This window comes from Meriones unguiculatus, chromosome 21, assembly GCF_030254825.1.
Source record: "Meriones unguiculatus strain TT.TT164.6M chromosome 21, Bangor_MerUng_6.1, whole genome shotgun sequence".
Classification (NCBI taxonomy): Eukaryota; Metazoa; Chordata; class Mammalia; order Rodentia; family Muridae; genus Meriones; species Meriones unguiculatus.
The window spans coordinates 17,039,424-17,183,602 of record NC_083368.1 but is presented as its reverse complement, the minus strand read 5'-3'; the positions used below and the strand labels follow the sequence as shown (position 1 = coordinate 17,183,602).

Here is a 144,179-nt window from a genome sequence, read left to right as displayed (position 1 = left end):
CACACACACACACACACACACACACACACACACACATGCCTCGTTCAATGGCATGGTAAACAGTGCCACAGTTTCAGAAAAAGTATTTTTCTCTTAATGACAAAGCCTGTGGTTTTCCCCAACAGCTACATCAAGGAAGAAGGCTTTTATCCTCTTAACTCAGATGTGAATTGTGAATTGTGCACATCATGATTCACTTCCAGGCCTTTGAAGAACTGTTCAGGACATTTTCCCTGGCTCTATCATCAGCTCACATTTAAAACTGAGAAATAATAAAATTAGGAAACATCCACTTTAAACTCTTGCAAAGGAAGAAGTCCCCGGGTTTGCTTTGAGTTTTAATGTTACAGTTGGTGGTAGGTTGTTTAATTTTGTCATCTTGAAGGATAACAGACACCTTGAGGAAAGTTTATAGTAAATAGCATCTGAAGTTATTTGATGCTTTTACTTTTTTAACTGTATTTGAGCATAGTGGGTGTTTATGGTTTTGCATTTTACAGGCCATGATCAACAGCCCTTACAGTCAGCTTCTGAAGCAAATATGTGACATTCATCTAGAGAATAACTCTATAAAATGTCTTCATTATAACTGAGATGCTATACCAATCATGACACTGAATGTATATTATTATATTTCTGGTTAATTGAGAAAACACAAAATAATAAAAATTTGGTTTATCCCTTTTCTATCACAATGTCAGGAATGCCCATGGCAATTTATATTGTTCTTCACAAGCAAAGGAAATTATAAAATTAAGAAAAACATCCCAAAATGTCATTATGGTGTAACTCTAACCAAGCAAGTGAAAAACCTATATGAAGAAAACTTCAAGTCTCTGAAGAAAGAAATTGAATAAGATATCAGAAGATGGAAAGATCTCCCATGCTCATGGATCGGTAGGATTAACATAATGAAAATGGCCATCCTGCTAAAGCAATGTACAGATTCAATGCAATTCCCATCAAAATTCCAACAGAATTTTTTTTTTACAGACATTGAAAAAACAATTCTCAATTTCATATGGAAAAGCAAAAAACCCAGAACAGCTAAAACAATCCTGTACAATAAAAGATCTTCTGGAGGTATCTCCATCCCAGATCTCAAGCTATACTATAGAGCAACAGTAATGAAAACGGCATGGTATTGGCATAGAAACAGACTGGTGGACCAATGGGATCAGATCGAAGATCCAGAAATAAACCCACACACCTATGGAAACTTAATTTTTGACAAAGAAGCCAAAACCATACAATAGAAAAAAGACAGCATCTTCAACAAATAATCTGGTCTAATTGGATTTCTACATGCAGAAAAATGAAAATAGACCCATATTTATCACCCTGCACAAAGTTAAAGTCCAAGTGGATTTATTGCCATTCTTAATCAGTAAAGCTTGTAATTGAGCTGTTACACATAATTATAATTTATAATTATTCTAATACTATTGCATGGATATGTTTTTGCTTACTAGAACCGAAGCTGGATCAATACCAAAGACCTTGAGACTTGGGCAGAAGCCAAGGACAACAGCCATCTCTTTTGTTTGTTTTTTTTTTTCAAGATTCCCAGATGACTATAGTACATGGATTCTACCTACCACAAGTGAATACTATATTTTAACCTCACTGGGAAGATACCAATACTTCTAGTAACAGAGTGTCAAATTACAGACAAGCTCAAGGCCTTGCCGGTCCCATGAGCCTTCCTTGGTTTTCCCTTGAACAAATGTTTGCTGTGTGAGTGTGTGTGTGTGTGTGTGTGTGTGTGAAAGCTCTTTGTTCTTCTATATATGTAAAATCAATTTCATAAACTAAAGATACAGAGCAAAGCAGAGACATCAGGGCTGAATCGGTGAGGAAGAGGCTCACCTGGATCCTGTTCCTTCTCCATCATCATCACAGTAAGAGCTTCCGAAAGCACTTTCTTGTCTTTGACACTAAATACCTTCATTTCATCTTCCACTACCAGATAAAGGCTTATTTCAAATGCAGCAGGAAAGCCCAGAGCTGTCTGTGCAAGCCTTCTAATAAGCCCCACCCACGAAGCCCTAGATTTACCCAGACTGGAAACTTAGAAGAATGTTTTTAGCCTCTGTCTTTGTTTCATTAGGGTTTGATTTATTTTGCTTATTGTTCTGTTTTCTTGATAATGCTAGGAGTTAAACCTGGGGTCTTGCTCAGGCCAGACAGGTGCTCTTCCACTAAGCTACATTCACAGTCCTGGGCTTTTTTTTTTTAAACAGGGTCTTGCTATGAATCCCAAGATGACCTTGTACACAAGCTCTTTCTACCTCAGCCTCCGATGTGTTGTGCGTTCAGGTATGTGCCAACACACTTGGCCTTCTTGGCAAGTACAGGCTTTTCTGATGGATCAAAGAATGAAGCTAGCTGTCCAGCATGTTCTGTTTTTCTCTCATGTATTATCCCACTACCTCCAAATTAAGTCTCCAAAAACACCCTAAAGGATCTAGAAAAGGAAACACACTATAGCTCATTACATAAAATTGAGGTTAGGGAAAGGGACGAGCTGAAAACGTAGAGTGCGGAAATGTACTCATGCCTCACAGCAGCTCAGTGCTTAATATTTTGTAATTCAGTATGTTAATGCTCAGAGAAATTAAGCAACTTGACCAGGGTCACCCAGTGTAGGCATGAGACTTGACCCATCATTCTTTATAAGGATGTCTGACTCCAGAAGCCATCAGCTTCTCTCACATTGAGAAGCTTGACTTCTGGGAAAACATTTTTGTTCAGAGAATGGGACAAAACAGGAACAGTTTTGGACAGATGAAATTGGCATCAGGTTGTGCCTAAATAAATGCTAAGGGTCTTTAGAAAGACAAAAAGAAACAGGCTCCACCCACCAATCAGCCGGAAGGAAGAAAAAGAACTGAGGCAGTGGTATCCCCAACTTCAAAACTTTCAACACTGTCTGATGTTCAGGTACGTGCTTGGTGTTATAAAAAAACCAAATAAGTACAACATGTAAGTTTTTTATTCTGTAAAATTTTAATTATACAGGTCTACAGTCAAATTCTGTATTCATTTGATTGTCCAGCTTGTTTTAAGCAGCCAACAGAGGAAACTGAGCAAATCTAATTGACCACGGGTGCTCAAATGCTGTGATCACTGCATGCTCTTTCAGATTATGGATTGAGATTGACTCCATGGTGCCCGGGTCAATCTCAGAAATGGAGATGCAAGGTCACACACTGACTCTTTAGGTTGTTTACAAATATCCTCGCAAGTGTTCCTAGCTCCTGTGGATGTGAGTATAATTATAGATGTTACCAGTGAAACTTTCTCCTTGTCCTTGTCTTCTCAAAGGAAAGAACTCAGCTAAGAGACATGGACAGTTTAAGTAGAGTTTACTTAGCAATGCAAAGGATGTACATGCTGCAAAGAGAAACTGGAGCAGGTAGACCCAAAGGGCAGTCAGTGGCCCACTGGGTTCTGTGTGATGGATTTTTAAGAGTCATTGTGAATATTCATGGAATGTACAGAATATTTATGAAGTAGGGTGATCCTTTTTCCTTTCCGCATTATGATGGACCAGTTCTCTCTACTAGGATATTTCTTCCCATGATTTTCTCAGAAAGCCCACAAGGGAGGGGGTCAAAACTCAATATAAATATGTAAATTATATTATGATGAATCTTGTTCTTTTTCTAGTGCATGTGTGTGTGTCGATTTCTGGGTTTCTAAAACAATGGAAAGAATGTAACTGCAGCATCAAAGACTGTCAATTGCCAAAGAGCATTCTAAGGCTATGGAGACATAGCTACCAGCGTTCAGCTACGGTTTTAGCTCCCTCGAGTTTAATTCCCTGCTCATGTAGTCCCAGATAAACCAAAATGAAGTGAGTTTTTTACCTAATTTAAACAACAAGCAAAAGTAAAACAGAAGAGCACTTCCAATCTCGTTCATCCAAACAATGAACTGAAGAAAATACTATATAAGGCCAGGGCCTGGGGACAGAGCTCCATGCCTAAAACGCCTGTCTCGAAAGCACAAGAACCTTAATTCAAACTCCAGAGCCCACACTTAAAAAACAAACCCAGGTGTGGTGATACCTGCTTGTAATCCCAGATCTGGGGAGGCAGAGACAGTCCCTGGGGTTTGCTCTGCAGCCAGCCTGGGCTTTTGGGAGAGTTCTTAAGCAATGAGAAAACAAGGTGGATAGAACCTGAGGAATGACACCTAAGGTTGTCTTCTGGTCTCCATGCACACATACTGGCGCACGTGGGCACATGCTCACTTGCACATATTTATCGCTCAAACACATAAAGAAAATAAAAAATGAATACCGATGGCATTATCAATGTTAAGTGTATTGCCTACTTTTTTTTTGTTGCACTATTATTCTTATAATTAGTTGGTGTGTTAGAATGTTAAAATGCTATGTCAAGATAACCTGATGACTTAAGGGAGAAAAAGATGTATTTTAGGGAGAGTTTCAGACTCTGATCACTCAATATCATTGTTTCTAGATCTGTGGTGGGGCAGGACTCCATGACAAAGGGAGCATGAACTACCCAGGATGCCCAGGAAACAGAAGAGAGACAGTCAGGAAGGGACCAGGGCAAATAGACATTTAAAAAAACACCCTTCAATGACCTGCTTTCTCCAATCAGGTTCTACCTAATTTCCATCACTTCCCTTCAAATGAGGGCCCTGCCAATGATGAAGTTAGACCCTACATGAGCCAATCACTTTCCCAAAGCCACTTCTGAACACTGCTGAGCAGAAACCAAGGTTTAAACATATGAGACATCGGAGAGACACTTCACTATCCAGCCTGGTGGCTAGCTTTACTGTTCAATTTGATATAACCTAGACATCGCCTGGAAAGGGAGTCTCAGCGGGAGACTGTCTACAGCGGGTTGGCCTGTGGGCACATCTGGGGGGGATTGTATTAACTACGGTAACTGATGTGGAAAACCCCGCCCATTGCAGGGAGCACCACTCCCTAAGCAAGGAGTCCTGAACTTGTGCAAGCGAAGAGACTGAGCTGAGCATAGGGAAGCAATCAGGTGAGCGTATGCACTCTGATTGTCTTTGCTCTTGGCTGTGAATATGACGTGACTGCTTCCTCTTGCCTTGACCTCCCTGTAATGAGAGTCTGTGTAGTGCGAGCTAAAAAACCTTTTCTCCCCTAACTTGTTTTTAATTCTTTTTAAAGATTTATCTATTTTATTTTATATGTATGAGTGTTTTGCCTGTGTGTAGGTATGTGTACCATGTGCATGCCTCATGCCCTAGGAGGTAGGAAGAGGATGTTAGGACCTCTGGAACTGGAGGAATGAATGGTTGTGAGCCACCATGTGGGTGCTAGGAATTGAACCCACAGCAAGTGCTCTAAACAGACAGCCCATCCCTTGTGCCTTTCTTTCAATCAGGGTATTTTGTAACAACAAAATAAATGAAACTAGGATGCAAACTATGAAAACTATTTTTGTTTGTCTAGAATATTTATCTTTTGAAAGTAAATATATTTTTCAAATGAAATGACATATCTACGATCTACTGCAAAATAAATGAATAGAAGGAGGGATATTAGAGATATGGTAAGCCAGTAAAAAGGGAATAAGATTGAGTGAATCAGCAATTGAAGATAAATGAGGGATATATTGTATCATGTTTCTGTGTTTGATTTTCTATGTATGTCTTTAACCAGTGCAGTGAATGAAATTTTATCAAAGGGTCCAAGAATGGCAATCACGTCTTTGTTTCAGGAGGTCACTATGACTAACTTGTTATGTTTATATTCTGCTCCTGTAATCCCACCTATTTTTCCTGACAGATCCCCCATTTGGAAACTCCCTACCCCTGAGCTATATAACAAAAACCTTATCTCCGTCCCATTCAGGGCTGCTGCCTAAAATCCCGCCTTAGGGTGAGACAGCCAGCTGGCCAGTCCTGGGTACCCCTCTGAAATAAAGCTTGCTTTAATTAGACAGTTGTGGTTTTGGTCTTTCTCCTTGCAATTTTCATATTTAACATAGACACTCAGGAAGTGCTGTCACGTTGTAGAAGTTGTTGAAGATGCGGACTTCTTCTTAGCTTTATTTATTTTTATTTTATGTGTATGGGTTTTGCCTGCATGCCTGTGGGTGCTCACCAGGCGCATGCAAGGCCCAAGGAGGCCAGAAGAGGGCGTCAGATCTCCTGGATTAGAGACTGTGGTAAGCCACCCTGTGGGTGCTGGGACTCAAACTCCGGTGCTCTAGAGGTACAATTAGCTCTCTCAGCCTTTGAACCCTCCCTCTCTCTGGCCCTAGATGTGGGCTTTTTAAACAGACTTGGGATGCCTGGGTTTAAGATTGCAATGAAATTCTCAAATCAGAGAAAAATAAACTTAGAAAAAGACCCTGGGGTTGGAATTTTTCTGCCTAGGCAACAAGACAATTATTCACAGCAAAGAAACAACTCCATATTTGTCTCATTCCTAAGGAAACCGCTGTCACACTCGGGAGACACTCCAAGCAAGAATTGGTCATGGTCTGAAAGATCTCAGATCTCATCTTGTTTCAGTAATTGAATGAAAGTAGCAAAACAGTGTGTCCTTGGTGGGGAGAGAGACCAGGATGCAGAGATTTGGGGATTTTATTGACATGTTTCTTTGGTTTTCATCTGTTCTGCTTTTAGTCTCTTGTGTGGAAAGTGAATTCTTATTAGAGAGCTGTGTTTGAAAGCTGATCTTTCTTTATAACTGAGTAGGTTAAAGGCATCACCACCCAACCATCCAAACCAGAACTCTGGGAGATAGCCAGTCCCTTTATCTCCCTTGGCACATTTTCACACATTTCACTCCTTTTCACACATTTTCAGCTGATCACCAGACCCAATAGTTTCACATTCCAGGTATCTCTTGAAAGTGCTTTTTAATCTATATTTTCATAGGTGTTGCCTTACGTCAGGCCCTCAATGTACCACATGACAATTTCCATAGCAAAAAGCAGACTATTTCCCTCTAGTTGTCTCCTCCTTTAATCAACATTCCAGAAATGCAGGCAAATTACCATTTAACACACAAGTCTAAGCGCATAGTTACTCTGAGTAAAATATCCCGATAGCCCTTTCCTGTCTACAGAAAAGATTACAAAGCAGACATGCAAAGACCTTATGGTTTTCCCTTTCCTGCCCATGTCTTCCTATCCTTTGTTCTCCAACCATACTGAAGGGCTGGTTTTCTCCAGTGACTCCCAAAATTCACAAGCTATGAGCCAAGACCTCACAGATTTGAGTTTTCAGGTATTAAAAAATGTTTGTGTGGGCCCCTGAATTCCTTCTAAATTAAGTGCCTGGTTGGGAATGGTGGAACACACCTTTAGCCATAGCAATAGGGAGGCAGAGGCAACCAGAACTCTGTGAGTTCAAGGTTAGACTGGTCTATATAGTGAGTTCTAGGCCAGTCAGGGTTACAGATTGAGACTCTTTGTTTGTTATATTTCTAGACAGGGTTTCTCTGTATAGCCCTGGCCATCTTGAAACTGATTCTGTAAACCAGGCTGGGCTCAAACTCAGAGATCCTCCTGCCTCTGCCTCCTGAGTGCTGAGTTTAAAGGCTTGTGTCACCACCACTTAAGACTCCTGATCAAAACAAAACAAGGCAAGAACAGTGTATTAGGTAGATCCTGAAATACAATCCTCTGCACAGCACACACAGAGTTAAACAATACTGGCTTTGTAAGGTGAGTTCCCCATGCTGACCTTTCCAGCACAGATCATAGCTTTCCAATTCCCCCAGTTACCTGATGAACACTGACAAACAAACAGCTCTTCAGATGACTGAATGAAGAGGGGCCTGCACTGGCAAAGGTAGCTGGGCTGTGGATATCGAGCATCGAACTAGCCAGCCCAGAGCAAGTGACTATGTCCAGAGCAACAGCTCCTCAGGACCAAAGAAAACCTGCTCAGCCTCAGCGTGGTGGTGTAGCTGAGGATCACTCTGAGCCTCAGAGAGGTACAGATGAGGACAGCTCATGAGTTTATTGGTTATTTTTATTGTTGTTGGTGGTGGTTTTTCAAGACAGCATTTCTCTGTGTAGCCCTGGTTGTCCTGGAACTCACTCTATAGACCAGGCTGGCCTCAAACTCAGAGATCACCTGCTTCTGCCTCCCAAGCGCTGGGATTAAAGGTTTGCACCACTGCCGCCTGGCCAAAGGTTAAAATTTAAATATTTCACCGTTAGTAAAAATTTTCAATTTATTGTTCGCTCTTAAAGGAGGGAAGATGTTATCAAACATAATTAATGTTCAGTTTAGAAATTTCAACAAACTTCTACAGCTATGAAGCTATAGTCTCTAGTTGCTAGCTATATCACCTATTAGAGTAAAATATTGATAGATTTTCATCTTCTTTTGCAGACATTTTAAATTAGGCTTCAAAAAGCCTAATAGGTACAATTTTATGTCCACAGCAGTTCTAAATCTGTGCAAGGAAAAAAAAAACAAAACAAAACCCACACTCACCCATTTTGATGTGTATCCCATGCCGCACAAAGGAGAAAAAGGCAGAGGGAGATTTCTAAATTTCATCCAGCAAGTTAGCCAGCTTTCACTGCGATGACATCTACTGGCATAACCAGCACTGAGCACACAGAGGTAACCTGCAAAATGACGCAGCAGCTTTGGAGTGAGTCCCTTTTGACTGCACACTTCAGCACGGGGATGGATTTCTCGAGAACAGAGGCCACCTGCTGTTGCGTGTCTCCAAGGCCTCATATTTTGCTTGTGTCACTACAGATGCTCCAAAGCCTTGTTGGATGACTATAAATGGAATTACCTCTCATTTAACCTTTTTAAAAGCGTGGACTTTAAATCAGAAGACATTGTTAAGAGTGATTGAATTTAAAAAAAAATTGCAAAATCTTCTAAAATATAAATGCTTTGAATGTATAGTTGACAAACATCTTTTTTGTTTGTTTTTGTTTTTCGAGACAGGGTTTCTCTGTGTAGCCTTGGCTGTCCTGGACTTGCTTTGTAGACCAGGCTAGCCTTAAACTCACAGTGATCCACCTGCCTCTGCCTCCCTAGGTGCTGGAATTATAGGTGTGTGCTAACGTGCCTGGTGACAAACATCCTTTAAATTCCAGTAATAATAAAACTAGGTGTTCTGATGCATGTCTGTAATCCCAGTACTTGGGAGGATAAAGCAGGAAGAGCATGAGTTCAAGGCCAGCTTCAGTTACCTAAGCAAGTTTGAAGCCATCTGGGTTAGCTTTGACTGTCAACACGACACAGCCTAGAGTCACCTGAGAAGGAAATTCTTGATTGAGAAACTGCCTAGAGCTGATTGGCCTATGGAGGATTATCTAGATTCTTAACTGATATAGGAGGGCCTGGCCTACAGTGGGCAGCACCATTCCCTAGGATGGTTAGCTATATAAAAAGCTAACTGAACATGAGCAAGCCAAAAAGCAAGCTAGAAAACAGTATTCCTGTTCCTGATTCTGCTTTGAGTTCCTGCCCTGACTTCTTCAGTGGTGTATTGTGACCTATAAGTGTAAACCAAATAAATTCTTTCCTTTGCTAAGTTGCTTTGGTCAGAATATTTTAATCACAGCAACAGAAAGCAAACTAGAACACTGAGCTATATGATCTCTGTCTCAAGAAAATCAAAACAAAATTCTAATAATAAAATGACTCTCACCTCCCAGAAAATATCAGACAATTGTTGGTATATTTTTTTAAAAACTTTTTTATTTACATTCTTTATATCTCTTTCTCCCTACTCCACCCCAATTCATTCCAACACCCCAATACCAGGTAGGAGAGAGAAAGGGTTAGTGGGCGAGGGAACTCAGTTTTCTTAGCTGACTCCTGTTGGTTAGGGTCACTGGGTTCCTTAGAGCCAGTCCAGTCCTTGTTTCAGGAATCTCCAACTTCTTGTCTCACTGCATCAATAGCAACAGGAGCCACGGGAGTGGCTGGGGGGTTGGAAGCAGCAGCAGTCCTGCTCTTTCTCAGAGGTTTTTACACTCTCTGGGCCCTGGCATTTATTCTCTCTCCAGAGCCCTCAGAGTTAAACTATCTGCAGCTGGGAAAGATCTCCTCTCAGAGCCTGAATCAGGCAAAAGTCTGCTCCTGGGGACTATCTGACCCAGTCCCACATCCCACACCTGGGACAAAAACAGAAACATGTTTATATCCACAAACAGACAATTTTATGAAGTTCCTAAATCTCTTCTCAAATATAAACTTACAAGCCTCAGAGCCAGGAGGAAGAAATGTGTTTTAAGATACTCTGAAATGCATCCAAGTGGTAATAGCTAAAAACCCAGTGGAGGCTTTTCAGGATGCTAAAGTCCCGACCACCAACGATACCAAACACTGGGGCAGAAGTTGGACAGCCAGAATGCCTACTCAGCGCTCACAGAATGGAAGGCGGTACAGGTACTTGGAAGACAGTCTACTAGCTTCTCCCAAAGTCAAACACATCCCACAAAATGGCCAGAATACCATGCTCATGGTATCACATTTAAAGTATTTGTCCACCCAAAGATACGCACAGATATTTATATCTGTTCTACTCATAATCATTACCATCTGAACAACAATGTCTTCGAGCGGGCAGACGAAAGAAAAAACTGGTACACGCGTCTAAAATGTTGCTAACCAATGAAACCATGAAGCGTTGGGTGAACCTTAAAGGCATGCTGCTCAGTGAAAGAGCTGATCTGGGATGGTGCCTATCGATGATGCTGGGTATGGCACATTCGGAAAAAGACAACACCATGGAGACAAAAGAAAGTCAGCAGTTGCCAGGAGCTGGAGGGGGTCGGGGGAATAGGGAGCATAAGGGATGTAAAAGGCAGCAAAAGTGACTGGGTGGTTCCCCAATGTGGATGCATGTTCCCACACATTCGCCAAAACTCAACACCTGCAGCACAGCCTGAGCCCTAAAGCGGCACTATGGATCCGTATTGGCTCATCAACTGTAGCAGACGTCCTGCGTTAACTCAGGATGTTCACAGTGGGGAAAACTGAGGAGTGGGGAGAAATGAGGATTTATGGAAACCACCCTTTCTTCTCCAGCTTTCTGCATCTAAATCTGCTCTAAATTATCTATTAAATTAAAAATGAAAGGAATCAATTTTTGTTCCATTGGATATATTTTAGGGTTTATTTGTTACATTTCTTTAAAAACTCCTGTCAGCTCATGAGTAATGAACTCAACAGGTTCACAGTTACTCAAATGTTTTCCCCTATAACAATTTAAATGGCAACTATCATCTATCATGGGAATTTATTTGGAGCGTGCTCCTGTAATCAAGCCTCTAACAGAAGGGCTGTTCTGCCTGAAGAAGCCTCAAGGAGGAAAATCTTTGTATGTAATTTTTGGGTTGATAAAATTAAACACTTCACTTGGGGAGCTTTTCATTGTGGTGTCCCTTGGTACTGAAACCTGCCATTCCCAGAAAGTGCTATAAATCCACGGTGAATTGCCAGGGTGATAGAGGAGGCCTACTCCCTCACAGCTCCTGCCAAGAGCTGTCAGGAGCAGCCAGCTAACACTGCCAAGAAATGCTTAATGGAGTTCTAATCCCCAGATGCTGGTGAAAACTAAAAATTGTTTCTGGTTTGTCAATTCAGTTTTAAAAACTCTCAGGCTTTGAAATTGACTACCATTTCATCCTAGTGATGGCCGCTTGGCAGGTGATGGTCCCAGCACGTCTTCATGGGAATCCCTGTATCAAGAATACTGTCTTAATCACTGCTCGGTTGCTGTGAACAAACACCATAACCAAGATAAAACCTTTAAGAAAGCATTTAACTGGGGGCTTGATTATAGTTTCAGAGATTTAGTCCATTATCATCACGGCAGGGATCATGAGGCACACAAACAGACATGGTGCTGGAGCAGTAGCTGAGAGCTACAACCTGATATTCAGGCTGAGGGGGAAAGATTGGGCTTGGCAAGGGCTTTCAAAGCCTCAAAGCCAACCCTCAATGGCATCTTTCCTCCAACAAGTCTACACCTTTTAATCTTTCTAATCCTTTCAAACAGTTCCATTCCATGGTGACTAAGTGTTCAAATATATGAGCCTATGTGGAACATTCTTATTCAAACCTCCATACCTCCTAATGCTGAAACATCGTTAGGCTGTCTTAACAAGCTCAGAGGGAAGTAGACATTGGGGTGATGGCCTGTGCCATCTCAGGATAGCAATTCATCCTTCTGTCTGAGCTATTGTCATAATAAAAATTTCACAGAATAACAACCTTCTGCTCCACTCCAGAGCACACCTGAGAAGGTCTAGTCTTGAGTTGTTAGTCAGAGGTGTTCCAGAGACCCTCAAAACAATGCAGACTGTTGCCATGGCTCTTGGTTACCCATCAGAACTTGATGGTAAGTCCCTAAGGACACCACACATTTTGGTCACAGGACATGAAAGGATCAAGTTGCTACTGACTATGAAGCTGCCTCTCTTGCTGGATTGTTTCCACAGTAGCAGAGGGCACTGTGCAGGCAGCTGGAGGGGGAGTCATCAACAGTTCTTATAGTAAGACACAACCATGGGTTCAATAGCAGCACAAATGTTATAGGGTAAGCAACTACTTTATTATTATTATTTTGTAGCATTTAAAGTCTATAAGAGAAAAACACCTGCCTGATATATAAATATGGTCAAGAACCAGTGGCTGGGGACGTTACAGCCCTAAAGGAGAACCTACTTCTATTTTCTAAATGGACATAGTATCAAAGTGTCCTCTAACTTTACACTTTACATCTATAGATTAGAACGGTTCTCAAACCTCAGCAAAGAAGTTTCTTTGTGCAGTGAATGGAAGTTAATGCAGACACCCATGACTGAATCTCCTCCACGAATGGGGCATCTCTCACATACCCTACCCTGAAGGCTCTGGGGCCACCAGGGAAGAAGGAGCAGAAAGATTGCAAAAGCCACAAGTTGGAAAGAACTAGGCACAAACAGGACACTGTAGGACCTCTGCACTCATGAACTCATAGCAGCTGTGGCTGCCTGCAGAAGATCAAGCTAGTCAACATTCCAGCATGTAGAGAGATACAGTTTACAACCCTTCACTACTAGCTGAGGAGCTACTGACAGCTAACAGCCTCTGTGGGAGGGAGAATCTGTTTTCTTTGAAGGTCTGACCCCCTAAAATATCAACCATGCTCCATTGAATTTCCCTAGATCTTAGTTAGGGTTTATATTGCTGTGAAGGACACTGTGACCACAACTCTTGTAAGGAAAACATTTAATTTGGCTGGCTTACACTTTCAGAGACTTAGTCCATTATCATCATGGTTGGAAGCATGGTGACACACATGCAGACATAGTATTGGAGAAGAAGCAGAGAGTTCTACATCTGGATTGGCAGGAAGCATGAAGAGAGAGTGCCGCTGGGCCTGGCTTGAACACCCGAAACCTCAAAATCCACCTCCAGTGACACACTTCCTCCAAATAGGCCACACCTACTCTAACAAGGCCACACCTCCTAATAATGCCTTGTGGGTCTATGGGCCATTTCTATTCAAACTACCATACCCCATATCCATGAGTATGTGGGGAGCACAAGGTGGACTGGGTAGGTCATTTTGTAAAGAGGTCATGAAGTTGAAATTGGAGGGTGGATCTAGGAATGGTAGCGAATCAATACATTGTATGCATGAATGAAATTGTCAAAAATTAATAAAAACATGATAGGTTCTAAAAGAAATAGAGTCATAATGAGAGGTTGTTTGGTGCCATTTAGAATTATTTGAACTAAATAACTCACCCACATAATAGCATTTTAAGTCTGTTAATCGAGAGAAGACAATTAGAGAATGAGCCTCGGACAAGAGGCTAGAGTACATGTGTCTTAGTTACCGCTCTACGGCTGTGAAGAGACAGCATGGCCAAGGCAACTTATAAGAGACAGGGTTTATCTGAGGACTTGCTTACAGTTTCCGAGGGTTAATCCACAGCTAGTGTAGAGAAAAACAAGGCATCAGACAGGCAGGTGCAGAGCTGAAGCAGTAGCTGAGAGTTTACATCCAAATCATCAGGCAGGAGACAAAGATAGAGAGAAGAGAGAGAGAAAGAAGAGAGGGAGAAGAGAGAGAAAAAAGAGACGAGAGGGATCAAGCCTGGCCTCAGCTTTTGAAACCTCAAGGACCACTCCCAGTGACACATGGTCACACCCCCTGATCTTTCTTAAACAGGCCACCAACCGGGAAACAAACATTCAAGCATATGAGCCCACAGAACCGTTCTCATTCAAACCACCACATGTTGTAAATGACAGCTTAGAGATCAGACGGACTCTGATTGGTTTTACGCCATAAAGAATGAGCCCTGGGGAGACATGAGAACATCAGAAAACTACAGACGGACAGTGACCAATTTGTTTTATTAAAAAGAAAGCTTGGCAAAGCTGGGCAGTGGTGGTACCTGCACCCATCTGGGTATAACCTGGCCAGGCCTATGACATCGCTAACTTGCAGCTCTCTCATCTGTGAAATGGAAACATGACATCACATTGTAAGACTTAAAAATGTTTGTAAATGGTAAATGTTCTTACCTTAATAGCTGCTGGTATTCACTAAATTAGCCATTATTGTTACCATCATTGTTGTTACTATATTACTGTTATACAATATAAATGTAGGGCATGGTGATAAGAGTCCTTGCTATTTGGGGTTGTATTTGTATGCTTTTCTTCAACAGGAGGTACAGCTCCTACCTTATGTAAGAAGACTTCTATTATTCTGCCTTCAAAAATCTATTGAAACGGAATAGTAAAGAATTTGGAAAAATAACATGTTTTGTGTTAAAATGCCATGAACCAAAGAATGGCAGTTATTTCTGCAAGTGAAAAGATAAAATCTTTTGAGCCTGACCTTTTGCTCGAGCCCTGGGGCAAGAAGACAGAGACATTGGTTACTGAGGCAAATTCTCTTCAAGCATGGTGACTCAGCAGCTTGGCTGGCCCACACAGGCCCACTGCAGCCACTCTGGGCTCAGGCTCCTGCTCTAGACACTGTGGCTACAGATCCACCTTTTCCAGTACCGTTACAATGCCAAATTTGTTCAATGAGCAGGCAGCAATTTGCAGAGGGAAGGAAGAGTCTGCCTCTGGGGATGAGTCATAGTTGGCCATATTTACATGGTCTGATCGCACAGCCGACGCTTTACCAGGGAGAAAAGGCGTGAGAGGACCACAGTGAAGCTCCATGGTGGAGCATGTATTCAGCCTATCGGGCGGCCCTGGACTCAGCTCCAGCGTCACTAAACAACAAGAAAGCTGCTGCTTAACCAGCAACATGACGATATGCAAATTATTTTGTCTCTGAGCCTCCTTTTTTAAATAGGATAAGCAATACTACCTAGTAGCATTTGTGGCAGGGACCAAGTATATACACAAAACATACATTCCTCTTGATTTCCCTTTGGCTGTGCAGACCCAGGGCACGTAGGGAAAGTTTTAGTCCAGTAACTGTATATCTTGTATCACATAGTTGAGACTGTCCTGGGTGACAAAAGTTTACCTTAGGCTTTGATAAATAAAGACCCATCCCTGTGGCCGCCTCCTCCTCCCTCTCCCTCTCCCTTCCCCTTTTCCCCTCCTCAATTTAGACATGATCTTGTTCAAAGCTCCTACACTACATGTACCCCAGCTTACCTGGGGGAGCTCACAGCCCCTCAAAGCTCTGGCTACTTCCACGGGTAAGAGAAATTCAAGAGCATGTCTACGATTTTGGTGAATTGTGGCCCTCAGGTCCCCTCAGCTCTCGTGTCCTCGGACGTCGCTTCTTCTTTCAGGTCAAACTTGGGACTTTCAAGTGACTTTCCACAGCATCAAAAGCAAAATCCCCCAGACCTGCCGTTCCTGAGTCCCCACACCTCAGGAAGGACAAGAAGACGTATGCTCAGTGGGCAGGCATTGTTGTTCACAGAAGATGCACTGACTACACTGTTGGGTTTTCACTGGTTTTGCTTAAGTGTAGCCTCGTTTTAACTTCTGTTTGGCATTGCATTTATTTTAAATTTTACTCTGTGCACATACTGAAGTCAACAGCAGCTATTCGGAAGCTGTTTTCTTCTACCACATGGGTCCTGGGGATTGGGCTCAGGCAGTCATGTCTGGCAAAGGCCTTCACTCACTGAGCCCTCTCAATGGCTCCAGCCTTGTTTTATCGCCTTGGTTCCTTCCTCCCAGCATTACTCCATTTTTTTCTCTCCCTCTCTCTCTCTCATTTCTTCATCTTTTTCAAGCATGTCGCATTATCCCCACTCCAGCCCCAGACCTTGACCACACCCGACACTCAAGCCCTCAGCGAAGCTTTTATCCCTCTCCCATGTGTGACCTTCTCTTATGAGCTACATCTCAGAGCGTGTGCGCAAGCTCTGAAGCTCACTTCTAATGGATAAAATCCGGTGAGGATAATGAAATGTGGCTTTTGAAGCTATATTGCTGGCAGACTCCCTCAGCAGACTCTCCCTGCTGGCCTAATGAAGTAATCAGCCACACATGCCAAGAAACTGGACATGTCTGCTAGGAACTAGTTGGTCACCAGGAACTGGGGGTAGTCTACACGCAGCAGGAAGCCTGGGTCCTCAGACTTATCAAGGAAGCGCATCCTGCCAGCAGTCCTTAAGAGTGTGGAAATGTCTTCCCCAGCCCAACTTTCGGATGAAGCCACCCCTTCATCTGCAGTCAAGGGAGACTCTGAGGAAAGGGCCAACTAAGCTAGGCCTGACTCCTGACCCACGGGGAGTCTGTTGCTTTAAGCTGCTAAGTTTGTAGTGATTTCTAATGTAAGAACAGCTAGCTAATGTATCTTTTATTTATTTAGCAAGATTTTTTTGCCAAGTAAGAACATTTTTTTCTATTAAAAACAAAGCAAAAAACAAAAACAAAAACAAAAAAAAACAAAGAACACAGGGCGTGGTGGCACACACCTTTAATACCAGCACTCAGGAGGCAGAGGCAGGTGAATCTCTGTGAGATTGAGGCCAGCCTGGTCTACAAAGCTGCTCCAGGACAGCCAGGGCTCTATTACACAGAGAAACCCTGTCTCAACTCCTCTTCACCCCCCCCAAAAAAAAAACAGAGAAAGCAAAAGAAACAACAAAGTATCTAAAATGTGTTATGACACTGCAATTACAATAACTTATCTATTATGCAAATGCAATTTTATAAATGGCAGCTCAGAAAAATTTAGTGAGCATATTAACTCAGGGGGGTGAAGGTGTGACTGGAGTTTAGGAAGAAGACTAGAGTAGAATGAATGGGGAATGCTCCCCTCCCACCCACCCAGTCCAGGGCCTAAGGGAAGAGAAAGCGAGCAGTTATGAAAAAGCAAGCAAGGACTACATGAAGGGACTCCTGCCCCGTGGGCGGACACAGCCTGTGGCCACCTGGGAAGAAGCAGGGTAGAAGGACAATCATACCATCCCAATCCTCCTGTCTCCTCCCAGTGCCCTGCCCAGGTGGCCTTTTTCAGGGCATGGGACAAGGTGGAAGAAAACAGAAAGCAGTTCTGCAGGACCCTTCAAAGGAATCTAACACATGCTTGCCCAAGACTTCACACGGAGTTGGGAACCAAAACGGCAGGAGAATTGATGCCTTTGACTTTAGCCTCATCTGGGCCAAGGGTACGCTCTGGACGATGGGCCTGGTAGAGTCTGGGGACACATGTTACTTGAAGGAACTTCTCCTTTTAAGTAATGCCTAGTATGTGTTACATCATCAATACAATTTTGCCAAATAAATAAAATGATCAAATAATGAAAGGAGTCTGGTTGACTCACTAGCCACAATAATTCTGCCATGCAGGCTCACAGGCCTCCGTAGTGTACACAGGGACATTAAAGCATGTAGTCAGATCTATGCGGTCAGACACTGTGTTTCTAGACACAGATGACTAAGCCCATGGGACTGGAAGCAAGTTGATCTGGCTCCCAGCGCCTTTTATGCCCTATTTCCAAATTCCGCTCAGCAAACCTCTGCTGAGGAACTGCCCTATGTCATGTACCACGGCTGCTATGACATTGTTAAGATGCTATATTTACCTCCAAGGGCTTTATCCTAACTTCACTGACAGACGCTCACTCTAGCTCCCTTATCTAAAAATGCAGAAAACGTCTACAGCATTTCCTTTTTGCTTTTATTTTTTAATTTTACGTGTATGGGTTTCTTATCTGCAAGTATGTCTGTGCATCATGTGTGTGCGGTGCGCACAGAAGCCAGAAGAGGGTATCAAAGCCCCTGGAACTGGAGTCACCAATGACTGTGAGCCACGGTGTGGACACTCGGAATGAACTTCGGCCCTCTGTAAGAGCAGGCCACTCTGAACCACAGGCATCACTTCCGTTCCCCGCCCTCTTTCTTTTTAATAGCATTGGTTTATAGGTAGGTTTCCCATGGTTGCTACGAAGAAAATAAAATGACCTCTAGGAAAGCAGGTAAAATTAAGACACATGTAAATGAAGCACAATGGCAATAAGGAAGCACCACATACCTGCCAGAGTGGTTGAAATCCCAGACAGCAGAGGCTGGCTGAGACATGGAGGAACAGAGGCCTTATTTACTGTTGGTAGGACTACAAAGTTGGGTGGCACTTCAGGAAGCAGCTGGAACTTCTCACAAAATTGAACGTGTCTAATATATGATCTTACCACGCAGAGCGAGCTAAAGGACTTCTCCTTCCCCTGTAGGGTCAGATTTTCCAAAAACCTACTTTATTTAGGGTTCTTAAACATCTCTTCTTCCCTTCCAACTTCCCCCTCCCCCCACTAGTTAGGAGAAAAAGCAGGTTAGTAAGAATAAGGGATGCAGACATCTCTAGCTACTTCCTGCTGGTTAGGGGCATTGGGGTTTTTTGGGGGGGAAATACCAATCTCAGCGGTCTGTGTTCCAGTAGTCCAGATAAACAGCAAACCAGCAATCTAGCAAATACAACAGCAACCTCAGCAGCAACCTCAAAGCGTTCTCTGGAGCAATTCTCTCTAGGAGCATCTCCAAGTCAAAAAGCCAAGAGATGCAAAGAGATCTCTCTCTGTTTTGGGGCTGTTTTATATCCTCCCAAAGTCTTTACAGGAAGTTTTTCAGTCGTCAGAAAATATGCCCAGCATGAGAGCGCTTCCAGCTGACAGACATCAGATGCCTTTTTGAGGGTGGGGGTGGGGGGAACACTGTTTTCCTGAGGGGGGAAAATACAAAAAAAAAAAAAAATCTACATCCCACACTTGGGGCATCCACTACATTCCCCTGACCACCTGCCTGTAAAGCAGCCTTGACATGGCGTCTTAGGTTTCCTTGGGTAAGGGAAGGGTTCATTTCATCTTATGCTTCCACCCAACTAACAGTCCACCCCTGAAGGATGTGAGGGGAGAATGAAAACAGGGCGGGAACCTGGAGGCAGGAGCAGAGGCAGAGGCCATGGAGGAGTGTGGCTTACTGACTTCCTCACTATGGCTTGCTCGGCCTGCTTTCTTATATCGCCAGGACCACCTATTGCCCAGCAGTGGCAGCACCAGCAAGGGCTCATCAATCACTGGTTAAGGAAATGCACCACAGGCTTGCCTATAAGCCAATCTAATGGGGCATTTACTCAACTGAGGGTCCTTCTTCCCATAGGACTCTGGCTTGTGCCAGGTCGACATAAAACTAGCCGGCACACCTGGAGGAAATGACAGAGCAAAAAAGAAAAGAAAAGAAAAAGTTGCAGCTGGCTATCATTAGAATCAGTCTTTCAGAGACTTCTAAGGACCTCTGTCCATTTATAACAAAATACTTAAATTTGATGAACTGTAAATGATAACGAATTATGGCTTATAGCAAAAATAAACACACAAACAAAAACCGAAAGAGCCAAATCTCAAAGGCCATGATACCATTAACATCTCCTAGGTTCATAAAGGGCCCAGAAAGGATCTGTTGCCCCAGTTCTCATCAGTCATCTGCTTTCCTTGTAACCAGGAGCCACTTGATAGAGCTAAAATTGAGCATCAATATGTCTGCACTATGGATGACTGAGCACATAATCCCAGCCTTGTGGGGCTCCATGTGAGATTAAGACTTCAGAGAGCAGAGAGTAGACGACACAGTTCACAGAATGCTATCTCTCTCTTTAAGCAGGCTCAAAAATATGTGTGGTGCCCTCAGAGTCTGGGCTGTCCCACAAGCTTTGCATCCGTACAATTGTGTCACTCCGGACACAATCCTGTCAAAGTATAACGGAGGCTCTTGTGTCTGCACAGTCAGATAACAGAAGCAGCAAGCTCCGCCTTTCCTTCTCTTTGTTGAAGTCAGCTCCTCTCCCAGATTTGAGCAAGTCTGGATGAATTTTCTGATCGGTTTGATATCCCCTGCAGGAAACCTTTCAACAGTGCATGCTGGGTAGGATTGTATGAGCTGAACAATACACAGGGAGTGCTTTCAAGATCTCACCAGCCCTGAGGAGCAAGTACAGCGTTCATTCTAAGTCACTTCTGCTCTTAGAATATCTTTTGGTGTCATTTGTTTAAGCTAAGCTCTCGGTATGTAGCTCAGGGTACCTCAAACTTGTGATCTTCCTGTCTGAGCGGCCCACACTTCTGGGATTGCTGGTGTGTACGCCTCTGACCCTGTACCCACAGCACTATCTCCCCAGGCCCACTTTGAGCTCTTTTAAAAAGGCATGTTGAAAAAAAAAAAAAAAAAGGGAAGAGGAAAACACTTGCATTTTTAAAGCTGCCACTGCTGTTACACTGACTAGTTACATTAGTTACATTAGTTACTAGTTAGAGGCTCAAACTGAAGAGTGTTTCAAATAACCGTGCAGCGGTCTCCCTGCCTCGGTCTCCTGAGTGAAAAAGGCTGATCATGATGAGGGTTCAAATATGAGCCGTCCTTCACAGCTTCACTTGTTGAACAGGTGGGTCCCACCCGCTGGTGCTGTTTGGGGAGTTTGTGGGAACGTTGGGAAGTGGGGCCTGCCTGGGGGAAAGAGAACCGTGGGCATGTTTCGAAGGTTCAGCCTGGTCTCCCACCTTCTCTCTCTCTCCCTGTCCTCCGTCCTGCATGCCAGAAGTGAGCAGCTGGCCTCTCATCACCATGATATTTGGCCCAAGTTCAGAGAACCAAGCAATGATAATCTAAACCGTCTAAAACCATGAGCCAAAATGAGCCCTTTCCTCTTTCAACATGTTTATGTCAGATATTTGGTCACAGTGATGGCAAAAAATAACCAATACAGACAATTGCTACCCAAGAAATGTGATTTTGGCTGTGGTTTGGAGTGGTGGTGGCGGAATTATTTGGTGGAGGAATTTGGAAGAGTTCAGAGGTACAGGCTGGAGATACCCTCGCACGCTGTCTCTGAGCTTTACTTGATGGGAACTCCAGGGAAAGCGTGGAGGATAAGAAGACCAACGGTTGTGCAGACATTGGAGGCTTGCTCAGTGCTTTCAAATAGGAATTGTACTAGGTGCTATGCTTGCTGCATGTTGGGAATTTGTCTGCATTGTGCCCCTGTCCTGACACCTTATCAGAGAGGAATTCTAACAGTCCAGCATGCAGGCTATGGCGTTGATATTGATGGATGCTTTTAGAGAGTTTACAGTAGGAGCAAAAAGTAGAAGGAAAAAAAACACGTCAAAACTTGTAAAGTTGGGCCTAACGAAGTTACAGTTTCTGAAAAGATTAGTGCTGTAAACACAAGCTGAGGACTTTGCGCTCAGATAGTAAGAAAGATGCCTTGAGGGTGCCTCAGGAACTGGCCAGACCCCAGCCATTATGGGCTTGAAGGAATGAGTGTGTAAACTTATTTGAAGCCTCCCCTTGAGAGTCCCCCAGAGAGCTGTGCTCCCACAGCTGCCCAGGAACTCAGAGATCAATGCAGCCATGGTGCAAAGAAAAGCCCGGCTACTGCTCAGGCTGACCTTGGCATTATGGTTTTACAATCATGCAGAATATAAGAATTATAGAGCCATGAGGACTTCTCCAGAACCGCATGTCAAAGGAAAGTCTGGGTGGGCATGAGTGTAAAAACCTAAACTCCAATGGGGAGTCCATGGAGCATCTGTTAAGCCACAGGCAACAAACAAAAGCAGCCCAAGAGACTAGTCTTGTGGCTTATAGCCAGGAAAGCTGTAGGGGCAGGGCTGACCAAGTCTGTGGGGGCACATTCCAGGTGCTGCACATGGAATTAGAGGATTTAACGTTTTCCTTGTTAGGTTTTGGTCTCACTTTTGTCCAGTCATTTCTACCCTCCCCCTTTGGAATGGAATTGTTTATTCTGTGCATGGTATCTTGGAAATATGTGGCTTTCATTTTGATTTCTCAGAGGCTTATAGATAAGTAATTGCCTTGAATCTCGGTAGTCTTCGGACTAACTTTTGAACAGTCTTGGAAGTGGTAAGAATTTGGAAACTCTTGGGCGTGGAGAGATGACCCAATGGTGAAGAGCACTTAGTGCTTTTCCCAGAAGACCGGGATTCAGTTCCTAGAGCCCACATGGTGGCTACCATCTCCAGTTCCAGGATATCTGATACCTCTTCTGACCTAGGTGAACACCTACACACACATCGTACACATATGTCAACTCACCCACACAAACATACTCATAAAAATTAAACAAATAAATAAAGACTATGTGTAAAAAGACCTTAAAAATAAAAATAATTTGGGGACTCTGGAAGTTGAATTAAATACATTTTTATTATGAGCCTGCAGACCAGGAGTGAAATGTTGTGGTCAGAATATGCAATGTCCAGCCACAGGGTCATGCAATCAACATTTGACCTCCAGCTGGTGGCGCTGTTCCGGGAACTTGTGGAAACTTAAGAGGCCAGGGTGGTGCTGACAAACACAAGCCTCAGGAGACGTGCTGTTTAAGCTTAGCACGGTCACCCTTCTCCCCCTCATCTTCTCTCCTGTGAAGTTACTTCTCCTGCACTATACACCCCCACCTCCCCTCATGCTCTGCCAAGAACACTGGACCAAGCAATCAGGGACCAAGTGAACTCTCTGAAACCAGGAGCCAAGAACGCCCTTCCTCTTCTGAGTTGCTTCTGTCACACATTTAGCCACAGGAAAAAAGAAACTGATACAATCATAATCTTTAAGTACTTAGAAACGACAACTTTGCCATATCATAGTCTTGTAATTATTTTAGATAATTCGTAATAGAGACAAAGCAGACACCAATATTACATTGATCATCAGCTCTGCAAGATTTAAGTTGTTAAAGGATTGAATCTCAAGTGAATTTGAAATCTGATCACACTGTGCAAAATTATTTAACTTCAAACCACTAGTTACTAAATTGAAACCGTGTTATAATTAAAGCTCACTTTGCTTTTAACGAATGGCCTTTCAGATAGACTTGACCCTTTGAAATGCATTTACTTTTTATTTTACATGTATGTTTGTGAGCACATGCAGGGAAGCCAGAGTACAATGTTCAGAAATGGGTTTTCTCCTTCTACAATGTGGGTCCTGGGAATTGAACTTGGGTTGTCAGGGGTGGTGGTAAGTGACTTGATCGACTACACCATCTCCCTGGTCCCTAGAGTTGAGCTTTTGGTACATGGTTTTTCTGAACAAAAGGATTCATACCTCCGTGTGTTCCGTGTCCAGCAGCTACAAACCTCCGTGGTAGGATATCCTGGCCTAAGGATAGATTAGAGACTTCCAGCTCTAAGTCGTCTCTGTGAAGTGACTCAGAAATGTAGATTATTGCTTTGCAGAAATTTAGGATGCACTTACGTGACCTGAGAATCTCAGTGAGATAGAGATGCTGTTTTAGCCGAGCTGGAATGAGACCTGAGATTCTGCATGTCTAACAAGCAAAATGATACCAGCCACATGGCTGTTGAACTACAAATTGCACTGCAAAAGTTGAAAAGGTATTTTCTCTGTGTGGCAATTCTTTTTCCTTCATTTCTGGGTGACGGTCCATTTCTCACTTTCTTGGAACCATAGCTACTTCTACTGATGCTTCTTCCCCGCGTGTGTTTTTCTTGTAGACAGACAAAGAAATAAAGATATTTCTGTGTTGTATAATTAAACTGTCAGGGGAAAAATGTGAAAAAGAAGAGATTATTGGAACCCTTATTATTGGAACTGCTTGTGGGAGTGCTAACTAATACAACTATTAAGGTAATCAATGTGGAAGTATATAAGAAAATGAAAAACAACTACCATCTGATATAACTATACCACTCCTCAGCATATGACCAAAGGTCTCCATATCCTACTACAGAGATACTTGCTCGTCCATGTCCATTGCTGCCCTATTTACAATAGCAAGGTAACGAAGCCAGTCTAGATGTCCATGAACACAGGAATGGATGATGAAATATGATTCATAAACAAAACAGAAATTTTATTCAGCCACAAAGAAAAAGGAAATTTGCTCGATCTGAAAATTACGTTAAGCAAGATGACCCAAATTCAGAAAGACAAAAACACATACTCTGTCTCTTATGTGGATCCTAGACTGTGAAGCACACATGTGCATACATGCATGTGTGCATGTGAACACTCAGATATGCCTACACGTGCACATGTTTGCACACACGCACACGCACTCGTACACTCATATATAAATGGGTGTGTGAATAAAACCTAAAAAAAAAACAAAACTATAAAGGAGTCTAAGAAATGGCAAAAATAGATGGTGAGAAAGGATAGGGGTAGACAAAAGGACATGTGAGTCATGAAGGAGGAAGAGTTTGGGAGGGGCAGGGGTGTCAGGGAGATGGGGGAGGAATCACAAAGCTCTTTGTTCCAAAATGCCCTAAGGATGAGCTATGTCAGCCCTGCAGTCTGGGACCTCAGTCTACAAGTCTGTGCCACTCCAGGACCCAGATCGGCCAACACTGAAGAGCTTCCTGCACCCAGCAGAGCAAAGAAACCACAGACAACATTAGTAACACAGCCAGAAACTGGAACCGATTGAACCCAAGGGACTGTGATTCGGATCTAATAGGCATCTGGGTTTCCCTCATTAGCAGTCAGCTCTGGTTGCTCAACTGGACACCAACTAGCCTTCAGGATTCTAATACAAGCTTGTGTGTACCCAGAGCAGCTAGGTAGCTTTAGAGATATGCAGGCCAATAACTAACCTACCATTGGGGCTGCTCTGCCAACACATTTCAACCAAAAGAGGAAATATGAACTTTAAGAGAAGCTTGTCCTGCAAGATGGTTGAGCAGATAAAGGACCTTATCTGGCAACCTGAGTTTGATCCCCAGAACCCACGTGGTAGAAGGAGAGAATTTACTCCTGCTGGTTGCCCTCTTGTGGTTCTCCTCTTCCCTGGGGGGGAGGGAAGGTGTTGGTCACCAGCCTACAAAGGCCGGAGGAGCAGAAGGCAAAGGTGGAAGTCTTGGAAGGCCTGAAGCCCGATAGAAATGACCTCCAGGAACCACTTCATTCAAGGAGAACACAAGCTCTATAGCCCCTAGGGAGTGGGTGGTGCCCCCAGGATAGGGTACATAATTTGTTAGAACTAGGCATTTTAAGGATGCTTGATTTGCATTAAACATCATGGTCCTATCATATAAACAGGAACACAGCACTTCATTATCCTACAGGCTAAGGGAGGGGAGAGCTAGCAGGGAACTGTGTTAAAGGCCGTATATCAGACGTGGTTAGAGACACCTGTGTCTAAAAACACTCTCCAGATGAGGTCAGGCAGAGAGTAGGAGGCCCTGCTGGGGAGAGGGAGTCCTCCTTCTAGTGCCAAGCTCAGAATGGCTGTCGGGACGGGGGACTGTAACCTCAAGCATCAGGGCCCTTCCAACACCCTCTGACCTACATATGTGAGCTGCGCTGTCACATATGTGAACGAAGCCATGCATGAATGCACACCCACACATAGACACACACACACATACACACACACACTAAAGAAAGGGAGGGAGGGAGAGAGGGAAGGCGAAAGGGAGAGAAAGAGAGAGAGAGAGAGAGATAGGTTAAAAATGAAATTAAGATTGTTGGTAGTCTTGTCTGGCACACCTTGCCAGGTTTTCTTTGAAATACCTTACAACTCGGTTAAATTGTAATGAACGAATAATACTACAAAGATTCTTCTGTGTAGAAACACAAATTACCAGTGGAATGCAATTACTTACTGTCCTTTGTAAAGATGTATTTTGTACCTGTTTGTAAATTCATTCCAGCATTTATTATTCTCTCTGGTTCTTTGATAAAATTCTAACAAATCACTATTTTTTTTCACTAATTAGCTAAATAAAACCTTTCACATTGATTTTATACCTATATAAGAAAGTCATGTGGTTATAATAATCTTTTAAAATGTTATTCTTTAGTCAGACATATAGTTACTTGAAAAGAAATTTTTGTCTTCTTTACTAACTGCTTACGTTGATAAGAAGAAAGTCAACAAATCTATTGCTTTTTACCATTCTCTTGTCCAGTGGGAACGCCTTTGATTTGGTCCCATCACCCTGCCAGCATCCATTCTAATACACATTTGCACATTTTAAGAACCCTCTTTTTCAGCCCAGCATGGTGGAGCACGCCTTTAATCCCAGTACTCAGGGAGGCAGGGGCAGGTGGATCACTGTGAGTTCCAGGCCAGACTGGTCTACAAAGTGAGTCCAGGACATCCAGGGCTGCACAGAGAAACCGAGTCTCAAAACAAACAAAAACCACACACACACACACACACACACACACACACACACACACAGAATCCAGAATCCTCCTTTTCTAGGGCTGAGTAATCAATCTTTCAGTGGGTGAGGAGTTTGCTTCATGACACGGGGACCTGAGTTTGATCCCCAGAACTACTTAAAGTGATGTGTATCTGCAATAAAAGTGCTTCTCTTCTGAGATAGGAGGTGCAAAAAGGAGAACTCCAGAAGCCCATGGGCCAGCTAGGCTGATGTGCAGAGCACCAAACAAGAGGTTTTTCTCAAACACAGTGGAAGGTGAGGACTGATACCTAAGGTTGTTGTCCTCTGACCCCCACAAACATGTTGGGGGGGTGTTGCACACACACACACACACACACACACACACACACACACACACACACACACGGTATAGGGTCCTTTTTTCCCAGTAGTAGTAGGGAAAGATTATTTCATCTCCCATTATTTTTTTTTCCTGTTTCCAGTATTGAAAATTGCTGTTCTCTAAGGCATGAGGCTCCTTCTAGTGGAGAGAAGCTTTACGGCTGTGGATCTGGCCGGGAGTGCCAGAAGCAAGGGCTTTTGCTGCAGGGCCTCTAGGGCGCTTGGTCTCTTGAAAGGCTAAGTTTGTGCTGATTTTCCCAAGCATATTAAGTTGCTATGCCCTACATTTCATGTAATCTGGGGTTTCACTCACCTCTAAGACTTTAATATGCTTATTGCTGAAATGGAAGATACTCTGCCAAATTAACAGAGATCCAGATTCAAAGAGAAAATTTGGGGAGGATTATAAACAGTTTGTGTCTGAATTCTAATTTGTTTCCTTACTCTAACCCTGGCATCTGTTTGTCTAGCAGAAAGGGGGAAAGGTCAGAAAGCAGATGGATTCGGAAAAGTCACATTAGACACAGCATAGGAGCAAGATGTGGACCAGAATCGAGAAAAACAGAGCTCTATCTCAAATAATCTCCAGGCTTCTGTGTTTGAACTAGAATTTTGGTTTGATGTGGGATGTAGAATATCAACTTTAACTTCCCATTTGACAGCGGCAGAGACTTCCACAGTCTCAAAGGACACAAGAATCGTCCTTACTGTCCCCAAGCCTTTCCCTAAAGCAAGAGACACAATTTTCCCACAGTGGGTTTTCCCCTCTGGTGGAAATCAGTTATTTAAAGTTTTTTCCCCCCTCTCCTTAGCTGAAGTTTTTGTAGACACAGAACTGCATCCTGCCCCACCCAGGGAACTAAAGCAATGACTAACACCAGATCTTTGGAGCTGCGTGTTCTGGTTAGCATTAACGCTGGGACATCTGAGTTAGAGGGCACAGGCAGTCTCCCAGCCCCCGCCCATAAGACAGCCAGAGGGCACAGAAGAGGGATTTCTGTCATGGGTGGTCACTGGCCTGGGCATAGAACTCGCACGACCTCTAAAATACCAAGATTGCTTCTCGAAGAGAAGATACCACAGATACTCAAGATAGCGTTCTCTTTTACACACGCAGGCACAGACACATGATGGGATAGTTGTGTTATAATCAGGCAATGTCCCAGATTATCAGTAAAAGATATACTTAACACTCTACACGTACCTTAGGAGACTGAGACAGGCAAGCGTAGTGGTAACTTAGCAACCCGGGAACCCATTTAGCATAAGGTACACACACACACACACACACACACACACACACACACACACCTTCTAACAAAGCACCTAGCAACCTGGGAGCTGCACTTACATGGAGCCACATGCGCATACCTTTCCAAACAAAGCAATCTGGCCATTCCAACCCAGAGCTCCCTAGCAACCCCCTGGTAACTCCTCGTGTGTAGTCAAATGCACCCTGGAGCATATCTAGGAACTAGGGACAGTGTGTACTGGTTTGGGGTGCATCCACAGCAGGGCAAATCCTGTCCTCCGAGTGAACATAGAGAGAAATGAATCTGCCTGCCATCTTCTGCCTGCGTGTGATTGGGTATGCACATGGTTAAAATCAGATGCATCATGGCGAACGGTATGCACAGTGAACAAAGGATTACATAGCCAAGCCTACCAATCAAAAGGGAAAACCACCCACCCTCCACCTCCCACTCCTTGGAGATTCACAAAGGGAAACCCCTAGCAATGAAAAGGCGTCTCGAGTGCTCCAGCTCGGGCAGCTGCAGAAGCTACAGCTCATGCGTCCTCAACTTCCACTGTGCCAACACCCAGCGCTGCTCTGTCTCTGTGCATTTCCCCAAGGCGTTCCACGAGACACCGGGCACCTGGAAACACTCAGTCCAGACAGACACCACTGGCCACAGGCACACTCACGTGCCTGGAAGAGAGGACTTTTTATTCCAGCCTGCAGAATGGCTTCCCCTGCATCTGTCTAAATGAAGTACCAGCCCGTGTCAAGTGACTACAGAGCTCTCACCATTTCTTATCACTAAGAAGCTAATCCTCTTTCCAAAGAGAGAGAAGTTGTTTAGGAACATATTTAACTCTCCATCTCTTTTGAGGAAAAAGTGGAGAGAAGAAAACCGTTCCTTCAAGAAGCTGAGTGGACTGCGAAGAGAAAGAATGTTGATGGCCCAGAGCACGATGATCTTAGGCCAAATTTAGTCTCCTCATGTCTGACTTGACATCCTTTGACTCCCAAGTAAGATCTTAGAAATGTACTCTCTGCAAACCACTAGGTTCCATCAAACCAAAATTGAACGTGTCATCAAACAGCATCTAAGACCTAGAGCCGGGCTTTCTCCATTTTGCTTTAACCTGCCTTTTCTGCACTTCCCAACAATGCATTAAGCAAACACCTTATAACTTCTTTTGCTCTGTGACTTAAAAAAAAAAAATTCATGTAACAACTCTGTGGTGGAATACGCTATGCAGGGTAGCATAAATTCATGATCAGTCATGATCAGTTTTTTTTTTTTTTTTCTATTTTTGAGACAGCGTTTCTCTGTGTAGCCTTGGCTGTCCTGGACTTGATTTGTAGACCAGGCTGGCCTTGAACTCACAGCAATCTGCTTTGCCTCTGCCTCCCAGAGTGCTGGGATTACAGGTGTACTCCGGCTGTGCCTAACTTATGATCAGTTTTCTTTTTGTTTTGTTTTATTGCTTAGTTTGTTTGTTTTTAAAGACAAAGTCTCTCTGTGTAGCCCTGCCTGCCCTGAAACTCATTCTGTAGACCAGGCTGGCTTTGAACTCAGGGATCTGCCTGCCTCTGCTAGGATTAAAGGTGTGTACTGCCATGACCTGTTTATGATCAGTTATGGTTGGCTCAGAATAAACTCTCTAAACAAACCATTCTTTTTAGGGGCTGGAGAGATGGCTCAGTGGTTAAGTGTACTGGTTGCTCTTCCACAGGACCCAAGGACCTGGGTTCAATCTCCAGCACCCACTATGACATCCCACAACTGTCTGTAACAGTTGCATGGGATCCAACAACCTTCACACAGACATACATGAAAACTATTCTTTTCAAAGTGAAAACTATATTTTGCATCAACAACCACATTCAGTGCTAGAAAAACTCCAGCATCGAGAAGAATTTATGATTATTGAGGTTCATGTGCTTATGTCATTTATTGACTTCCTACTATCTGCCCAAAGACACAGTCCCCTTGACCCTGTCGCCAAGATTGCTATTATCCTGGATCCACTACAGTTCTGACTCACAGTGGTTGCAAAGACATCTAAAGAGGGAATGCTCATTCTGCCTGAACAAAACATAGCCCAGAGTTAGCTGGCAAGCCAAGGGCCAAATAGATTTCACGCATTCCAGGTCCTAAAAGTCAGAGGTAGATTCCGTACATCCGACTCTGGGAGCCCACCTGTTCCAAATTTGCATGCAGTTTTAGCAGTTGTGGAATGTGAGATTTTTCAAAGAGAAATTTGGAGAAATTAGTTCTGGAAAGAGAGTTGGGTGGGAGCCATGGTAAAACTTGAGAGTCGTGGTTTATTCACCACCCCTCATGAATATTATAACTAGGTTTCCAAAGTATATTTGACTACCAATCCACAACTGATAAAAGCCTGACTAATGCCAGAGCCGTGGAGCTGGAGGTCACCCTCAGGCATTTGATAAGGTGATGCTAAACAATCTACAGAGAAAGTGGTTCCAGAGACGCTGCTGTTTTATTGCCAAGTAGAACATTTGCCAGAAGCTGGAAACAGCTCATGGTTTACAGGCCCTGGTGGTGATGATTTAGTTGTCTGGAGTGTTGAGGGCAAGAACCAGAGACCAGGAAGTTGATGAATGAAATGGCAGGTGGAGAAAGCAGACCCTTCCTTTCCTTTTTCCAGTGGCTGGCTAGCAGGGTAACAGATGTTAGGTTAACCACAAGCTGAATTCCCAGCTCCCCTGTGTCTTGGCTTCAGAAGCAAACTGAGAAGTTTAGTTTTGTTCTTCTAGAATGTGGGAGAAAGAGCTGGTACAGCTCATTGGCAGTTGCAAAAGATGAGGGCATGGAGTGGCAGGGCATGGGTTCTGTGGGAAGGTAGCCAAAGGTTTCTGGCAGGAGCTGTCTTGAAGGTGGTTGACTCTCAGCCCTTTTCAAGTCAGCATTTCCTTGAGGCAGAGAAGTGGAGGTGGAAAGGCAAGGTGGGCTTTTGAATGAAAGTGAGAAGAATGAAGCCTGCCTGGTGGTTAATCTTCATTGTCATTTTGACTAGATGTAGAATCATTATAGACACATACAGCTAGGTGTGACTATGAAAGTGTTTCTAGAAAGGTTTTGAAGGCGGAGGACCCACCGTAAGTATGAGTGACCCTATTCCATTGGTTTGGGTCCTACACTGAATGCATACAGGAAAGTAAGCTGAGTACTAACAGTCATTGCCCTCTGCAGAGGACAGCTGGTAAGTTGTCACTAGCTGGGTCACGCTCCTGCCCCCATGCCTCCCAGTCCGTGACGAACTGTCGCCTCAAACTGAGAAACAAAACAAAACCTTCTTGAGGTTGCTTTTGTCAAGTATTTTGTAACAGCAATGGAGAAAACAATGCAGCCTGTTAGAGGAGGGCTCTGGAATGTTCAGTCCCTGCAACCACACCCCTACACACACACACACACACACACACACACAGACACACAGACACACACACACACACACACACACACAGACACACACACACACAAACACAGACACACACACACCACACACACACACACACACAGACACACACACACACACTTTAGCTTGTGATCAGCAGTCTGACAGATAATCTCTTATGGACAGAAGCTGTAAGGCCACAGACTTGCTGAGCCTCTCAATGGCATGGGCCAAGTCAGAGCTCAGCCACAGCGGATATATGAGAAACAGCTGTGCTTTCTTCCCTGTCTCATTGGCCAGGAAACTGGAAGCACTGGCTGTGTTTCCATATGGCTGAAGATATACACCGCTGTGCTTTTCCATCTGAGCAGGGCTATGGGTATGAGTCAGAGAACTTCAGTAGATGTATTACTACAGTTGGTAGACGAGGTAAGTGTGACCCCACATTTATTTGTGCACTGCCTTTGTGCCCAGGGAAGTCACTCAGTGACCATGGGGTAGATGGCAGCTCAGCTCCCCTCATTGGCATCTTCCAGAGTGACTTGTCCAATGTAGGCGTCATCATGGCTGATCAGGGACACGTTTGTACGTGGGCCTCAGTTCTTGACAGATTTCATATGATCATTCAGGCAGTAGTTCCTCAGGCACAGGCCCAGCAGTCGCTGGCTCAGTGAGGAGGTGTTACAGGAGACTCTCAGGTCTCAGGGGCTGGCTTTCCTGAAAGAAGATTCAGCATCTTTGAGAGGTCCTCAGTTCTGTCAGTTTCCTAGCATGAGCCTGGTGAAGAAAGCATTTGGCAAGGCTGGGGCAGGCAGATGTGGACATGGGCGGAGAGGAGAGCTCAAGGAATTCTGGGTTTTCTGGCAGTCAGAGGCTTCCGAGGTCTGTGATGGGGATTGAGGGTGATGGTCACGGCAGCAGCTGAGGAGGGGAGGAGGCAGCAGCAAGGGGTTCTGTGGGAAGGGAGCCAAGGGTTTCTGGCTCTGATACGCCCAGCTCAGGTTCACTCAGTAGATGGCTGCTTGATACTTCTGAGGAAAACCCACTTCTGTGTTCAGGGTTAGTCTAATACAGGAGGAACGTGGGCTTCTGGGCTCAATTTGCTTGTACCGTCCACCTCCGCCCCACCCCCACTGCATATTGTACCCCTGTGACTGTAAGAACAACCCTAAGCGTTCTCTCTCTGTCTCCCTCTATTCCTCTCCCTCTCTCTTCCTCTCTCTCCCTCTCTCTCTTTCTGTGAGGTAGGATCTCATTATGCATCCCAGGACAGCCTTGAATTCACAATACTACTGTCTCAGCCTCCTGAGTACTAAGATTGGAGGCATGCTCCCTCATGCCTCACTTCCACTCTGGTTCTTTTTGAAAAAAAAAAAAAAAATGTTAATTGACTTTGACAATACATATATATATCATATATGATATATATATTATATATGATATATATATAATGTATTTTGATCAAATTCAGCCCCGTTATCCCTCTCCGCAAAATATCCCCCTCTACTTCCCTTGTATCTCGTTTCATTTAATGTTAATTGCGGCTACTTGCATGAGCAGGGTATGGAGTTATTAGCCAAAGCAAGGAAAATTTACGAGTGTCTACACCACTGAAGAAAGATGATTTTCCTTCCACTGGCAGCCATTAACTTCCACTAGCTTCTCAGTGAGGGGTGGGGCTTCAGGAGTTCCTCTCTGACACTGAGATGTGGAGGCTCAACCCTGTGCCGGCCTCGTGCGGATCACTACAGCTGCCGTGAGTTCCTGAGAGCATCCATCTCGTCATGTTCAGAAGGCAGTACTTCACAGCTCTCTTCCACCCTCCACCTCTTCTGTGGCGTTCCCTGACCCTTTGGGGGAGGGGTTAATATCATTGTCCTTTTACTGCTGAGTACTCAACAGTCATTCACTCTTGGCACTTTGACAAACTGGAAAGTACTCTATTGAGTGCTTTCCAGTGCGAAAAGCAGGTTCTCTGGTCGACACTGAGTAGCACTAACTGATGGGTATAAACATAAATATATGGGACATTTTGACAGCATATCCATTTAGCAATATGACAACGCGGTGGCCCCTCTGTGGCCTATGACCTCCCTAGGCAGCCTACATAGCATCCTCCAGAACCATGAAAGACAGTCAAGAGAAGAGACACTTCCTGGTCGGTGTATGCCTGACCTCTCTCTGTCTTACAAACCTCTCTCTGTCTTCAGCAATAGGGCATCTGGTTGTTGAGCAAACTAAAAGCAATGGCATTAGCCTGTGCTGTTTGGGGGTCTCATAGGGAGGCCTCCTACTCCTGGTACTGGGGTTTTCAATTAATAATTTATGGCTTCTGTTGGGTTTCAGACCCAGGACAAGTGGCTGGGGTATATATTTAGCATACCAAAATAGACCTGGCCTCCAGGTTGTCCCGGCATCCCTCAGTCCTTACCTGTTACAGGGCACGGCTGGTCTACCATGCCCTCTACGCTGAACTTTCCAGCCAGGGGCTGGGCTTCCTCTTACCCAGAGGCTTTTCACTATATAATTCAGACATTTTGGTTTTCTCTCTCTCTCCTCTTTCTCTGTGCACATGCTTTTCTGTATCCCTATCTTCATGGCAAATTTCCTGAGCTCCTTCTTTAGGACCAGTGAACCCTCCAATAAACCTGCTTTTATACTTTAATTTGGTTGGAATTGACTCATTTTGTTGGTGGAGATTACCTATTAGCTTCTGGAATGCAGAACACCTCCATTCAAACTCCTTTTTAATTTATTTATAATTTTTAATTAGCTTACAAAGTAATTGGGTTCCTTCTGGCTTTTTCATACATCCTTAATTTTGACTTAACCTTCCCTTCTCCCCCATCATCATTTAAATCTTTCCTCTCCCAATATCCATCTTCTAATTTCATGTTACCTGTGTTCTGCTATCCCTTCTCCCCCTAAAGGCCTCTCCTCTCCCCTCTCATGGGCCCTTTCTGGTTGCTGACCTCTATAGACACTCCAAATTAAACAAACAAATCTAAAACGTTGAGAGAGAATATGTCATGTTTGTATTTGGGAGCTGAGTTTTATCATTCATAATTTTGTCTTGTTAAACAGGAGAATAAAGTCTCATTGTGCACATACACCACATTTTCACTATCCATTCTTCAGCTGATGGACATCTAGGCTGAATCCACTTACTGGTGATTGTGATTAGAGCAGCGATGAACATGAATGTGTGCCACCACCCCTGCCACCTCTCTGCGACCGTCTCTGACCCAGGCTGCCCTCAGGTTCTGTATACAGCTGACCACCTCCCACATCCTGAAATCACGGGCATTCGCCACTACACTCCATCTGTCGGGTGCTGGGATCCAAGAGCTTTGTACATGATAGGTCTATCGAGAGCGCTAAAACCCCAGCCTTGCCTGTCACTTTCTGTGTCCTGTGGCAAATTGCTTAATCTCTCAAAACTTGTTTCTTTACCTGCAAAAAGCCAGGAATATTCCCTGCGCAAAGCACTGTCATTCTCGTTAAATGAGAAGGTGAATATAAATGTTATGCACGGTAACTAGCATATTATGAACATTCAGCCGCTGGGGTATTTTTTAACTCTGCTCACAAGTCTCCGTGTTCCTCAGGAAGTAATCTGTGCCTTTCATTGACCATCTCAGAGCGCTCTCCCTGCTGAGCTTCGGCCATCAACTTTAGAAAGATCGAGAAGTAGGCCGTGTATAGTCAGGGTCCCTCAGATACTGAGCTATTCCACCTACTCCACTTCAGAGGGGCCCCTTGCTAGGCCACGTAAGGCAGTGGACACTCGCTCTTTTCAAGGTTGTTGCTAACTGACTTTGAAGGGAGAAAAACAATCAGAAGACTTTGATGATTTATATAATGAGAAGAGGTTATGCTTCCAATCTCTCACACTGCCCCACCTCAGCTGCACATAAATATTTATGTGCTCGAATCAAGGTGGCCGGAAGACACTCATCAGTGAAGGGAGAAGGGAGTCAACATTTTCTTTCATTTAGCAAATGTGAAGAAAAACTAAATGCCTTGGACTGGAATCCATTTGTACCATGATTTATTGTCATGCTCTCCTTTCAAACTAAAATGGCATTTCAGTTTCACAAGTTATGGTTGACATGAATTGGTGTGTGACCCATAGGCAAACAGCCAATTATGTAATTATAAGAAATATATCAATTTCATTGGATTTCAATTTTTAAATTTAAAAATGTATTCATTTATTATTGTTTATTACAGTGGACTCCGGATTTCATTTTTGAGAGTATTTGAGATACTGCTTTTCACTCCTGAGTCTTTCTTTAGAAGGTATGCATGCTCACATACACACACACACACACACACACACACACACACAAACACACATACTCATACTCATATCTTTTTAGATGAGGTTGTAACTAAATTATACTGCTTTTTTTTTCAGTTTAAGAATCAGATGAAGGGGCTGGAGAGATGGTGCAGTGGTTAAGAGCACTGGCTTCTCTTTCAGAGGTCCTGAGTCTAATTCCCAGCATCTACATGGTGGCTCCCGACTTCCTATAAAGGGATCTGACGCCCTCTTCTGCCATGTAGGTGTACATTCAGCAGAGCATTCACACATAAAACAAACAAATAAATAAAATTTAAAAACAATAGCATGAATGTCCTTAAAAAAGAATTAGATGAAGGTGGAAGAGTAAATATATGTAATTATATGTTAATTGGAGGGAAGAGAAAGAATTACGACATTCCTGGATATGACCATGTAAACCGTAGTATCTGAATAGTCTAAACAATGCCACTCTGGCTTCTGGGTTTTGTGTTTGAGACAAGATCTCATGTAGCCTAGATTGATCTCCAACTCACTATGTAGCCAAGGATGATCTTCAGCTCCTGATCCTCCTGTCTCAACCTTTCATGTGCTGGAATTATAGGAACGTGCCAATAGAATGGTTTACTATCTTGTTTGAAATAATGTTCACCGCTTACATTTGGCTTTCAATGTCATGGAGGAATGTATGGTTGTGAAGGTTCATGTTCTAGCCTTTTTGCCTACACTGAAGCCTTAGAAATAGGAAAAGCAAAGCAATCCTCTGCCTCAGAAAACCTTAAACTTGAGCTATTTAAGGTAAAATAAGCGCTTAGTTGTTGAGTGAATCAATTAAGCCCAGATCCAACTCCACTTCTGGTTTCCTCTTCTTTCAAATTCAAGGCTATGCTCTGTTAGGCTAAGTTTAGAAATGAAAGTCCTTAATTTCAGTGGGATTGATTTAAGTTTCTCTCCATTGAGTTTGATGTTGGCTATAGGCTTGCTGTATATTGCCTTGGGATGGACATTGGAAATAGGAGAAAACAAGTAACAGGACAGGAGCCTACCACAGAGGGCCTCTGAAAGACTCTACCTAGCAGTGTATCAAGCAGATTCTGAGACTCATAACCAAACCTTCTCCAGAGGGCAGGGAATCATATGAAAGAAGGGGGAGTTAGTATGACCTGGAGAGGACAGGAGCTCCACAAGGACCAAATAAATCTGGGCACAGGGGTCTTTTATGAGACTGTTTCTCCAACCAAGGACCATGTATGGATATAACCTAGAACCCCTGCTCGCATGTAGCCCATGGTTGCTCAGTATCCAAGTGGGTTCCCTAGTAGGGGGAACAGGGACTATTTCTGACATCAACTGAATGGCTGGCTCTTTGACCTCCCCCCCGCACCAACACCAAGGGAGGAGCAGTCCTGCTAACCCACAGAGGAGGACATTGCAGCCAGTCCTGAAGATACCTGATAAGCTAGGGTCAGATGGAAGGAGAGGAGGACCTCTCCTATCAGTGGACTTGGAAAGGGGCAGGGAGGAAATGAGGGAGGGTGGGATTGGGAGGGAATGACGGGCTACAGCTGGGATACAAAGTAAATAACCTGTGATTAATGTAAAAAAATAAAAATTATAACAAAAAAAGAAATGAAAGTCAATAGGAAACATGGGAAACAAGGGAACACATTGTTTGTGCTATCTTCACAATTAACAAGACAACAAAACCCATAACACACAGAATTTTGATCATTCACTAATTATGAAAATCCATAATTACAGACTTGCCTACAGACCAATCTTATGGATCTGTTTTTTTTCTCAGTTGAGAGCCCCTCTTCCCAAATGACTTTAGCTTGTGACATAAAGCTAGCCAGCACACAAGCCTTGTGTTGCATAGATACTAGGAAGCAGAAGCAGGAATGAATCAGGCCAGTCTGATTCTAATGTGCCACCCTGCCACCTAGCAACAACAATGAAAAACAGTAACAGCCCCAACAAAAACACTTCTCATGAAGTTTCACCTGGAATTGGGGATGGGTTCGGGTTTTGTGGAACCTAAGTTAATAGAATTGAGGTAAGGGGAGCAAACTTGTTTAAGAGGGAAAAGTATCCTATTTTGCAGGTCACATTAAAAAAAAAAAGAGAGAGCCAGTTGTGGTGGCACATGCCTGTAATCCTAGCACTGGGGAAGGCAGAGGCAAGTGGATGTCTGTGAGTTGGAGGCCAGCCTGGTCTGCAAAAGGAGTCCAGGACAGCCAAGGCTACAGAAAGAAAGCCTGTCTTGAAAAACTAATATATATATTCATATATGTGTATATATATATATATATATATATATATATATATATATATATATTCGTGTGTGTGTGTGTGTGTGTGTGTGTGTGTGTGTACATGAGAATGTGAACACAGCATAAAGACAGTGAGGAGTGACTAGTGCCTGGTTTAGGATCCTCAATAATTAGGACAGTAATTAGGACAGGCGCCCCTGCATAAGCCACAGCTGTTTGTCTTGCTCTATTTTGACAGAAGCCTGGAGGCCCAGCTTCATCCGTTGCAGCAGCTGCATGGACAGTCATTAGACAAGACTGAGCGTGGCAGTCTCCAGGCAGCTTGGGTTTCAGAAGGCAGGATGCCAGGCATCTTGGTCAACTGCTTCAGAAGCACATTCCAGATTTCCACTGTGAAGGCAGCTCTTGAAATCCTGGAGTCTTCAGAGGGTTCTCTGAGTTTACCAAAGGGGAGAAACAAAGCAAAACAGAACAAAACAGAGTAAGACAGACACTTGGATACATCAGTAATCCAGGGACTTTTTGTTTTTACTTGAGAGGAAAACTCTGAAAAGGCCCTGACTTCCTGTGGGCATGTATGCCACGCTAAATTGGATAGTAAAAGGAAGTATGCCTGGTTAGGGTTACTCAAGGACGTGTTTTCCCAGCTCACTCAATCCTCCTTTGCCTCCACTGGGTCCTTTTTATTCCTTTAACTCGGATTCACTAATTTGCTTTTGTTCATTTGTTTTCTCTTCCTTGGAGATCCAATTCTGCGTCTGCAGTGACTTACTGAACATTTTAACATACATATGACCTCATGCTCCATTTGGCTAAAAGCTTTCTCAGCAAAGAATGTGTACGAACCAAGAAAGAAAGGGCCCCACAAGGAAATGAACAAAGACAGAGAGGCACCACACAAAGGAAAACCACAAGTAGCCAATAAACATAAAGCGAGATGTTCAGCTTCCTTAAGGATTTTAAAGTAATGTTAAAAATATCATCCTCTGCTTATTCATCTTGACAGTTTCCCAATGCCCACTGTTTCCCTGGTGATATAAAATTCAAAACCCTTTTAAAAAGTTAATCATGAGCTGGAGAGGTGGCTCAGTCAGTGATTAAGAGCACTGGCTTCTTTTCCAGAAGACCAGAAATTCGATTCCTGAAATTCACATGACAGCTCACAAACCTCCATAATTCTAGTTTCAGGGTATACAACACCCTCTGCTGGATCTTTGTAGGCACCAGGCATGCAAGCAGTGCCCATGCATACATGCAGGCAAAACACACATACACGTAAAATAAAATTAAAACTAAAACTTTCATTTAAAAGCTAATTGTATCACATATGACTTCAGCAATTAAGAAGTTAAGTGGGAGAATTTCAAGTTTGACATGACCCTGAGCTACATAATAAAACTCTGTTGTAATATAAATACATAAGTAAAACAAACAAAAACCCCAACAAATTTAATTTAGTTAGCTATAATGTTTCCAAGTTTATTTTTACCAGCTTAAATGTGTTAGTTAAATCTTCAGATGTTTTCTAAACAAGTACTAACTTGTTCAAACAATGAAGTGTTATGTCTCGTATATGCAAAGGCCACCATGGCCTCAATTTTAACAACTTAATTAAAGTATTATGGGCATAAACTGCGTATACTTGAAACGTATTGCCACGAATTGGCAAAACTATCATTACAGTCAAGATAGAGTATCCATCACTCAAAATCCTCCCTTTTCAGTCCTTCCTGTCTGTCAGTCATGGTCTACAACCTGTGCTCCAAGATTCTAGCGATTTGTTTTCCGTCATTAAAGATACGCTTACATTGTTTAGAACCTTATTTAAATAGCGTGATGCCATGGGTGCTGTTCTTGTCTGTGTTCCCATCATGATTTTCATTTTCATTCACTTGTCATAAGTATCCACAGTTAATTTCTTTCTATGGCTTCCTGATACAAGTTGGGCATCACTTGTGTGAAAGACTTGGGACTTGAAGTACTTCAGATTTGGGAATATCTGTGCATGTATTCATGTATGTATAGGATCAAAGTTTGTTTGTTTGATTGTTTTTTTTTTTTTTTTTTTGAAACAGGGTTTCTCTGTGTAGTCTTGGCAGTCCTGGAACTCGCTCTGTAAATCAAGCTGGCCTTGAACTCAGAACTCAGAGATCCTTCCTGCCTCTGCCTGCCTCTGCCTCCCAAATGCTGGGATTAAAGGAGTGCACCACCACTGCCTGGCTGGACCCAAGTTTAAACACAAAGCTAATTTACACTTTGTATACCTAGTACACATAGCCTGAAGGCAATTTTATACTATCTTTTAAATATTTTAAAACTTCACACACATGTCCACACGGCTCAAGGTATTTTATCTGTGGTCCAAGACAATTCTTTTTCACCCAACTTGGTCCAGAGAAGCCAAAAAGTTGGACAGAACTTACGCTATCAGGTTAGTGCTCAGAGAGTTTTGGATTTTGCAACAGAGTTTCAGACTTCCTGATGAAGAAAGCTCAACCTGTCTTCCAGTGTCTGGGTATATCATTTTTCTCAGTCTCTTCACCTGGTGGACATTGAATTGCTTTCAATTTTAGGGTGCTTTAAGTAAAAGTTTGATCATTTTTGTATGTCTTTGCTAGGACACACACCTTCATTTCCTTGAACATCTAGACATAGAATGGCCCGTCCATATAGCAGGCCAACAGTCAGTTTAGGCAATGGCCAAACTGGTAGACATTCGTTTCACATCCCCACTGGAGTGTCCAAATTGAGCTCTTCCACAACTTCACCAACACCTGACGTGGTCAGTCTTGAAGAGACAGGGATATTTGCAGAACATGAAGTGGCATTTTACTACAGCTTTGTTTTTTACTTCTCTGATGGCATGCAAATCTGTATTTGCAAACACATATATAGTCCTAAATATAACCTGTTGAGCCTATATACTGTTACTTGCACATGTGTTTCAGGGCTGACCATTTGATAATGAACAAACAACTGGTGTGCTCTTCCCCGGGGAGGACCCCCACCTTTCCCCACTCCCAGTTTTCTAGGTTACCTGGAGTTATTTGCGCAGAGCTGAGGCCCACTTTGGCCTATCCGTTGGTGTCATTCTTGTTCAGCTCACATTTAGGTGAGACTTTATGGGCAGAGTTTCTAATGTTACCAGGAGATACAATCTCACAGAGAAGTCCCTGATTCTCTAGCTTTTACAATTTTTTAACCCCCTCTTCTACAACGTTCTCTAAGCCTTAGGTGTGGGAGTGTTTTGTAGATATATCAATTGGGACGTCGCTCCACAGCTCTGAATATTGATTGGTGTGGTTTTCTACATTAGGTTTCTACATTAGCTTCACTGATGCGGGTTAAGACTACATTTATCTGTGGATAAGGACAAGTGTTTACAGATTGTTAGTGCTTATGCTGGTTTAGTAAAGCGGTGGTTGTAGACTCTCCTTCATGGTTTCACTAGCACTGAGTAGTAAGTTAGCTAGGTTTCCATACCAACCACGGTATCCCTCTTGTTGGACAGGTCTTGCATTCAATTAGAAAAGTTGTTTACTATCAAGGAATGTGTGCACTACTTCACCCATAGGACTATAGTGCCGTCCTGGTCATTGGTGTGGCTCATAGGAATCATAGCTGGGTAGGACTATTGGTTTCCCCCCTCCTTTGCAAGCTTGCATGGTGCCTCCTGGTTCCATGAATGCTAGTTATGAGGGGGTGTTCAGGTCAGTCCCAGTTCAGGGACCTCTGTGCCCTGTATCCAAAACACGTGGTGTCTTCAGCAATAGGGATTTACCTTACACCTCTCAGGGCAGTAAGTAACCACGGGCAACAAACATAGGCTGTATATTTTGGGAATCAGACCCGGCCAACAATTCAAAAGTGCATGCCATTTATTTTTATGAAATGTCTTGCTGATGGGGTTATTTATACACATCAGCTCTAATTCAGGTCAACCCAAGACAAGCCCTGAAATGGACATTTTTAGGCAGGCTGCCAGGCAGGTCCAATCCTGAAAGTTCAGAAACTGGCTCTGTCAAGGCCTGAGGAGCAGTGCTCTCGACCTGCCCTGCCTCCTCCAATGGCTGAGAAGCTGGCCGTGGCTCTGCTACCATAGTTGTTGGGCTATTGATTTTTAAGGGATTCTGGGGACGGCCAAAGGGAGTACTGAAAGTTAAAATGTTTCATTGTTCTTACAGAGATTAAACCATTTTTCTTGAATAAATACTCCTGGTTACTATAGGCCTTCAGTTAATTTCTAGCATTCTAAGAAATTTATTTTTGACAATTTTCCAGTGTTCTTTTGGTTTCACAGAAGGAGGGGCTTGAAGAGCCCTGTTCTGCCTTCTGGAATTTGAGGCCATCCTTATGATTCATGTGCTATGTTTAAAATACAAGCATGGCAACTTTATTTCCTCTGCTCTTGACCATAATGCCAAATTTCTGCCTTGCAGTTTCTACATATCTGATGATTTGAGGAATTTACCCCACAGCTTCTGGCTTAGCCAACCAAACTTGTTTCCAACGTCCTCCTGTAAGTACTACAAGGCACTGTGGTAATACCTCTGGCCCCGCACCTTTGGATTCCATAACAGGTGACCGTTGGCATAAGGATAACCCCAATGAGATTCCTACCTTAGAAGGGCTGGAAAGAGCTTATTATGTGAACTTCAGTGTGATCTGCAAAGAGATAGTCCACTAAGCACCAATAAAATGTATTTTCAACTTTATTGGTCCTTAGTTTCCCAAAATACCCATGGCCACGTCTACACACCCTGAAAGTGAGATTTATTTTAGAGTGGAAGTCAGTGGAATGAGACAATGTTCAAACTATTATAATTAAAATATTTTATTAATTTTTACAAAAAAACACGTGCACATTGCTAGGCCTACGATCTTGACTTCTCAAGCTAGAGACAACGAATTTTACGCTTAGTTAATCTCAACAAATTCTACCCACTGCCTACTATCTCCTCTGACTCCTCCCAGGGTTTCAGCTTTGTTTTGTTTTCCTATCTGCAGTCTCTACAGGTCAGCTTTCTGTGCTCACTTATATACAGGGTCCAGACACAAGTGGCTGACCACTTGTACCCACTCCTAGAAGAACTGCAAAACAGCAATTTACCAAGATCCCTCTATTCAGGGTCCAGAGAAAACCTGATGCTATATATTCAAGTTTGCCAGCTGGCTGTGTGTGTGTTCACCCTTGATCCAACAGCTGAGGCCGGCAGAGGTCAATCCACACAGATCAAGCACAGCTTTAACAAGCCAAACCACCAGTGGATACAGGAGTAGATAATTCACGGCTCTGGAAAATGGGAAAATGGAGACCAGCTGAGCTGACATTTCAAAAGGCAGCAGACTGCAACGGCATCAACTAGGTTCCACCAATCTCCAAACCTGAAATATATGTGAGATTTTCTTCAAGAAGGTTATTTTTTACATACTTCCCAAAGTTGTTGGCAAAGGCTATCATTTGCATAAACTCAATGAGACACATTGTTCATGAAAGAGGTCAGAAAAAGCAGATTTATTACTTACAGATAGGCAGCAAAAAGAGCAGCCTAAGAGCCATGGCTCCTCCAAGACCTAGCAAAGCAGTTCAGGCAGACGCCATCTCTGTTCATGCCTCATATGCCATTACATCAGGGAAACCATGAAAACACACTGCTCTAGGGTTTATGCTCTAGACATTGCTGGGGTCGTGGGATTGAGCCCTGTAGGACGCCCTCTTCTGGAGCAGTGAGGACGTACCCAGGATCATTATAACTATTACTTCCCTGCATCAGGATATTGCATTATACCATTAACTGTGAGATCTACAAGCAGGATGGGGCAAAGCAGGATTGGCCAGGCCTATCTGGATACCTGTTCTACAGGTGTGTTCCTAGGGAGCCAACTCTAGAAGGATGGGGAAAGAAGGTTTATGAGATTAGAATTCTGGTGGACACATTTGGGGAAACTGTTGGTTAAATAATTCTAATTACTATTAACTCAGCAAAGTAATACTGAGCACTTGGTGCTGATACCAATCTAAGTATTTAAAAAAAACTTTTTACTGATTTTTCTGAGTTTCATATCATGCACCCCAATTGTATCTGCCCTCTGCCCATGCAACCTCTCCCCCCCAAAAACCCCACAAAAATTAAAAATAAAAACAAAACATAAAAACATCTCATCATGAAAGCTGTAGGGTGTTATTATGTGTCCTGCAGTCTGCCCTTTCCCCACACATCTTTACTTGCAAATGTTCACTGCAGTGAGTCATTGGTTTGGTTTGAGGCCTCTGGCGTCTGTTATACTACCAATCCTGGATCTAGGAATCCTCTCAGATATCTTGTTGTTGCCTCGTGTCATGAAGATCTTGAAGCTTTAGATCTGCAGGACCAACCCTTTCACATGCTCCAGCGGTTCACCGATGAGTTAATTGTTGGCGTGGGCCAACTCAAAGCCCTGAATCTGGGCCTGGGTGGTAGCTGAGCTGGTCAGCTACCCACATCCACATGAGCAGGGCCTATCTCCAGGGCTGCCACGGCCAGCTCACCCAGCGCTGCAGCTGGCAAGGGGGAGGGTCAGCTCTGCCGCTCTGCCTTGAGGCCGGCTCACTCACGCCACCAGGGCCAACCCTACTGGCTCCTCAGTCAAGGTGTGGGCACCACTCTACAAATAATGAACTGGACCAGGGGCAGGGCCAGGTCTCCTGACTGCCTCAGGTGGCAAAGATTGGGAAGTGCATCTTCCCTGTACCCTTGCCACCTCATGACAGATGAGTGGCGAGGCCAGCCCTCCTGTGCTTTGCCCTGGGACCAGCTCTCCCTTGCCCAGTCACCAGGGCCAGCTCTACCGTGCTTCCCAGGTGAAGTATAGGGCCTGCTCTCCTGAGCGTTGCAAACCAGTACAAGGTAGGCTCAGCTCTCCAGAATGCCACAGCCAGTGAGGGGCAGGGCCAGCACGTACAGCCTTTGGACAGTAACATGGTCCTAGGCAGCAGCCCAGACGAGGAATGTCTGCATGGTCTTTAGTGGTAATATGAGCCACAGACATCGACACAGACCCCTGCTGCTACATGGCCATGGGCCCAGACATGGCCCTCAGTGGCAGCATGGGCTGAGATTTCAACATGAGCCTGGGTGGTGGGGCAGGCTACTCCTCTCCAGCCTCCTGTCTCCAGTTCCACCTCTCTTTCCCTTCCATCTGTCCACCACATACTTGCACATTGTAATGGCTCCTGCTGCCGGTAGGCCACATGGCCGGTGGGCCCCTGGGTGTCTTCTTCCCCATGCCCGTGCCACATGGCACTTAATGTATAGGCGTACTTAAACAAACAAACAAACAAAAAAAACAACTCTTATTTATGTTTCTTATATCATCTTCTCCCTTCTCCACCCCACTCCCTTCTGACACCCCAATACCAGGTAGGAGAGAGAAAGAGTTAGCAGGAGAGGGGCCATAGTTCTCTTAGCTGCTTCCTGTTGGTTAGGGTCACTGGGCCCCTTGGAGCCAGTCCAATCCTCGTTTACAGGGTGTCCCCATCTTCTTGTCTCACAACAGTAACCTGGAAGGGCAAGAGGGAAGCAGAAGCATCCTTGTTCTTTCTCTTCCTCCATTCTCTGGGCTCTGGCATTTATTCTCTTTCTGAAGTCCTCAGATTCAAACTATCTACAGCTAGCAAGGAGCTCCTCTCAGAGCCCACATGAGGCAAGTAGTCTGCTGCTGTGGACCATCTTAATCAGTCCCACATCCCACACCTGGGACCAAAACAAAAACATGTTTATATGCACAACATTGATGTCTGTACTACATAATCTCCATGTTCTCTATGAATTCTACAGTCTGTCTGTGAATTTTAGTTTTTTAAAATCTGTAATATGTGAAAGGGCTGTTCCAATATCAAGTGTTTAGATGCAACAAATTGAAAGGAAAAGTAATGGGAAAAGAGCTTCATTTCAAGCTGGTGATTTGCAAGATGGCAGGCTATCACCTACAGTTGTAATGCCAGGTTCATGGGACCCTCAGAGACCACCAGTAGATGACTCCATGCAATAGCAAGAAAGCTTTACTATGAGAGCAGTCAAACTCGGGACCCAAGTCTCACTGATGCAGCAGTAGAGAAGTGGGACCTTGAGATCTGAGTGAGCAAGGGGTTTCCATGACAGCAAGCAGAGGGGCATATGTTTCCATGACAGCAAGCAGCGGGGGCGGGGGCCCTTGTCTTGACGTTACAGGATTAGGTAAAAGTTAGAGGGGCGAGATGACCTTCTCTGAGGCACAATTGCCTAAGGCATATGATTCTCTGAGGCACAATGGCTAAGGCATATAATCACAATGTCTATTCTTCTAAACTATCTGAAACATTGGGGAGAATTTTCTCACCTGATTCCCAACCGATTCTCATTGACTATTGCCAGGGAGATTGTCTCTATTTTCTATGAAGTATTTATTCTGTGATATTTCCTGGAGGCTGTTGCTAAGAGAGTTAACATTGTTTTCTGCTAGGTGCACATTTTGTGATATTTCCTGGTACCTAAATTCAGCTCCCAGTCAAGATGGCTCTTTATTTCAAAATGGAATTATACTGAGGCTAACTTAAACTCTTCACAGTGATCACTTTAAACCCCTTTAGGGAGAGTCTTTTGTACGTTATTATTATTATTATTATTTTAATGATATGTGGGTACCTAAGAAGTACATACCTTGGTTGTCCAGCGTTTTTGTTTTTGTTTATTATTCTTTAGTTTTTCAAGACTGGGTTTCTCTGTGTAGCCCAGGCTGGCCTCGAATTCAGAGATCAGTCTGCCTCTGCCTCCTGAGGGCTGGGCTTAAAGGCCGGTGTCACCACCGCCCAGTTTGTTTTTGTTTTCTTAAAACCTTCTCAGTAAAGTCTATCGGATCGCAGGCTGTGAACATCATATTGATCATAGGTCAGCCAGAGCTGAAGTCAAGGTGATGTGAAGGAGACATAAAAGTTCTGTGTTGATTAAAGTAGCTTGTATCTGAATTTTTTTATGGTATTTTTGGAAAACATTATTTCAGGTGTGATCTTTAGGTAAGAAGGGTTTGTGTGTGTCTAACATTTATGTGAGCTGATTTTCTTTCTTTTTTTATACTTTAATATTTTTTTTTATTTATTACAGTTTATTCACTTTGTATCCCCCTGTACTCCCTCCTTTTTCCCCTCCCAATTCCACCCTCCCTCTCTCTTCCTCACCTGTGCCCCTCCCCAAGTCCACTGATAGGGGAGGAAGACCTATCAGAAGGGGTGGTCTTCCTCCCCTTCCCTCTGACCCTAGCCTATCAGGTCTCATCAGGAGTGGTTGCATTGTCTTCCTCTGTGGCCTGGTAAGGCTGCTCCCCCTTTAGGGGGAGGCAATCAAAGAGCAGGCTAATCAGTTTTCTGTCAGAGGCAGCTCCTCTTCCCATTACTATGGAACCCACTTGGACACTGAACTGCCATGGGCTACCTCTGTGCAGGGGTTGCAGGCCATCTCCACGAGTGGTCCTTGGCTGGAGCTGACTTTCAAAATAGATAGCTGTAGTATCTTGGTCACTGCTCTATTGCTGTGAAAGGACACGACAACCAGGGAAACTCTTATTTTAAAAAAGCCTGTAACTGGGGCTTGCACACAGTTTCAGAGGTTTAGCCCATTATCTTCATGGTGGAGAGCATGGCTGCAGGCAGGCAGACATAACTGAGAGTTCTACATCCAGATCCAGGCAGGAGAATAGAGATACTGGGCCTAGCTTCAGCACTGAAACTACAAAGCCCACCACCAGTGACACACTTCCTCCAATGAGGCCATACTAATCCCTAATCCCTGTCAGGTAGACCATTCCCTGACAACTAAGCATTCAAATATATGTACCTGGGGGGGGCATTCTAGTCAAACCATCATAGATAGGTAGAGATGATAGATAGATGATAGATGATAGATAGATAGATAGATAGATAGATATGTGTGTATGAGAGAGGAAGAAAGAGAGAGAGAGATTACATTGTGTGTGTGTGTGTGTGTGTGTGTTTCTTTCCATCAAGTAGGTTTCAGAAATCAAACTCTGATCGTCAGTCTTGGTGGTAAGTATTCCTAAGCACTGAGGCATCTTCCTGGCCCTGAGAAGCAGATTTTATAGAAGAAACAGAAGTAAAGAGCAACTTCTAAGAATCAGGTCTTGACGGGAGGAGGGATTCATGTGTGCTTTATTTCTTGTTTCTTTTTGCCTTGTTAGAAATAGCACTCTATCATGAATCATGGATTCTTGCTGTTTCCAAAGTCTTAGAATTGGGCCTTCATTCTCTAGCATTCTGCTTCATCTAATAAAATACACAATCTTTGTTATTATTTCTATGTTATCAAGTAATTACTGATAACACCCCAATCTTAAGTCCTCAAACTATCAACTAGCTAAAATATACAGACATCAGAGAACCTCTAAGTTTAAAAAAAAATAATGTAAACAGAAACATACATCTTTCTGGCATGTAAAAACAGATCCCTATACTGTTTTTTCTGTTAACCTATTGTTTGCACTAATCAAGAGAAAGCATAATGCTTCACAGTGTGAGCCAAAGTTCTCTGAAGGATCAGCATCTACTTAAAGATCCTGCAGCCTGCTTGACTCACTTGAATACTGTGAATGTGGAGAGATGGAATGAGGTAAAGGGAGCCAAAATACTTGTGGGCTCATTTTAGATGCATTTACACCAACATTTGTGTCTGATCTAACATTTTCATAATTAGAATGTAAGCTTAGCAGACCTCAGGCTTCTATATTCCTAGGGCTAAGAATGCAGAAACTTCCTAAAATATAAAATACAAACTTCCCATATAAAGGCAATCTAAAATGACATCACCAATAACATGACACACGGAGTTCCAGCTGGCCATCTCTTGTCATCAAATTGAGCTTCCGGGACCAGAATTGTGTTACTTTTCATTGAGCTGTTGGCCAAAGGAGCCTCAGTGGAATCTCTAAACAACCCAGGCTGTTGCCAAGACTTGAGGCTTCTCTCCACAAACTTACAGAAAGACTCTGCTGCTTAAGACAGCACCTACACCTCATTGAACATGGAGATGTTGAGATGGTGCCTACAGAGAGCCTTCGCCCCTATGTGCTAGTGTCTTTGGTACAGGAAGGCACTCCCCATGCTATGAAAAGAGAAACATAAACACCAAACCAGCCACAAACCCTTCATCTATAATGGTGTACAAGATATGCTAGGGCAACGGTGGTGCAAAGTTTGTGGAGAAACCAACCAACAATTGATTTGACTTAATGCCCACTCTATGAGCTGGAACTGATAATACACACTGGTTGGGTTGCCAGGAACCAGAGACTAGATAGCCTGGGGACCAAGGATAAAACCAAATAATACTAGTCTTGAAAAAAGAAAGAAAAAGTGTGGTGATAAGATGGTATTTATTATTCTAACAACATTCTGTATACTCCTAGATTGGTGCCTTGTTCAGCCATCATCAGAGAAGTTTCCTCCTACAGCAGATGGGAACAAATACGGAGACCCACAGGCAGACATTATAATGAGAGTGAGAGACCTTGGAACACTCCGTCCTAAATAAGATGAAACTCCTTCCACCAGACCTCAGGGAACTCTGCAAAAGAGGAGGTAGAAGGAGTGTTAGAACCAAAGGGGATGGAAGACACCAGGAAAACAAGGCCTTCTATATCAATATGAGCAAAGCTCATGAATTCACGGAGATCTAAGCAGCATGCACAGGTCCTGCAGGGGTCTGCACCAGGTCCTTTGGGTATATATTATGGTTTTCAGTTTAGTGTTTTTATGGAATTTCCTGAGTCTGTGAACACGTGATTCTCTGATTCTTATGCCTTCTCATGGGCTCTTTTCCTTCTGTTGGGCTGCCTTGTCTAATTTCAATGTGATAGGTTTTTAAAAATTCTTTATTAATTACACTTTATTCACTTTGTATCCCCCCCTGTGGTTCCCTCCCTTCTCCTGTCCCAATCCCTCCCTTCCTCCACCCTCTGCATGCATGCCCCTCCCCAAGTCCACTGATAAAGGTCTTCTCTTCCTTCCTTCTGATCCTAGTTCCTATATCTGACAGAGGACTAATATCCAGTATATATACAGAACTCAAGAAGTAAAAACAGCAACAAATCAAGTAATCCAATTAAAAAATGGAGTACAGAGCTAAATAGAGAATTCTCAATAGAGGAATATCGAATGGCAGAGAAATGCTTAAAGAAATGTTCAACATCCTTAGTCATAAAGGAAATGCAAATCAAAAGGACCCTAAGATTTCACCTTACACCCATCAGAATGGCCAAGATGAAAAACTCAAGTGACAACACATGCTAGAGAGGTTGTGGAGAAAGGGGAACCCTCCTCCATTGCTGGTGGGAATGTAAACTTGTACAACCACTCTGGAAAGCAATCTGGCACTTCCTCAGACAACTAGGAATAGTGCTTCCCCAAGATCCAGCCATACCACTCCTAGGCATATATCCAAAAGAGGCTCAAGTACACAATAAGGACATTTGCTCAACCATGTTTGTAGCAGCGTTATTTGTAATAGCCAAAAGCTGGAAACAACCCAGATGCCCCTCAGTGGAGGAATGGATGCACAAATTGTGGTATATCTCTATGCAATGAAATATTACTCAGCAATAAAAAACAAGGAAATCATGAAATTTGCAGGTAAATGGTGGGAACTGGAAAGGATCATCCTGAGTGAGCTGTCCCAGAAACAGAAAGACGCACATGGTATAATGTGATAGGTTTTATCTCATATTTTATTTTGTTATTTTTCAAAAAATCGAATGAAAGAAAAAACCACCAGGGTAAAGGTAAGAACTGAAATGTCATTTATATCTGCTAGGAGGAGGAAAATCGTTTTTTTTTTTTTTTCCAATAGAGTCACACTGGGTAAATCAATTACTCCAGTGCAGCCCTCATGTTCAGGAGAAGATGACAAACATGCAATGGACCTCACAGGTTTTTTCATGTGCTTTTATTTGGTTACAGTTTGGTGTTTGCTTGTTTTTTCTTTTTGTGAGTTGTTTTATTGGGTTTGAAGGGGTGTTATAGTACTGGAGTTTGTTTGTTTGAGAAAGAACTTAAAGTTGGGTGAGTGGAGGGGGGAGAGGATCTGGAAGGATTTGAGGGAGGGAGAGTATGTGATTAAATATATATTTAAATTTGGAAACTATTTTAAATAATAAAAATATTAGGAAAAAAAGGGTGAGGCTGGAGCTGAGGCAATCTGCCATCCAAAGCCCACTGCAGCGATGGCCCAGGCTAAGGCTGCCTCAGCCATCCCAACCCACCCCAAGGTATGGGACGGCCCACCAAGCTGAGATAGCAGGCCACTCTAAGCCACCCAGATGCCCCACAAGCTGTGGTGACCCACTACCATCCCTCCAGGCTTGAGGTGTGTGTGGGAATCCGACCAACCCATTGCACCCACTAAGAGCTATGCTTAGAGGCCAATTAAATACACAGTAGCAAGGGGTTCCCGGCTGGTTCCTCTCACCTCCTCAGGCAGTCAGCCCCTCCTTCCCACCCTGGGGCTGTGGCGGCAGGAGACAAAATGTCAGGTAGCCAGCAACTCAGCAACTCCTCAACCAGAGCCCTCCGTGTTGACTAGTGCTGCCTCAGCCAACTGTTCCCAGGGGGAGCTGTCCATGGTGCTTCTTCCTGCCTCAGGCTATAGGAACCTTTCCTGCTTTAGAATGCCTATTGCTCTCACCATGAGAGCTGTCCATGCTTTCCTATCTCAGCCTACTGCCTTCACAATGACATCTTTGTACATTCTGGACACTTTGTATACTTTATATCCCCTCAAGGCAGAAGAGCTGCCAGATCTCTGCCTGAGGAAGCTCCAGTAGCCCAACCCCACACCCATCGCAGACCTCTGAAATTGTCATCTCCAGCCCCTCGGTAGGACTCACCCCGAATTATGCAAATTTGAGGTGAAAATACTGGACAAAGCCTGCCAATCACTGAGCTTCCTACTAAAACCCACCAATCACTGAGCAAAAAAACTGACCAATCCCTGAAGAGAAAAGCCCACCAATCCCTGAGCTCCCCAAAGCAAAGGAATTAAAATCCCACCAATCCACATTCTGGAAATTCCCGACCCAGAAAGCTCCACCCCCTATGAAACGCTATAGAAAGGCTGTGTTTGCCCCAGTTTCCTGCTGCCTTCTCAGGGGAGCAGAGGCAGCCACTCCTGGATTCAATAAATCTCTTCTAAGAGCTTTACTGCCTGCTGTGACTCACAAGGAGAAAGAAGAAATGAACAAGGAGTGGAGCTCAGACTCCAAAGCTCTTCCACTTATCAGGGGTTGGAGCAACCCTCCCTTGGGAACTGCAAAATCTCTGCTGAGGAGGCTTCTTCTCAGAGCTGTGAGGTTCCTGGGCTCCTGTGTCTCAGGATACCCTTGGAACTCTGGGACTCTGTCCCACCTCAGAGCTGGGATACCTTTCCAGTCCTTGTAGCTGTGACTCAGATTTGTGGCCCTCTGAGCTGTGAGTTTTGGGGACAGCCCACCCCATCAGTAAGGCAGGCCAACAACACAAAAACATTTGGGGCCATGACTGGGATTCACACCCTTCAGAGCTGTGGGTTTCCAGCACACCCTTGCATCTAGGTACCAGAAGGCAGGCCAACAAAAATAACAACAAAAAGGGAGCTGGAGAGATGACCTAGTGCTCTTCCAGAGGACCTGGGTTCAATTCCCAGCACCAAGTAGAGGCTCATCAGCCTCTCTTAACATCAGTCCTAGAGGATCAGCATTCTGTTCTGGCATTCATGGGCACCACAGTTAAATGTCACACAAACACCCATCAAAATAAAACGAAAAAAAAAAACAAAACAAAAAAAAACAAAAACAAACCTCATTAAAAAAAAGTCTAAAATTTATAGAAGGAATTTTCCCACTTCGCTATAGTCTGCCAACTGATGCTCCCACCAGTGCGTTTGGTAAATGCCTTGATTTTTTTTTTCTTTTCTTTTTCTGGGGGGACTATAAACGTTGATCTAATCTCTTTTACGTGAAACATATCATCCAGGATAAATTGAATCCCCTACGCTATAGCTATTCCCATATGGCTTAGAATAAGTGGTTATGGTTTTATATCAACAACAGTCTAGGTCATTTTATATAAAACCTGTCTAGGCCTTCATACATCTAAGTAGAAAACTGAGGCCATATAGAAAGTTTTCATTATTAGAAATAACAATTTCAAACAGTCCTGTGAAACACGTTTTCATGAGTTCTAGGATTGAGCGCTGTGTTCCGGTGAACTCCCTAGGAAGCCTCGGTGAAGCCGTCCGGAACTCAGGCTTGATCTATTTTTGTTTGTTTTTCTAGACAGAGCTTCTCCCAGAGATAGCCTGCTTCTGCTCCCAGGTGCTGGGACTAGAGGCTTGGGCTTATTCAACAGGCAGGCATGTCAGGCGAAGGAGACATCTATATGACTGTGTTCTTGCTTTCTGAATCCCAAACGAGCACAAATAAGCGTTGGCCCTGCAGTATGGAATTTTCATTTAGTAGTTCCTGAGCGCCTACCCAATGCCGCAGGCTGACACTGCAGTGAAAACTGACCCTGTTCTCAGGGAGCTTACGGCGCGGGGAGACCTTTTTTTAGCATGTTAAATCATACAATCACCCCAAACGGATCGTCACGAACTCCAACCCTGGGAACTCTGCCTTTGGCAGGAGAAAGGCACACGTGACCCTGGATCAAGCCCCTGCAAGCGCCCCTCGGCGGCCCCCGAGAAAGTGGAGGCACCCGCCGCAGGGCGCGCCGCAGCCGGACTCCGGGGTGTCGCGGGGCTGTGACGCACTGCCCCGCCGCCCCCTCCTCGGCGCCCCCCCCCCACCGCCTCCGAAGCAGTGCGCATGCCCGGGTCTCCCTCCGCCCGCAACCGTGGCTGAGCCGTCTCCCGCTCGTCGGTGCCCACCCGAGGAGCCCCGCCGTCGCCGAAGCCGTGCTCCCCACCGCCGCGTCGGGCGAGCAGACCCTCGCCGCGAGCCCGCGGAGGCCGACGAGAGGATGGCCACATCCGGCGTGGAGAAGAGCAACAAGAAGAAAACCGAGAAGAAACTCGCCGCTCGCGAAGAAGCCAAGCTGCTGGCGGGTTTCATGGGCGTCATGAACAACATGAGGAAGCAGGTGCGGGCGGGCTGCGGGGCCGAAGGCCGCGGGGCGGGGCGGGGCGGCCGGGCCTGGACGCCTGCCCGCCGCGGGGCTTCCGAGGCCCACTCGGCGAGGACTCCTGCGTGCGGCGGGGGCCTCTCCGGGGGCGTGTGCCCAGCCGGGAGCCGCCTTCGGCTGGCGGGCGGTGACGGCGCCCCGCGAGGTGCAGCTGTCAGAGCGAGGCTCCTCGCCCCGCCGCCCGTGTCATCCGAGAGGCACTAGTTGACAGGTCCTCCCCCACCTGCTCCTGTAGGGCGAAAACAGTCACCTGGTAAATAAGCCTTTTCTAAGGGCTGTGGGCGCCGCTGTGTCCCGGAGGATCTCTTTTGTTCGGGCTTTGGTTTTGCGGTGTAGTCGTGATACTGCAGCGCGTCGCCGAAAGGTGGGTGATGAAAGGCAGGTTTTAACCGTGGAGGCGGTAGATAGGTGGGTCTCCGCCCCCACCACCAGCGCGCACACACACACACACACACTCTCTCTCTCTCTCTCTCTCTCTCTCTAGATTTTCACCTCTAGTGGCTGGTAAACATGGGAACACCGCTTTGTTGGTGACACAGATGGAAGGAGGTTCTGGGGATATTTCAGTTTGTTGACTCTGATTCTGTTTTTCATGAGGGCAAAGTACCGCGTAAGCTCGAGTGCTTGAAAAACCTAATTCGCCTCTCTGGCGCTTTTGCTGTGAGTACGGAGAGCTGAGGGATTTGAGATTTATTTAGGAAGATGCCAACTCCTGATTTCTTCAAGCAGGCACTAGTCGCAGTAATCTTCTCTTTGTTCACCACCTGGCACAGTGCTCCTGCGTGGTAGATACTGTGTTCTCGGATGCCTAGATCATTTTCTGGCTTTTATGTTAAAATAGCTGGGAATGGCCAACTTCATTTTTTAAATATGTATGTTTTCTCAAATCGTGTTCTTCTCACACCCTTTTTTGTGGTTCTACAGAATTGATCATTTGAGATTGCAGGTGTCTTTAATCTGATAAGTGCCAGTGGTGGTAATGAAACCAAGCTCGCTAGAGCTTAAACTTGTTTAAACTGATTCTGGTATACGCCCACTCCCCCAAACCTTGTCGTCCACCCGTGGACTGACGCTTTGTAAAGCATTACCTCATTCCTGAAATAAATAGGCTACAGCTAAGTCATAGCATCAGGTGTTAACTTGAGAAGATTGTCTGAGCCTGCATGTTTAGTTCTTTACTTTTAAAATTGATTCATTATTTCTTAGTCTCAGCTTTAGACTATTGTGACATCTTTTTATTGTGAAAATAGAAACACAGTTATTAGAGTTCCTGAAAAATCAAGGTTATGCTACTGAATAAGAAAAAAGAATAGGGCTACTTGGTGAGCCCTGGGGATATGACCCTCCTACTGTGGCTAATTTAATCTACCTGATTTTTTAAAAATCATTGACCTGGGTGCTTTTCAGACTCCTGTAGCATTTTTATCAATTTGGTGGATTCCTGAATTTTAAAAAGATGCATATTTTTAAATTGTATTGATTTACATTATTTAGTATTGTTGGGCTATTACAGACACCCATAGCATTTTCAGCACCTAATGGATTTCTGTATCTTCATCTTAGTTAGGGTTTTATTGCCACGTTCTGCTGCTTGCTGGGGCTGGAACATGGCCCCCTTGCTCAAATACATTTTCACCAGCTTTCTGTTGTCCATGGTTTCCTTTTACCGCCTAACTGAAACTTGACCTGTAGACCAGGCTGGCCTTGAACTCAGAGATCTGTCTGCCTCCACCTCCTCAGTACTGGGATTAAAGCTGTGTTCCACTAAGCCTGGTCCTAAACTTTTAATTCCTTTTCACAAGTTGGAAGCTTAATTGGGTGGAGTCTTGCCCTGAGGTCACCACTCCATTTATTAGATATAGGATCAGGCTTTTAAAACTTTTTATCTCCTTGAGCACAAGGACCATTCCAATTCCTGGTGCCCCTTTTTTCCCCTCAAACTGTACATTTTGTATTTTTCCTTGCTTAGCTTCCCTCTTTTCAAGGGCAAAAAACAGTTACATTCTTCACCAGAATATCACAAGAATGGTCTCTGGCCCACATACTTATATTTTTCTCTCTGGAGCCATTGGGGCAGGCCCCCACAGTTCAAATCACCTTACTGTATTCCATGTTTCTACTAGGATGGCCCATTAAGCCCTGCTTTCCTAATCCAAGATCCCAAAGTCCACATTACTCCAAACAAAAGCATGGTCAGGCTTATCACAGCAATGCCCCAGTCCTTGGTACTGACTTCTGTCTTAGGGTTGTTAGGGTCCAAGGATTGGGAAATAATCCACTAGGAAAACTAAATTCTAGCCAACAAAAAGTGTCTTTAAAATCTGCTATGTCAGTGAGATGGCTAGGTTTGGGCTCGAAACTGTGTCACCAGGTAGAGCAGGACAAATTTTTAAAGCAATAAACCGTAAATTAGGTGGGGAGCCCAGCCATCCAATCAGATAAACGCACACAGTTGCCGTCTTCCACCCCTGGCATCTTAAGGGGAATCACTTGCTATCCTAAGTTGGTCTCTATGTCACATATCTCAGATGGCTTTTTTGACAGCTTGGTCAAGGCCAGCCAGTCAGTCGCTGCTAGGTCCTGGTCCTGGCTAGGTGCTAACCAACAAAGTGTAGGGTGAGATGTTGTAGTCTAGATTTGTCTGGGACATTTGACTCGGAAGCTGTTTCTGGGACTTGGAGCTGTTTCTGGGAAATTAGCTTAGTACAAGATGGAGATTATATACAAGATGAAGTCTCTGTAGGTGAGGAGGCTCCCAACTGAGTTTTATTGCTGTGAAGAGACACTGTGACCATGGCAGCTCATATAAAGGAAAACACTTAATTGGGGCTAGTTTACAGATTCAGAGGTTTAGTCCATTATTGGCATGGTGGGAAGCATGGCAGCATGCAGGTGTTGGAGAGGTAGCTGAGAATTTTACATCTGGAAAAGCAGGCATCAGGAAGAGAGAAAGACACTGGGCTTGGCTTGAGCCTTTGAAGCCTCAAAGTCCACCCCCAGTGACACTTCCTCTAGGAAGGCCACACCTACTCCAACAAGACCACACCTCCTAGTAGTGCCATTCCTTATGGGCTTGTGGGAGCCATTTTTATTCAGACCACCACGTTTTATGTTGTTTTTTTTTTTAAAAAAGATGCATAGTTTCACTTTTATCGTTTATATATATAGTGTTGCTTATAACACAGGAAAGATTTAATCAAGAGTGACTGTTAGGAGTGTTCTGTTCTTTGGTAAGTATTTTGTATCTAAAATTTGTGTTATATTTTGTTTCCTTTTAAACCTCATTGTGTTGCAGATGAAGATGATGTGTGTTTGGATGATAAGGATCCTCCGAATATATCTAGAAACATTCTTTTAAAGATTTCAGAATACTCTGAGATTAGCATACCTCAATTCCAATCCCTACCCTATTGCTAATTTGTTCTATGGATTTAGGTAACACAATTTAGGTCATTTCTTTTATGTACTGCTATATGAGTTCATTTTGTGTTCCTATAACAAAATACCCGAAGAGTAGTAATTATGAAGAAAGCAGGATTATTTAGTTTCCAATCTGAAGGTCCGAGACATTGCCAATATCTTTTCAACATCTGATGGGGACCAAATAGTACACTGTGAAATTCAGAAAGAAATCAGCTTTGTGCAAAAGTAAGCATGATTATGAGAGAACAGCTGAGGCTGAGGGGAGTGACAGGCATACTTAAAACAGCCCACTCACATGGCTAAGCTACTCACTTGTTTTTATAAAGAGTGTTGTGTACATGTAGATAGTACACATGAGTGCAGGTGCCTTCAGAGGTATCAGATCCTCTGGACTTGATTGAAGGTCCAGGCATTTGTGAGCTATCCAGCATGAGTGCTAAGAACCAACTTGGGCCCTTTGCAGGAGTAGTGTGAGCTCTTAACCACTGAGCCATCTCTCCAGCCCCAAACTCACTGTTCATGAGGGTGGATCCCTTAATACCTAGTTACTTCTGAAAGGCCCCACCTTTGTCCCATTGTTTAATTACCAGTGTATGTAAGTTTCAACATTAGTTTTAGTACATACAAAGCATAGAAGTAGCATTCTGCAGACACAGCAGCCTTAGCGTTCTGGGTTTTGTACCTTTTCCTCCAGTATCCTGGTCATTTCTATCCTTTTGTTTTTAAAGATTAAGTATAAGATTTATGAATCTGAAACTCAGTAATTATAAAGCAAATACATTTCTAATAATAGGACTAAAATGTGACCAGTACAAAAAAGGTTCCCTGTGCTTTCTCAATCACTTTTCCCCATGATAACCACCATTTTCTGATCATGAATTCATGTTTAGAAATCAACATGGACTCATGCAGTATATGCTTGGGTTTATTTTGTTTCCCTTTTTTCTTTCATACACCTCCGGGGATTAAACTCAGGGCCTTGTGCATGCTGAGCAAGCGCTGTACCACACTGAGCTGGGCCCCAGGATCATGCTTCAGTTTCTTAAAACCAACAGTAGTGGATTTTATCTGTTTTTTTAGGATAGTACTAACTAGCTTATTCCTTATTATACAAATACGTGATGATTTATCTGGTATATTGAGAGCTATGAAATGAAATCCTGTTTCAAAAAAGAAAAAGGAAAAAAAATTTAAACACTGTTTTGAAGAAAGAACATGAAGTTGGAGGGTAGGGAGAATCTGGAAGAATTTAGGGGAAAAGATGTTCTTAGCATCAAGAACACATTGAATGACATTCTCAAAGAATAAGTAAAAACATTAAAAAAAGATTATTGCTTTGAACATTTTTATGTGTCTTATGGTATGTATATGTTTGTGTTTTTATTGGGAAATGCCAAGGAGGAAAGTTACTGGGTTATTATAGAGAGCACACCACATTTGGTTTTCACACATAGCTTTCAAGTTTTCCAGCCTGATTGTGCCAAATGTACACATCTGACAGCTTGTTGTTGTTGTTTGTTATTTTAGCTCTTCTGGTGAGAGAATAGTGGCATCTTATTTAATTAGACTGTCGTTTGATTTCCCTAACCTTTTGTTTGGATTAACTTTACTAATAAGGCTCTACAAAGCTGGATCATAGTCACTGTTACTTATATGTAGTTAATGTGCCTTCTTATATTAATAACGCACATGTGTTACTATTGTAAGGGACATGTCTTTAGAGTATCACTGGAGTTTGCATTTTTCACTATGAAATGAGTTCAAGTATAATTGCCATTTAAAGCCTTGTGTTACACCTCTATTGAGAGTTCTTTGAGAGAAACACAAAGCCTATTTGAGAATTAGATAGGCTTGCTGTTTAAAATGATTATGATTTTGCAGTTTCCTGTTTAAGTATAGATTGCTGTGTTGTGGTCTCTAAAGATTTTTTTCAATTTATTCTTTTTAACTTAGTGCATTTTATTTTGATTAAATACATTGTTCACTCTCCCTCTCTAACTACTTCTGATTCTCCTGTGCTTCCTTCCCCATATCACCCTCTCACCTTTATATAACCTGCTGAGTCCAATCAGGGTTGTCTTGCATGTAGCTGTAGAGCTGTCCAGTGAGGCATGGTTAACTTATCAGGGTCCCTACCCTTGAAGAAAACTGACTGTCCCCTAGTATCCATCAACTCCCTGTAGCTTAGCAACTAGCAGCTGGTGTAGTTTCCATAGCTGAGAGTTTGTGAGTGCAACTGCCTGTCGTGTTCAAAAGACACTGTGTGAGGAGAGGGTCCATTTCACGACGAGTACTCCACAGTGACTTACTCTCTGCGCTTTGATCATTTTTGGTTCTCCGTATTAACTTCTATCCACTGCCAAAAGAAGCGCCTCTTGAGAGAGTGGCTTAGTTCTGGACTTGTCCATGGGTATAGAGAGAGGTATTTTAGGAGGCAGTTAGATACCGTATTTAACAAAAGAATAGCAGTAGGTTCTTGGCCAGGTTTACAGTTTGGGTCATGAGTTCTCTGGTGAGGCAGGCCTCATATGCAACATACCCTGATAAAAAGCAACTTACAGAAGAAAGGGGTTATTTAAGCCCGTGGTTCCAGGGGGTTAAAGTCCATTATGGCAGGAAAGGCATGGCAACATGCCTTTTTTCTCAGGGAAAGAAAGCATGGTGGCAGGAACAGGAAGATTGCCGATGATATTTTCAGCTGCACACAGGAAGGAGAAAGGAAGGTAAGGGGAACAGGAAGGGGGCCTAGATTGTACTACAAAGCCCCCCTTAGTGACATACTTCCTCTAGCAAGAGCCTGCCTTTTAAAGGTCCCATAACCTTCCTTAACTGGGGACCAGGGGTTCAAATACATGGATCTGTGGAGACATTTCTCATTCAAACCACCACACACCTCAAGACATTGGTGCCACTGTTACACACAATGAGCATACATTGCTGAGAAAGACTGTTGGTGCCTTTTCTCTCCCAGCAGCCTGCCTACTACCTTGTGGCTTGGTGAAGGCTGACCATCAGGCTCAGCACCAGGTTGCTTTCTCCAAGCATGTGCATCTTGAGCAGGAGGACCTTACACATGAGTTCTGATGGGCAGCCATGTGCAGTGGCAGTAGCCATGTTGTTTTGAGGATCTCTTAGACCCCTTGACCAACAGCTCTAAGGGAGGAATCCCACACCTGAGACTGGACTTTGTATATAGTAGATGGTTTCAAGGAAGAGCATTATCTGTAGGGTAAAAGCCAGTTGAGCTATTTTTAGTCTATTTGTAAGAAAGCTTATAAAATAGATTTCCAGGTGACTTTTTTTTGATGCTATTTCTCTTTTTTCCCACCCCTCTGCTTTAACACCCTCCCTTATACCCTTAAACCCATCTGTATTCTATGTTCTTCCACTAAAGGTGCTCTCCCACAGTGGTGACTTTCTACTTTCCTGGACTGTTTTCTTAAGTCTTTTCACTGTAATACAGTGAAGGTATGTTTATTGTAGAGAACAAGAAGGTGGATCCTGTTTCTTAACCCATTCAGTTAGTTTGTCTTTTGGTTGGTGAGTTGGCACCATTTATAAGTTATTGGAGTGTATGTTGCTTGATGGCTTTTTTTTCTTTTTTGCTTTTTACCTTACCTTGTATACCAGTTATTATGACATCATTATTTCCTCTAGAAGCCTCTTGGTTATACTTATTCTCTTTAATGCTAAGTATTTTTTCCAGTTTTTCTGTAGAGGTGGTTTGAACATGAATTTCTTTGGCCTATTTATGTCATGGAAGTTTTCTTTCTCTTTTGTGGCAGATAGTATTGCTGAGTAAATTAGTCTAGTGGACATTGATGCGCTTTTAGGACATCATCACTCCAAGCTCCTCTGTTTGCATTGAGAAGTCGTCTGTTGTTCTAATGGGCTTACCTTTACATATGACTTGAGACTTCTCTCTTAGAGCTTACAACACTGCTTTGGTCTCTGTAGAGTTTTAACTAATATGGTGCAGAGAATTTATTTTTCTCAGCCTGTTTGGTGTTCTGCCTACCTCTTGTAACCAAAGGGCATCTCCTTTGGTTTTGGGGAGTTCTTTGAAGATCTGTATCTGTGATCTGGAGTTGTTCGTGTCTGTGTCCATGATTCATAGATTTGATCTTTCATGACGGCCCAAAGTTCCTTCATAGTTCATTCTTGAGGGTTTTGTTGTTGTTGTTGTTTTAGTTTTTGTTTTCTTTTACTTAATCATTTTCTTTAGTTTAGTGGGCTATTTGCCACCTTGTCTTTAATGGGTTAGGCTTCCCACTGAATTTTCTGGCAGGACTGGTAATTTTTTTTTTTTTTTTTTTTTTTTTTTGCCATCTTTCTTTCAGCCTGGGTTTTCTTCAGTATTCCAAATTCCTTGTTAAAATCACTTTTTTATTTAAACCATAAAGTGTCATTATTTCAGTCAGTTGATTGTGTTGTTTCAGGCTAACTGAGTTTATTCCTGTCTTATTTTAAGTTCATTTAGTGTTTATCTGTGTTCCTTGTTAAACTCTTAGGCCATGTTTATAATTGTTTTGTTTTTTTCTTTTTTCAGTTCTGTATTGAGATTCATCTGGGTTCTCTTTGGGAAATATTACTGTGAGGTTGATTTTGGGGGAGGGGCAAGCATTTTGCTTGGTTTTTGCACTGAGACTTATGTAGCAGAAAGCCACCCATTTTGGTCTTTTTGAAAACTCTCCTTTACTTTGGGGGACTAGGGTTCGTGCTCAGGGGGTCTCGGGCAGACCAGCTGAGATAAGGCACACACATGGGGGGATGCAAGATGGCAGCCAGAGCCATTATTACATTCTTACACATGCATATAATGTTCTTTGTTTGTATTCACATACTCCCTTCCTTACACATTAGCCCTTTTTGTCTCCCTCCACCATGCCCTCATCCTTTCCTCTTTTCCAATGAGATTTAGATGCTTTGAAAATAGATTCTGTTGCTTTAAAAAGATACTTCAAACAAGGACCATTCATGGAGATAACCTAGAACCCTGCACAGATGCCCATGGCAGCTCAGTGCCCAAGAGGGTTCCTAATAATGGGAACAGGAACTGTCTTGGACATGAACTCATGGGCTGGCTCTTTGGTCACCTCCCCCTGAGGGAGGATGAGGCCTGGTGTACTAGGGTCTGATGGGAGGGGAGGAGGACCTCCCCTATCAATGGACTTGGGGGAGGGGCATAGGAGAAGAAGAGGGAGGAAGGGTGGGATTGAGAGGGGATGGGAGAGGGGGCTACAGCTGGGATACATTCATTAGTGAATGAACTAATAAAATAAATTTAATAAAAGAAGTTATAAAACTACTAGAATGTTGTGTGTGTGTGTGGATGTGCGTATAATATTGGGAGCAGAAGTAAAAGCTCTGAGGGAATTGAAAGAGAAAATATGAGCTTCACTTCATTCAAAAGAAAAAAAACAGGCATTTTGAATTCATCTATCAAGCTATAACTTTGCACAATGAGAGAGGATAAATACAAATTAAAAAGTAAACATTGGAGATAACTTGTGTTTTAGTTTTTCAGGACAGGGTTTCTCGGTGTAGTCCTGGCTGTCCTGGAATTCACTCTGTAGACCAGGCTGGCCTCAAACTCGGAGATCTCCATGCCTCTGGGATTAAAGATGTGTTTCACAAACCTGACTCAGAAGAGATACTTTTCAAAGTAAAGACAAGAAAAGAATGTCAGCTTTGGATTTAACAGATTGTGTGCAAAACCCCCCCCCCTCATCTCTGGTCTTCAGTGTGTCAGACTAAACCCCATTGGGAAGAATTACCCTTCAGAGGCCAACAGGGAAACCTCTTGAAAAGATTTTTGTATGTATACACTGCTGCTTCTCTAGCATATGATGCATTCTTTTTTCTTGTGCAAAATGTTAGAAATTTGCCAAATGGATGGAATCCTCAGATCCCTTGCATTTCCTTTCTTTGACTATTGTATATTTAATAAGGTTCAGCACTTTTTTTGAATCTTGTGTCCTTGGCTGAATGTCCAAGTTCTCCTGAGTAACAGAGCTTCCCTCCCTCTTGGGAGCAATTACTCCCCTTTGCAGCCAGCAGTTATGCAAAGCAGGTTGTGGCCCTGAATCTTCTGCTCTTTCGGTCTGTTCTGCACCTGGGGTGTCTCTCATGAGCCTGTCCCATTGTGGAAGGAGTCTTTTTACTTCATTTGTCTTAGTTGGAGAATGAATGTAACAGATGTTTTAAAGGCCTGTAGTTCCTTGGGGTAAGTATCACCTTTAGAAGCTCCCCTACAACTTCATCTTTCCTAGGTGCTTGAGTTTTCCAGCATTTCCGAGCAAAGGAGCAGCAGACATCTTCTTACTCCTTTGTGACAAAATGGGCTGCTATGTCTCTAGTGTCTTTTTCCCCTCTCTTAATAAATCTTACCCCCTTTTCAAGCAGCCCCAGCAGACTTGCTGGCCTTCTTTCTTGAGCTGGTTGTGATTTAGTCGGTGGGTAAACCTGACATTGGTGAGATAAAAACACTCCTCCGTTTTCTTTTGATAATAGTTCCAGATGTTCATTTTGCTCACATGCTCCTCCATTGCTTTTTTAAAATGGAGTTTTCCTCAGTGGAAAGCATACGTTTATGTTCAGGGTCAGTGGAGTTCTTGCTAGCTCTTGCTGGTTTGGACATATAACCTAGGAGCCTCTTTTTAAGAGTCTTATTTCCATAAATTTCTAGATGGGTTCCCCTGCAGTGTATACCACTCCTGTCCTCCCACCATTATCACTTTGAAAATTACTTAATAATGAATGAAAAACTACTACTTAGTCTTTAGAGGAAGGAGTTTACATATATTTTAATTTTATTTTATTTTTAATTAGTCTTTATTTACTTTGTATCTCTCCCCTCTAGTTCCTTCCCTCCTGGCCTCCCAATCTTTACCTTCTCCATGCATGCCCTTCCCCAAGTCCACTGGTAGGGGAGGGTTTCTTTTTCTTTCTTCTGATCCTAGTCTGTTAGGTCTCCTCAGGAGTGGCTGCATTGTCTTCCTCTGTAGCCTGGTAAGGCTGCTCCCCGCTCAGGGGGAGGTGATCAAAGAGCAGGCCAATCAGTTCATGTCAGAAGCAGTCCCTGTTCCTATTACAATGGAACCCACTTGGACACTGAACTGCCATGGGCTACATCTGTGCAGGGGTTCTAGATTATCTCTATGCGTGGTACTTGGTTAGATTATGAGTCTCAGGAAGGACCCCTGGGTTCAAATTTTTTGGTTCTGTTGTTCTCCTTGTGGAGCTCCTGTCCTCTCCAGATCTTACTATTTCCCACTTCTTTCATAAGATTTCATGCACTCTGCCCTAAGTTTGGCCATAAGTCTCAACATCTGCTTTGATAGTCTACAGGGCAGAGCCTTTCAGAGGTCCTCTATAAGAAGTTTCTAACATGTTTCCAGTTTTCTTCTTCTGATGTTCATCCTCTTTGCCTTTCAGGATGGGGATTGGGCATTTTAGCCAGAGTCCTCCCTCTAGATTAGTTTCTTTAGGTGTACAGATTGTAGTAGGTTTATCCTATATTATATGTCTATATGAGTGAGTATATACTGTGTGTGTGTCTTTCTGCTTCTGGGACAGCTCACTCAGGATAATCCTTTCCAGTTCCCACCATTTACCTGCAAATTTCATGATTTCCTTGTTTTTTATTGCTGAGTAATATTCTGTTGTGTAGATGTACCACAATTTCTGTATTCATTCTTCAGTTGAGGGGCATCTTGGTTGTTTCCAGCTTCTGGCTATTACAAATAAAGCTGCTACAAACATGGTTGAGCAAATGTTCTTATTGTGTACTTGAGCCTCTTTTGGATATATGCCTAGAAGTTGTATAGCTGGATCTTGAGGAAGCGCTATTCCTAGTTGTCTGAGAAAGCGCCAGATGGATTTCCAGAGTGGTTAAAGCTAAATATTTTTTCTTTAAAAAAATATAAACTCCACTGCTGGTGAAGTTTATATTTTTTTAAAGAAAAAATATTTAGCTTTAAAAAGAACCTTATAGAACTTTCCTATTTCCAGGCTCTATTTCTGAAAGAAATAGGTTAGTCTACAACTGAATTCTTGCTTTTCTTTCTCAACTGTTGTTTTGTTTTTTGGTTTATAACATTGTCCTTTCCTTTAACAAATAACAGAATAGTCTGTCCCCCACCCCCCACAAAGGGCAATTATTTTAAACCGTTTTTCTTTCTCTTTCAAAACTGTTTGGTCTGACTTGATTTTCCTTTTGAAAATTCTCTTCTAAGTTAGTCTAATTTTGCTTTTCTCTTTTTCATTTCTATTATTCAGATTGGATGCATGTCTAAGTCTAGTCTTTGATAGGATAGGATAAATTGTGGTGAGGGTTATCCTTGGGAGATGGGTGCCCTGAGAAATGATGCCACACAACAGATCTAGTGTGAGAGGTTTATTGGGGAAGAGGAAAGCAAAAAGCAGAGAGATCTGTGGCTGGGTGCCCTTTTATGTGTGACACACACCTGGAACACCGCACCTGGCAGTGGCAGACGATGACATAAGCAGCTGCTAGGTCTCTGAGAGCAGGCCAGTGGAACTGCTTGTTGGCTGTCTTTTTTTTTTTTTTTTTTTTTAGTTAGATTTTTAAGACAGTGTTTCAAGGTATAGCCTTGGTTGTCCTGGGACCATCTTACTTTTCTTTGCTTTTTGGAATAAACATAATTCCTAAAAAAGGTTTTAAAATTTATCTTTTTAATTTTACTATGGATTTATTTGAGTCTGTTTCACTAACAGTAAGAAAAGATTATTAATCCCTTGTGGTAAGAACACTGTTTCCCTTTGTCTTTTTCATTTTTCTTTTATTCTTCCTCCTCCCTTCCCTTCCTTCTCTCTTCCTGACCCCTTCTCCCTCCCTCTGCATCCACATGTGTGATGTGGTATGTATGTATGTGTGCATTTTTGTGGTGTGCAAGTGTTTTAAGTGCATGTGGGAAGTCCAAGATTAAGGTCAGAAATCATCTCTATAGGTAGCTTTTCGACCTTATTTCTTGAGGTAGGGTTTCTCAGTGAAACCCAAGTTTGTGAACATTGCTGGATTCTCCAGCTAGCTTGTTCTGGAGCCCTGTCTCCACCTTCTAAGGCCGTAATTATAGCCAAACCCATGCCCATCCAGCATCACATTTGGGTTCTGAGGATCCAAACTCTGGTCCTTAGACTCAGTTTACCTACAGAGCCATCTCCCCTGCAGCCATCTCATTTGTCTTTTTATTGATTTATCTTACTTACCTATGGTTCAATCTACAATCTACTGAGGGATATACTCATGACTGACTTTAAAAAAAAATATATTTATTATTTATACAGTGTTCTGCTTCCATGTGTGCCTGCACACCAAAAGAGGGTGCCAGAATCACAATAGATGGTTGTGAGCCACCAAATGGTTGCTGGGAATTGAACTCAGGACTTTTGGAAGAGCAGCCAGTGCTCTTAACCTGAGTCATCTTTCGAGTTCCCCACCCTTCATGACTGACTTTTAATCATACTGGGCCTAACTGTTGTGGTTGGAATGAGAATGGTCCCCATAGGCTCATACTTAAATACTTGATCCCTAGTTAGTGGAAGTGTTTGAGAATGATTAGAAGGTGTGGCCTTATTGCAGTAGCTTTGGCCTTGGTGGAAGAGGTGTGTCACTGGAGTAAGCTTTGAGGTTTCAAAATCCCAATGCCAGGCACAATCAGTCTCCCTCTCTCTTTTCCTCCTTCCGGCCCCCCTCCCTTTCTCTTCTCTGCCTTTGCATTAGACTCTAGCTCTCAGCTACTCCTCCAGCACCGCGCCTGCCCGTCTGCTGCCATCCTCCCCACCATGAAGACCATGGACTAACCCTCTGAAGCTGTGAACATCCCCCAGTTAAACATTTTCTTATATGAGCTGCCTTGGTCATGTGTCTTTTTGCAGCAACAGAACACAAACACAGAAGTTGGTACCGGGAAGTGGTATGTTGCTGTGCCAGGCCTGACTATGCTGCTGTTTGGAGGAATACAGAAGACTGGGACTTTGGACTAGAAAAAAAAAATGGTTGAATGCTTTAAGTGGGGCTTAATAGGCCATCTAGTAGGAACATGGAAGACAGTAGTGATGCGGGCAGTGTGGACTATGGTAGGGGAGATGAGTATTAGCAAGTGGCCTAGAAACTATTGTGATATTTTGGCAAAGAACATGGCTGCTTTTTGCCATTGTCCTAAACTTTTGCCAGAGGCAAATTGAAGAGTTTTGGACTAATGTCATTGGCAGGGGGAATTTCAAAAAAAGCTTAGTAGTGACTGTGACATGGTCATTAGTAACCAGTCTTATTCAGATCTAAAATGTGTTAAGTTTCAAACCTGAGACAAGTGGCTGAGTTGCTTATTTAACATCAAAGTGGACCTGCTCTTAACAAACTCGATTATTTTGGCTTCAGGACAAGTTTTTATTGTTGCTGTTGTCATTAGATATGAAGCACTGCTCAGTATCTATAATTTCATTTCAGAAAAAAGGGTTGAATTTGGTAAGATTTTGGCATATGGCTCCCCTTTCTTTCTCCCCATGATCCCATCCTGTTTCAGTCTCCCACTGACATTTTCTCTTCACCTGATAGTCAGAAGTGCTACATTCTGTCCTCTGATAGCCTCTCTTATTCCATCTTGGAAACTTAAAGGCTTGACATTTTTCTTCTTCTTTGAACTTGTTTGACTATTAATATCAAACCTGGCCCCATCCTGTAGTGTTCCTGTAAATGAGCAGTGAGCAACACCGCCCTTTTGGTAAAGTTGATTTTTATCTTGAGTTTTTATAACAGATACTGCATATCTTGATAGATCCCTACTCAAAGAGTCTCTTCAGACTTAATTTTTTTTGGGTGGGGGTTGTCTTCATTAAACTTCATGGCTTTCATTTGCACAGGCACTTTGCTTATAGTTCAGGACCCTTGAAATGCTTTCTTTAAAAGAATGGCTATAAACTGTACTCAGTAGCCTCTTAGTTATCTTAGTTACATTTTTAATGTTTCCTAATAGTTTATGCTCTACAAGAAGTGAGTCTGAATCGTGATCCTGCAGATAATGCCCTTTTTGGGCAGCTGTTCCCTGCACAGCAGCTCCACAGTCCATGCCCCCTGCGGAACCACCACTGTCATTTTCCCTGTTGCCAAAGGTACTGGACCCCCTTTATATCAATCAGAATAGCAATTAAGGTGCAACATGAGATTTGAAGGGAGGATTCAAACCATTAGCCATCAACATCACAAAAAACTGCTGTTTATGAAAGATTAAAGATTCAAAAGCTGAGAATAATAAATGCAAAAATATAAAACTAATATGGGATGCAATGAACAGAAAAAATTACAAGTTTTTTTTTTTCTTAAATTTAACCAATATGTATTGGGAAATGTATCTGTTGTTGCTTTGTTGAGTGTACTGGTTGGTTTTGTGTGTCAGCTTGACATAGAGTCATCAGAGAGGAAGGAGCCTCAGTTGCCGCCATGAAGTCCAGCTGTATGGCATTTTCTCAATTAGTGATCAGTGGGGGAGGGCCCAGCCCATTATGGGTGGTGCCATCCTGGGCTGGTGGTCCTGAATTCTATAAGAGAGCAGGCTGAGCACCCTCCATGGCCTCTCCTCAGCTCCTGACTCCAGGTACCAGGCCTACTGGAGTTCCTGTCCTGACTTCCTCCAAAGATGGATTGTGATGTGGAAGTGTAAGCTGAACAAGCTTTCTCCTCCCCAACTTGCTTTTTGGTCATGGTGTTTCCACCATTGTAGCAAAAGAACCGTAACTAAGACATTGAGCTTTTTGGTTTATTTTACATTGGTTTGTTTTACATTTCTCATGCTTCAGCTCACCTAGAACTATCGTGCTCTCCAGACTTGGTGTAATGGAAGTTAATGGAAGTTTTGGTTTCTTCGTAAACTCAGTTATATTATGTAAATATTTTTGTTTTAATCCCAAGTGTGGGATTTTAGTTGGGCTACAGTTTGTCCATGCCTCCTAATTGTCACGTGCAGGGTGTGATCTTGGCCTTCCACAGCCTTCCATATGCGGCAAGAAGAGGGGCATGGTGTAGGACTCTGAGAGTAGAAATAGGAGGGCTGAGAAAGAGAGAGGAGGTGCATGTGGTAGCAGTCAGTGTTGGTGTGTGGTGTGGGGCAGTTTGGAAGACCAGAGACAGTGAGACAGTTTGGAGCAGACAGATGGAGAGAAACACTTCCGGGTGCAGCAGCATGGAGGAGACCGCTAGCTGCGTCTGCAGTTGCCGGAGATTGGGGGGAGCCCTAAAAGAACCTCTTGACCCTAACTAGCCGGGAGAAGTAAAGGGCTCTGGGCTCCTCTCCCTACTAAACTATGCTGTCTCCTACTTAAGGTTGGGGGCTTGGTGGAAGGGAGGGAAAGGCCTAAACACCCCAAATAAAGTTTTAAAAAAGACCGCTACAGATGGCTTTCTGCTACAACTTGGATCACTTGATCTATGTATATACTTCTTCATTAATTGGTAGTATCAGACAGGAACTCACTTACCCATGTCTTTTTGATACATCAGTTTATTGCAGTACAGTTAAATAAATATGTCACTGCAAAACAAATGATTCTTCCCACTTTACCCCACCACTTCACAGGTACAACAATAATCCAGTCACACACTTGGAAACTACCAGCAGACAAAGTTCATTCTGCCCCAAATTCCTTTCTTGTGGAATTTTTTTTTTAATGTTTTGTGAAAACTCCCGTAAGTTGTCAGAGATCCATCCCTTGTGAGAGAGAGCTCTGTTATCTGCTGCATCTGGTTTGCTTGATCTTCTCTTTCCCTTTCTAATTCCTGCCTTCCCACCTGCTTCTTCCTGCTTCCTACCTGCTTCCAGACAGTGTAACCAGCTCGTTTTGGTGATGACTGGTTTGGTTTTGCCACTTTGTGTATGTGGTATTGCATATGATGAATCACCTGAGAGGACTATTCTTGTTCTGCACCTTTTCCACATAAGATCCGACAATGAACCTTTGAAAGGTCAGCGGTCTATGGAGATAGTGATAGCTTTAGGGTCTGTCAATCTGCATAAGATTCTAAGCACTGGCCCACAAAATTTACAAGTCTTGAAATAAACTGTTAAATTGAAAATTTGTTTATCTTTTAGTCTGCTTTTAGAGGCTCATTTCTTTTTTTCCTAAGCATTAGCATCTTACTTGGATTTTTATTTACAAAATAAAGTAGGATTGGTGGGATGTCGTGGTGGGTGAGAGCACTTGCTGTGAAAGCAAGAGGAACTGAGTTCAAATCCCCACAGAAAAGCCAGGCGTGGTCAAATGTGTTTGTAACCCAGCAGAATGCAGAGAGTCAGGTCCTGAGAGTTCACTGCTTAACCAGCCTAACCAAAACAGTGAACTTGAGGTTCATTGAGAGAGCTTATCTCAGAAAAGTTAGGTGGAAAGTGAGGGAGGAATAAGACATCAGATATCTCTCGCTGGCCTCTGTATGCACAGGCATGGGCCCACACACCTGCATGTAAGTGTATGTACACATACGCACACATAAAATAGCTAACTAAATAAATAATAGGAAATGTCAGGTTCCCAGAAGCTGGATTAGTAAAATACTTGTTATTTAAGAAAATACCTAAAACTTGCAAAAACTGCAACTTCTAGGCTAATAAACTATTATAGATTTGTAACAAGATTTAAAAACCACTCAGTATGGGGCTGGAAAGATGTCTCAGCAGAGGACTCAGGTTCAAGATTAAAAAAAAAAAAGGTGACTTCAAATACGTTGCTTGCCTCATACTCCTGAAGTGGTTAGAACAATAGTTGCAAAATAGTAGGCACCAAATTTTCTGTGAGCTCTGCATGAGCTTCATTGTGAATATATTTTTTGATGCCCCAAAAAGACATTTCTTTTTTCATTTAAAGTCATCTATAAGAGGATAACCCTTGACTTTTTTTTTCTTCAGTATTCCCTTTTATTTTTCTTTCTAGCAGTTTATTGCAGGGCTACCTTCATTCAGTAGCTTAGAGTATCACTGCCATTGTCTTGGTCAGAAGTTACAAATTTGAAATGGCTGCTGTCCAACGTCTGTCAGAAGGGTGTTTGTGAGAAAAGCTATTTAAGGAAAGATTAACCGGGAGGGGGAAGACAGTTCATTTTCTCTGTGTATTCTGAATCCTTCTGTTTCCCTCTAGGGCTATGACAGCTACTTTTTTGGGTAATATGTCATATACTCTGGATTTTACCAAGCACTGATAATTTAGAAAAATCAAATATAGTTTGTTTGAAAAGTTATAATTTGCATATATCATCATATCATTTAATTCCTCCCTTCCCTGCAGAAAGCTAACAATAAAGGCCTTAGAATTTATGCCAGGAAAAAGGTTTTAGCGTCCCTGAAGGATCAGTAGACTATTTTCTTTTGAGGGTGAAAGCGAGATAGGATCTCCTTATGCTGCCTCAAAGTGGGTGTCCTAAGCTTCTCCTCAGCTGTACACATCACCGGTAGCTCAGGAAACTTGTTTTTAATGACACTCTAATTTATGTTTCTCTTGACTATTAGGAAGTAGAGTCCCAAATTTTGATATTGTCTGACAGCAACTCTGGAAGTCTTTGATAAATATGTTCTAAAGTGTGTATGGAAAGGATTTAAGTAGAAAATAGATACAGGCATTACAATATTTGGTAGTTTCTGCCTTATTCTACTTAATATTGCTGAGCTGGAACCAGTGGGCTCTTTTTTATGTGTTCTTTTCTGTTTGCTAGAGAACACTGTGTGATGTGATCCTCATGGTGCAGGAGAGGAAGATACCTGCTCACCGCGTTGTCCTTGCTGCAGCCAGTCACTTTTTTAACTTAATGTTCACAAGTGAGTATTTGCTGGTAAAACCCGTTTTTTATGAGAATTAGGTAGAATCCAAATAATTTTTTCTAGCTTTTAATACTATTTAGAACTTAAGGCTATAGAACAATAATGAAAGTACTCAGGTGTGATGATGATCAAATTGTCTGTGATGGTAAAGATAGTTTTTGCCTGAATGTCCAGGGTTCTTTGTTTGTTTGGTTGGTTGGTTTTTACGTCACCTGAGGTAGGAAGACAGGGTAACAGATACATCTCTTGGCATAATATCTAGCAAGTTTATGCCTTGAAAGGACTGAGGGGAAGGAGGAGGGAGGGGAGAAAATGAGACACAGTGTAGTGGAAGAACCCTTTATTTTTAGCCGAGACCTAGAACCAAGTCCCGATCACACGGCTCAGTATTGTTTTCTGAGGTTTGTTTTATTGATTTTGAGACAGGTGTTTACTCTGTAGGCAAGATGGACTGAGAACTTTCAGTGATCCTCCTACCTCTGCCTCCCAAGTGCTGAGATTGCAGGTGTGCATCACAACACCTACCTCTTGTTCTGCGATCTTGATCAAGTTAAATAACATATCCGCCTCAAGCTTTATCTTTGGTGTCCTTCCTACCTCTGAGGATTTGGAGAGAAATAAGAGAGGAGTGAGGCTGAATTATTTTAGGACCTGGGAGAAAAGAAAATCTAATTTTATATCTTTCTCATTTGCACTTGAGGAAGCATTTAGATTAAAGGAGTGCCACTAACATGGAGAGTTAATTTGCATTTATTTCCATCTAGAGCTCTCTGTTCTAGTGTTTTCTGCATTTACTATAACCTGGAGTATGCTGGTTCCTCAGTTAACCCTGTGGAGGTGCTGCTATCATTTGTTTCTTCTCTTCTTTCAGCTAACATGCTTGAATCGAAGTCCTTTGAAGTAGAACTCAAAGATGCTGAACCTGATATTATTGAACAACTGGTGGAATTTGCTTATACTGCTAGGTGAGTTAAGAATCATTCTTTTGGGGGTTGTAAAATTGGCTCTGCCACAGAAAAGCATCATTGTAACAAATTGGATTGCTCCTGATTCCTTAGAACAACAACAACAAACAACAACAAAAACTGTAGGGTTTTTTGGTTTTTTTTTATTGTTGTTGTTTTTTTGAGGAGTTGGAGGGATTATTTGTTGCAGGAGAGAATATTTCACAGTAATATTATTTAAGCAATAAAAATTGTGTGAAATTAATATTCTCTTTAACTTACAGAATCTCTGTGAATAGCAACAATGTTCAGTCTTTGTTAGATGCAGCAAATCAGTACCAGATTGAACCTGTGAAGAAAATGTGTGTTGATTTTTTGAAGGAACAAGTTGATGCTTCAAATTGTCTTGGTAAGAAATACCGCGTTCCTATTCTCTTTTCCAAAAAAAAAAAAAAAATCCTTATTGTGTATTTAAATAAAGAAAAAATATATTGATAAGAATCTTCACTTAACCTTAAAGATACTATTCATTGAAACATTTTAAAACTTTAAACATAAAATTTAAAAGGAACTTATAAAGAAAGGCACATACTTGCCTGGGCAGTGGAAAGCTCAATAAATTCTTTGTCAACATTTTCAAAATTAACATGGCTTTTATGATTTTTTTATTTATCAAAGACAAGGTACAAGGATGTCATCTATTTCTGTTATATAAAAAACACCAACATTTCTTATAGGCTCATAATGTACTAAGAAAATTGTCTATAACTTCCCTGGAATCATATAGTCACTACAGTAATCTGTTGCTTGTATAGAACACCATGCCATTTCTCCACGGTCAAATATGAGGCTTTGCACTAGGAAACAGAGAAATCATAACTTAAGGGGCTTGTTGAGGAACTGCTGTAGCTCTTTGAAGCTATTGCCTCAAGTAAGAAAGTTGTCCTTGAAAGAAGTGGAGAAAGTAATTCAGAATTTTCTAAGTTTAGAGTGCATTTTACTGTGAGATAATCCTTAGTGGCAGTGAACAAATATTCTGAGCTTTGTTCCTACCCATTCTGTAAGTCATAGACTTTAGGGAAAGAAAAGGCTGAAGGACCAGGACAGCAAGGAGAAAAAAGTAGAATCAAGGAAATAGAGGGCCCTGAACTGAATCGACACTAAGATTTCTGACTCAAGGGAAGGATGGAAGGATACTGATGACAGGAAGGTGAAGGCTGGGGCAGAGGGCTCCTGGGGATGCTTGGACCTCTTCTGTCCCACTTTTCCTATACTTTGTTCCCTTGTGGCACTTTGTATTCCTACCAGCACACATACTCTGAGCCCTGGGAGGAAAATTTGGAAGGTAGTCAAAAAGGAAACAGGATCATTGCAGAAAAGAATAAAGGTCAGGCAAAAGGGGAAAAATGAGACTGGTCTAGCATCCTGAGAAGAAACTGCAGTTGATGAAGTAGGACACAAGTAGGTATGGAGGTGAACATAATGGTGGAATTTCTTAGCCATAGGTCAGCATGTAAAACCCTTATTAGGAATAAATACTGCCTGCTATTCACCTATGTATATCAGGCACCCTCTGGATTGAGATTCAATTTCTGTACTATAGTTTACAGCTCTCTTCCTCTAGCTTTTATTTATAATATTTAAAGCTGGTTTTCCTTATATAAATAAGTATTTGCACACCATGCTTTTACAGGAGGGCTTTACTTTAAAAGACATCGGGGGTGGGAAGCTGGAGAGCTATCTTGGCAGTTAAGAGTGCTTACTATTATTGCAGAGGACTCGGGTTTGGTTCCTAGCACCCTGTAACTCTAGTTCCAGGGAATCCTTCACACTCTTCTGGCTTCCTTAGGCATCAGGCATGGACACAGTGCACATACCTGTGCAGGCAAACACACATACACATAAGCTATAAATAAATAATTTTTAAAACACATTTTTGAAGTAACTTCTTAGCACTTTAAATTTTTTGGCATGATTTAATTGCAAACAAAAATGTCTTAAAAAAAAAAGCAGTAGAGATAGTGGTACCAAATATAATGTGTAGAAACTAAGTTGAATTTTTGCTAAGTATGTCTGATGTTTTGTGCTTCTAAACAGAGCATGTTGGAATTTGCCTATTTCCTGCTACCATTTTGTGGGGCTTCTGTTTGTTTTTGTGGCTTGAGCTTGAAGCCAGGGCCTTGTGCATGGTCGGTAAGCTTTCTTCCGCTAAGCTCAGTACTGTTAACAAAGCTGAAAGGGGAAAGGTGGCCCAGGGGCCTAGAAAGGAACCTGACTCTGAGCCTGAGCTCGGGACAAAGACAGAGACTTCAGCAAGGCATGATGGCTGAAGTGGGTGGATTGCCCTCGTTAAAAGCCAGCCTGGGCTATAGTAGGAGATCTTGTCTCAGAAAAGGGGACAGTGGCTCTGAGCCATCTTACAGTCCCTCAGGAACTTGGTAGAGGTAGGATGAGAGGCAGACCTGCCTCCGTCTGCTTTTTCTGTGGATCTGAGTATAGCTGTCACTGCTATCCAGTTTCCTTTTGCTTCTCTACTTACTGCTTAACATGTCTGGACAATCCAACTTCCCTAAGTGCTAAGGGAACCCATGGCATTTGATTGAATTGGGCAAAATTCAGTCAGGCATGATGATGCAAACCTCTCTAATCTAGTACTGAGAGAGCAGAGGTAGGTTCAAGACCAGCCTGATTTATATAGCTAGTCTAGGTTAGCCAAGGCTATATAGTGAAACCTGGTCTGAAAATAACAGAACAAAATCATACAAAGTTCAAGGGAACCTAGTAGTTTGAGAGACAGAAAATCACACTAAACAGGCAAAATGAATAGCTCCTAGGGGCAAATTGAATGTAATAAATACAAGAAGATTAAAAATAAAAAGATATTTAAAGGGACATAAGTCCCATGATTTTTCAGTCTTGATATTTAATCAGATTGAACAGTGAAGTAGATACCCCCTAAAATTCAAACTAAAAAGTCAGTTAGGAAACTATCTCAGGATCCAATACTGCAAATAAAAGGGAGCCATTACTGAAAGATGAAAGAGCCATAAGAGGAAGAAATGGGGCACTAATGTAAAACGGCTCCAAGAGCAGAGAAGAGAAGACAAGTCAACAAACTACAAAGATCTGCATTGGATCTTAAAGACAACTTCAGACTGAGTAAAATGCCTGACTTCTGAACTAAGATATTCCTCAGCTCTATCTAGTGGTGTTTTTATCTCTAAAGGTGGAGAGCTTGGATTTGAGGTGGTGAAAATGTTCTGGAGCCAGGTAGCGATCGTGCTGGGAAGACGAAACATGATTGGTGGTGGTTCTTGCAAAGGAGCTGGCTTCAGTTCCTCATCACCCGTGTGGTGACCCACAGCCGCCTGTACCTCCAGTTCCAAAGTTCTAAGACCTCTTTGGGCCTTTGTGGGCACTACATGCACACGGTGCACAGACATACCCAGCAAAGCACACGCAGAATAAAACCTTTTTAATGACAACGATGGAGGAGGAGATTGACGTGGATGATGACAGGAAGTTTAAGGGGACTCTTTTCGGTTTTAGTGTAAACCTAAAACTAACCTCTAATATTAGTAATAGAAGATTTACTCAGAAATTCTATCCTTTGATTATTTCATTCTCAAAGGTTATTAACAAACTAAAATATAAACATACCTAAAGGCATAGTAACAGGTGATAAAGGCACTTCTTGGGGTTTCAGTATCTATTTGTGATATTTAAGAAAATGAAAAGGTTTTAGCTTGTTTCGATGGCACATACCTGTAATTCTAGCACTTAAGAGACTCAGGCAAAAGGATTGTGAGTTTAAGACAAATCTGGACTACATGTTGAGACTTTATTCACAAATCAGTTAATAAGTAAATCATAAACCACACATAATCATCTTGCTGGTGCAAGCAAATTTATAGAGAAATAGCATACCTTTCACCATGAATGTTCAGAATGGGAACAAGTCAGTTCATTTTTATGGGAGACTTAAAGGAGATGAAAGATACCATCTACCCTATCAAATTGGTTGGTAGTGATGAATTATGGTATAAATATGAAAACATCAAAACTCTGTATTGGCTAGACATGGTGCCTTTAATCCCAGTACTTGTTGGCAGAGGCAAACAGAGCTCTGTGAGATGAGACCAGCCTGGAAAGTTCCAGGCACCCTGGGCTACAAAAAACAAAGCAACAATACTCCATCCCATAGCATGTTAATAAACAACAGAAAATTGAAACATGGGTGTACTGGGGTAGGGGGAGGTCAGTTAACATTTAAGAAGATGTCCATTTGCATTTTTATACGCCAAAGAAATCTAAGAGGACTTACCACACTGCTTCTGTGAAGGAATAGATAGTAAATATTTTAGGCTTTGTTAGCGTTTCTCTCTTCCTTCCTTCTCCCTTTTTTTCTCCCCCTCACCCACCCAGAAAAAGTCATTCATAGTCTGTCTCTGTCTCTTTTCTCCCTCTCTCCCTGTCTCTCTAAAAAACATTTAGATATAAGCATAAAAAACAGTAACTAACCCTGGCAAGGTGGCACACAGACAGATTGAGGACTGGCTAGATTTGGCCTGTGGACAGTACTTTGCTTCCTTATATAGAATATAAGAAACTCCCTCCAAAACATAGTAGAACAATTAGGAAAATGCTGAATGGGAAGTATACAAAGCTTTATAAAGGAAAATTTGTATATACAGAGAGTGTAAGCAAAGCTGATGTCGTAAATAACTTACAGTGGAATAAATGTCAAGTCCTTTTGTTAACTGGATATATTGTAGATTGGTGTACCTGTGGTCAGGAGACAGCCTGTAGTAGGTGACGTCTTTCCTCCACGTGGGTCCCAAGGATCCCCGGCTTGGAGGCAAGACCCTTTCTCTGATGAGCTGTTTTCCAGTGCAATGGCACATTCTTACATAGATCTCTTTCTCTATGTTGCAGAAGTCAGCTGTTCCCCAAAAGCAATCCAAAGCTTAGTGCAGTCTTATCAAAAATATCCCATTTTTAAATATAATAGTTTTAGATTTATTTGTGAAAGAAAATGTTTAACAGTACCTGAGAGAAGTTTGGAAAAATTGATTCTCTTATTATTGTCAAGCATAAGACAACCTCATATTGCCACAAAAATGGACAAATTATTGGAACAAAACTGATCTAGATTTATGAGGCCCACTTAAATTTTCCGGAGGCCTTGCTTTATTTCCTCTGTGCACCTACCTACAACACGTACTACTTGGTATTTTTTTAGCCAGGGTCTTATTGTGAAGTCTGGACTGGCCTTAAATTTGAGGTTTTCCGGCACATAGTTTCAGGTTCCAGCGCTTTGTTCTTTTCTAAAACCAATGTCTGTTTTGTTTCGTTTCGTTTCTTTTCTTTTTTCTGTGTTTAGGTATAAGTGTGCTTGCAGAGTGTCTGGACTGTCCTGAACTGAAAGCAACAGCAGATGACTTTATTCATCAGCATTTCACTGAAGTGTACAAAACTGATGAATTTCTACAACTTGATGTCAAACGAGTAACACAGCTTCTCAGCCAGGACACTCTGACTGTGAGAGCAGAGGATCAGGTGACCATATTGTCTTCTTAGATATTTCCTGGTTAGAAATTCTCTATCAATTCCATATTCCTGATGTCTTAATAAACAACAACAGAAAGTCTTGAATTAGGAGAGAATACATGCCTTGTAATAAATACATTATCACAAAGCCATTTACATTGGAAAAGCTAAGACTATTTGAAAGAACCGCTTAGTAGAGAACAGACTATTGGGTGAGATGTTGGCCTCCTCCAAAAGATTTCCTGAACTTGTATTACCGTACATGTCGATGGGAACTTAGAAGATGTGACCAAGCTGAGGCTGAGCAGGTCCAATATAATCATAAGGGTCCTCAAATGTGCAAAAGATTGACCAGTCGCTGCTGCTTTGGAGATGGGGTAGGTCCAAAGTGCAGATGGGTCATAGGAGGCTTGAAATGGTAAGGTTCTCTGGAGCCTTGAGGTAGCCCTTCGGGCACCTGACATTAGCCCAGCATGCCTTGATTTACACTCTGTTCTCTAGAACATCAGCTTAAGTGTTACGTGTGTAAATTGTCAAAGGTAGTTAGGAGCAGGTTGTATAACTTTAATAGTTAGACTCACTCAGTCTTTATTTGTTTAGCCCCACATCTTTCTCTGTTTGGGCCACTAAATTTGTAGTAATTTGTTACAGCTGCAATAGGAAATAAATGTACTGCTATAAGACCCCATGTTTTGAGTGGCTACTTTTCTTAAAAAAAAAAAAAATCACTAACCCATGTTCTTTTGCTCTATGTTTTTCATAACATAGATTTTCCAATTGGAGAATTTGATCAGATAAAAAGAAAGCTCAGTTTCATATGTCGGTGTGGCTAAAGTTCAGTAACTTAGGAGGCTAAAGAAGAATTACTTGAGCCCAAGATGTTGGAACCAGTTAGAATGTAATATATGACCCTGTCTCCAAAGAACCAAAACAGAGCTAGAAACGTCAGTTCTCTCATCAAAATTAACTGGCTGGTATGCAGGTGAAGTAAGTGACTTGTACTGGAAAAACTGACAGATATTGCCTGCTGGTGGGCATCAGTGATGCCGTATGGAGTGATAAAATAGCAAATAGTTGCTGTTCTGGCTGGGGTTTGTCAATATGACACAAAAGTAGACAGATCTGGAAAGAGAATTGTTTTTTAGGGTTTATTCATTTATTTTATGCATATGAGTACTGTATCTGCATGTACACATACATGGCAATAGAGGGCATCAGATTCCAGTGGCACCATGTGGTTGCTGGGAATTGAACTCGGGACCTCTGGGAGAGCAGACAGTGCTCTTCACCACTGAGCCATCTCGCCATCCCCATGAAAGAGGGAATCTTATTTGAGAAAAATATCTTCATAAGACTGGTCAGTAGGTAAGTCAGTGGGACATTTTCTTAAATAATGATTAATTTGGGAAGGTCCAGCACACTGTGGACAGTGTAACTCCTGGGCAGGTAATCCTGGTACAAATAGAAGGCAAACCAAGCCAACAAGCGGAGTACCCCATGGTATCTGTTTCAATTCCTGATTCCAGGTTCCTGCCCTGACTTCCCTCAGTGATGAGTGTGAACTAAGAGATGGAGTTAAACTTTTCTCCCAAGTGGCTTTTAGTCATGGTGTTTTATCATAACAGTAGCAACCCTGAGACGATCACTGTGGTCACCCTCCCCAAAAACATAGCCTGAGGTTAATACACAAGACATCAAACAAGCTGAAATTGAAGACAGTTTACCTGACCGGGATTCAGAACTTATATTACCGTACATGTCGATGGGAACTTAGAAGATGTGACCAAGCTAAGGATGAGCAGGATGTTAAGACTGTCAGAAAAAAAGGAAAGCCTGAGAAGCTGCCAAACTCTAAAAAACCAAAAAAAAACAACAACAACAACAACAAAAAAAAAACAATCCTTAAATGACTTACTGACTTAAGGTGGTTTCCTTTATGGAATAATGGGAGGAAAATAATGCTAGATAAACAATAAAGAAATACAAAACTCCTGTGGTATTACTATAGTAGAATTAACTCATTATTATGACAGATATTTCATACTACAGTGACTGAGTGCAGAGACTACTAAATTTAAATCTAAGAAGACCAAAAGCAGTCTAAACCTGTTATAAAATAAAAAGCCTCTCTTTAAAATTCCAGTTCCCACAATATAACTAGCTCAAACTTACATTTAATGAGTATGTATCTGAAATAAGTTGTTCATGCTGTTTAATGATTTATAAACTAAATTATATTAATGAACTTGGACTTGTTCAGTCTAGTTAAATGAATGCTACAGTATTACTTTGGAAAGTAATTCTTATAAATATCCTATACTAAGTATAAAATTTTGTATATCTCAAATTTTCTAGAAACAGGTAAGTGTGTTGGTTCACAGTGTAGAAATACAAAGTTAAGATCAATAACTTTCATGTCTCCTGGAATGGAAATTTCTTGGGAAATCGTGTCTTGAGCATATGTTGGAACTATCACTGGCCAGAAGACTTCTTTCAGTATCATGTGTCTGCTTCTGAAAAGGAAGCTAGGGTTGTATTAAAACACCCACACAAATTTTGGGACTGGAGAGATAGCTCAGTGATTAGAGCACTGAGGCTTTACAAGGACCTGAGTTCGGTTCCCAGCAGCCATATGAATGGGTCACAACTGTGTGTAATTCCAGCTGCAAGGACTATGATAACTTCTTAAGGCCTCTTCAGGTACCCACCAACACATGGAGACTCATGTGTAGATAGCCATAAAAAATCTTTTCTAAGAATTTTATTTTATTATTTTTTAGTGTGTGTGTGTGTGCATGCACTTGTGTGCATGTGCCCTTAGACGTCAGAGGCTTTGGATGCCCTGGAGCTGGAATTAGAGACCATTGTGACTTGCCTGGCATGGGTGCTAGGAAAGAAAATCAGGCCCTCTGGAAGAGTAGTACATGTTCTTAACAGCTAAACTATCTCTTCAATCCCATAAATCCTTTTTTTCCCTAAATCACAATTTTATCATCTTTCCCACCACTGTATTTGTTAGTAGTTAGGTACAGCAAACATACTCCCTATAAGGCTCGCTAAAGCAGTGTGTAAAGTGTTTGAGGTGTTGAGAAATGCAAATAAGTATTTAGACAAAATCCTGAGAATAAATAATTGTTCCCTTTTCAGTGCGAGCGTGAAAATGGGTGTTTGGTATGTTGCTGCTATCTCAGAACGTTCCTGTTCTCTTTTCCCCTTTAGGTGTATGATGCTGCAGTGAGATGGTTGAAATATGATGAGCCTAATCGCCAGCCATTTATGGTTGATATCCTTGCTAAAGTCAGGTTTCCTCTTATATCAAAGAATTTCCTAAGTAAAACAGTACAAGCTGAACCACTTATTCAAGATAATCCTGAATGCCTTAAAATGGTGATAAGTAAGTTGCATTCATACCCATTTATATATGCACTACATAGCAATTTTCTATGGACTAAAAACCTGTTCCAGTGGCTCATACTCACTAGTCAGGGAAAAACTTTGTCTTCTTAGCATGCTAATCCCTTAGGGTTCTCAGTCCCGTGAAAAGGATTAGCCTCAGTCCTTATTTTATAGTGAAAGAAAGTGAAGATTTTTTTAAATTTGTACACAATATCTTTCATGTACTTTGTTTATAGTGTATCCTTTTTATTTAACCAAGTAGTTTCCCATCTTGACACTTCTTTTTCTTAAGTAAGTTTTCTTTATTTGCCTGGAGCTAATAATATGCTCATTTCCTTCATATTTTTTACTAGCCTAGAAGCCCTATATACTTTTACAAAATGCCACTTTTACATAAAATTGTGCAATTAACCCATTGCTTTTATTTCTTTTTTTAGTTTTTATTCACTTTACATCCTTGTAGCCCCATCCCTCCTTCCTCCTCAGTCCTACCCTCTCTTCTTTTCCTTTCCCCCTTCCTTTTTCTTCAGAAAAGGGGAGCTCCCTTTCCCATCCACCTGAGCTCATCAAGTTGCACCAAGACTGAGCATTTCCTCTTCCCCTGTGGCCTGGCAAGGCAGTCCCACCAGGAGGAAGTGATCAGAAAGCTGGCAAATGAGTCCATTCCAATGCAGTCCCCATTTCCCTTACTAGAGGACCCACATGAAGCTTAAGCTGCCTATTTGCTACATCTTTGTAGGGGGTCCTAGGTCCAGTTCGTGCATGGTCTTGGTTGATGCTACAGTCTCAGGAAGCCCCTCTGGGCCCTGGGTAGACGACTTTGTTGGTCTTCTTGTGGACTCCTGTCACCTTCATGTCCTTTTCTTTTTCCTCCCACTTTTCCACAAGATTCCCTCTGCATCGTCTAATGCTTGGCTCTGAGTCTCAGCATCTGTTTTGAGGTGCTGCTGTGTGGAGCCTCTCAGAGGACAACTCTGTCAGGCTCCTGTCTGCAAGCTTAGCAGAGTATCATTCATAGTGTCTGGTTTTGGCACTCTCCAAGAGAGTGGTCTTTGGTTGGGTCAGGCATCAGCTGGGCATTCCTTCAAGCTCTGCTCTGTCTTTATCCCTGTACATCTTGTAGGCAGGGTAAATTTTGGGTCGAAGTTTTTGTGGGTGGGTTGCTATTCTCTTCCCTTTACTAAGAGACCAGTCTAGTTAAGGGTGTCCTCTTCGGTCTCCATGGCCTCTGCTACAGGGAGTTTCTGCTTGAGTCCCCCTCATATTCTTCCAGGAGCCTTCCCTGACTTAGGTCTCCAGCTTGTCAGAGAGATGGCTCCACCCACCATCAGTTTCTCTGTTCTCTGCAGACCTCTGCCCTCTCACCCTCTCTCTCCCCTGGTCTGATCTCCATCCTCTTAACTCTCTGTGCCCCTTCTCCTACCTTGTTCCCTCTCTTCAGCCTCTACCTCTAGCTATTCTGTTTCCCCTTCTGAGTGATATTTATGCATTCTCCCTTGGATCCTCTGTTACTTATCTTCTTTGGGTCTGTGGATGGAAGAATGGTTATCTTGTACTTTATGACTAAAATCCACTTGTAAGTGAATCCATACTGTGTGTATCTTTCTGGGTCTGGATTATCTCACTCAGGATGATCTTTTCTAGTTCCATCCATTTGTCTGCAAATTTCATGATATCTTTGTTTTTAATAGCTGAATAGTATTCCATTGTGTAAATGCACCACAGTTGTTTTTTTTTTAATCCATTCTTTGGATAAGGGACATTTAGGTTGTTTCCAGATTCTGGCTATTATGAATAAAGCTGCTCTGAACATAGTTGAGCAAGTGTCCTTGTTGTATGGCAGAGTGTCTTTTGGATATATACCCAGGAGAGGAATAGCTGGATCTTGAGGTAAAGCTATTCCCAATTTTCTGAGAAAGCACCAGATTGATTTCCAAAGTGGTTGTACAAGTTTGCACTCCCACTGGCAATGTGGCAATGTGCATTCTCACCAGCAATATGCTGTGGCTTGAGATTTTGATCTTAGCCATTCTGATGGGTATGAGGTAAAATCTCAGGGTCATTTTGATTTGCATTTCCCTGATGACTAAGGAAGCTGAACATTTCTTTAAGTGTTCCTCACCCATTTGAGATTCCTCTGTTGAAAATTCTCTGTTTAGTTCTGTGCCCCACTTTTTAATTGTTTTTTTAATTAGTGTTTGATTTCTTGAGTTCATTATGTATTTTGGATATTAGCCCTTTGTCAAATGTAGAATTGGTGAATATCCTTTCCCCATCTGTAGACTGTCGTTTTCTTTTATTGACAGTGTCCTTTGCCTTACAGAAGCTTTTTCATTTCAAGAGGTCCCATTTACTAATTGTTAATCCTAGAGCCTGAGTTGTTGGTGTTCTGTTTTGGAAGTTGTCTCCTGTGCCAATGAGTATGAGGCTCTTTCCTATTTCTTTTCAAATAGATTTAGTGTATCTGGTGTTATACTGAGATCTTTGATCCACTTGGATTTGAGTTTTGTGCAGGGAGATAAATATGGATCTGTTTGCATTTTTCTACATGTAGACATCCAGTTAGACCAGCACCATTTGTTGAAGATGCTGTCTTTTTTCCAGCAGATTGTTTTGGCTCTTTTGTCAAAACTCAGGTGACCATAGGTGTGTGGGTTTACTTCTGGATCTTCAAGTCAATTCCACTGATCAACCAATCTATTTCTATGCCAGTACCATGCAGTTTCTATTACTGTTGTAAGTCAGGGATGGGGATGGCTCCAGAAGTTCTTTTATTGTATAGGATTGTTTGAGCTATTCTGCTGTTTTGTTTTGTTTTTCCGTATAAAGTTTAGTGTAGGTCTGTAAAGAACTGTGTTGTTATTTTGATGGGGATTGCATTGAATCTGTAGATTGCTTTTGGTAAGATGGCCCCTTTTATTTCTTTAAAATACCCCTTTCAGTGTTTTCCTTCTGCCTATTCCAACATGGACTGACTGCTTGCCTTCTAGGCTGTGCTTGATGTACATTTCTTGTCCTGGGACTTTTCTTATGTGATTCTAATGTGCAGTTAAAACAGAAAGCTGATGATACTGGCACACATTTGCAATCTCAGTATTAAGGAACTGAGTCAAGAGGCTTACTAGTTAAAGGACAACTTCCGGGCTTATTCAGTGAATCGTATTTCATAAAAAAAAAAAAAAAAAAAGCTTAAAATCACTGGATTTCAGCCAGGTGTGGTGGTACATGCCTGTAATTCCAGGACTCAGGAAGGCAGAGGCAGGCGGATCTCTGAGTTCAAGGCCAGCTTGGTCTACAAAGTGTCAGGTAAGGCTACACAGAGAAACTCTGTCTCGAAAAACAAAAGGCCAAAAATAAGAGGTGGGGAGAGATACAGATTTCAGTAATTATTATTTTTGACAAGTACTCTGGAGGAACCAGATAATCCATTGGGTTACACAGTCTTAGTAATACTGCTTCTTGAAGATCATAAGTTGATTAAGATGAGGATTCTTTGACATTTACCCTTCCTCCTTCCACTTTCATCCTAGAACACTAGAGGGGAAAGGAAGCGGGGTGGGGATGGGGGAGGGCTGCTTTCCTTTTGAAAGCATTGACTTAGTACCTGAAACTCTTGAAGAGTCACCGTGTATTTTCGCACAGGTGGAATGCGGTACCATCTGCTGTCTCCTGAGGACCGAGAAGAACTGGCAGGTGGCACGCGGCCTAGAAGGAAGAAACATGATTACCGCATAGCCCTGTTTGGAGGCTCCCAGCCACAATCCTGTAGATACTTTAACCCAAAGGTAACTGAGTTTATTCCAATCTTAATTTTGAAGGGACTGAGCACAGATAGACACTAACATACCCCATGTAGTAAGTAGTAATTGATTGCCTAGTTATTGTTGTTTTACAGGGTAAGGAAATTAAAAATTAGATTTCATATGGCCCATATAACTGCTCTGCAATACTTTAAAAGGATAAACACTACAGAAAAAAACAAAGTTCAATCTTTATTTGCAAGTCCATGCACTCAGTCTAATGTCCTTGCTTTCATTAGATGATTATCTTCAGTGAAAATGAGCTTCTTAGGCTAAATGTGTTTTCTTTCTTGAGTAATTCTACATTGTCATGCTAGACAATTTGGGAAAATGTAGTTACAAAGAAACAAAGATAAATGCCTTTATCCAACAATCTAGAAACAAAGAACACTTTTCCTCTGCCCTCCAGGACATTTCATGCTAACTGGAAGAGAGTTATAGGTTTAGGGATACAGTTTTTAAAAATATGGAGATGGTTAGTTACAGCCTTGTGTGTTAGTCCTGTGTAGGAGGTATGGTGTGGGGAAAATACCATATTTTTCTGATACTGCATGCATTGCTGGGGCGGAGCAAGTACCAAAGTTCTAAAAGATAATACCCAAAACTTGCAAGATGGTGTCCACAATTCATGCTGAATCCAAGCATAACATGATATCTTTATTTTATAAACCCTTTAAAAAATTGATGGTTAGTATTTGAGACCAAAGCATCCTATTGACACTAGAGTACTTATGTTACACTTTTTTCTATGTAAAATATGTTCTTTAAGACATCCCTGTAATACAGTGTTGACACACAAGGTATTAAAGTATGGAGATGTCAAGACAGAAATGGACAGTTCAAACCTGTATTAAGTATCAATTCCTGTGAAGGCAAGCACTTTCTCTTCATGAGTGGATTTGTCCCAGTGCTATTGAGTAACTAAATGGTTCCCTTAGATTATGGTAACAAGTCAGGATTTAGAATTGGTCACTATTGCTGTTATGTCAGCACCAGCTAGCCTATTAGCCTTAGAGAACTGTAACTTATGACTACTGGCTTAGGCAGTCTTTCAGTAGTACTGTGATCATGCATACAAAAGTAACCACCAAAATAATAACAATAATAATAATAATTTTTGGACAATTTCCAGATGGACTATACTGCCTTACCCATACAGTATTGGCTAAGTCTTTGAAGTCTATGAGCTTATGGGGAATACCTCCGTGGAGGCAATGGTCCTAGTTGATGGAAAAAGCAGTAGAAAGCTCCATGAATCCAATCTTGTATTTATATACAACATAATTGTTTGGTGCCATTTTACTCTTGTTGTTAGATCATGCAGATATTGGGTATGGGTTGATGATAAGGTTGCTTACCTTGTGTCAGACATTTGCTGGTGGGACAAACTGGCGGACAAGGAACTAGATACTCTGAAGGCCGGTACCTACTTAAAGATAGTTGGTTTTAGTTTGTTCCAAAATTGTGGGTGTGCACTCTGACCATATTGAGACATTCCTGAAGGAAGCATCTATTGCCCCAGAATCACAGGGTGACCTGAGCTGCTGGGCCATACTACCACAACTTGTTCCTTTTATTAGAGGGCTCTCTCCTGTTCTGGAGTTTAAAAGAAACAACTAGATAAGACCTATCTGTAACGTGTACGAGGAGCCGGGGTAGTAAACTGTCCTGCATATACCAACATACTGTAGACCAGGGGCTTGGCAGGCTTCTATAAAAAAGACAAGAAAAAGTTAGTTTCATCTTTGTAGATTGTTATTTTCTCTGCTGCTGTGTTATGTTGCTATAGAAGAGAAATAATCCTAAACAGTATATAAACAAATGGGCATAATTTTATTCCTTAAAATTTTATTTTTTGCTTAGAGAGATGGCTTAGGGGTTAAGAGCAGCTTAGGGCTGCTCTTCCAAAGGTCCTGAGTTCAATTCCCAGTAACCACATGGTGACTCACAACCATCCATAATGAGATCTGGTGTCCTCTTCTGGTCGGCAGATGTACATGCAGACACAACACTGTATACATAATAAATAAATCTTTAAAAAAATTTTTATTTCCAACAACAAATGATGGAGTGTATTTGCTTTGGGGGCCATTATTTCCCAACCTCTACTCTAGAGCCATGGAGACTGGACAAGTAGGGCCATTAAAGTAACAAATACTGTATTCTTAGCTAGTGTCTTTTGTCTTCACCAAGACATTGAAGAATCCATCCTCTCTTGGTCTCCAGAATTGTTCAGCTTCATGAGCATCAGCAACATTGCCTGTGGTCCAGCTTTCCTGCAGTTTGTATTATGGATTGGAGTTAGAGTCAAGAGAATCTTGAGGTCAAGTCATGACATTTTCTCTGGCAGTTGACAAGAAATCCCTCTGATGGGTAGATAGCCTTAGACAGCATGTTAGTTACATGCCAGATGTAGAGCGTGTATCCGTCTGGTCCAGTTAGGAAGACTATACCTGATGCTGATCCAGTGGTCAATGGAGTTACCATTGTTGATGGTTCCTCCTCTGTTTTGTAGAGAAGATCTCCAACAGCTTTTCCTGGGAAAATTTAATGCCATAACACAAGAAGTAAGTGATGTGCTGCCAGATAAAAAAAACTCCTCCTGGAAAAAGGATCACATTTGCCATGATATTTGTTAGTTGTTTCTTTTTTTTTTTGGTGGTGGTGAGGGAGTTGTTCTTACCCAGAAATTACTTTTGAGATATCCCTCCGACCTCAAAATACAGATTTACATTCAACTTCTTCCCCATCAGAAGACAGATGGCTCACCGGCGATATGAGAATTGGCGCCCGTATAGTACAAGCCAGCAAACACAATTCCCTTGTCTTTAAAAGGCTGCCATACTCTACTCCTGTTTCACACCAAGTCAGGATAAACGTGTTGAAGTTTAAGTGAGAATGTGTTTTTTAAACTTTCAGGATACTTTTGAGTGAAGAAAGGAAAGTTAACACCCCTCCTAAGCATAAAATGAAGTCATAGCAGTTTAAACTACATCTTTCAAGTGTTAATCAAAGTTCCACCCTTAAAACCTACCTGTGGTATCTATTTAGAGAGGTTTTTTAAAATCAAAATTTGGTAGAAGACATTAAAAGCCAATAAACTAATAAGATAATTAACTAATTAATTACTATTCTGGTGTTTATGATGGGCCAGAAGAATCTTGAATTTACTTGGGAGGCAAGGAGCACTTTGACCTTTAGCCTGTAACTATAATGCTTTTCTTGGTGGGTTTATTATTATCATTATTGTTATCAGACAGTTGAGAAGAGATGACTATTCTACACTGCCCTGGTGCTGAGAGTGTAACCAGAATTCTCACTTAATGCTTTGCTTTGTTCTTTAAAATGACAATCTTAATTGCTTTTTTTCCCCAACCACAAATCTTTAGACTTCCAATGTTAAAAATTTAAATAATGGAGGAATTACCTACTGAGTTTCAAAATTGTCATTCCATCTGTTATCTCTTATTCTCTGAAATTAAGCACTGTTAGAATCTGTTTATAGTATGTATTGTTCTTTCCTAGAAGAGCTAGCTTCTGGTTTATTTTGTTTTGTTTTGCTGTAAAAACCCATCTTGAAAAATTTTGGCCAGTTGTTATTGTTAAAACATTTTAGTATATAAATTGATTAGTCCTAATTATTTTAATATTAAATAGAGAAGGTGATTTAATTACAAACTATTATTTGGGATGCCCCAAGTCAGCAATATATCATTAGTCAAGTAATAAATAGACTGCTTAATAAGAAGTAACAAAGAGGAGCTGCTTTGCTTTAAAATTCTTTAACTTAACATGTTCAGAAATATTAAAATGGTTTTCACTCATTAACGGGAATCATTTGTGTGGATCCTGTAGTAGCCAAAAGAGATGGTCACTGAACTGATCTCCTTCAAAGAGGACAATTTTTAAGCACTGTTTCTTTTCCATCAGTTCCCCTATAAGCCAATGATACTCGTTGGCTATTACTAGTGTCAGAAGACAAATTTTTATATTAATTGATAATAAAAAGATGATAAAATTTGTAAAACAAAACAAAAAACCCTCCATTTTCCCATCTTGTACCTATTTTTTAGCTTTCAAGTGCTAAGTAATTGCTGAAAGAATTGTATTTAATATTCTGTTTCTGCTTGTGTGCTCAATTTTAGCATGGTAATATAGTATGGTACTGATGCCTAAATAAAAGTTTAATTAATTGGCCAGTTTTTATTTGGACCCCTAATGAAAGGATGGGCTAAGGGCTTAAACTCTGTAAAGATCTTCACTTACCACTTCCATGTGCTGAAGGAAAGGAAGACTATGCCACAGAGAAAACCAGACTTAGTGTATTCTCTAGCAGGAAAGCAAACAAGTGGTAAACTGAGCAGAGGATCTGAGCTCATAAATTACAAAGGCAGAAAACTATATATCTGTCTTTGGGATTCAAAGGTTTGTTCTGGGCTCTCCCCTCTCCTATCTTGTGTAGACCAGACTGACTGTGAACTCCTTGATCCTGCTGCTTCAGTCTCCCAAGTGCTGAATTACAAACTCTTGGTTCATTTTCTCACTCAAGCCAAGTATATCTTTGAGGTTAATATGTGCTCTGTTCTGATTGAAGACTCCAATGTGTGAGAAAGAATGAACAAATACAACGTTTAATGATATTTCACAGGGAATTTTATTACTTGATTTTATAAGAGAGTGTAAACATAAACTTGTCCTCATCCCCCTGAAAAAAGATTTATCTTCAATTCAGAGCACATTTTCTCATTAGAAATGCTGTTTACTAAAAATTATCACACTACTTTTCTCGCACAGTACAATATAACCACCTTCTTTCTCAAGCAAGGTTTACTAAGGAGAAGACTGTTCTACCCTGTGGTGAAAGTAGAAACTGACAGTTATATATTGCATGTGGTTTTTCAAGAACATGTATAAAAGCTAAAGAGTAGACCTTAAAGGAATGCAGCATAGCCTTTTTAAAACTGAGAATTTTGAGCTGGGCCTGGTGGTACTTGTCTTTAATCCCAGCACTCCAGAGACAGAGGCAAAGGCAGGTGGGTCTCAGAGTTTCATGCCAGCCAAGAGAAATTATGTCTCAAAAACAAGAGACAGACAGACAGACAGACAGACAGGAAGGAGAAACTGACTTGTATAAGAGCTTGCCAGTAGTTTTGCCACCCGCAGAGTATGAAGAGTCATTTCACTGTGGTGAAAGCATAAGCACTGCTGAACGGCCAGAAGCACCTGTAAGAGCAAAACACTCCACATGCAGGCAGCTGTGCAACTAGAATGGACTCTGGCTGTGAACCCCATCAGATGACATTGCTGGAAAGTGACAGGAATGAACCATCATGGGCACCTCTGAGCTTCCTCAGCTGTCAGCATGAAGATGTTCATGTAGAGAAGACAGGAACACACTGAACAGATTCTCCATTGAATGTTCTGCCTTCCTTCAAGGCCTTATCAAATTAGGAATATTAGTTTTTACCTTTTCATGTTTATTTTGTGAGGTGTGGGTAGGGAACATGAACATGCTGTGATGTATATGTGGAGAGCAGAGAAAAGCTTGTGGGGTTCAGTTCTATCTTTCCATTATGTGTGTTCCAGCATGAGCGCACATAAACTCATCATGTTACTTTACCCAGGGATTAAACTCGGGTCATTAAACTTGGCAACAGCACCTTAACCAGCTGAGCCACCTTGCCAGCCCTCCTCTGTCTCTTTATAGCCTCATAGACTTTACCTCATCTCCTCCACTCCACCTTGCTCTGTTCCTAAAACTCTCACTTTCAGAGATGTGTTGCTTTGTGTTGTCACTGAGCTTTAAGAAACTTTGCTGTGAAAAGGTGACTAACCCCGATGTTGTGTTTCCTTCTGCTGCTGCGGTAAGACACAAAACAGTTTAGGAAAGGAAGGAGTTTATTTCTGCTTACAGGTTAGTCTCCCATTGAGAGAAGTCAGGGCAGGCACTCAAGCAAGAACTTGAAGTAGAAACATGGAAGAAAATTGCTTGCTGGCTTGTACTCCAGCTCTGTATTCAGCTTAGGATCCCCTGCCCAGGGAATGGTGACACCCACACTGATCTGGGCCAGCCCTCTTACATCAATTAACAATGATGACAGTTCTTCATAGAAAAGCCCAATCTGATCTGAGTAGTCATCCCTCAAGGCTATGTCAGGTTGACAAACTAGGATACCAAATTCATTGTCTGTCACAGCCAGCATTAATTATAGTAGATTGACAGATCATGCAAAGGTTTGGAGGAAGTCCAAACAGCTTCAGGTATATAATAAAAGCTGTAAGTGGGAAGAACGGAAGAAAAATAAGAATGGGATCTGTGTGGTGGTACCCTGTGGGGCTGTAGCCATCTGGAAGTGGCTGGAGGTTAATAGATACATGGACACGAATCTAGAGAGAAGACATGCTCCAACCATTTACTATACCATGTGGCCTGTTAAGTCTCTTGGCTACCTGCAATAATGGATGGGCATATGGTGGCTTAGATGAATCTGCCATTCCAGAAATATTTTCTTTGAAAATTGGTAATCCTATAACCATGCATAGTGGCTCACACCTTTAATCCCAACATTTGGAAGGCAGAGGCAGGCAGATCTTTTTGAGTTTGAGGCCAGCCTGGTCTAGACAATGAGTTCTAGAACAACCAAAACTGTATAGTGAGACTCTACCTCAGGGGTTGAGGGGGAAATAAAAGAAGAAAGAGGAGAAAGAAGAAAACGAAAAAATTGGCATTTAAGGGGAATGTTTAATTTTCCTAAATTTGTATAAGCAACAGCATATTTTATGACTAGCTGTTTGTTAAAACATAGATTAAAGAAATAATGCTTATCACGCATTACCAGTATCACAGTTCATCTAGAGTTTGAAATTTATAGGTTGGTACTGGCAGGGAAATGTAAAATATGCGTATAATATGGTCCTCTTCTCAAATTCAGAGTATATGAAATCTTTGTAGAAGTAGGAAGCCAAAAGAGAGCACAGAGGCAGAAGTCAGGTTAGCTGAATGGAATCAATCCAGTGTCCCAGTGTGTCACATAGAATGGTGGCATGAAAACGACAGGCTTCCTCTTTTGGATTTTTGACCAGGATGTCTACGGAAGCATCATGGAGGTTGTTAGAGAAGATTTAATGGCTGAGTTTGAATGATGAGAAAAAGACAAATATGTTGAGTACTGAGCAGGGATCCTCCTTTGGGTTTGACAAATTACCAGCATTGTTCATTAAAAAAAGCAAAAATTTTTTAACTGAATGGCACCTAATAAATTGCAAATGAGTGGAAAAACAGAAGCACCAGGTCTTAGTCATTTTTCTTCTCTGAGACCTAGTTTCTGGGTCTTCTTTTTTGTTTGTTTGTCTTGTTTTGTTTTTGTTTTTTTAAGGGAAAACAGCTGTTTTTAGAGAAAACTTTTCAAATCTATATATACCTTAAGCAAGTCCTAGCCCTTCTAAACTTTCTGGGCCAAAGTAAAGGACTTAAATCCAAGGATTTGTTTATATTTTCCTCCTCTGACTCTGATCACCATTCACTTCTCAGTTTCTTCTGACTAGTCTTGGGTCTTATGATTTTTCTGTATTTAGCTTTTTAAAGATTTAAAAGTCACAGAGCTCTTTCTGAATCTGGATCTCTAGTGCTTGCGTTGGGGACCATCACTCCTCGGTCACTTATGTGTGAGAGTGGGGAGGGCTCTGCACAGTCAGTGCGTGGGGAGGCCAGGAGAGGGTCAGGTTCTCGGGAGCCAAACTTTCCTGAACTCTTAACATGTTATCTTCCTTGCTCTCTCTGCCATCCGAATCTTAGCCATATATGTTATTTTCTCTCTTTTTTTTCTTTTTCATTCTTTTTTTTTCCACTTCTGACCACAAAGAGATGTTTGTTTCATTGTTGAGAACATTTTATTAAATGACTGTATGACCACATTCTGACATTTCAGGCAGCCATGTAAAGTGTAGTGTGCCTTGCTATGCCAAGACTAAAAATTACATCTCACGGTTCATTTAAGGGCAAAGCTGGAACAGAGATATGACCTAATGCTGGAATTCTTACCTAGCATACCCAAGACCCTAGGTTTAATCCCCAGCATGTGCACACTCACACATGTACGCGAGTGCGCGCGCGCGCGCACACACACACACACACACACACACACACACACACACACTCTTAGTTAAATGCAAAGCTATTGAAGATAACCTGGCAAAATGCTAACACAGGGATTCTTCACTAATGTGTGTTTTATTCTCAAAGGGCAATTGCTCGCTTTGGGGTGATGGTGCAGGGATTCTTCATAAATACTAATTTTATGCTCAAAGGGCAATTGCTAGCTAGGGGTGTGTATGCATCCTTTAATCCCAGTACTCGGGAGACAGAAGCAGGAGGATCTCAGGGTTAGAGGCCAATCTGGCCTATAGGGAGAGTTCTAGGACAGCCAGGGCTACACAGAGAAACCTGTCTTGAAAAACCAAACACCAAAAACCAAACTGAAACAGAAAAAAATTGCTTTTTTTTTTTTTAATCATAGTATCTTGGTCATGTTTGACTTTGGTAGTGACTTTTTATTACATACTTAAATTTCTCAGTTTAGGTTTGAGTAGAGAGAAAAGGATTTGATGACTTCATAAAACTGTAAAGAAGAAATGCTTTTTCGTAATCCTTTTTGTTTCTGTCCTCATTTCTAACTCCACTAATTTTAACTATTAACAGCTGAGAAGTATTCTTTGTATATTATTTATTATTAAGCCTAATTTAATCTCGCAGCTTGCTATACTATAGTCATATTTCTCATTTGATGGACTGCAGAAGTCTTTTTTTAGTTAGTTACAGTACTACTATTGAAAAACAGGTTTAAATTTTTTCCTGGGCTTGGAGTATAGCTCATTGATAAGATTACTTATTTGTTATGTATAAAGCCTCAGTTGGAATAGCAATACTTGAAAGGAGGAGGAAAAAACTTTAATAATATACCATTAGGCCAGGTGTGGTGGTACATGCCTTTAATCCCATCACTTAGGATAGGCAGAGGCAGATGGATCTCTGGGAGTTCCAGGCCAGCCTGGTCCTCATAATTTCAAGAGAGAACCAGGGCTTTATAGAAAGACCCTGTCAAAAACAAAAACAAAACAAAAAAACAGAAAAGAAAGAAAAAGAAAGTGAAAGAAAAATATGTCATACAATTAATACACCCTACTAGATCTAGAAGGATGGCTCAGCTGGTAAACCTGCCTGAGACAAAGCCTGATGACCTGAGCACCATCCTTGGAACCCACATAGTGGAAGGAGAGAATCAAGCCCTGCCAAGTCTCCGACCTCCACACACATGCAGAGACAGAATGATAAATTTTATAAATGAACAGTGAACATCGTTCCATTCCTTACATTTACATGTATTTCTATCAGTGTCATAGTTTATGAAACTTTTTTACTCAGTATTATCTTAGGACTAATTTGATGCCAGTAAAAATATGTTTTAGAAGGCTGCTTTTATAAGCATAAACCATAATTTATTTAATGCCTGTCTTTCTCATTTTTTGTCTTTTTCATATGTGTCCTATATCAATTTTTCTCTGCCCTTCAATGAACACCTTTATATGTGCCTTCTTTACATGGTATTCAGTTTTCTATTTAGGACAGATATTTTAGAGAAGAAATGTTTTAGCCAAAGAGCTGAATGTATTTAAGTTCTGTTTTTCAAAGTATAGGAAGACCTGGTCTCTAATCCTTAGTACCTTTTGCTAACTGGTCACAGATCCCCAGATTCTCAATGGTATGATCAACCGCAAAACCAGGAGCCAGGTGGGAAGGTGCCAGCTGCATTCGGGGTAATTAAAAGATAATGCTGTAGTAAGGACCTGGGTTTGGATTGTGTTTGCCATAATTATTTAAATCTTTATAGTGTTTCAGTTATTTGGGACACCATATGTTTTCAGAATTCACTTAGTAATGCTACCCCTCTTTGAATGGAAATGGCACAGTCATCTTTTTGCCTGAAGCATTTAAAGAAAAACAGTCACAATTCCTCGACACAAGCAGCCTCCACTGTGGATGTGGAATGGAGGGCACAGTTCTCCAGCTGGACTCCATAATGGTCAGTATTCAGAAAGGGAGTCACTGAAGCCTACCGAAGGAAAGGAGGCTTGCTCTTGAATAAGCATAGTCTATGGCAAGAAGGGCTGACTAGGACCAAGGAAGACAGGATGTCATTCTTCAGTGTGTATATATGCATGGGTGGTGTGTGAAAACTTATACCCTGCTGTTCATACCCTTTCTAATTTTCCAATTTTCTTCCCAGCAACTAAGCACCTAACTTTGCAATTAAATAGTCAATAAAACTTTACTGAATTAAAGTGTATTTTAAGATAATAATTCCTTGTCTCTTTTTTGGAGCCTATGGTTACTTCCCGAAGTGTGACTTTAGTGCCTTTGTCCATTTTATTGAAAGCCACATGTTCTCTGACTTTCAGAGAACTGTAAATAACTCTCTCTTCCCCTGCACAGCGTAAGCTGGTTCCTTTGCTAAGGTCTGCCCAAATTTCATACTTACGAGCTGACAAGTCCAAACTGTCTTTCTTCAACTATATTATTTCCATTTTTCAAAAGTGGACATCAGATCACTTTCTCAGTGGGGGTGCAAGATTATGAGAATTAGGTAGGCTTCCCAGAGATGCTGTATGTATTTTAATAAAACAAAGATCACCTCTCCCCACTCACCATTTATATACACAAGCGTAGCCAAGGAAATCCAAACAGTTTTTTTTTTTCTTAAATAGGCTGAATTGTAAGGCTGAAAGGAGTATTTTTGCATTTGTAGTAGAAACGCTTACAGAGGACATTTCAGTTACTGTCCTAAAAATGGTAACCATTACAATACTATGTAGTTAATAGTTTTTAAACATAGTATCTGACATGCACAAAAACAACTGAGTTTAAAATTAACTGTCATCAAATATGGTGGTATGTGCCTTTTTGTAGTAAATAAAAAATATGAGTGTTGGGCTATATAATGTTTATTATTAGCCCTGAGATTATCATGGCAGTGTAGTTTAACCCACTATCACAAGTAACAAGACACAGACACCTGTTAGATTTATGATTGCCTTGTTTGCCTTGGGCCTGGCAGATATTTCACTTACACTGTTTCAATATCCCCACCATCCATCTCCCAGCCCCCATCCAATGCCATCCACCTTAATCTCCCAACCGGACTACCTTTCACCCATAATCCCATGGTACTTGCTTGTATTCTTCATCTGGGCCTTTTCATGCCATTATTGGACTCCTTTCTCTTGGCCTACATGGTTTCTTCAGGCTAACCCCTCATGGCATCTTCCTCCTTCCTCTCTTCCTGTCCGTCTGTCTCCTGTAATTTTCTCTGTCTTCTCCAAGCCCGGGAAGCTTAGCCACACCTACCCAATTCTGCTCTGCCCAGGTATAGGCCATTTTATGAACCAATCAGGTATAATGTTTTAGGCAGATTTATACCAACAAGGATGGGTGTGCCCGGAGGGCAGTAACAAGATCTTGAGGGCCAGTAGTTGTCATTAGACCAACCTCCAACAGTGCCAGCAGTCCCTTTGCTCAGGGGGCTGAGGCAGAGAACGCCATGAGACCAAGAGTTTGAGTGCGACTCAAAAATACAGCAAGATCTTGATTCAAAACAAAGAAAAATTGGATGTTTCTTGAGAAACTGCATAAATTATAGGTCTCTAGGATTGAACTTAGGTCATTTATACCCTCTGAATTATTTTGCTACCTTTAAAGTCATTTTCATTCTTAAATTTGGAATGTAGCAAGACGTGAAGACACATGTTAAGATTTATTTATGGTTAGGAGTATGAGCATGTGTCTTTGTGGGAGTTAGGGTTCACGAGTCTAGTTGTCCATGGTGATCAAAAGGTGTCTGATACTATATTAGTGTTGCCCCAGTCCTGGTACCAAAGTCTGTATTTTGTTCAGCATTTCCTAGAGCAATTGTTCTCAACCTTCCTAATGCTGCAACCTTTTAATGCACAGTTCCCTAAGTTGTGGTGACCCCAACCATAAAAGTATTTTCATTGCTACTTCATAACTGTGATTTTGCTACTGTTATGAATTGTAATGTAAATACCTGTGTTTTCCAGTGGTGTTAGGCGACCCCCATGAAAGGGTCATTCAACCCTCCCCAAAGGGATCTTGGTCCACAGGTTGAGAATTGCACCTCTAGAGGAGCTGATATATAAATAAACAAGCAAATAAATAAATAAATTGAAATATAAATAAATATTTATGCCACATGACACATATTTTTTAAAGGGGATTTATTAGAATGGCTTAGAATCTCTAGTCCAGGTACTCCAACAGTGGCTGTTTAACAATGGAAGGTCCAAGAATCCAGTAACTGTTAAGTCTGTGAGGCTGAATATCTTAGCTGGTCTTAACAATATACACTGGAATCCTGAAGCACTAGGTTCATCAGCCAGTAATGGGATGGACTAGCCAGCAAGAGCAAGCAGGCAAAGAGAGCAAGTATCCTTATTCCATGGCATTCACGTAGGCATCCACAGAAGCTGTGGCCAGATGAAAGGTAGATCTTCCAGACTCATAAGATCTGGATTAAAAGTGGGTCTTCCCACTTCAAATTATTAAGAAAAATTCCTCATAGGTCTGTCCAGCAACCTGGGCTTATAGTTCCAAATGTAGTCAAGTTGACAACCAAGAATAGCTATCACCTGGAGCTGAGTCATAGCTGCTGTGAGCCACCCAGCATCCACTAAGCCAATCTCCCCAGCCCTAGGGCAGTTATTTTTAATTTGAAGAATAGCAGGTGTTGGAGATCATTTAAAAGAACAAGTGGCCAGTGGTTTCATCCTAGATTTAATTGAAACTCATAGAAGGGTACTTATTGATATCTTTTAAACTTACAGAGAATTTCCCACATAGCTTTCAGTAAATTATGTGAAGAGTGGCAAGACCTGAGATTGAGTTATGTAGTTTATTAAGTTGTATTTCTCTGCTCATTGGATTTATACAATGTATGAGAATCATTTAGATCACCTTTAAAGAACTACTCCTTGTAGACTGTATGATAATTACTGTTTTCTTTAGAATACAGTTTTTCTCAAATGAAAAAGTAAAAGTATCCTTAGGCTTTCAGTGTCGATTGGATAAGACTAAAGCTTCAAAATGATGTGATATTTATCCTGTAGTTATGTTTGCCAACCAAAGATCCTGATTTAAAGATGAAGTCCTAAGTAATTAATGCTTTGTTTTCCTTATTAAAAAAAAAAACCCAAACAAACATTAAGGGTTGATCATTAAGAGTAAAAAGTCCCTGCAGATACACTTTTCCTTTCTAGGAGATCAGCCCTTCTGTTCTAAGGATATATTCTAATCTAATGAACAATTGACACAGCAGATGCTGACAAGATATAAATATCAATTTGATATTCTTATAGGCACCTCAACAGTAACATTCACACAGTGCTTTATCAGTGAGATTGGGAATTGTTTGGAGCCCGGGCTGATCCAGCAGCGGGAACAGAGCGTCAGTATGCTGTTCCTTTAGGGACACGCCCCATATACATGGCAGGTGGAGAGAAGCGTCCTTAGATGCCACAAAACCTAATGATAAACCAGGTTTGGGCATTTATTGTGTGTTTTCTCATATGTAAACTCTTTAGTGACAAGAAATTAGACCAGAGAAGGTCCCAAAGGACATGGGGAAAAAAGAAAAAATAATGGAGGACCTGAGCATAATTAAGAACTTTATAGGCATGTGTGAAAGTGGCACAGTGAAACCCACTGTTTTCTACACTTACTATGCCTGAAAGGAAAAAGAAAACAACCTGTAAAGCTATCACTCGATAGGAAAGGGTTGAATATTGGCTAGAGATCAGTTAGTTACCTGGACCAGGAAAAGGGCTGGGAAAGAGACAAACAGTGGATACTGTCGGTGTTGAGGTATGGTTTCTGTTGCAGACGCCAGCGGAATGAAAGCACATGTAGACAGTCCACATGGGAACATGTTGCCATCTTCCAGTAAGACTTTATTGCAGTGAAATTGAGACTCTAGAGTCAAAATGGCACAAAATTTTATTCAGGGCATCACCTTCAATTTCCTTCCACTTAAAAAATAAAAGTAACATTACAGTAGTTTTGGGGTACATGCTTGCCCTCCTAAGGCTGTCCTAAGGTTACAGTTACTCATCGTACCTAAGTGACATGGTAGCTTCTCCCACTTTTGTTTTTCCTGTCTCTTTTGTTTGATATCCATTCCATCATTGTTCTGAAATCATGAAACTTGGGGTGTAAGTTAAATTTCCATACAACAATTACTGTTCAGAGCCGAAGTCTACAAATTGGTGGGTAAGTTTGTTTTATACATAATTAACAAGTTTCAGGCTGATTAACCAATATAATTGGAGTGATAATAAAGTAGGAAAAGCACATACAAAAAAAACAAAACAAAACAGAAAGAACAAAAGGCATCTTTTGCACATTTCTTTAATCCCAGCACTCAGGGAAACAGAGGCAAGCGAGCCTCTGAGTTCAAGGACAGCCTGAGTTCCAGGACAGTCGGGGCTACACAGAGAAACCCTGTCTAGAAAAAAAAAAAAAAAAAAAGCACATAGGAAGCACATGGACACTGTGATAGGACTTTAAGGAACTGATTGGGACAAAACTGATGGAGAAAACGGCTACTGGAAGCACATATCACTTAGAGTCTGCGCGTGCATACACGCGCCCATATATAGACACATCCACAATTAAAAAGAATTAAAACAAGTACTTCTAAAAATAATGATTCTACTTATTTGAGAATTATGGTCTTCGAGATCAATGACAGACTAGAAGACAGGGTAGTAGTAATCTATCCAGATATGTTTGTTTCAAAGCCACAGCACATCAGTCATGTCCTTCCCACCTCCGCTAGCCAACACGAAGAAGTCACTCCGTTTAAACTTGCGTCAAACATTTTACATGTGCAGTGTAGTAAACAAACACCCATGCTCTCTACAACATCTTTATCTGTGCCTTGTTGTTTCTGCTTTCTGTTTCTGAGTGTTTCCTCCTCTGTCTTGTTTCAGGATTACAGCTGGACAGACATCCGCTGCCCCTTTGAAAAACGAAGAGATGCAGCGTGTGTGTTTTGGGACAATGTAGTATACATTTTGGGAGGTTCTCAGCTCTTCCCCATAAAGCGAATGGATTGCTACAATGTTGTGAAGGATAGCTGGTATTCCAAACTGGGCCCTCCGACACCTCGAGACAGCCTTGCTGCCTGTGCTGCAGAAGGCAAAATTTATACATCTGGAGGTTCAGAAGTAGGTAAGACCCTGTGGAAATTTTTGTTTAACAGAAATTATTTTAACCCAAGTATCTTGGCATTCATATTTCTCAAAAATGGAGGATATTCGTCCAGATACTTTGGTAATTTAAGTACAGGTCTGTTAACATTTTAGAGCCTGTTTCCTTGTAAGCTCACCTTAATCGTTCAAATTATTAATTGATAAGAGTGCCAACATTCTGGAGCTAGAGAGATGGCTCAGTGATTAAAAGCACATATTGCGGCTCCAGAGGACCTGAGTTCACTTGCCAGTAGCCACATTACATGGGCTAACAACCACCAGTAACTCCAGCTCTGAAAGGCCTTTGGGCACCTGCATGATAGTCACATACCCACCCACAGACACACAATTTAAAAAAGAAACAGACTGTGATGCCATCTTTCTTGTAAAAGTAACTTTTATTTGCCTGTTGTCATTGTCTTGAGGACTTACTGCTTCAGTGTGCTAACCTAGGCCTAGTCCTGGAAGCTTCTAGCCTCCAGGCAGCGTTTTCAGCTTCTGAGACTTACTGCTTAATAATGCACCCTTTCTTGTTTCTTCTGAGCTCTGAGCTGGCTAGTTCAACTCAGCTGTTCTGGCTCAAACTTCTCTCCCAGCTTACTTATTCAGTGGCTTTTCTCTCTGCCTCTAAATTGCTGTGCTTGACTTCAAACTAATTCCAGCAATCTGTTCTAATCTTCTGGCTCCTCTCATTCTTTGGCTCATTCTGTCTTCACCTGTGTCTAGATTGTTTTCTTATTCAACCTCTCTCTGTAAAATTCTCCTGGTAGAACTGCTCTCGCTCTCTCTCGCTCGCTCTCTCTCTCTCTCTCTCTCTCTCTATCTCATTTTTTGAGACAGGGTTTCTCTGTGTAGCTTGGCTGTCCTAAACTTGCTTTGTAGACAAGGCTGGCCTTGAACTCACAGATTTCCACCTGCCTCGCCTCCTGGTGTGCTAGGATTACAGGCATGCTCCACCATGCCCAGGCTCCAATTCTCTTAATGTGTGAAAATCATATCCTAGATCTTCACTTACATGTAAAAGAGTGAAATAAATACATGCCAGTTTAGCTCACTTACCTGTGAGCTTGCCAGAATCTTAATTCAAGAGCCAGTTACAGAACTCGAAGCAATATGACTAGGGTTCTGACGTGTTTTCCCACCACTCCCTGGTGTGTTGAGAGCTCCATGGCCTGGTACTGTTCTGGGTGAGAATGATCAGGCCCTGCCTTCTCCTCACATCTCAGACCTCACTGCTTGGGAAACGCTCTTTCAGCAAACGGTCTTTAGTGAATGCAGTTACTGTTATTTTCTGCATCTATACTCTGTGCTCTGAACTCCTGTGGCTCTTACCGAACTAAGAATAACTTGAGTCTGAAATAATGCCTCTGGAAGGAAATATACTGCAGTCACGGTGAGATATAATTATGTCTAACCTCTCTAGACTATAGTTGACTGACAGATGTTGACTCTCCCAGAAATCTGTCCATGATACTTTCATATGAACTCAATGAAAGAAGATAAAAACAAACAGGGCAGGAAACAGAGCCATCCATCCAAGCCGCCTTTAGTGTAACACTAAAGGGAACTTCCATTAAAATTATTTCCTGGGTGACCTTTCAGCCTGCCGTTGCTAATTGTGTATGCATAGATTTAAAATGTAATAAAATGTGACAGTTTTATTAATGCAAGGTCTTAGATTTGAAGCATGTAGTGTATAGTTAGCATATACTTCCATTTTTGTCACATAAAAAATGTTGGCATGTTGTCAGCTTTGTACAATAAATTCTGATTTGTAAGTCTCGTAAAAATGATGTAAAACTAGATAAAGAAAAATTACTTTCTAACAATATTTTTAATTAACATTTTCCATATTTCCTAACGAGAAAGGTAGAAGGAAATTTTTATTATGGATTTGGAAGTCAGAAACTTGAATGTTCTAGACAATCAGAGTCCATGGAACTTTATTATATATTTAGGAATATTTATTTTTTAAATCATTTACCATTACATCAAAAAGGGAGGATAAGAAATTCTTTGTTTCCTTCGGGAAGACAGGAAATAGTTAGTGATAGACTTCACTTCGTATTCTACATAGGTCGTAAGCTAATATAAAGTCAATGTAAGTCTTCCTCTAAGTCAGAATCAAAACCAAAGATTAAATTTCTGAGCTGGTGTGGTAGGTACACCTCTAGTCCCAACACTCAGGAGGCAGAGATAGGCTGATCTCTGAGGTCAAGACAGCCTACCAAACAAGTAGGACAGCCAAGGCTACACAGTGAACCCCTGTTTCAAAAAACAAACAAACAAAAAAAAAAAAAAAAAACAGAAAATCGCAGAGGTGATTAGATGACTCCTGTGATTATAACTGTGTGTGTGGTGGTACACATCTTTAATCCCAGCCCTAAAGCAGAGGCAGGCTGTGAGTTCAGAGCAGCCCAGCCTGCACACCAAGGTCCAGGACAGCAAGTGGACAAAGTGGACCCTGTCTCAACAAGAAAAGAAGTACTTAGATAAAAGTTCCGAGTGCTTACTCCTCGGTGAAATGATTTCCAAAATTCTTACTGAGCTCCTACAGCATGCAGAAGTTACAGAACATAGTGAATATGTTTTGCTCTTAAAATGCATAATTAGCACACCAGACAGACAGACACCTTGATGACGCACTCAAGGAAGGGCCAGAGTGCTTAGGGCTCATCTGCATATAGTTTTGTTAATGGAGCGGTAGGAACTATAGAATACTAAGTAAGTCTTAGCATATTGTCATATATTAATTTTTACATTTTAAGGTTTAGATCTACCTTAGTTTGCCAGATCTTACAGTTTAAGAAGTGTAGCTGTGTTTTAAAACTACATTTGAAACACATAATTCTTATCATACACAACTGGCTTTGAAGATTATATAATGGTTCCTTTTGTTCTTTTGAAATCAAGACATTTTCTTTTCCTAAAATTTAATTACTAACAAATCTGTCCAAAAGATCCTTTTGTTTAATTGTTTCCCAAGATCCATACAACAGTACTGGCTTTTTCTTAAACTATTATGATAAATAGAAAAAATGATATCTACAAATTTAAATTCTTCCCTCTCTTCAGTTAGTCCTATAGTTAAAGTCCATACCAGGCCAAGTATGATGAGATGGTAGGACCCTTTTCCAGGGAGGGTACTGAGACTGGGCCCCACTGTGACCCCCGAGCTGGCTTACACTCACAGTGCCCAGGCCCAGCTTCTCACCGTGCACCCTTTTCTTTCACAGGAAACTCGGCTCTGTATTTATTTGAGTGCTATGATACAAGAACTGAGAGCTGGCACACGAAGCCCAGCATGCTGACTCAGCGCTGCAGCCACGGCATGGTGGAGGCCAATGGCCTCATCTATGTCTGTGGTGGGAGCCTAGGGAACAATGTTTCTGGGAGAGTGCTTAGCTCCTGTGAAGTGTATGACCCTGCCACAGAAACGTATGTATTCATTTAAAATGATTGTCAGGGTTATTATATTCCACAAGCTTACTGGATGAAAATGCAAAAAGGTAGAAGGGAGAAAGAACCTAACAGAAATTTAATTCTTGTTTTAAGAATATACATACACCTAAACAGTCTTGATACCTTAGGAAATACCTTGACCTTGTCACACCTGGGAGCCCCTCTCTTTCTGGTCCTGCTTGTACAATAAATATAAGTGAGATACTCCTGGTGGTCCATCAGATTCACAAAATATTGTTTCAGAGGCCAAGAAATGTAGGAAAGAAAAAGAGAAAACAGAATGAAATTATTTTATCCCTAAGTAGCAATATTACAAATTGGGGCATTACATTCCCCTAGGTGCATCTTGAGTTTACTCAAAATATTTCCTAGAGCTTTAATTGAGATATTGTGGTCTGTTTCTTTGTGTTATTGCTTTCAATTTTAAAAATTAACATTTATGAACTTTCTTAGGGTTTCTGTTGCTATGAAGAAATGCCATGTGACCATGACAACTCCTATAAGGAAACATTCCATTGGGATTGGCTGACAATTAAGAGGCTTACTTCATTATTACAGCAGGAAGTGTGGCAGCTTGCAGGCAGACATGGTGCTGAAGAGGTAGCTGAGAGTTCTGCATCCCACTGTAGGCAGCAGGAAGAGCGAGTGGCACTGGCCTGTCTGGAGTATCTGAGACCTCAAAGCCCACCCCCAGTGACATATTTCCTCCAACAAGGCCACACCTCCTAATAGTGCCACTTCCTGTGGGCCTGTGGGGGCCATTTTCATTCAAACCACCACAAATTGCAACCCCGTAATTATATATATTCTAGATCTAAATCTAAAGATCTTTATTCAGACAAGATCAGTGCTGAGCCACTATAACCTCATTTACAGCAAGGAGGAGACAATTGTGTGGGACTGGGTGGTGGCCCAGCATCAGGGGAAAGCCAGGCATGGCTGCCTGTCCCTGTAAGGCAGCCGTGTAGAGGTGGCAGAGGTGGAGCCTGAGAGCTGCCTGACTGGTGGGTGAGAAACACTCTCTCGAGGCAGATAAAGCAAAGAACCGTGGAGGGAGACAGCTCTGGCCTCTATATTTACATGCATGTAGGAGCTCCCTGCTTCAACATACACAATAAACTTTGAAAACAAATACAAAGAAAAGAAACCTGTAATCTCTGTATTTTTAAAAACTAACTGAATATTCAATTTTGAGAATATGTAAAAATTTTGAAGATTTGTTAGCATCTCTTGTTATGTTGGGCTTGTGTTTTAAATTTAGATTCTCTTAACATTCTTTCAGTACTCTTTAATTTTAATCAATAAAATGTTATCTGGGAGATGGAGAGATGGCTCAGTGTTTAAGAATGCTAGGTGCTTTTCCAAAGGACCCTTGTTCAGTTCCCAGCCCCCACGTCTATCCATATTTTCAGGTCCAAGGGATCCAATGCCCTTTTCTGACCTTGGGCATTCTAGGCAAAAATGTGCCTAGACATACATGCAGGCAAAACACACAGATAACGTAAAAGTAATAAATGTAAAAATTTTAAAAAAGAAAAATTTCTAAACACTGAACCTTCAGGTTGGAAACTTAAGAGTACAGTGCACGCTCTACGTGCACATTATAAAAGAAGATGGATTGTGCCACTTTCAAACTGTCAGATTTCAGAATGTGTATACATGAAAGCGTGAACTTTGTATTATTGACATACCGGGAGAAGAACAAAGAATGCAGATGGAATTTTCAAGCCAAATACTTTTTGTATTACACAGTGGCAGCTTACTGTGTGGCTGTGAAGGACCAGTGCTTACTGCTTGCGTTCCAAGCTGCAAGTTTGTCATTTCATCTGGGTAAACACACGGAAATGTGTGTTTCTTGAAAAACAGAACCACGACGGCCTCCATAGTGGTGGCTCTGAAACCACTTTTAAGCCAAACAAATACCAGTACATAAATACAAAACAGAAAAAAATATTAATATTCAGTCCTGAATATGTCATAAAATTCAGTTTTTAAAGTTTAAAATAACCTTAAAACATACTTATGCCAAGTTTTCTTGTTGTTTGAAGTCTTGTGTCGTTAGCTGTTAAATGACCACAAGCCTGTGTGCTAGTAGCCCCCTCACAGTTACAAGTGCCAGTGGTGGGATTGCACACAGAAGCAACAGCTTCTATCAGAAGGAAGTAGCCCCCTCAGTGGTCTGTGTTCAGTTATGTAGATGACAGTGTTACCCGTGTTGTATACTTCGACAGTGTCTGTTAGTATTCTTGGCCTCATTGAGTAGTGGCTAGATGATAGTCCTCAGACCGATGAATGGCTGTGTGGATACCAGACTGCCTCAAGTTCTTCCTGTACTTTGATATGTGAAGGCAGGGTGGTAACACACCTATAATCTCAGCAGTCTGGGAGCATGAAGAGCTTGGTTTGAGGCAAGCCTGAACTGCATAGTGAGCCCTTGTCTTTGAAGTAAAATAGTAAAATAAAAAAGACATGTAAATAATAAATACACCACTAAGCATGGTGGTGCAAGCATGTAATATGAATGTTTGGGGCAGGAAGATTACTGAGGGTTAAACCAGTCTGGATAGAAGTTTCAGGTCACTCGGAACTAGACAGTAAAACTCTTACCTTAAACCCCCTCATTCATTGTATGAGGTTTATTAGGAGTTCTTGTTTTACTTAAACATAAATATTGAGAACCACATGTATCTGGGCGTGGTGGCTCTGGCCTGTAATCCTGGCCCTTGAGAGGTCTAGAGGCAGGAGGATCATCACAAGTTCAAGGTCAGTATCGCCTACATGGCAAGTTCTAGTTCTCTGGTTACATAGAGACCCTGTCTCAAAAGGAAAAGGCAAGAGGGATATACTTGAAGCTTTAGTTCTTCTTCTTTGCTCTTGTTGCCATTTCAAAAATTATTGGAAACTATGGGAAGTGGATTTCTTTAAAGGACACATAAATTGTTCCTTTCTGTTTTTATATCCTTTAAAGACTCAAGAATCCCCAGTATACCTCACTTATAAAAACATTATCCCAAACCACTTGAGGGTTTGTTTTCTAGCCTTACAGATGTCTTCCGTGTATGCATGTATTAAACCTGGCAGTAAATGAGCACATTAAAAACTTTTTTTTTTTTTCAGATGGACTGAGCTGTGTTCAATGATTGAGCCCAGGAAGAATCATGGGCTGGTGTTTGTAAAGGACAAGATATTTGCTGTGGGTGGTCAGAATGGTTTAGGTATGTGATGTAACTTACTCTTCAGTTCCCCTGGGTTTGCTGATAAGTTCTTAAATTACTGGAGCATTTTAAAAAATTGAATCCCCTCAGAGCATGTGTGTAAGCACTAACATACTTTTTGAAATGTCAAGCACTCATTGTGACTACCTCAGATAGGGAGTGCTATCACTTCTGCCTGAGAAATACTGAGTATATCTGGTCTTTGCTATTTTGTGGGTTCTTTTTTCCCCACCCTTTGTCCCCCCAAGTTTTACCCTCTATTACTAGATAGAACAGAAAAGAGGAATACTAACAAACCAAAACCAACCCCCACCCCCATGAGCAGCGAGGATCCCTAGTATTTACCCTCTGAAAAGTTCCCAGAATTCCAAATGTCACACAATCATAGAAACATCTGCAGCTGTCAAAACCAGGCCTCTGCTAGAGCACTAGGTAAATCACAGTCAGCTGCTGCAAGGCAGCCCCATTTCCCCACACCTGGGATTACAACACAAACATATTATGTATTTGTTTTTTTTTTTTTTAAGTAAACCAAAACTCCAGAATTGTCACAACTGAACTAGTTGAGATACTAGAATGTTTAAAAAACAAAAACAACTTTAGTAGCTTTTTAACATTTAAACATTGCATGAAAGTATCTTTACTCTTTAAGTTTGACCTTTTCTCCAACCAAGGACCTTTCATGGAGATAACCTAGAACCCCTGCACAGATGTAGCCCATGGCAGCGCAATCTGCAAGTGGGTGCCCTAGTAAGGGGAACAGGGGCTGTTTCTGACATGAAATCAGTGGCTGGCTCTTTGATCACCTACCCCTGAGGGGGGAGCAGCCTTACCAGTCCACAGAGGAAGACAATGCAACCAGTCCTGATAAGACCTGATAGACTAGGATCAGAGGGAAGGGGAGGAGGAGCTCTCCTATCAGTGAACTTGAAGAGGGGCATGGGAGGAGATGAAGGAAAGAGGGTGGGATTGAGAGAGAATGAGGGAGGAGCCTACAGTTGGGATACAAAGTGAATAAACTGTAATTAATAAATTTTTTTAATTTAAAAGAAATTGAAAAAAATTGACCTTTTCATTTTCTTATGTAATGCTAAAATGATCGTAAATATCAGTTTAAATAATGAGAAATCTGAACTTAATCCAGAAATAGTACTATTTTTTTTTTTAGATTATTTGTGTTAAGTAAAACAAAGAAATAACTTTTTTCTGTTATTTTTAGCCACTGGTATTTCCCATAAATTACTAAAAGATAGAAAGAAAAACATCTGAAATAATTTATAATCAAAGTAAATCACTGGTACTTTATTTTCTTTACCAGGATAGAACATTTGTAGGAAGTGTGTCTGGCTTTTTTGTTTCTTTTTGTTGTTGTTGTTTAACTTTTAACTTTGTAGGAGAAAACTATTCTGAAAAACTATCAATTTCCTTTATATTTAAGGATAAGTATTTAGGGGACTAAAGAGATGGCTTAGAGGTTAAGAGCACTGGCTCTTCTTCCAAAGGTCCTGAATTCAAATCCCAGCAACCACATGGTGGTGCATAGCTATCTATAGTGAGAGCTGGTGCCCTCTTCTGGTGAGCAGACACACATGCACGCAGAATGTTATGTAAATAATAAATCTTTTTTTTTTTTTAAGAAAATAATTTGCTTCAAAAAAAGAATAAGTATTTGAGTAGTGGATATGTGGGCAATTATTGTAAAGCTTTTATACCCTCTCTGTGTGCTTAACAATTTTATTTTGAAATAAAATGTAAAAATTTAAAAGCTATGAAGAGATCGTAGTCATCATTGATACAGTTCTCAAATTTTGATGTATAATCATTGATATAGTTCTCATATTTTGTCCTTCTGAAGGTGGCCTGGACAATGTGGAATATTATGATATTAAGTTAAATGAATGGAAGATGGTGTCGCCGATGCCGTGGAGGGGCGTGACGGTGAAGTGCGCAGCAGTCGGCTCTATCATCTATGTCCTGGCAGGTTTTCAGGGAGTAGGCAGGTTGGGGCACATTCTTGAGTACAATACTGAAACAGACAAGTGGATTGCCAACTCCAAAGTCCGTGCGTTCCCAGTCACAAGTTGTCTGATTTGTGTTGTTGATACTTGTGGAGCAAATGAAGAGACCCTTGAAACATGAAGGATGAGTGGAACCCTGACTCATCTGAGACTCAAATATGGCTGCGAGGGGTTTGTCCAAGAGTTCAGTTATGAAGTTGTGGTCTGGTATTTTGATAAAGTAAGATCCCAATAAGATAACCGATTATTTTATCTGGATTTCCTTACTTAATTCAAAGACCATATTTTAGCTGGCCGTGTAACCAAGAACCTGTCAGCCAGAAAACATTATAAGCATTTCTTGAAAATATGAATTTCAAATATATAACTGATTTTGGCAGAGTGGGGCACACTCATCGGAGAAGGAGCCTCAGCTTAGCTCTAGATTCTATTTTCATATTGTGTAAGTGCTGTGTAGTTAGGTCTGTTTCTGTTTGGCCAAAAACTAAGTAGCAGTATGAGTCACAATTCAAGTTGGTGAGCTCTGATAGAGTAATTATACTTAGTGTTGTGTAATTTGCTTGTTTTCATTACTTCATTTAGTGCCAAATTATTCAATTTTAAAGTAAGCAAGAGTGGCTCACAACATACATATTTTCTCATGAATTTAACATTTTGGGACTTAACACTGCCCAATTAAATACCCAGTATTCCACATTTTCTTGTAAAATATTAAGCTTAGTACCTATCATTAATTTCCATGGTTTCACTCGGCAGTGTAAAAGTGTTCTGTATCCTCAGTCTCTACCCTGATAGCCAATCACAGTGAGAGTGGTTAACCAACAGAAGAAAACCTGTTTGGAGAAATTTCTAGATCACCAGAAAAACACTGATAATTGTAGCCCAGTATCGTATGGACTTTATGATGATACTGTTTTCTTCTCCTAGCAGAACGTGTTAGAGATAACTAAGTTTTCTCTAAAAGTTTTGTAATAATTGGTGTTAAATATATGTCACTATTCATTGATTTTTATGTGGACAACAAATTACCAAACCGCCTGTTAATTTCCCCTACTATGTTTTACCCTTTGACTATGTGTGAAATGTGCCATGTAAAACTGTCAATCATCAATGTTTTTATCTGATATTAAATATTTTTAACTTAAACTAGATTTGCTCTGTTTATTCCTCCTAAGTGTGTTCAATAATGTTTTAAAACTTGTGAAAGTGTTTCCATTAAAATTTTTTTCTGTATTTGGAGATTATAATAAACTCCAAAGTGTTTAAATTAAAAATGAATTTGAAAAGTGACAGGTTCATCTGTCAAGTTTTTCTTTACAGATAGCTCTATTACGATGTAATCACAGGCGTGCTACTCACCCATTTAAACTGCACCAGCTTAGTGGTGTTTGCTATGTTCACCATGTAGAGTCATATTTTCTGAATGTTCTCATCAGCCCTCTCAAAGAAACTGTGTACTCACTAGTCATCATTCCCTCTGCTTCTCCGTGTCTTTGCTTTCTAGACTGCTGCACAGTACCACACAGTCAATGGATTAAAACAAGTGGATTCTCACGATTTAGGAGGTGAAGCATCCCAAATTTGGCATTCAGAGGATTGGGGAAACTGCCATACACCTGGCCCTGGAAGCGCTGCTAGTTGCCTGCCAGTAGTCCTTGGCTTTTACTTCTCAGCCTGTAGCTATTGTATTGCAGTCTTATACCTTGGTCTTTTCATGACCATTTTTTTTCTCTTGTCTAAGTAGCTTTCAGTAGTTCTTTTATAAATATTACAATAAGTTGGACACTGTTACTTTTTTTTACTTTGGCGTATGAATGTTTGTGTGTCTGTATATATGTGTGTGCCCAGAGGTCAGATCCCCTGAAACTAAGTAACAGACAGTTGTGAGCCACTGTGTGGGTACTGGGAATCAAACCCAGGTCCTCTAGAAGAGCAGCCATTGCCCTTAACCTTGGAGCCATCCCCAGCAGTTTGACTCTCTTCTTGAGAGGATAACTACCTACCTCTGCTTTCTAAATGCTGGGATGAACGGTATGCAGCACCACATCAGAAGGGTTCTAGTACTTGATCTTAAACCACTTACACCTACAAAGATGCTGTTTGCAAGTGAAAACATTCTGGAATTCTAGGCAGACAGGAATGTTCTGAGGAGCACTATTGAACCCAGCACACCTTGACAAACTCCAGCCCTAGGCAAGCTCCAGCCCTAGATCTTACTGGTGGAAATATTTTTATGTAGGATTTTGAGTTTCGCACTGTATTTTAAAATGCAGCTAGTTGAGGCTGGAGAGTGGCATATGCCACTCTTGCAGAAGGACAGGGTTGTAGTTCTTTGCATCCAACTTGGTTCACAATCGTTTTAACAACTCTAGTTTCAGGGGAATTCAATGCCCTCTTTCTGGCCTCCTCAAGAACCACGCACACACAGTGAAGCATGTGCAAACGTGCAGGTAAACATGAAATAAAACTTAATGCCGCTAAATTTTCTGGTGACAAAATATCGTAAAATATGATTATACTGATAGAGCAATTACCCCTTTAGAATGTGCAGCACTGCAAGATATTTTAAATATACGAGCTGTTTTTATTTTTAGGCCATTAACTAGAACACAGTATAGCAAGTTTGATACAGCTTTTAATAAAGTTGCTTTACCCCTAATGGTCTGTATCATGGTCCTAGTAAGAATGTGTTCTCCCCAGAACCCTAGCCACTCCTGAGAACTAATATATACAATTCTGAAAGCAAAGATAATGGATAAAAATAAACTGTATTCAAGGTATATTACTTTGTTTCATTTTTTCCCCCAAAAGGTCCTTTCCTTTAATGTACTCTTTCATTTCAATAGATACTGGATTTGTCAGTATCCTATCCTTTGAAGTGGTCTAGTTTGATAATACATGATTACGTTTTACTTTTGAAAATCACAATTTGAGTATAAATGCTTAGTAGCCAAAAATTGTTACATACAAAAACAGTAATTGTGGCTTTGTGATCTAGTTTTTAAAACTTGACATTATAGTCTCATAAAAACTTTTGAGTCATGAACTAGTTTAATATACCAATATCAAAATAAAATGTGCCACTTAATAGTTATTCAACTAAGTCTATGTTCTCTTTTGCCTTGTTTGCATTACAGAAAACAAACTGTATTTACCAAAGGAAAGGAGATATTTAGGGTGAGAGACCAAAAAGATTAAAAATTAGCAGCTATTATTAATTAAGGCCTGAACTATGTGTGTGGAGAAGTCTAGTACTGCCCTGAGGGGAAGAACCCGCCTTACTGCATTCTTTCCCCACCCACTAGAGATAACAGTTGCTAGGAAACTGGCCCATCCCCCTAGGGAGGAACACCAGGTCATTATGGTCTGGGGACCTTCCTATAGCCAATCAATTCAAAATGTAGCATCTTGACCAATAGATGCTTGCCAGGCAGGAATCGCCCCTGCCCTGGGCATGCTGGGAGGGACCAGAATCTTTAAATCACCCAACTAACCTGGGCACATGCTCGGCTCTCACCACTTCAGTGGTGCGTGTTGTGGGCCCAAGCTGCAGCTTCTAATTTACAATAAAAAGAGCCTCATGTATTTACAGCAGAGTCTGTTTATTCCTGGTCTTTTGGGGTTCGTGAACTGGGCAGAACAAGGGAAAAACACTTTTTTAAGACTGATACTTTTAGCTGAGCATGGTGGCACACACCTTTATTCCCAGCACTTGGGAGGCAAAGGTAGTCAGACCTTAAGTTCAAGACCAGGACAGCCAGGGCTTGTTACACAGAGAAACCCTGTCTCAAAAAACAAAAACAGAAAGTTTAAGGATTGATACTTTTAACCTATACCAAAGACTTAACAAAATCCAATTTACTTCATCCAAAAATGGCACCAAACCAATTCTCACTAAACCTCAGTAAACTGGTAATAGGAAAGGGCTTTCATGGGTTGCAGCATTCAATGTTTGATTCATCCTTTTGAATACCTTAAGTTTCCTCTAAAGTTTTTTAAGGTTTCACTTTCATCTTCCTAGTTTTTCTCCTTTTTAATATAACTCAAACCATGAGGTAGAATGAAAATAAAAACTAGTGGTAGTGGTAGACCTGGGTTCCACACATACAGAGCTGCCTAAAATATGTCGGTGTATTACTGTGACAAAACCTGGCAAAAGCAACCTCAGGAAGTGTTGATTCTGGCTCGGGCTATCAGCAGGCCGGTGAAACAGGTGGCCACATAGCATTGCAGTCTGGAAACAGCAATGGATGCCTCCCTCCAATTTGCCTTTTTATTCGGTCTGTGACCCTAGGCTATGTCTTCTTCAGTTAAACTAACTTTCTGGAAGCATCCTCAGACATGCCCAGAGGTGTGTATCTCACACCTCACAGGCCAGAGCTGTGTGTCTGTGGTTCTAAATGTAATCAAGTTGACACTGTTACCCACAAGTGTGCTTGCTAACCAGAGTTCTGCTTTAGATCTTTCCATCCTGTCATAACCACGATGTAAAATGACACTCAAATCTTTGAGGCTTAGGAATCCCTGAACTGTCTTCAACTCTTAGCTTGCCCCCACTATTCAGTTTTAATTTCCAATAGCAATGAGAATTTTGTTTTTGTATAGAACACTTGTTTCGTTTTATACTGATACAGGGTCATGTTTGGGAACTGTGAAGTTAATACAGTGAACGCAGCGGGTTTTTGATCCTAGCACTTGGTTAGCAGTGGTGTCTGTGGGTTCAAGGCCAGACAGGGCTACATAGTAAGCCCGTATCTCAAAAAAATAAAAAAATAAAATAAAATAAAATAAGGGGGGGGGAGGAAACAGTAAATCAAATGTTTTTTGAAAACCCGTATCTGAAACTGCTCCTGAGGGGAGGGGAAGGGGGCTGGATTGCCGGTTTTACAATTTTTCATCCTTCCTGATCACATTTCAAAAGGCAACACCGTAAGAACCCAGTTTCTCAGTGTGCAGGAAGACAGTACCAACTAAGGGACTATTAGGCCGCTTTCCGTCCGCACTGAGTCCTGTTTTCTGGTTGCAGCTGGGTTTCCCAGAGTCGGTCCTCTTGATAAACCTCAGGGCCTAAGTTGCTCTTTTTGAGCCCGTTTTCACTTTTTTTTTTTTTTTTTTTTTTGTCTAAGGAAATGTGAAGAATGACTGAGTCTCGCAAGCCGCGGCGCACGAGAGGCTTGCTGGTCGCCCGCTTTCCCAGGTGTAGACGCGGCTCCAGTTCCCGGGGCCCACGCCTGCGTCGTTCCACGCCGCCTGACGGATCTGCCCTTCTCAAATCCCATTGGCTAAGGCGCACGCCGCTCATCGCTATGGCGACACGCCGCCGAGGCTCTGGGCGCGGGGCGATGACGTCACAGCCACGGCGGGACCTCGGCGGCCGGGAACCGGGCCCTCGCTGCTGACTAGAAGACCGCGAATTGGGACGAGCCGGGACGGCGCTGCCATGACCATTTGCCAGTTTTTCCTTCAAGGCCGGTGCCGCTTCGGAGACCGCTGCTGGAACGAGCATCCCGGCGCCCGGGGTGCGGGCGGAGGCCGGCAACCGCCACCGCCGCAGCAAGCGCCCTCAGGTGATGCTCCAGGACCCGCGAGCCAGGGTCACGTGATGCCGACGCGCGCACAACCCCACCCCTGCCCTGGCCTCCGACGCTTCTCCCTGCCGTCGCTGGGGCGAGTGATTTCGGTTGATCAGATGTGGACAGGGCGTTGAACCTGGGTGCTAGTGCCAGACTCTGCGTTATTAAATTAGAAGTGTGTTTATCAAAAACCGCATAGTGGGAGAATTGGCCTGGGTCTACGCGGACCCGGAGTCTTCTCTGCCCTCCTTGATCACATGCTCTTAGAATTTGGGCGTTAGTTGGTAGGGTGCGACGCTGGCCTAAGAACCTTACCGGTTTTGAGGAAAGGGTACTCAGGGGCCAGGCGTTAAACCAGCCGGACCACACAAGGGCTTTACCCCAGCACTCAGGGAGGCAGGGGCAGGCGATCTCTGTGAGTGCGAGGCCAGGACAACCAAGGCTACACAGAGAAACCTGTCTCGAAAAAACAGTATTTTTGGCACCTAGGTCTTGACGTTATCACTGGGTGCCTCCCTTTCCCCTGGACCTGATCCCTTGTGTTCCATGATGGTTCTTTCTACTCTCCGTGGAGGAGACAGATTATATCATTTACCACCGATCTAGTGAAGTATTCCAAAAATTAGGATTTAGGTTCTAATAAATACCGGTGTGTTCCCAGGAACTGCTGGGAGTAATGTTTGTCATATCATCTGTGGAACCTACTTTAAGTGTAGTAGTTCAAAAGTATATAATTAGATGAAAAACAAAATAGAAATAAAATTTTAGGGTGAAAAGAAAGAAAAAGAATGCTTTGGAATTATAAGGCCAAAATTAGGGCCATGGAATGCAGCATAAAGGAAGGTCGTGTCTATGCTGTTATCCCTTCATAAAGGATTTGGAACTTCAAAACAAAATGCCATTAATTTCTGCTTCAAAGATGTGGTTCAGCTGTCTCTTACACTTTTTTTTTTCTTTTTGGATTTATGAAATAGTTTAGAATATGGGTTTTATTTTTAGTATGTATTTGTTTTTAGTATATATTAAATCACATTTTCCAAATCAATCGTAAGATAAATTACCTTCATCTTAGCCTTAACTAGGAAGTGGTAAGTTTACTAACAATATCAAAAGCGGAAGGAAGTCCTATTGGCTTTTTCATACTTATGAGGTGTTAGAAATCTACTTTGTACTTTTCTTACCCTTTATAAACTCTGTTGTCTCCATAGGAAGGATAGGTATGCGGGTATTGTGTCCATGGAGGAAAGACTGAGATAAATGGTTTTTACATATATATTTAAGGACAGAAAGTAAGAGTCAATGCTTTTTATTGTCCAGTTTATTCATTGTCCTCTTTAGCTCATTGTCTCTGTATGGTCCAGTGAAGAAGCAAATAAACGGAAACGTAGCTTTTCCCAAACACACGCATACAGCCAGTGCTAGGTCAAACCAGGGGCCTTCTGCATGCAAGGCAAAGGCTCTCCCACTAAAGAAGCTTATGACTTATCAAGTATTTTCTATTCATTCTCCCATGGTCAAGCAGTTTAATATCCTTATGAAAACTGAACTCAGCAATGTATCTTTATTTTTCTTTGGATTTCTAGTCCTCTTGATCTCATTTGTTGTTGTTGAGGTTTTTGATTTGTTTGTTTGCGATAGGGCCTCACTCTTGTAGCCCTGGCTGGCCTGGAACTCTCCAGAGTTCCTGTCTGTCTCTGCCTCCATGGTGCTGTGATTGAATTCATACACCAACACCTGACCTTGATCTCATCTTTTAAATGCAGTTAGAACATTATGTGATTTGTTATAACATGTAACAAACTATGAATTGTAAAGAGATTGTCATTTAAAACTAGTAGAAAATAGCACTTTATTAGCCTTTGTTTAATTTCAAGACATAAGATAAATGTAATGAAGATTCCCAAGATATGAAAAGTTACCAATTTTCTGATTCTTTTTTATCTTTATTTTATTTTTTTATTATTTCAGTTTATTCACTTTGTATCCCAGCTGTAGCTCCCTCCCTCATTCTCTTCCAATCCCACCCTCCCTCCTCCTCCTCCATGTCCCTCCCTCAGTGATAGGGGAGGTCCTTCTCCCCTTCCATCTGACCCTAGCCTATCAGGTCGCATCAGGACTGGCTGCATTGTCTTCCTCTGTGGCCTGGTACAGCTGCACTCCCCTGAGGGGAAGTGATCAAAGAGACAGCCACTGCTCCCCTTTCTAGAGAACCCACTTAGAGACTGAGCAACCATGGGCTACATCTCCATGCATGGTCCTTGGTCTTTTGCAAGAACCCCTGAGGCCATAGTTTTTGGTTCTGTTGGTCTCCTTATGGAGCTTCTATCCCCTCCAAGTCTTTCTCTCTCCCCTTCTTTCATAAGATTCCCTGCACTCTGCCCAAAGTTTGGCTATGAGTCTCAGCATCTGCTTTGATACCCTTCTGGGTGAACCCTGAGATTTCACCGTACACCCATCAGAATGGCTAAGATCAAAAACTCAAATGACAATACATGCTGGAGAAGATGTGGAGAAAGGGGAACCCTTCTCCATTGCTGGTGGGAATGTAAACTTGTACAACCACTCTGGAAATCAGTTTGGCGCTTTCTCAGACAATTAGGAATAGTGCTACCTCAAGATCCAGGTATAGCACTCCTAGGCATATATCCAAAAGAGGCTCAAGCATATATACAACAAGGACATTTATTCATAATAGCCAGAACCTGGAAACAACCCAGATGCCCCTCAACTGAGGAATGGATACAGAAGTTGTGGTACATTTACACAATGGAATACTACTCAGCAATTAAAAACAAGGAAATCATGAAATTTGCAGGCAAATGGTGGGAACTAGAAAAGATTATCCTGAGTGAGGTATCCCAGAAGCAGAAAGACACACATGGCATATACTCGCTTATATGTGGATATTAGTCATATAATATAGGATTAACATACTAAAATCTATACTCCTAAAGAAGCTAAACAAGAAGGAAGACTTTAAGGAAGATGCTCAATCCTCACTCAGAAAGCAAATGGGATAGACATTGGAAGCGGGAGAAAACAGGAACAGGACAGGAGCCTACCACAGAGGGACTCTGAAATTTTCTGATTCTTTCATTTTCTTGATTATTGTAGGAAGTAACAGACGCGGGTGGAATGCCAGCAGCCAGAGATACTCCAATGTCATCCAGCCATCCAGCTTCCCCAAGTCCACGCCATGGGGTGGCAGCAGAGATCAAGACAAACCTTTATTTGGCTCTTTTGAATCTGCCACTAGCAGAGGCTTTGGATCATCTCAAAACCCCTTTGCTTCACCTACCTCTGATGAGCCGAAAGATGAAAAGAAACTTCTGTAAGTTAAAATTCTATAGAAAATCACCACCCAATTCTAGAAGCATTTACAGTATTTTCTTTGAAAAAGAATAATTTTGAAAAACACGACAAAGAATTCGGCATGGTTCTATCACTCGGCCAACCTGCTCCACTGTTCGTTCTTAGGCTGGCTTGCATTTGCACACGTCCTACTGTATTAGCACATTTCAAAGGTTAGTCCTGCTCACAGGCCGTTTCACTCTGTTCTTTACAGAGTATCTAGTAACTCAAAACACTTGTGGTCCTGAAGATTGCTGATAATATCTTTGATAATATCACCTGTTTTTCTTTGTAAAGCCTTTATTTCAGTTACCCTATCTGAAGTTCCATAAACAGTGGAATTATAGGTGTGTGTGTTTGGGGGGGAGGGGTCCTGCTGGGGTTGTTTTAAGACAGGGTCTCTGTGTAGCCAAGGCTGATGTGGAACTCAGAGGTCTCTGCCTCTGTCTCCTGAGTGTTGGGATAAAAGTGTGTGCCCCCACGATCAGTTGTTTGTTCTGAAATGAGGATTAAACCTAAATCTTAAGTGTATTGGGCAAGCATCAGTTAGGGTGTGTGTACAAAGAAGGCAAAGTTCTATTTATTGTGATTCTAAGTGTAATAACATTCTTTGTGATATCTCTCACTTTAGTAATTAATGGCCACATTCTAGATGAAAAGAAACATTAATTTAGGGCCAAATGTATCTATAATTTTGTTCAGATTAGCTGTTAGGGGCATAGACCTCAGGGCTGTTCTTGCAGAGGACCTGAGCTCAAGTCCCAGCGCCTGCATGGCAGCTCCCAACTTTCTGCAACTCCAGTTCCAGGGAATCCAAAACGTCACATAGACATACATGAAGGCGAAACACCAATGCACATAAAATGAAAAATAATTTTCTTGACTTTTTGAGACAGGGTTTCTCTGTGTAGCCTTGGCTGTCCTGGACTCACTTTGTAGACCAGGCTGGCCTCAAACTCACAGTGATCCGTTTGCCTCTGCCTTCCTGAGTGCTGGGATTAAAGGTGTGCACCACCATACCGGTTTTAAAAATGAATTATTAAAAAATATATTTTTAAGTGCATGGACCCATTTTCTGTATTATAAGGTAGAAAAGTTGAGTAAGATATTTGTGGCTATCATACCACTATTGTTACATTGAATGATTCTCTGTAACTGACACTAGAACTTTTTCTGTTTCTAGCTAACAAGACTATTGTATTTAGTTATTTCTGATAATTCGTAAGTATATTGATCAGTCTTTCTGTGAGTTAGAAAGCCAACATTATTAATTATTCTAGATTACTTATAACTACAAAATACAAGGTGTTGTTTTGGAAACAAGTTCTCGATGTGTAGCCCAGGTTGACCTTAAACTCACTGTATTAACCTGCCTGGCCTCAAAGTTCTCCTGAACCACACAGATGCTGGAATTACAGCTCCACCACACCCAGGTTAAAATTTTACATTTTTGTGAATGTCTGATGAAAAAAAGATTTTTCAGAAAATGAGATGGAAAGCTGGCCACACCTTTTATCCTAGCACTCAGGACTCAGGAGACAGAGGCAGGAGGATCTCTGTGAGTTCTAGGATAGCCAAGGCTACAGAAAGAAACCCTGCCCAGAAAAACCAAAAAGAAAAAAAAAAAAGAAGAAGAAGAAAAGAAAGAGAGACAATAGAAAATATGTAAATTTGTGTATTTGTTAGAATTTAAATTTTTGGTCACTTACCTTCATAAATAACAAATTTTAACAAGCAAGTGAAAATTTCCATTTTTTTTTTTTTTAGGGAAGGAATTGTTAAAGATGTAGAGATTTGGGAATCGTCGGGGCAGTGGATGTTTTCTGTTTACTCACCAGTGAAAAAGAAACCTAACATTTCAGGTAACTGGGACACATGTTTGGTTGGCTTATTGGTTCATTAGTTTTTGTTGAGTGCTAAGGTAAGGTCCAAACTTAGGCCTCTTCATACATGCTAGGCAAAAGGCCTACCACTAGGCTATGGACCTAATCCAGTACTTGTGTTTTTAAAATATATTCTAACATTTCTACTTTCTAAAACTAAGACCATACTAACTAAATTTATTCCAAACTTAGGAAGAGCTGGAATTTGGCCTTTGTTTAAAGTGTCCAACTATTTCAGCTGAACTTCATAATCCAGAGACTTCTCAGTCTGGATAATATAGTTCTTTTAAGTTGTATTAGTCTCAAGAAAGAATAGTAAAATCAGGACCTACCACAGTTCCAGTTCAGTCAGCCTGGGAAGAAGCTCTGCTTTCCTGAGAAGCCTCAGCGCCTCCTCCTACCTCAGCAGCCAGGACACTCACAGGATGCCCGCCATTAGAGCCTTCGCTCACATTGGTTCTTCTGCTGCTTCAGAGGATACTCACTTTTCATAAAGCCTGTTGAGACTCTCCTGAATAGTTTGAAAATGAAGAACTACAAGGATGGCATTTCTTTAAAATACTTCTTTCTGTTTCCTTTTTCTTTCTGTTTCCTTTTTTCCGTGATCCCTATGGCCTTTGAAACTTGGGCTGCCAAGTTTTTCCAAGCCTGCTCAGGGAGATCCTGAGTCTTCATCCTGTTGAAAAACAACATCCATGGCACAGCCAGGAGCCCTTGAAGTCAGTGTTCCAGAATTCTAGGAGCTTCTGTCCTGGTCTACATAGTGAGCTCCATCCAGGGCAGCCCGAGCTGCATAGTGAGACACTGTCTCAGAAAACAAACAAGACAAAAACCTTCCACCCCACCTTTTCAGTATTGATGCATTGTCAAAGGAAAATAGCCACACTTGTCTGAAAAGGCCATTGAGACTTGTTTTTCTGTGACATGTCTGTGGGATGCTGTTCTTCCACAACAGCCGTACTGCAGCAGAATGTATGCAGAAGCACACATACAGGAATCCAATAGTCAGGGGTGTCGAGGTGCTACTCGGCAAGGTTTTGTTTTGAAATGTATGTGGGTACGAGCGTGGTTCATTATAAAGAGCTAACTTTTCCATGTGGTGCTGGAGCACACCTTTAACCCCAACACTGTAGGGAGGCAAAGGCAGGTGGATCTCTGGGAGTTCAAGGCCAGCCTAGTCTATAGAGTCAGTTCCGATGGATGGATGGATGGATGGATGGATAGATAGATAGATAGATAGATAGATAAAATAAATGAATGCTGGGTAGTGGTGGGCACACCTGTAATCCCAGCACTTGGGAGACAGAGGCAGGCAGATCTCTGTGAATTCAAGGCCAGGCTAGTCTACAGAGGTAATTCAAGGACAGCCAGGGCTACACAAAGAAATCCTGTCTCACGGGGGAAAGGCGAACTTTTTTCCTGTAGTTAGAATATTTCTTTTATACCATGTCCTAGTTTGCTTTTTTGTTGCTGTGATAAACACCATTGACCAAAAATCAAGTTGGAGAAGAAAGGGTTTACTGGGCTTACAGTTTAAAAGGCCATCACTGATGGAAGAAGGGCTCGAAGCAGAAACCACAGAGAGACACTGCTCACTGGCTTGCTTCCCAGGCTTGCTCAGCTAGCTTTCTCACATAGGCCAGGTCCAGCTGCCGAGGGATGGCTTTACCCACAGTAAGCTGTGCCTTCAGCCCCCATGCATCAATCCGTAATTAAGAAAATACCCTATAGAAATGCTCACAGGCCAGTCTAATGGAGGCACTTCCTCAACTGAGTTCTTTCAAGATTGTCAAGTTGACGGCCAGGATTAGCCATCATATACCACCCTTTTAAAACTTAAGAAAATAGCTATTCAAATAATTTTCTGTGTTCTGTGATTCAGAGAAGACAAGGTTGAGCACACCTTGAGAACAGAGAGTAATTGAGGTGAACAGTGTTCCTTGAAGGAGAGCTGTTACGTTCTTATGAAATTGTTAGAGCTAAGCCAAGTGAAGAAAAGTTATCTCCTATATGAAGATTTGTGGAAGCCATTCATAGCAATGCAAAGGCCTTGATGTGAGAGCAATGAGCCCAAAAAAGTGAGGAAAGAAAATAACAGAAATAAAGCAGCGTAAAGCCAGAGAGGTAGCCAAGGCCCACGTGATGGTGGGTCTACTTACACTGAGGGCACAGCTGTGAATAGCTTAAGCAGAGGGGTGTGGTCTGATTGGAAAAGGATCACTCCGTGGCGCAGGGCAGAGAGTGAGCTATTGGGATCCAGAGACAAGATGAGAGGCAGGGGGACCAGTTAGGAAGTAATTGCCGATGACCTCGTTAGAGCTTTTGGCAGTGGAAACAGAATTGGTCAAATTTGAGTTCTGTTTTGAACTAGCAGGATGCTAATATTTTAGATACAGAAAAAGAAACCATCCAGTATGATTCCTAAGTGCTTTTTGTTCTGTAATGTAAGTACCGCTGGAGTAAACTAAGTGGTGCCTGTGTTCCAGGAAGCCTGTGTAGAAAATATGAACATTTCCTTTCTTAATCTTCTCAGTGCTAAAAGGTACAGTCATTGATGTAGATGGTAAAAACCACCACCAGAATCAACGGTACTTACAGTCTAAATTGCAACTGATTCCTCACTTCCGGTTTCACAGTCATTTCACCGGAAGAGCTGAGGCTCTTACATCCCAGAGCTTGCTAAGCAGCAAGAGCTTTGTAACTTACAGAGCTTTGTAAGTTTCATTCTTACTGTCTACTTCAGTGACTACCTGTTAGCAATTAGAAGATGAAGAACAAGTGATTGCAGAGAACCTGAAACCAGTTTTGCTATTTCCTTTAAAATAGATGCATTTTAAGAGCACTGACCGCTCTTCCAGATCCAGAGGATCTGGGATCAATTTTCTAGGATCCACATGGTGGCTGTGATGTCTGTAACTCCAGTTCCAGAGGATCTGATACCAGGCACACTCGGTGCACATGCATTCATGTAGGCAGCACATCCACATACCATGTTGTTTATGTGTTTATATATTTCTCTCTATGTATATAAAGTAATTGTCTATTTTTGTTCTGCTTGCTTCCTTTTTTCAACATGACCCCAAGATCTTGTGCATGCCAGGCAAACATTCTTCTAATCCCAGTATTCCACACTTAATTTATCAATGAAAGTACTAGAGTGCCTTTTTTTTTTTTTTTTTTTTTTTTGCATAACACCCTTTATCTGCATACATGTAGTTATATGTCTCCGAAGTTAAGTCCTAGAAGGGTAGTGAGTCTGTGAGCATTCAACATATGTGCTTGCTTATGGACAGTTTGCCCAGAAAGTTCCTTAGTGTGTCCAGAACAGCATCTGTCACCAAAACCTGAGCGACAGTAAGCATGTTGTTAATGTTTGCTAGTCTGTGAGGAGCGTTTTGTCTCTAAGTTGCGTTTTTAAATTTTGCTTGCCATTGAAACTCTGGGAGCTTCTTGCACTGTCTGCCTTTGCCCGCAGCTGTGCTGACATAGGAACAGTTCTTCTGTGTTAAGAATGTTAACTCTTGTGTGTGCAGTTGTGGTGTTCCTGATTTATCATTTGCCTTTTAAATGTGTTTGTTATAAACTTCACAGCGTTTTTTAGACTAGAACTTGAATGTGTATGTAGTCAGCTCTTTTCATCTTTACAGAATTCTTTATTCATGGATGAAATAGCTGTATTTTCTTCTAATTTAATAATTCAAGCAGTAGTGTGTAGGCTTTGAGTTTTTTCCTGCGACCTTGAATTTTTTCCAATAACCAGCACTATCACATTTTGTCTCACACTCCAGCCTCACTGCCAGAATCAACAGTACTTACTGTCTAAATTCCAACTGATTCCTCACTTCAGGTTTCACAGACATTTCACCAGAAGAGCTGAGGCTTGAATACCATAACTTGTTAACCAGCAATAACTTGCAGAGCTATGTAAGTTTGTTTCCTGTTCCTTTACCTCAATGGCAATTGGTTGTTTAATGTGTTTGTGGTTGCTTGCTTGTGTTTGGGCCCATTTGGTGAGAACTGTTCATGTATATGTCAGTGCCTTTTTTTTATTTTCTTGACTACTTTTTAAAAATTGTTTAGTTGTCTGAATTAATAATGATGTACTATATTATTAGGGATATTATTTTTATGATAAGTTTCCCATCACCCAGTCCTGGAACTCAGCCTATCTGTCATTTGAAAGATATTATTGCTTCTTTTAGGTGCAGATCCCATGGTGAATACTAGAAAAATGAGTGAAAAGTGACATAAACAGCAGTTCTGCTAAACAGATTACAACCTTCACATACCAGATATCCAGAAGAAAAGCACATGAGCGGGTCAGTTAGAGTAAGGCAGGTGCCTGAAGGCACTAATTTCTGTTGTCTGTAGTCGGGATTCCAGCTAGTGCACATAACTCCCTCCTGTCCCGGTAGCACTCTTTCTGCACTTGAGGTGATCAGCCAGGAGATACAAGGAGTTGGAGAACAGGGAGGCAGCTCATACCTCTGTCAAACAGGAGCCAGAGGTTAAGCATTCAATTCTGAATTGTTTTTTTGTTTTGTTTTGTTTTGTTTCTACAGCTGAATTCTGTTCAACAGCTAGTAAGTCAATGGAGGAATAGGATAAATGAACTGAAAAATCTAAATATGTCAACCAAAGGAGTTCTGGTGAGTATTGAAGAATTTTCTTCAAAGAAGTATCCATTGCATTTTGTTGTGTGTTGTTTTTGAGACAAGATCTCACTAAGTAGATCAGGATGTCCTGCAACTTGCTGGGTAGCCCGGGCTGCTCTTGAATCCACAACCACCTGTCTCAGGTTCCTCTGTGCTAGCAGTATAGACATGCTCCACCGTGCCTAGCTTTTTATTGCTTTTTGTTTGTTTCTTGAGACCAGGTCTCATCTGAAATAGCCCTGGCTAGCCTGGATCTCAGTGTGTAGACCAGATTGGCCTCAAACTCATAGAGATCCTGTGTGTGTCTACCTTGTGCTGAGACTAAAGGCATGCACTAGCTAGCTCTATTGCTGTGTGTGTGTGTGTGTGTGTGTGTGTGTGTGTGTGTGTTATTTTATATGCGTGTTTTGCTTGCATGTATGTCTGTGCACCAAGTATATGCCTGGTTCAGTGGAGGTCAGAAGAGGGTGTCCGACCCTCTGGAGTTGGAGTTACAGACAGTTGAGAACTCCCATGTGGGTTCAGAGAATTGAACTCAGGTCCTCTTGAAGAAAAGTTGGTGTTCTTAACCTATGAGCCATCTTTCCAGCCCCTCTAGTGCTTTTTTGGCAGAGGGTGTTTCGTTTTGAATTTTAAGGGCAAAGCAAAGTCTCTGGAAGATTACTGCACATGTGCTCACAGGTCCTCAGCATGAGCTCACACATCCTCGCCATGTGGTTACTTATAGCTGAAGCTCTAGAACTTATTTGTGTTTCTCAGAAAAGTAGGGAGAGTTATGCTTTTTAAAAATAATTTTCAGTTAGACATGGCGGCATGTAGTGACAATTCTTGAATTTTGGTTTTTTTTCAAAAACACAGAAATATAAGAATGTGTTTTTGTTTTAATCCTAGGTGTGGGATATGGGGCTGCTTCAGACTGTCCACAGCAGTTGACTGTTTTGACTTGTGCTGTAGCAGAGGCGCAGTTTTGCGAGCTGCAGATAGTTTCTGTGATTGTGAGACATTTGGAATTCTGGGAACTTCTCAGGGGGTCTAAAATGCCAGGGCCCCAAGAGGCAAGGCTGGTGGTTCGGTCACTCAGGGGAGTTGTCTGTAGTTTGTTAGTAGTTGTGCTCAAAGAAGAAACAAGTAGAAAGAAATTAGATTCAAGGATCTCTCTTTTTTCTCCTGCTTCCTCTGTTCTTCTTTTCATCTGTCTAGTTGATAGGGAGTGCAACCGTGTGGGGGAGGGGTGATAAAGGGTGGGGAAAAAGAATAGCCCACAAGATAGCAAAGACAACTTTAGTTCCAGCTCTGGGGAGACAAGAGTAGGCAGATCTCTGTGAGTTTGAGAACAGCCTGATCTACTAAAGTCCAAGACAGCCAGGGCTACTTAGACCTTGTCTCCAAATATATAAATAAAAGTAAAAACTCTTTCTAGTGTAAGGTTTTTATTGAGGTAGGACTAGTTTTGCAAAGTGGGAAATACTACAGATACAAGTACTTAAAGATGTGCTTATTCCGTCTTGCAGTTGTATAATGCCATTGAATTCAGTGGGTTGTTTGGCATGTTCTGACCCCAGCTGAGAAGTGGCCCCATCCCCACTACTGACAGCTGCTAGAACAGTGCTGACTGAGTCTGAGGAGCTGTACAGCTTCTTCTGGGAGGAGAGTTTGCAGCTCTGCTAACAGAGGGAGGTTGCTCTGCTGCTGATCTGAAACGGCCACCCTGAGGTGGCTTAACACGTGCCATCCTTGCCATTATCTTTTCTGCTTGTTTATTTGGTTTTGGTTTTTCCAGACAGGGTTTCTCTCTGTATCCTTGGTTGTTGTGGACTTGCTTTGTAGACCAGGCTGGCTTCGAACTCACAGAGATCCACCTGCTTCTGCCTCCCTGGGTGCTGGGATTACAGGGGTGCACGAACCTTGCCTGGCTCATTGCTTTTGTCTTGGTGAGTGTTACTCCAGTAAAGAGAAGCAAGAAAAAAAAAACAAAAAAAAAACCAAAAGCCTGCATAGTCCTGTCATTATGAAACTATGGAAGGACACAGCTCATCTGTAGCAATTAGCAAGAAATGGAGAAAGGATAGTTATCTTCCCAGAAAGGACCTAGAGAGCGCTAAAGGGTAATAGTAATGTTCTGGATGTGTTTGTGGTGATCATAAGTGTATTAGGACTCACTGAAATATGTCACAAAACTGTGGTTCTCAACCTGTGGGTCACGACCCTTTGGGGGTTTCAAAAGACCTTTTCACAGGAGCCATTTATCAAGTATTTATTTTACAGTTCATGACAATAGCAAAATTAGTTTTGAAGTAGAAACTAAAATAATTTTATGTTTTGGGGTCATCACAACCTGAGGAGCGTGTTAAAGTGTTACAGCATTAGGAAGGTTGAGAACCACTGCTCTATGTGACCGCGGCAAAGTTGTCTAAGATGCTTCCAAGCTCAGCCGACTTGGTTTGATTAAGAAGGTCTTGGAGCCAGGTGTGATGGTGCAGACTTTAGTCCCAGCACTCAGGAGGTACAGGCAGGTGGATACCTGTGATCTCAAGGCCTAGTCTACATAGTGAGTTGTGGGACAACCAAGGATACAGAGTGAGACCCTGTCTCAAAAACAAAAATGAAAAACGTTTTGTGGGGAAGGAGTCAGTGAAAGGTTCCCTGAAGGGCAGCAGCCAGCAGGGTAGGATGGGCCAGGGGTTGGCAGTGAGCTTTCCACACCGTGGCTGCTACAGCATACGTGAAGCGTTTGAGCAGTCTGGGCATGTTCTCATGCCCTCCTGTCTGGAGCGACTGACAAACGTGGGTTTAACCCTAGAAGCACTGAAGGGCACTTTTTAAAAACACAACTATATTTATTCTTGAAATTTGTACATATGGGTGCAGTGTATCTTGATAAAAAATGCTTTTCTAAGTGTACTGTCTGTTGTTTTTAGAAATTTAACAAGTGTAAAATTAAAATCATTACGCAACTAGAGATAATCATTGCTCATTTCTAGTACATTTTTCCATAGACATTCGTATTAGTTGATTGTACATTTTATAGAGTATTATGTCCTTTCCTTTTCATGATCACATTATGGACATTATATATGTTAAACATTTAAATACATATTTAAATAATACATTTTCAAAATTTAGTGTATACCAACAGTACATGAGAATTACTCCGCAAGTATTGTATGATTTGTTTGTTTTTTCCCTTAAGCTCTCTGATGGGAAGGATGGAGTCAGTCGGGTAGCACCTGCATTTGGATTTGGACATAAACAAACAGGGACGTTGGGGTCGTCAGGTAAGAGACGTAGTGTTTTGCCAACTCAGAAAAGTGTGTTTCTGTAGGTTTCAACTTTAGAAAGCCTGAATCACCATTTTAAATAATTATCAGAAATTCCTTCATTATGGAGCCTTGAAGAACTTAGCTCAAGAAGTGCTTGGGAAAGGCAGTCTGGGAGGAGGGGCTGGGGGGTTGCTGTAGTTCAGCTTGTAGAAGTATTTCAGTTTCTGAGGCAGGGTCTCACTGTGCCTCCCTGGCCTAGAACTCGCTCTGTAGGAATGTTTCTCAGCCTCATAGGAAACTGGACCTGATGATAGACATACAATTCCGGCATTCAGAGGCTAAAGTGAAGCATCAGAAGTTCAGGGCCAGCCTGGCCCTCCTAGCAAGACTCTCGGGAATTTGATAGGAGATGACTACTGTGGCAGCAATGCCTTTGAGAACTTTGTCGAAACGTGTGGCAAGCGGGAAGTGCACACCCCGCTTAGGAGTGCAAGTGGGGCTGAGGGGGTTTGCCCTCACTTCATTTTTACTTGCCCCGAGACTCTTCAGTACCTATCTACGCATGTCTGAAATAAGGGAACACAGCAACGTGGCTCCGTGTTCTGACTGTGATCTACTTTTCTAGGTTTCCCAGTGAACAACAGCACCAGCACTAATGCTCAGAGCTTCAGTTTTAAAGCAAGCCCTGCCTTTGCCGCTGCCCCTTCTGGAAGCACATCCGTGTTTGGAAGTCACCCGGCCTTTGGGGCTGGGCCCTCTGCTGGTTCTGCCATCTCGTCCTCCGCTCCAGCCTTTGGATTCGGGAAACCTGAAGCCACACCTGCTGTTTCATTTTCATTCAAGAGCCCTGAAACTTCCAGTTTTGGATCCCCTGGGTTTTCAGGCTTTCCAGCTTCCTTGGCAGCAAGCCCTTTTGGCTCCGCAGTGGCCCCTGCCTTTGGAAGTGGCGCTTCTGGGACTGGCTTTGGTAGTCCTGGCCCACAGTCTCAGACTGTATTTGCCAAACCTCACGATGTGTTTGGAGGTAGCAGCGCATCTGCCTCCCTCCCAGTCTCTAGTGCCAAAGATAATGTGCTCTTCACACCCCGGGACCAGCTGACAAGAGAGGAGCTAGCACAGTTCCAATCCCAGAGATTCACCCTGGGGAAGATCCCCCTCAAGCCCCCGCCCGTCGAGCTGCTGACTGTGTAAAGGTCAGGCTTCAACAGCCAGCATGTGGTGCATGCCGACAATCTGCGAGGCCGACCAGAAGGAACGCTACAAATTCACGGCACAACACCAGCCAGGCCCGTGCGAGACCCCCAGGAAAAGAGCGGAATGGTTTTCAAGGAAATGTTTTTGTAGTGCTGGGGATACCCTGGGCCTCACACATGCAAGGCGAGTTCTACCTGGGCCGCCCTCCATCCCTAAAGATGGCCTTTGAGGTTGTCTTGAATGAGTATATATATAGAATATATATAAACATGGAATGTACACTTTCAGTAATTTGCAGGCTTTTAAAGTTTAACTTTTTTTTAAACCTAGCTGAATAAAGTACAGCCAGAAAAGTCAGGAAGCAAGGGGACTCTTTTGTGCTGTAATTATGAGTGGAACTAAACATACAGCATACTGAATAAACGAATTCTTTCACTCTGTTTCCGTTTGTTACCTGTTCCTTTACGTAGGGCTGTGGACAGTGGCTGCTGCAAATCAAGCCAGGCACAGTGTCTTGTGTATGATAGGCAAATTCTTTGTCACTGAGCTACAGCCCCCAATGCTGACTTTTTTAAAATATGTGTATGGGTGTTTCACCTGCATTTGTGTCTGTGCCTACGGAGGTTAGAACAGGGTGTCAGACTCCCTGGAACTGAAGTTAGAGATGGTTGTGAGCCACCATGTAGGTGCTAGGAACTGAACCCCAGTCCTCTGGAATAGTAGTCAATGCTCCTAACCTCTGAACCATCCCTTGGGTCCCAACCCTTGACTTGAATGCGGAACAAAGAACTGTGGAAGGTGCTGAGGAGATAGCTGAACGGGTAAAGCAATTGCCACATATGCCTAGGGACCTGAGTTTGGGCACCCAGCGCTTAGTGCATGAATCTGTCACCCCGACACTGAAGAGGCAGAGACTAGTGGATGCCCAGAACTTGCTGATGAGCCATTCTAGCTAGATCAGTCATTTCCAGAAACCCTGTCGGAAACTAAGGATGGAGAGCGATAGGGGAAGACACCCACCACCACCGCCCATACCTGTGCACAAACATACATGTGTCGGACAAAAGTGAATAAACGAAAGATGGGCACGCCGGATGTTCATGCATACATGTAGACTCAGTCCCCAGAGGGCCCACATTCTAATCCTCTTACACAGTTCAGGGGCCTCAACATGTGGAACCAAGCCCATGCTTAGCATTTGTTTTTATGTTTGATGTTTAGAACTATCCTTAAGTTATTCCTCCTTTGGCCTGTGTGTTCTAACGGAATAGGGGCCTAGAATTCTGCCCCATGAACCTTGGGGGCCGGATGTTCATGCATACATGTAGACTCAGTCCCCAGAGGGCCCACATTCTAATCCTCTTACACAGTTCAGGGGCCTCAACATGTGGAACCAAGCCCATGCTTAGCATTTGTTTTTATGTTTGATGTTTAGAACTATCCTTAAGTTATTCCTCCTTTGGCCTGTGTGTTCTAACGGAATAGGGGCCTAGAATTCTGCCCCATGAACCCTGGGGCCTCCGATGAGACCTACCTATAGAGGAATGCTTAGTTACTCCTGTTGCCTGAGATATTTATACAGAACGGGAGTTTCCATATGTAAAGTAGAATTTCCTGTCTTCTGAGTGCCTAGTCTGTCCTTCAGGGATGGCTTGCTACATCCTCATTCTGGCAGAGGGAGAAACAGCAAAACAACGAAGGCTGTGTCCTCCCTTAAGAGTAAACTTGTCCTCCCAAGGGTTCCCAACCCATCATTAGGGGTCCACCCTAATGACTTAGTGACGTCACGGCCCCCCTTATTACTATCACGTGGTAATTAAGTTTCAGCGTAGGAATGGGAGGGATTCCAAACCTAACAATTGATAACGGGCTCCCTTAGGTGTCCTCACGGCTCTAAGGACACACATATGGACCCATTAGTCTCAGTATGTCAGAATAAGCACCCATGGCTGGCCGTAGTTGTGCTCATTTGTAATCCTAGGAGAGAGAGGCACTTGGCCCCAGCCTGCTTGGAGAGCTCCAGGACAGTAAACTACCCTTTAGGAAGCAAGGTAGACGACAGGAGAGGACCAAGCCCAGAAGCGGTCCTCCGGCCACAGATGCATGCTCACCCGTACACATAAAAAAACATGCACATACATGCACATGAGAAGCCCTCGGCTACCTTAGGTCTGTTATGTCTGGATTATAAGGCCTTCCCAGTTGGCCTGGGCTTGGAAATATACTGAGTCCCCAGGTAGTCCCCAGGCAAGTTTTGAAAACAAGCCTATCCAGCTGTATTTTGGCCACTTCAAATGACTTCAAATGACTTGTGAGTTTGTTTTCGTGGTGGGTCTGTTTAATGTGTATCTGCACACAGCAGAAAATGTCCATTTAATGGAACTCCAAATTACCAAACCCTGCAAAGTTTTCAAAGGAAAATGCTATGAGTTATTTAGAAAATGAAAACTAAAGGCAGCAAAGCCCACAATGTAGAACCAAACTGTACACGTGGGCCCTAGCACTGGTGTCGGGAGCCAGGAGGCTAAGAACCTGACTCAAGTCGTGGACCGCAAGAGGCAGCTGAGTTACTGACCCCAGAGAGCTGCAGTGAGGGCTCTGTGCCACATTTGTGGGTCTCTATCAGCAAGAAACGGGTCTGGGGGTCAGCAACTGAAGAGTGCCCAGGCAGAACCTGTGTGTGTGTTTGTGTCTGTATTGCTGGCTCAAGTTTTAGTGTGCTCTTGCTAGGTAACAGACAGGGTCCTGTTACACGTATGGGCTAATTTCCTCTGTGCCTATGATTCAGGCGCTGCAACCTTGATCCGCAATTCCCACCGGAGGTCAATCAGCTAACAAGAGGCCTGACCTTTTCTGGCACCTGGCCTGGAAGCCCTTCTTGGTCACCTCCGCGGTGGTCGCTCTCTTTCTGTGTCAGTGTATTCTACACCATGCCCATCCTGTGTGGTGTGCCTCTGCAGTTCTCCTCTTCCGAGTGTTCATTTCATTAGTGAGCAGTTTCGTTAGTGAAGTTCAGTGCCCTCAGGAGCAGGGCGAAGGAAGTGCTGTCCTCAGAAGGTATGGAACTCCTGCCCTGAAAGAGAGCTGAGAGTGGTGGGGAAACTGACAAAACACACAGCCAGGTGTGTGCGTGGGGGTGCTGGGTGGAGGCCTGTGCTGGGCCAGAGCTTAAACAGAGGGCCAGTGAGCCTGTGGAGACTGACTCTGAGGTGAGTCATCTTTGTTGTACAGCAGGGTAAGATGGAGGGAGCTAACCTCTAAGTCTTATCTGCAGAGTCACTAACATCTGTGACCATGATCGTGAGAAGGTTAAATCTGAAACAGTGTAAGGTGCCTAGCACAGACATTTAGGCTCCAGATTCCATTGCTGAGGAAAACAACACTGGGAGAAACTTGCAGGAGAGTGCCGGCCCCTACCCTCCTGGCTAACATTGTCTCCAATGTTCCATTTTGTTTTGAGGCACAATCTCCCTGAGTCTCTCATGCTGGCCTTGAACCTGCAATCCTCCCACCTCTGCCTCCCCAGTGCTGAGGCTCAGGCGTGTGCCACAATGCCCAGCCAGCCTAACGGCTCTCGTACACTTAGTGTTCTATTGCTGTGAAGAGACGCCATGAGCAAGGCAACTCTTATAAGAGAGCATTTTATTGGCGGCTTGCAGTTTCAGAGAATTAGTCCTCATGGCGGGGAGCCGGGCTGCAGGCACGGCTGGCACTAGAGGCTGTAGCTGAGAGCTACATACATCCTGGTCCACGTGCAGAGAGAGACTGAGCCTGGCCTGGGCTTCTGACACCTCAAAAGTGACACGTTTCCTCCAACAAGGCCGCACCCCCTAGTCCTTCTAACCTTCAAACAGTTTGACTAACTGGGGACTGAGCAGTCTGAGATTATGAGCCTCTGGGGCCAAGCATTCACGTGCATAGGTCTATGGGGGCCGTACCTAATCAAGCCGCCACAGAGACGGAAGGTAGAGGTGAGGAAGGAGAGTGGACAGGGTTCCGTTATGCGTCCATGAGGAAGTCATCACCTCTTCTCCTGCCTGTAGCCCCTCACCCACTGCTCTGTAAGCCTAACGAACTTACTGGTTCTCCTCTCCTTACGGTGTTGCAACCTTAGGGGGAGGAGGTAAGCCTTGTTAATGGCTTTCCCCAGGGAAGGCATTTTGTCCACACAAGGTCTCTCATTGGCTTGGAGCTCACCAATCAGGCTGAAGAGCCCAGAGAGGCCAGGAAGGCTGCTCCCCAGCCCCGGGGCTCCAGCAAGCCCTGCATTTCAATAGGACTTGCAGAGATTGAATTTAAAAGCTCGTGTTCTTACCCAGAGAGCTCCTTTACCCACTAAGCTATCTCTCTAGCTCTCTGCTTTTAAATTTTTTATTACTAAAGCTGCTATGAACGTTCTCTCTTCTCCCCATTAATCCCTTTGAGTGGGAGGACTCTGGCCGGCCTGTGCTCACCACGGCTGTCTATGGCAGGCTTTTCAGTTAACTCCCATTAACTGAACAAAGTAATGGGGTTCATGGTGATGCTTCCATGCAGTATGCGCACCATCAAATTCAACCGATTTTCCCGCCCCACCCTTATGCTTCAGCTGTGCCACTGAGCCAAAACAAAACCAAGACAGTTCAGTACGCATCTCAGAAGGTAATGGATAGCTTTTAGCTTAAGGTCCACGCGCTACTCAGGACATTTCTACCCTAGCAAGGTGTTTGTCTTTTATCTGAACATTATACTTAACTGTCCACCCCGCATCGTTTCCTCTGGAAATTTTGTTTTAATTGCTCCAACAAACTCAAGCTTAATTGGACCTGGCTCTGCATGTGTTATTTAATAATGTTGGTCCGTAGTAATAATTATATTTCTATTTGCTATGATTTATGGGTTTGTGTGTGTGTGTGCTTGTTTGTATATGTGCACTGTGTGTGTGTGTGTGTGTGTGTGCAATGCCCAAAGAGGACAGAAGAGGGTGTCAGAGCTCCTGTAACTGGAGTTACAGGAGGTTCTGAGCTGCCCAGTATGGGTACTGGGAAATGAACCCAGGTCCTCTGCAAGAGGTAAGTGTTCTTAGCATCCCTCCCCAGCCCTGCGATAATAGTGTTAAACAATACAGACACATACGTAATTAAAAGGGAATGTTCTCGCTGCAGTAATTCAACAACTCTATGAACATACCTAACAAACCATTCTGCTCATCACTGCCCACCTCAAAATTATCTGGAACAGAAGAGACAGAAGAAAATGGTGTCGTTTTCCAGAGAAGCCTTAGAAACTGCACCACCTACTGGCCTTCAGCAAAACAAAACAAAACAGAACAAAAAACAGGAGGGCTGGAGAGATGGCTTAGTGGCTAAGAGCACTGGTTGCTCTTCCAGAGTGACCCAGGTTCGATTTTCATCACCCACATGGCAACTCACAACTGGAACTCCAGTTCCAGGGAATCTGACCATCTCACACCTATGCACATAAAATAAAGTTATATAAATTATTAAAAAAAAAAAAGATTGCTTGCCAGGCTCGGAGGCACACACCTGTAATCCCAGCACTCGGGGAAGGAAGATGCAGGAGGGGAAGCGTGCCCCAGCATGAGGTGTGGGGTTTCATTGTGTAGGCAGGTAATGGGGAGCCACGGCAGGATCTCGGGTGTAGACAGCTTCTTGGTTCGGGTATGTTGCAATGGAAAGGCAAGGCAATAGACATTAAGAGCAGGGAGAGCTCCCTGGCATGAGGACCCAGCCTCCTGGGCTGCTACAGGCACAAACTAGCACCACCTAACCGGAAGTGCCCCGCATTGTCCTGACAGTGACCTGTGTACTTACTCTGCAAAGGACTGCTCTAGGCTGGGAGCACCACCAACCTCTTGGCTGGCATCCTGTGTCCGCAGAGTCTGAGTCCTTACTTTCCTGCTTAAATGGTTATCCCCGTGGCAAGGAACATGCCCCCAGCTGGTTTCCTTTTACTGCCTTCCCACTTCATTCTTGCAGGGAGGACAGACAAAAACCTGGTCAAAGTTAGGTTTGAGACGGGGTTTCTCTGTGTAGCCTTGACTGCCCTGGAGCTCACTCTGCAGACCAGGCTGGTCTTGAACTCAGAGATCTTCCTGCCCGTGCCTCCCTGAGTGCTAGGATTAAAGGCGTGTGACGCCACACCCAGCTGCCCATCTGGTTCTGTAGTGGTTGCCCAGTGTCCCGTCCCACTGTGTAAACCTGTCATAATTTAGCCTTTTTTTTATGGGAGGGAGCTTTTGTAGCTTCCAACTCCTATTCCCAAAGAGCTGAGATCTGGCTTGCCCCCAGTCCAGGGTCTGGCTTCTCAACTTTGTCCTAGCCCCTTCCTTTAAGATGAATGGTCCTGCCCATCCCACAGTGTCCTGCTCGTGCATTATGGTCTGTAGCCATGGCTTCCCCCTTAGATGATTTACTAGAGTATGTTTTAGAAATATGCCATGTGTCCTTTCTGCTTCAGAAACCTGATTATCATTTCCTCCTCCTCCTAGCCATCGCCTTTGTCACCAACACCGCCACCAACATCATCATCATCTTATAAATCTCTCCAGGCCAGCCCATTTCTGACTTTTAATACCATCCAGCAAGTTGAAGCTTGGCTATACTTCCCATCTCTGCTTAATTGCTGGGAAAAGGCTTGTTTTGTTCCGGGGATGGTGCCGGAGTGGGCACACACTGTTTCAAATTTGTCTCTCTCTTCATTTTGTCTTCGTATCCCCAAGTGCCCTGCTAAATGCCATCAAGGCCGTTTCCTACAAGAGAAGTTCCTCTCTGTCTTCTCCCTCCCTGCCAAGCTCCCGCTCCCACCCCTACCCAGCCACACTCCTGCACCACACCTTTAACTCCTCAGGTTCCGGGGAAATGTCCAGGGTAATGTGGAAGGCAGTTTCCCACAGGCCACACTTGCTGGGTTTTGTTTGGAAAACTTTCTTTTACTGTCACACGGCAAACTGTTTGAACAGGTGTTGTTCATCAATAAGTTTAACCAGCACCACTGTTTCTAGTGGGCCTTAGAAGCACTGCTCTGCTGCTGTTCCCAGACACATCTGTTTTAAAGGCTCGGTTTTATCTGAAGAGATGTACCATGGGAGATGGGAATGCTGTTAAAGCCACAAGGATGTGATCAGTGTCCATTCGTTCTCGTCTGTACTCATTTGTTGCATCTGGAAGCTAGTGCTTTCTCCCAGCAAAGATGCTGCTTCCCACCTACTCATGAGATTTAGAAGAGAGGAAAAAACTTAAAGGAAAAACTTAAAAACAAACTGCTGAGCCGTCAGCAGCTAAGAGCCCACACTTCTACAGAGAACTCAGCACAAACAATAGATTAAAAAAAAAATCTTTAAAACAAAATTTCCAAGTAAATTACTAATGTTTGAAACAGAAGGAAAACTGGCTGGCCCTTGGGAACATGGCTCTGCCAGAGCTGTGATCTCAGACTTCTGGCTTCTTAGACTGTGATAGGATGATAGGTAACACACTTCTGTTGTTTGACTTGTCAAGTGAAACAAGGAGAAAGCTGAGAAAAGTCTGTGAGGTTCACAAATATGGAGGTCATGGTGGCCTTGACAAGAGCTATCAAACAGAATCGTGAGACAGAAACCATCATTAAAATGCTTTCACAGGCAAATGGAGAAGAGGATACAGAGACAGCAAGCTTGCATGCTTTAGGCTTGGTGTTGCCAAGATTAACAGACAGCTGTGACAGTGTCTGTCCAGAAAGCATGGGGATCCTGTCACATGGCTGCAAGAAACTGAGTTCTTCTAACAGCCTTGTGAGTTTAGAAGACAAGCCTGGGATCTAGAAAGGAATGTTAGCCACTGGCATCCTGCCACAGCCTGTAACCCAGATCTGTGCTGACACACACACCCCCAAACCACTGTCACGGTTTGAACATGGGCTCACGTGATGAACAATTGGTTCCCTACTGATGATGATGTCTTAGGGGATTCTGGAAACCTCAGGTGAGACATCATGGGAGATGCTATTTTGAAGTTTATATCTGGCCCTTACCTACTCCTCCACCTGCTTTCACAGCCATGATGCGCCCAAAATCAATGAAGCCAAAGCCTGATGATTGATATCTCTGAAGCCGTAAGTGAAACAAGCCCAAAATCAATGAAGCCAAAGCCTGATGATTGATATCTCTGAAGCCGTGAGTGAAACAAGCCATTCCTCTCCCGGGTTGTTTCTACAGGTATAGATGGGACCAGCTACACAGGGATGATGAATGCTCTTGTGGAGATCATGATAGTGACCTGTGGGCCAGGTATAAAGGGACATTCAGTAGTTATTAACTCTTCACTTCCAATTTAGAGTTCTAAGTGTGTTCCTTAGTGATGCAAACTGAGAAGTGTCAGGAAGTGTCAAGGGTTTCTTTTAAAATAACAGCGAAGAAATGATTAGAAATTAATGCCACAGGGTCTGGCATTGAACTAGGAGGAAGAGAGATCCTGGGCTGAGGGGGTTAGTTGGGCAAGGACTCTCTAGCAATCAAAGGCCTGTCTTGCTATTGTGCTCTTGCTGGCCAGAGTGGTCCAAGACTTCTTCATCCTTGGAATTGAGTGAACCATGAGCCCCTGGATCCCATCTTATTGCTATAGTCAAATTCACTGTCATATGAGGAACCGAGCTTGCCAGTGTAGCTGTTGAGTGCAATGGCAGCCCTGGGGTCACAACAGGAGACTGTTGTGAAAATAGACATTAGACTCCAGAGGGCTTTTCTACCCCAGCTAGCTCCCAAATAATCGAGACAGAGATCTCCTGGATTTATAAAAGCTTTAAAGCACCATAACTGGGCAGGTATCAACTCTCTGAGCTATTTTGCTATTTCCCAGCTGCACACCCTAAGTTACTTGCCACAATTGTTCCTGCCTGGGCTACTTTTGTTACATCAGGCCAGCCCTCGTGGTCCATACTGCCTCATGGCAACTTCCTTTGCTCTGGCTTTCTTTCCTCCTACTGCATCTTCTTCTTCCTCTCTCCCTTCCTCCCGACCTCATGATCTCTCTGAGATCCCAAACCTGGGAACCTAAACCTCATCTACTTCTCTTCTGCCCAGTTACAGGCTTCAGCAATTTTATTAACCAATTAACTTTAAATTAGATAGAGCGAAGTTTATACAACAGAGACCCGTGTATGTAAGGATGTGCTCATCTCAGCTGCAACCAGATCTTGGAGGCCAGCATTAGAATACATAGCGTTAGAATACATAGCAGCACACCAACCCCAAAAGGCGACAATCTGGTCCTCAAGGCATACCAGGATAATATTTTAGGGGTCATCTGGTGCCTGCTTCACTATCTCCTTGATGTCATCATAATTGGCAGCTTTCTCCAGGTAGCATGTCAGGTCCATGACAGACTGACATGGATCTGTGTCATAGCGGAACAGAAACAGAGGTCAAAGCATTATCAAACTTGGGGGATCACAACCCCAAGTCAGGTCCCAGCCAATCATCTTCAGTAAGCCAATAAAAGAGTCTAATTAAAAATGAAAAGCAGAAAAATAAGGCAGAGTTTGGGAAGAGGGATCAAGGGTGGCCCTCAAATCTATCTCCTGTCCTGAAGGGAGATTGCAGTTTAACTAGAGTCCAGCGTTTCCACAGCTGAGCTTAGTCCTAGTTAGCCACACCCACCATCAGGAGTCCTGTCCTGTAAGGTGGTCTGACAAGTTGTTAGAACGATGTGAAATCTCTTTCTGGGAGACAAGCTCATGAACACACACACATGCCCACTGGCTGGTGCAGTTTCTCTCCCCCAACTGAGATTCCTGTTCCCCCTTGTTCCCCTTTCTTTGGGGGTCCATTGCTTCAATAGTCTGATAGACTGAGAAATGCAAGGCCCTCTGTCTAGAATATCTTCTTGTAATGTAACAGCAGTTACAGTTTCAAGGCTTTATTGATGGCAACAATGTCTACTTTGTCAGAACTGAAAATAGCCCCAGTCACAGACTGTCCAACTTTTGGACACACATGTTCACTCTCACCTTTACTGTCAGGGCTCAGGAGCTCTTCCGGCAATCCATGAGACCATTTGGTGTCTGTAGAATGGGGAGAACAGAAAAATGCTGGTAATTATTAAAACTGTGTGTGTGTTTTGTCTGTATCTCTGTCTCTCTCTCTGTGTGTGTACAGGGGATAGCCAGGGAGAGAGAACTTAAAATCTTCAAGTTTCTTCACATCCTCTCTGTTGGGTCCTGGTTCTTGCTTCGTCTTATCGACAAACGTCTCTTCCAGCATCCATCTCACCAAAGGACGTCTGCTAACGCATATTTTTATAATCTCTTAAGAGTTGGAGTAAGCCTTTGAATGGCAGGTCTGTGTGTCAAATAACGGGAGTGAGGCCGTGGAACAGCAGCGTCCTGCCAGGAGATCCACTGAGCTCCAGGGTCGAGGGTGACAAGCTGCGGCAGAGGGGTCCTCACGCAATCAGGATCGCCTTTCAGGTGCCTGCCGCACCCCCTGGGGCCAGGCCCAGCTGACGCTCTGCCATTCCGGCCTCTCTTTGCCACTTTGGGCTGCCCTTAATTCCTTCGCAGAGACTCTGCTCCCTTGCCAGGCCCATGTGACAGCTGGGGCGCCTGGCCCAGCACCCCACAGACACCCAGCGTTCCTTTCGCAGGCTCCGGCGTGTTCCTGCCAGCCGAGTCTACTTCCTTTACGGTCCTTTTTCAGGGTCTCCCTTTCCGGAGCCTGGCGTACCACGCCAATGAAGTACACACGTGACGAAAGGCTCAGGGCCTGAGAACCAGGGTCAGTGGGGTCTTTTGAACACCAGCAAACACCAATCAGTTGAGTGAGTGCAGCCTGTTTGCGGTTCCAGTGCTTGCTGTGGTCTCCAGCCAGCGTCAGACCAACTGAGAATGTGCTTCTTACTGCCAGCTAATAAAAAAATGTGAACCAACTCCAGAATGCTGGCCTGAAAGATCAGTTTAACACCGGAGGGGCTGAATGGAAAAATCTTTAACCGTCCTTTAGAAACAGTCCATTGACGTTCTAATCATTTCCTTTCCTCTTTCGTGCTTTTCAGGATTCAGGAAGAGGGGCCAGGACTGAACTACAAGTCGCATAGAGATGAGACATCCCGAGAGCGTTTAACTTGTGCCTGTGCCTTTGTCAAAACTGTGCCCTGAGTCACTGTGTATTGGGATTGTTCTGTTACTCTTGCTGTTTGTTTGTGGAGCCACTCACAGCTCATTCCGTGCCCCCAGCAAGGGACATGGCCTCCTCATTTTGACTAAAAATAGTCACTGTTGTGGTTAAAACCACAGGGAAAATATTCCTTAAAAGATTTCAGATCTAGAGTTGTAGCTAGCTTTGCCTAATATGCATAAGACCACACTGGAATAAAAGAATTTAAGATGAAAAACTTATATATCGAATTTTGTTTCTGGTTGAAATACAAAGGGCATAAAGTAAAGGAGGGAGCATAGCTTCTGCAGGTCTGCTAGCAACCACCCCCACACAAGCCCTCTGTATGCGAGGAGGGATCAAGGGCAAATTCTGGAGGCAGACCGCAGGGGTTCAAACCCCTGTGCCAGTACTGAGCGTGCTATGGGGCAAATCGCTCTCTGTGACGAAGTCTCCTGTAAGATCAGTGTCCCCACCCCACAGGAAGGACTCGGGTTTCCGTCTGCTCAGGAAAAGCAGCCTTTTCCTGTCAGCTGTGTTACTGTCCTCTGTTCACTGCAGTTCTCAATTTCAGGTGCATGTTCCGTTCAGCCCTCCATGGGCCCTCTTCCTTGCATCACATTTTCCTTGCTCCTTTATTCTCTTCCCTGCCTTCTTATGTACCCTTCCAGCCACCATTCTGGTTCCAAGTATCTACATGAAAGAGCTGCTGTTGAATTCAGTATCCCTAAGTTACCTAAGGGCTGTGGGGAACAGTCCTTATACAGTCTTGAGTTCCGTGCATGCTGCTTCAGGAGCATCTACCTTTTTTAATTATTTATTTTTGATAATTAGTTTCCTTTTGGTAATCCAATATATGTCAGGACTGTGGTACGATCACACTCACCACCGTCCCCTCTTAATAACTTCTTCCCCTCTTCTCACTCTGCTGTTTCCTTCTTCCCATCTCCCCCCCAACTCCCCTCCCCCATGCTCTTTGTTGTTGTTCAGGTGGCCAGGCCAGTGTTTCACAGCTCTCTTTTAACTTCTGCCTAGAGCCTTGCGGCGTACAGTCTTAGGTTTCGTTATCCCTTTATCCCTGTGATAGACACACCCTCACACGAAACAGGATACCCACCCAATTCTACCTACAGGGACATCTGGTTCAGTTAAAGCCCAAGCTGTGAGTCATGCTGACACTGCCTTCCTGTCATCTCTGCAGTTGAGGAGTGGAAGTTCAAGGCCAGCCTCAGCTAGAGACCTGGGAAAGAGGTTCTTAATTGGAACTTGACAAGCATGAAATTGCTACCACTCACGTTTCTCCCTGAATTGGTTCCCAGGCTTCTTTCCTCCCTTGCTCAGCCATTTTCAACAGCCACAAGCATATCTTTCATAACGACATAAGTGAGAGAAAAAAACTTTAAAAACCTATCTTTTCTCTGCTTAGTTCCCCCTTCCTATAGATGCAAGAGGAAGTTTTGTTTACTTGTTGCTTGTTTGTCCTAGGCTCCTTCTTTACCTGGGACAAGTCAGCAGACTACGGCCACGAGCCAAATCCAGCCGGGTAAATATTTCAGCATAGCTTGCAGAGCAAGGCTTTGGCTTAATTAACTGGTTGAGAAACACCCAACCCGTTAAGAATACTGTGTGACACAGGGACGTTACATAAGGCTCCACCTCGGTGTCCGTGCATGCAGTTTTACTGGGCCCAGGCATGCTCACTTGCTCCCATGCTGTCAGCGGCTGCTTGTCCACAACAGCTGTGCAGTAGAGTAACTGTGATGGAGACCACGCCGGCCACAAGGCCACGGTATTTACTATCTGGCTTGTACAAAAAAAAAAAAATAATAAAAATAAAAAAAAAAATCCCTGCAATCTCTGAACTCAGTTTCATGCCCCTGATAATCCTGTCCACTTTAATGCTCATGTCTGTGTGGCACAGTGACCCATCTTGCATGTAGTCAGTGCTGTTCATATTACCTGTGTCTTCTTTGAGTCTCAAGTACCAGAACACCTATGCAGAGAAATTTGAATTCTCACAAGGAAGACTGTCAGCTGATTTTTAGTTCAGGAACATCAGACAAGGTCCCATGTAGCCATTACCTTTTTCTTTTGTTTTCTTTTCTCTTTTCAGTACAGGGGATTGAACTCAGGGCCTCGTGCATTCTCGGCAAGTATTCTACCACTGGCTACAACCCTGGCCCTACCTGTGCCCTCACGGCTTCAAGGCGGCTGCTGCAGCTTATTATATCATTTCCTCATCTTCAAAAACAAAAGGCTGTCAGCAACATGGGAAGAGCTTGACATCATATGCACTCACGAGCTGCTCAGTGATGCTTGGACCAATGGCAGGCCGCCCATATAGGCTAATCCCATTAGTTTACGATGGAGCTGGGCTAAGGTTGCAGCTAAGTGATAGAGCAAGCATGAGCAAGGTCCTCTCTCAGAATAATGATAAAAAATGACAACAGAGCTGAAATGATTCCATATTTGTCCTGACATCACAATGAATCACGTCACTCTGATGCTGGCACGGGCATGCCAAGCGCACGGCCAGTTGCATATGGTACATCAGAGTTGAAAATAGATGTCCTCTTGCCAATTGACATGTTTCTGATACTGTACAGTTTACTGCTTGCCGTGTCCGTCAGGGCTTGCCTCTGGACACCTGACCAGGTCAGTGCAGGAATGAAGAAAAACAGCAGACACCGAAGAGACCACAGACACCCGGAGAATCGCTGGGGTTGGCTGGGCTGGGCTGGTTCTGAGGGAGGCACCAGGAAACTCAGCAGCACAGGGTATAGAACAA

General features: G+C 42.5%; 2 protein-coding genes and 1 long non-coding RNA gene across 6 annotated transcripts; 2 read left to right on the top strand and 1 right to left on the bottom strand.

Moving 5' to 3' along the window:
* Positions 1-49,600: 49,600 nt before the first annotated feature.
* Positions 49,601-54,784, bottom strand: LOC132649740 (uncharacterized). The gene is made up of 2 exons (XR_009588256.1): positions 54,650-54,784; positions 49,601-49,810 (listed from the first exon to the last, which is right to left on the bottom strand). It is a non-coding gene; the product is annotated as an uncharacterized LOC132649740 (long non-coding RNA).
* Positions 54,061-111,493, top strand: Klhl7 (kelch like family member 7). 3 transcript variants are annotated; one of them, XM_060373990.1, is made up of 12 exons: positions 54,230-54,357; positions 68,820-68,955; positions 72,539-72,641; positions 73,516-73,609; positions 73,873-73,997; positions 78,972-79,147; positions 82,358-82,532; positions 86,177-86,319; positions 101,392-101,632; positions 104,889-105,090; positions 108,232-108,329; positions 110,185-111,493. In XM_060373990.1, the coding sequence occupies exons 2-12, from the start codon at positions 68,911-68,913 to the stop codon at positions 110,466-110,468; spliced, it is 1,686 nt and encodes a 561-aa protein (XP_060229973.1). In that variant the 5' UTR covers positions 54,230-54,357; positions 68,820-68,910; the 3' UTR covers positions 110,469-111,493. The 3 variants fall into 3 exon arrangements, with proteins under 3 accessions (XP_060229972.1, XP_060229973.1, XP_060229974.1); XM_060373989.1 differs by lacking the exon at positions 68,820-68,955 and having other exon boundaries at positions 54,061-54,357; XM_060373991.1 differs by lacking the exons at positions 54,230-54,357; positions 68,820-68,955 and adding an exon at positions 54,628-54,763.
* Positions 111,494-115,703: 4,210 nt separating this feature from the next.
* Positions 115,704-130,705, top strand: Nup42 (nucleoporin 42). Of its 2 annotated transcripts, XM_021626174.2 has the most exons (7): positions 115,704-115,914; positions 119,035-119,251; positions 121,039-121,133; positions 125,002-125,078; positions 125,717-125,803; positions 129,000-129,084; positions 129,695-130,705. In XM_021626174.2, exons 1-7 carry the CDS (start codon positions 115,788-115,790, stop codon positions 130,258-130,260), a joined length of 1,254 nt encoding a protein of 417 aa, XP_021481849.1. In that variant the 5' UTR covers positions 115,704-115,787; the 3' UTR covers positions 130,261-130,705. The 2 variants fall into 2 exon arrangements, with proteins under 2 accessions (XP_021481849.1, XP_060229760.1); XM_060373777.1 differs by lacking the exons at positions 115,704-115,914; positions 121,039-121,133 and having other exon boundaries at positions 119,126-119,251.
* Positions 130,706-144,179: the final 13,474 nt, after the last annotated feature.

Coding starts and splice junctions, on each gene's coding strand:
- Klhl7 (XM_060373989.1), top strand. CDS start 54,238: ATGGCCACATCCGGCGTGGAGAAGAGCAACAAGAAGAAAACCGAGAAG. Junction 54,358..72,538: donor TGAACAACATGAGGAAGCAG/GTGCGGGCGGGC, acceptor TCTGTTTGCTAG/AGAACACTGTGTGATGTGAT. Junction 82,533..86,176: donor ATGCCTTAAAATGGTGATAA/GTAAGTTGCATT, acceptor ATTTTCGCACAG/GTGGAATGCGGTACCATCTG.
- Nup42 (XM_021626174.2), top strand. CDS start 115,788: ATGACCATTTGCCAGTTTTTCCTTCAAGGCCGGTGCCGCTTCGGAGAC. Junction 125,804..128,999: donor TGTCAACCAAAGGAGTTCTG/GTGAGTATTGAA, acceptor TTTTCCCTTAAG/CTCTCTGATGGGAAGGATGG. Junction 129,085..129,694: donor AGGGACGTTGGGGTCGTCAG/GTAAGAGACGTA, acceptor CTACTTTTCTAG/GTTTCCCAGTGAACAACAGC.